The sequence below is a fragment of the Natator depressus genome, chromosome 1, assembly GCF_965152275.1.
Source record: "Natator depressus isolate rNatDep1 chromosome 1, rNatDep2.hap1, whole genome shotgun sequence".
NCBI classification, from domain to species: Eukaryota; Metazoa; Chordata; order Testudines; family Cheloniidae; genus Natator; species Natator depressus.
In genome coordinates, this window is record NC_134234.1 from 160,321,191 (window position 1) to 160,422,412 (window position 101,222).

The window sequence follows — 101,222 nt, forward strand, 5'->3', positions numbered from 1 at the left end:
TGCCTGGGTTTCTGGACAAGTTATTCTTCACACTGTTATTATATTATCCACAACTGAATGGTATTCCGCAGCCTAGTGGAAAAAATCCATCATCTTGTTCAACACAAAGATTAAACTGGTAATCAACCAGTAAGGTGAATGGATGACTTGGACATATGGAAGACCTTGTAAAAGGTCTTGGGGGGGAGGGATAGCTCAGTGGTTTGAGCATTGGCCTGCTAAACTCAGGGTTGTGAGTTCAATCCTTGAGGGGGCCATTTAGGGATCTGGGGCAAAAATTGGGGATTGGTCCTGCTTTGAGCAGGGGGTTAGACTAGATGACCTCCTGAGGTCCCTTCCAACCCTGATATTCTATGATTCTATGATGTACTGACAGACTGCCAATAAGGAATTACTTAAATATGAAATATATGAATCAGCTAGTCCAGTTGATATACATAATTAGGAATGGAAAGAACTGGCTAATGAACTTACCAACAATTTACTTCTGTAAAACAGATGTGGGAGGTATCTAAATGTGAAAAGAAATCATAGTAATATAGTACTGTGTCGAAAAATAAAAAGGGATGGTACTTATTTGAATGTATTATTATTGCTGTTCAGAGATGAGCAATAAAAATGATGTGGGACCTGGTTTTATGAGAAAAAAGATTAAAAGAGCTAAATACGTATGACTTTGCTGAGCAAAGAGGAAGAGAGGGGAGACAACAATCTACCAGTAACTAAGGGCAGTAAACAAGAAAACAAAGGAATTATTGTGGCAAGAGGGAACTACTAGGAATAATGAGATGAAATTATAAAAACAGTAAATGTAGAACAAACACCAGGAAAAGCTTCCAATCAGGATGTGGAATAGTTTTCAAAGGGAAGTGGCAGAAGCCCTATTTCTTGCGACACTTATGATTAGACTGGAGAAAGCATTAACAATGAGATGGCTGGCTAATCTACAACCAGTAACTCTTTTCCATATCTGGCTTATATGGTTTTAAGTGCAATGGTTTTTGAGCACACATCTCTTTTAAACCACAGCAAAAATGAAGATGAAGAGAATAGTATTACCCATTACTACTTACCAGTCCTCAGTGTAGAGGGTAGCCTACTTTGTTTAAAATCAGGTTTTATAAAACTGCAGAAAAATATTTCAATTAATGTTTATAAGGGTTTGAATTTAAACTGTCCCTTGCAGAGCACACAACCCAAATATTGCAGCACTATATTGGTCACTGTATACGGAAACCAGAAAGTGGAGATGACTAGTGTTTTCATGGCCCAAACTGAGCAAAAAAAACCAAAACATAAATAGCAAAGAGGACTTTAGATGTAAATGTCTATCAGTCACCATTGGTAGGGATCTTTAAAAATATTTTTAATCGACTGTGTGAACATCTGACCTAGTTTGGTAGTATCTTCTTTCCATTTCTTATTTTAGGATGCTTAAGATTTGGATAAATCTAATAAGCTCAGTCCCATCCTCTTCTCAAAGATTTTGAGCAGAAATGCAAGTAAGATGTTTCCCCCCCGTTTTTATATATCAAACTTCAACAGAAATGTTCAATAGACCCTGATTCAGCAAAGTACTTTAGCATCTGCTTAACACTGTCTCACTGACAAGAATTTATTAAGTAACATTTCTTCCATACGAACACTATTTTATTCAACCCATTTCTGAAGAACTTTCACTTTAATTTGCCTCTTTCTGAATTAGTTGTTTCTCATACAGTCATGAAACAAGCAATAAGTAAATTACATATTTTAAAAACAATTTTATAGTGAAACAACCAAAACCAGGGAACAGTATAGGTAAAAAAAAGCTTTAATATGAATTTGGAACTTTTTTTTTCAACTATGTACATTAACACTTCAAATGTTGGAAGCAGAGGCTTAACCAGAAGAGATTACCTGAAAAAGGGTTTTAAGTGGCAGTTTAAGTCAATTAAAAGGGTCCTTCACTTATTTAACCATTATCTTACATTTTCTTTTAAACAGGGAAGGCATGTTACAAAGTACTCCCTTGCACCTTCTCCAACCTTCACCACCAGGGCTGAACATTCTGAAGTGCAGCAGGTTTCACAATAGTTCCATTTTGATTTCTCTGTTTCCAAACCTAAGGTCTCATGTTAGGTACACAAAGAGCACTAAGTGCAAAAACAAACAAATTAAAACCTTAACATACATTGGTTTTATGCATTTATTTTTTGCTAAGGGAGCACGTTTTGGACTATGGAAAAACACGGAAACCAGTAATTTCAACATATATATCGCAATCCTTTGCTGTCCCCAGAAAACCTCATGCCTGCAATTTTTTTATATAGAGAATGAACAGACGAATCTGTTTCTATTGTTGAATGCCCATAACATTTAAACAAAAATATTTTTCACTTCCTTGCAGTTATGAGTTTGTGACTTTTATTTCAATTATACCACTGATATTGCACTGCATTTTCAAGTGTGGAGCACATAAACATTAAACATCCAAATGGAATGAAAGTCAGAGTGCATAATTATCTTGTGAACTGATAAACTTAACTGTGCAATGTAGAAGTCAATTGCCTCAGTTAAACAGTTGTTAGCCACATTAAAACACTATGAAGACAGACAAATCCTTAAAAATCCCACTCTTTTGCAAGACATAGACTTGCTGGAAGACTTAATACTTTAAAAATATCAATGAGATGATTATGAAGGAGACTCTTAGGTTGTCAAGACATTTCTATACCAATATTGCCTACAAACACTATGCTTTATCATGCAGTTGACACTACTTGGTTTAGAAAGCAGTGTTCAAGGGCCGATACAAGCAGAGTTAAGTTCCAACTATTTTCACTTCCCCAAAACAGGATTTTTGCAGAAAAATCAGTCTTTTCTGCTGCAGATACCCTCCTTCACAACACCTTATGTTAAACCCCCTTAATACTCTATTTAGCTGTTGAGGCTCTCTATCACTTGCAGAAAGGGAATTTACTTTCTGGTCTAGTTGCATTGCCCCCAGACAGTGAGTTTATTGAAATTTTGGTCTTCAGTTGTTTGAACTACAGCTGGTTTGGTCTTCAGGAGATACAGAGACAGGAGTTTCATCAATTCTGGGACGTTTAGATGCTGGGGGATTGTGCACAGGATCATCAGAGGGAGAAGGTATCTCTGAAATATTGGAAAATAACGAAATTCACTTAGTTTGATTTCTTGTTTATTATTTTTCATTTAAAAAAATTAAAAGTTAATTTAGCATGCATGAAAGATGCTGAGTTGACAGCCGTGTATACCAAAGTCCTTTATCCACTGTACAGGCATCGTGCAGGAGCAGCAGTGAAAACTGGCTCGTAAAACCCACCAGTCTGAAGTGGAGGTGAATAACTCAATGCCTGGGTGTTGAGACTGACAGCCAAGATTCTAACTAACATCAACTGTGTTGCTGATGACTAATGTGGACATCTGTCCACTAGCAACTGGACTGAGAACAATAACTCACTTTATATTGTCCAAAATAACATCAAGCAGCAGCTTCCAAAACTGAGTTGGAGACACAAGTTTCTGAATTTGTCATTAATCCCTCTGTATTCATGTTTGAACTAAAACTTTCATATTTACCAAACTAGTCAAAGATCCATAATAATGTAATTTGGAATGAAATGGCTGAGCAGCGAATCTTATATATTATGACCAGAAAGTGGCTTACCATGTTGAATTGCTTCTGAGGAGGAAGGTGTGGACACTAGATTTGTGTGTGTTGAGTTCGACGTGTCTGTCTTCAGAGGAATCAAGTTTATTCTCCTTAAAAATAAAACAGAGATACAATTCAACTGCTTTTAATACCTCACTTCCACAAATTCTTCTTTGAAAGGTACTGTATAGTATAATTATTTATAAATATATTCCACATGAGGATGGACTACAAGCTGTCAAGATCAGTATCCCTGATCAGGCCACAGTACACCTGGTGGATGAGCTTTGTGGTTTTGTCCTCACCCACAACCATTTCAGACTTGGGGACAACTTTTACCTTCAAGTCAGCGGCACTGCTATGGGTACCCGCATGGCCCCACAGTATGCCAACATTTTTATGGCTGACTTAGAACAACGCTTCCTCAGCTCTTGTCCCCTAGCGCCCCTCCTCTACTTGAGCTACACTGATGACATCCTCATTTTATGGACCCATGGGAAGGAGACTCTTGAGGAATTCCACCTGGATTTCAACAATTTCCACCCCACCATGAACCTCAGCCTGGACTAGTCCACACAAGAGACTTCCTGGACACTACTGTTCAAATAAGTGATGGTCACATAAACACCACCCTATACTAGAAATCTACTGACCGCTACACTTACCTACATGCCTCCAGCTTCCATCCAGGACACATCACACGATCCATGGTCTACAGTCAATCCCTAAGACACAACTGAATTTGCTCCAATCCCTCAGAGACAAACACCTTCAAGATCTTTATCAAGCATTCTTAAAACTACAATACCCACCTGGGAAAGCGAGGAAATAGATTGACAGAGCGAGATGGGTACCCAGGACAGGCCCAACAAGGAAAATAACTGAACACACTGGCCATCACATACAGCCCCCAGCTATAACCTCTCTAGCACATCATCAACGATGTACAACCTATCCTGGAAAATGATCCCCCAATCTCACAGACTTTGGGATACAGGCCAGTCTTCACTTACAGACAGCCCCTCAACCTGAAACAAATACTCACCAGCCACTACACACCACACCACAGAAACACTAACCCAGGAACCAATCCCTGTAACAAACCTCGTTGCCTACTCTCTCCCCATATCTACTCTGGCGACACCATCAGAGGACCCAACCACATCAGCCACACCATCAGGGACTCATTCACCTGCACATCTACTAATGTGATATATGCCATCATGTGCCAGCAATGCCCCTCGGCCATGTACATTGGCCAAACCGGACAGTCTCTTCGTAAAAGAATAAATGGACACAAATCGGACATCAGGAAAGGTAACATACAAAAGGCAGTAGGAGAACACTTCAATCTTCCTGGACATTCTATAACAGATTTAAAAGTAGCCATACTTGAACCAAAAAACCTCAGAAACAGACTTCAAAGAGAAACTGCAGAACTAAAATTCATTTGGGCTTGAATAGGGACTGGCTGGCTCACTACAAAAGCAACTTTCCCTCTCCTGGAATTGACACCTCCTCATCAATTATTGGGAGTGGACTACATCCACCCTGATCAATTGGCTCCGTCAACACTGGTTCTCCACTTGTGAGGTAACTCCCTTCTCTTCATGTGTCAGTATAATAATGCCTGCATCTGTAATTTTCACTCCATGCATCTGAAGAAGTGGGTTTTTTACCCACAAAAGTTTATGCCCAAATAAATCTGTTGTCTTTAAGGTGCCACTGGACTTCTTGTTATACTTATTTAATTACTGCTTCAATTAACTACAGTGGTATAGATGGGCTTTACACACACACACACACACTTTCCCTGGCTACCTTTGGTATGGGATATTCTGAACAGAAAATTTAACTCTTAAAGACAGAAATGTTTTAATTTTTAGATACACTTTCCTTGAATGAGTATGTGGATATAGAGCAACACAGTACTTGATTCTTGACTTCAAAAACATGTTATATATATGAAAGACATTTTTAAAATTAAAATTGGCCGCAAAAACCAGGTTTCTACTCTGCCTCTTAAGAAAGTCCTTCCACTGTACGGGCAAGTCCTTTAACTGTAGTTGAATCTCTTATCTATACCTCCACTGGACAGTTCTGACTTTGCATCTTCTGGGGGAAATGCCAATTTTCTGCTGGATTACCCTTTCTTCGCAGATGTTTGTTGACAAGCACTGTTTAAAAAAATTACACTTCCCCAGCAACTTATTGCTTCTGCTTTTCTTCTGTTAAATTTACCAGACATGCCATTTAAAAATTAAGTATAAAAAATGGGGCAGAGTGTGACAAACAAGGTAACTAAACACTTCAATGTTTTCTTTTTATTTTTGCAGACAGCTGTCTCTATGTTATGGCACAAAGTCACAGATATGTAAGGTTGGAAAGGATCTCGAGAGGTCATCAAGTCCAGTCCCCTGCACTGAGGCAGCAAATATACCTAGACCATGCTTAACAGGTGTTTGTCCATGCTGCTCTTAAAAACCTTCTGTGATGGGGATTCCACAACCTCCCTTGGAAACCTGTTCCAGAACTCAACTATCCTAATATCTAACCTAAATCTCCCTTGCTGCAAATTAAGCCCCTTACAACTTGTCCTACCTTCAGTGGATATGAAGAACAATTAATCACCAGCCAGTTTAACAGCCCTTCCATACTTGAAGACTTACCAGGTTCTCTCCTAGTCTTTTCTCAAGACTAAACATGACCAGTTTTTTTAAACCTTTTCTCATAGGTCATGTTTTGTGAACCTCTTATTTGTGTTGCTCTCCTCTGGATTCTTTCCTATTTGTCCACGTCTTTCCTAAAGTGTGGCACCCAGTACTGGACACAGTACATCAGCTGAGCCCTCACCAGTACAAGCAGAGTGGGACAATTACCTCCTGTGTCTTACATCTGACGCTCCTGTTAGTATACCCAAGAATACTATTAGCCACTTTCTCAATTGCATCACATTGTTGACTCTCATGCAATTTATGATCCACTATAACCCCCCAGATCCTTTTCAGCAGCACTGTTGCCTACCAAGTCATTTCCCATTTTTAGTTATGCATTTGATTTTTCCTTCCTACATGCAGTACTTGAACTTGTCTTTACTGAATTTTATCGTGTTGAATTCAGACAAATTCTCCAGTTTGTCAAGGTCGCTTTGAGTTCTAATTCCATCCTCCAAAGTGCTTGCAACCCCTCTCAGCTTGGTGTCATCTGCAAATTTTTAAAGCATACTCTCCACTCCATTATCCAAGTCATTAATGAAAATATTGAATGTACTGGACCAAGGACTGACTCCTGAAGGATCCCTCCCAGTTTTAAATGGTATTTATGGGATAATTATTTGAAATCACTTGAGCTCCGCTTATCGATTAACCCAGTATATAAAGTTTTATGGGGAGATTTTTAACGACAGAAGTTGGAGGAAAGAGCCCAACTGGAGCTGGGGGTTTGTGCCTTTGAAAATCTCCCTTTTATGGAAAATATGCTTTTAGTTTTTGTATATCTTCAATTTGGAGAATAATCCCAAGTAAAGCCTAAAATGTTAAGCCATCAAATTCTTTAAACTACGATTCATACAATTTCTCCTTAAGCTTGACTGAGCATGTTTACATCCTTGTGTGTACATGCAGGAAGAGCAGAACATAAAACAAGCTTGCCTGGTCTTGGACACAGTTATCGGAGTAATTTATTGGACTAACTACACCTCAAAGCCCACCTGGTCTTTTTGGAATGCATTCCTTCTCAGGTCTCAGGCTTCTCACCATCACCTCTTTAGGGGTGGAATCACACAGTTCTCCCACTCTCAGACAGGGCCTTACGCTGTAGTCCCCAGGTGCCAACTGTGATTACCTCAGCAGGCCTGATTTACGTTCAGTTTCTTTAGTTCTGTTACCTTCAGGAACAGTGGCCAGTGGTTAAAACAGTGACCACACAACTTTCTCAAAGCAAAGTATTTATTTAAAACAAAAGTATTTCAGAGTAAAAGTCTTAAAACTATAAACTGAGTGACTATATTCATATCTAACTTACCAGGAGTCTATCCATCTTCCCCATGGTGATCCTGGCAAGTCTAAGATTCCTGTAGACACCTCCAAGACCACTAAACCCTGGGTGGCATATCTGTTTCCTTAATAACACAGTTCACACCCCTCTTCTTCAGGGAGTGTCCTTTAAAAGCTGCTCAGTCTTTTTGATCACCCCCTTTCCAGAGACTAAGTCACTTGTTAACTATGTACAACCCTTTGACCTGTTAGCTCACAGGACTAGCAAAACAGCTGTGTATCTTTGAGCTGGAGCCTGGAAGTAGGCCATTGTCCTCTAATTACCCCCCATGTGTTTGCTGGAAGGCTGCTTATCTAGAGCCACTGTATTGCTTTCCTGATTGTTTTTCCAGCAGCCCTCTATTAAGTTAGATCAATATATTCACAACCGTAAGTCCAAAAATCCTACATAATATACATTAACTTTGCCAACTGCCTCACTGAGATCACATGCAGCATTCATAAAGCTATTACATATCTGTATTCTTAGATTATTACATAAAGGCTCAACATCCACCACAGTCTACATTACTGTCACTACAGTCTACATTATTGTCACAAAAAGGGACAGTGGATATTTTCATTTTAATGTTCTAATAACATTTCCAACTTAATTTTAGAAAATCTCACCAACAGCAGCACATCAAAGTGGCACATGTAAATAAACCAAAAGAATGTGAAGCCCCTGACTGCAAACTCATGCAGTTATTCTGTGACTACATTTCCGCTTGCCTGCTATTTGATAACTTGAAATAAGACACTCACTGAAGTACCCGTGTATACCACTGAAGATTCTGTCTTTGATTGTGGGAATTGGGTCAGAGATAGAACCAGTTGCATCCACAAGCACCAAAGAACAACACGCAAGTTCAGTGTTTGGATAAAAATATATTAAATGGCAAAAAAAAAAAAAAAATTTAACGCAGAGTTAAGGTTGCCCAGTAATAGCTTGTGTCCTTCCAGGATGTTGAGTTCAGCAAAACTCAAACTTCAGAAAACCAAGAAATACAGAGTTAACAAACGCCCATGTAACCTTGACTCAGCCCCGCTGGAGCTAGAATAGCCACTGGAAATAATCCGCATGCACTGCAGCTGCATTCAGCGTGCGAGATGTAGCTGTATTGAATGGTGGAGGCAGTAGGTGGTGCAGGTTGGTAGAGGTGTGTTTGTGAGCTGAGGAGATGGGGATTAGTTTGAGGAGTGTCACAGAGAGCTGTGCTTGTGATATGAAGAAATCAAGGTTTGCACCCACCACATATGTACAAGTAAAGGAAAGGGGAGCACGTGTACCCTGCGGAGCTAGTCTGCATTATTTTATTGCAAAACTGCATAGGTTTTCTCAGTAGCAAGGCATTGGGGGGTGGGAGGGCAGCGAGCAGGTCTTGCCATAAGACTTGTCAGTAGTGAAGTGAGATATGAGAGCAGACCATGAGTTTACTGCTGGGTAAGGGAAAACATAAGTGCAAATGCTATCCTTTGAGTAAGTGTGCAGTGGTTGTTAAATTTCACAAATGTGGTGGTGTTAGGAGAGCAGGCTGAAGTGTTTGAGTGCAGGGCAGGTAGCTTCTTTCCTGTGCAGTGAAAAGTCAGAGTGTTACTATGTGCATTATGGATGTCTGGGGGCACCAGTGTACCGTAATTCTGTATTTCCTGGTTTTCTGCAGTTTGAGTTTTTCTGAACTCAAAGCTCTGGAAGGACATGAGCTGGCACTGAGAAACCTTAACTCTTCATTAACGAAGGTTTTTTTGCTATTTAATTTCCTAGGTTATTTTTTTAAACAGAAAGTTGCAGTTGTACATAGCATGCAGGCCAAGTGGACTACCAATCCTGGCCCTATACCCTTCTCCCCCCACCACTCAGCCCCACTAACCAGCCCTGTCCCTTCCTCTCTGGTTGCCCTCCCAGCTGGCCCCCCCACCCCATTTTGTCCAGGCTTCCCCCCCCCCACACACCATATGCAAGGTGAGTGGGGGATGTTTCTGATATGTTCATGTGCCAGTGTACCCAGGTTTGCAACTGGACCTGGTCTTGGAATCCAATCTTCCCCCTATGGATGACCAGAGGACCACCAGGTTCTTTTGAGAGCCACCATAACTTTCTGAAAAGGAGCTGTATTCTGTGTACTGTTTGGTCAGTCTGGGTTTTCCCTCATGGCTCCCACCCCACGTATTCTCAGTAGGTGTAGCATCTACAGATCGACCTGTAGCATAGGAGGCTGAGAGAGGTATAAAGTGGCCCATTTATCCCACTGTGATGGTCTCACCTGAATTAGAACACCTCAAGGAGATGAATATGACCTGAATCAACAGCTCTGAGACACGTGAACTGGTCCATTCATGTCAGTGGGTGTTTCCATTCCCCCATTCCCAATGCTGGAGAGTTTCTGATGTGTGTCATGCATGCCCATCTTCAGCTCCTCAACCCAGTGTCAGAGGTGTGTTCAGTGTTCTTGGTGCTTTGAGTATGCCTGTTCTGAGCTCCCCACATCCTGGTTCACAGAAGGGGGTAGGGAAAGTGGCTCAGACTGCCTCAGTAAGGCAAGCCTGCCCCAGAACATGGCTCCCATTAGGGAGGCAGACCCCCATAGATGGGCAGGGGTCCCCAGATCCTGGTACACACATGGGGAGCAGGGCTCAGACACTCCTGGGGACAGGGACCCCCAGATCACAACTCACCTGAGGCGGGGACAAGGAGAATGGTTTAGACCCCTCCCCAGAATCTGGTTCACATGAAGGGGATCAGCCCCTAAAACATGGGCAGGGATTCCCTAGATTCTGGGCACATGCACAGGAGGTAGGAAGCAAATCTCAGACACCCCCAAGGAGGCAAGACCCTCCCTACCCCAGCTCACATGAGGGGGAGCAGGGAGAGGGGCCTCCATACCTTTAAAGAGGCAGGAGGCCCTCAGATCTTGAGGTACACACGAGTGGGCAGGGAGTGAGGCTCAGACACCCTGGGAGTAGGCCCCCCCCGCCAGAACCCAGTCTCACGGGGGGATAGGGACCCCCCCCAAGATCCTAGCACTCATACAGAAGTGGAGAATGTGGACTCACAGGTACCCTGTCCCTATTCTCTCACTAGATCCCATGCCATTCACCCCATGGATCCCTCACCTGCTACCCCCAACCTTTCACCTCCCCTACCTCCCATCCCCACTTATCCCCCTCCCCACAATGCAACGCTAACCTGTCTCACCACTGCCCCACACATACTGCCCCAGCAAGCATTTTTCACCCCCCAAAATAAATAAAACCTCTAAGATGGATTTTAGCAATATGCCACCAACCTCTTCTAAATTTCTGTCCAAGGGAGGAGGGTGAGGGACTCAAACTGACATTGTCTGGGTGGATCAAGTTCATACAACTACTGCTTATCCCCTGGAGCTATCCAGCTAGTGTGAAACTTTGAAGGCTAATAACTAAGACTGCGAATTTTGCACCTCTGTGAATTTTGCAGCACTAGTGTGGCTGACCCCAGGACCACCCCAGCAGCTGGGGAAGCCCCAGGGCCAGCTGCACTGGCTGCTGCTCTGGCAGCCGGTCCTCAGCACTGCCCTGGAGCAGCAGTCTGGGACCAGCAGCAGCAGGGCTGTGGGCCACCCACTGCCTGGACCAGCAGTGGGACCCTGTACCACACCCCCTCCAACTGAAGCATCACCTGCTCTGCTCCCCCGCCCACCCTTTCCCCCAGCAGCAGTCTTCAGGAGCGCGCCCATCTGTGCAGGTAAGATTTAGTCACAGGTATTTTTAGTAAAAGTCACGGGGCTGTGACTTTTTGGTTATTGCCCGTGACCTGTCCATGACTTTTACTAAAAATACCAGTGACTAAAACGTAGCCTTACTATTAATCTGTTAAATCCTCTGTCCATGCATGTGTGGCACAATCTATTAGTCGTGCAGATAGATTGGTGAATTGTCACATGTCTAACTGCAGAAGTAAAATCTTTTTCAAGTAAAGTTTTCATCTGATTTTCCCCAAAGGCCTGGTAGGTGCCCTGCGCTCTGCTTGGGTAACCCTCAGTGTCTGGGATTCTGGGCGATGAGCTGAGCCTCTATTTGATCTGTATTTGAGGTTTACAGAATTATAGGTTGCCAGAATCTGTAAATTTTAAGAAAAGCTGGAGGGAGGGTTTGGGAGAAGGGACTGTATGTCAGAAACCCCTTAGTTAAATGGCCCCAAATTTGGATTGCTAACAGAATCCCACATCCCCAAGAGGTACACCAAATTTCAAGCCAATCTGAGTAACTGTAGATTTTAGGTTTCAGAGTAGCAGCCGTGTTAGTCTGTATTTGCAAAAAGGAGTACTTGTGGCACCTTAGAGACTAACCAGAGAGCTGTAGCTCACGAAAGCTTATGCTCAAATAAACTGGTTAGTCTCTAAGGTGCCACAAGTACTCCTTTTCTTTTTGTAGATTTTTAGAACACTTTAGAGTTGAACAAAAACGTGTCTTAACCGTAACCATAACAGAGTTGTCACTCTGCTATAATTAAGGTGCAAATTTAGGAACTTAAGTCATTTTGACTTTTCACTTGGAGTATAAATGGAACATAAGGGTAATGAAAAATAGCTACAGAATTACTTTTAAACCTCGATACTTCTAAACAGCTTGTTTTAGCCTTCACATTTATCACAGGAAACTGCAATATAAATCTTACCTTGGCGTCTTACTCCAACCGTGTAAAGCATTTAGAGTAATCCTCCTGGGTTGGTTTATTTTAGCACTTTGGCTGGATGGCTGCATGGTTTTCCTCTCGTCTGAGGATGAAGCCGGAATATTTTTGATGCCAAAAGGTGTTGAGGGAGAATCCTTGTGGGTTATTATTGCTGCTGGTGTTTTAGGCTGGAGTGTGAGATTACTTGGATCCACGGTCCTGTTCGGAGGGGTTCCATCAACTGGCCTGGGGACTGGGGAGACAACCTTCTGTGACTGACTCTTCTTCATTTTCTTCTCTGTTGCACTAGCGGTCGTGACACACAACACCGGTTTCTCTTTCAACGGTACTCCAAGCTCATCCTCCTCAAATGTCACAAAAGAGCAGTATCCATCCGTGGAAGAAATAGCAAGAAAGGATCCATCGCTGGACCTGTTTATTTTTTTTCAGAGGGAAGAAATCTGAGAAACTGAGCTAGTCCTGACCACTCTCCCCAGAAACATATCCCATGTCAATCATACAAGTTGCCCCATCCCCAGCTAAACGTGTAAATGTAAATAAACCTGAAATGCCCTGAAAGACATCATCTAACTCAAACAATCAACAGTTCAAGAAGCGCAGCCTTTCCAATTAATTTAGTTCCTCTGGCTTTGTCTGTGGTATGGAATAACCCATTACTAACAGTAGGTGGGTGCAGCCAAAGTGATACTGAATACAATTTAACTGCAGGTATACAGTTCAGCACCTTTTAACCATGATTTCTGACATGGTGCTGAATGTGCTTTGCCCTAATTTACATCATAGTTAAACTGTGTTCAGCACTGGTTTGGCTGCATTTCTTGCCCTTTGTGCTGGCAGTGGGCAAAGCACTGCAGCAACAACATGAACAGGCCCTTGCCATTCACTTCACCAAACAGTGACCTCTGGTGAATTAAGAAATCTTAATTTTCTGTTCACGTTCTCATGCAGCCCCTCTTCATCATCATACATGAGCATCATTGACAGGTTTTGAAAGAAGCCCCGTATCCAGTCCTCAGCTGTAAGGATAGTGACTACAGTACGGACCAGTGGTTCTCAACCTGCGGCCCGCTTGCAGCGCAATCAGCACACGGCTGCGGCCCATGTGACATCCTCAGGGCCATACAAGCAGTATATATACTGTGTGGATGTGGCCAACATAACACAGGCATATGCAGTCCACAATGGTAAATAGGTTGAGAACATCTGGTACAGACCCTAGAGAGGAAGGATGGTCCAGTGATTAGGGCTGCAGTCTGGGCCATGAGAGAGCTAGGTTCAATTCCCAGCTCAGCCACAGACTGAGAGAGAACTTGGGTAAGTCACTTGGTTTTTTGGTGCCTCAGTTCCCCATCTGTAAAATGTGGATTATAGCACTGCCTTATCTCACAGGGGTGTCATGAGGAAAAATACATTACAAGATTGCAAGGCGCTCAGGTACTATGGTAACCATATAAGTACAACCGATTGATAGATGTGTAAAGCAAGAAATAGAAGGATCCTCAGGGTTCAGAGAAGATAAGAGTGACAACTCACTCTACCATGACAAATCTAAAGGATCTGTCAATTACCTACCATGAAATGTCACTCAGAGTATGATAATGTATGTTGGATACATAACCAAAGGGAAAGGACTGCTGTGTATCATAGAAAAGCACAGAATCTTCTGAAGCAACAGCAAACACCAACCGATAGGGCAGATTTATTAGAGCAGGGATTGACGTCTGTGAAGTTTCATCTAGGAGTACAAAGAACACAACACTGAGAAAAATCACACACTATTATAATGATACTGCTTGTACTAACTTAATTAAATGCTTGAACAGAGTTTTTATCAATGCAGTGTATCAGTACCAACATTCTGGCTGAGAAGTTGGCACTTGTATTATATAACACTATTTTCAAGTATATACAATTTTCTGGAAAAGCTACTCTTTGGACTTAAGTTTCTCCTATTTAGTCTTAGCCTAAAAGGTTAATGGTTGGGGCAAAGTTCGGTCTTTTTGGCTTTATTTAAATTATTCAAGTGGGAATGACAATCCTCCAGTTAAACTATTCAGAAGCTTTTTTTGCACTTTAACTCAAGGTCTGAATAATCAAATCTCAAAATTTACTTTAACTCACAATCTTACCGAATTTATATAAAACACAACTTGCTATATAATCCATTTTCTCCCTGAATTTCATTTCCTTTTGTAATTTTTAAATTCAACTGTTGGCTAATCTTCTGGACTAGGATTAGTTCTTTGCATGGCTAGAGGACAAACACACCGAAGCAACATTTTTTGCAGCTGGTGCTAAAAGGTAAGCACTAACTGGCCTTTATTTGCAGCGGTGCTGAACACACAGGTCCCACTGACTTCCATGATGATGCCTTTGAAAATCAAGCCACTTATTTAATTTTAGGCATCTAAATTTGTACATTTGTAAAGATCCAATTTAGTCTGGATCTTTCGCTTTCATGAGAGTGTTGTGGAAGCAGCAGCGACACCTCTGCTTAATAAAGGACTGACAGATTGACAAAATTCCATCTAGTTCTCTTCCAACAGCATCTCTGAAGGTTATGGTGGAAAAAAAACGGCACTAAGTAATAGGATCCTGTAAGGGATACTATCATTTGTGACTTATACACATCAAAGGAGAGGGCCTTATTGTGCTCCAGTTAGAATTGAGGAAATCTGTGCCTTTTAGGAAGAATGGGAATAGTCTTGTTTAAAAACCCTAGGGTAAAATCCCGGCCCCACTGACTTCAATAGGCTCAGGTTTTCACTTCCTGACAGCCAGTTATTGTGCAGTTTGTGTACAAATTTCCCCTCACCACATCTCGGCCAATGAATCCCAGTCTTGACCAGCAACACTAGTGCTATTTTAGTCTTAGCTCTCCTGAACAAATATCTCCAACTGTTGCAAACTGTGACAAATTTTGTAGTGGTTCTGTGATGTGGGCAATCAGGACTAAAAAAATATTTTACTAGGTGATTCCTTAATGCTGGGCCAAGTTATTTATGTTTATTCACACCAGTGACTTAAAAAGTTGTAGGAAAACACCAAGCCGTGTTTCTGCAGCATAAGAGGCCAAGTGAGAACATTTATCCACTAAACCAAAAATCACTCAAAAGGCACTTAGTGAATTTAAGGCCTTAGAATCAGCAAATAGCTTCTCAGATGTGGTACAACAGTTATCCTGAAGGAATGTTAAAAGGCTGGGACATAAAATAGTATGATCTGCAGCAACATAGTCAGGTTTGCCTTCCAGCAGATTTCCTGTAAAAGAAGCTCCCCAAAAGGATTTATGGTACCTTTCTTATGTGCTGGTCTCAACTCAAAGTAGACCGGACAGCACCGAACAGCTAGAGTTGCCTTTCCAGGACAGGGCAGGTGAGCTATGGGCCTATTAGAAAGAAGAAATGTTTCAGAAAATGGCATGTGAAATGGATATATACACAAACACACACACACCCCCATATATATATTTTATAAAGAAAATTTAGGTATATTAAACCCTACCTTTTAAGATTTTTTCTCGAAAAAACATATGTAGTGTTGGTTACATTCTCTCCTGATTCAACACAGCCAGCTGAGAAAATAAAAAAAGTTTCAAAGCATTACTCATCAATTCAAAGGTACTAAACACATAAACTTACATCTATAAACATTTTATTTCCCAAGCATTAGCCTTAGGGCAAAGGGCCAGGTTTTTGTGATCTGACCACAACTTGAAAATGTATCCCAAATACTACTTTAAATCTATTTTAGTTTTCCTTATATACTGCTCCAACATGAGCTTCTCTTCACTTTTGCAAATGGCTGCAACATCAATGCCTATGCAGGTAACAGACCCCGCTTTGTAGTGTTGGTCTTATTAACAGATCAGAATGCTTTTAAGAAGAAGGACACAAAGGAGCAGAATCAGAATAAGTCAAAGAAAATACTCCTTTTTTGGGGGGGAGGGATAACTCAGTAGTTTGAGCACTGGCCTGCTAAACCCAGGGTTGAGAGTTCAATCCTTGAGGGGGGCATTTAGGGATCTGGGGCAAAAATTGGGGGTTGGTCCTGCTTTGAGCAGGGGGTTGGACTAGATGACCTCTTGAGGTCCCCTCCAACCCTGAGATTCTATGATTCTGACAGTGCGACATTATTGATATACCAGGAATTTCATAAAGAATGCCTTATGCAAGTGTTAACACTACACTGAAGGTCTGAGTTTCCTGCTGTGGGTTAATAAAATGTCAAACTGATTGCAAATTTATACAGATACACACACTGAATTTAGCCTACTCTGTAAAATAGGGAACCACAGGCGGCTACCAGCAGCAGCATGTAACAAGAACAAGATACTGTTAACCCCTCTTGCTGCTGTAGCAGGTGGCTATATTCTGCAACATGTCCACTTTTTGAAATGTTAGAGAAACATGATGTTCCTGACACAAGGGCAAAGTGCCCACCCAGGGCTGCCACATGCACCTGGTATATCTTCCTTTCACGTACCTGGAGTGAGAAGCAAAGAGCCGTCAGGAGTAAAACTAAGCCTGCGGAAGAATGATTTCATGCTGTCATCATGAAACATCCGATAGCTTCTCACCTGTAACATTTCAAAAGAATAAATTTTTTTTTTTAAAATATCTCTGAAAAACACCATTAATTCTAGTCAATACCTTTATCTTAAAGTGTGACAATCAGCTGGTTATGCGATCCAGATTAATGGGTCTTTAGTGGGTCTTAAAGAAATTTAAGATTTTACTACCTCCAAATTGTTTTTGTAAATTATTATTTTGGGTGGTTTCAAATCTCTATGGCTAATGGTAGTCTCCCTGGATCCCTCTTCATATACTGATTAGCATACTTCAAAGGCATATTAGACTTGACTATTCCTCTCCGTTCCCTCTATTATGTTATTATAGCTATTTAAATTAGTCACCAGTAAGGGAAACATATGAAGATACATTTTATTTACAGAGTAGCACTATTGCTTGGGTATAATAATACTAAGAAAGAAAAAAATGCAATGTGATGGATCCAAGAAATTCAAATATAAAGAGAATCAAAAATTAAATAAAGACATGGGAAGACTATTTACTATTTTAAGTAAATAGTCAAGTTACACATTAACTGAAACTAAGAGCCTGTCCCTTAGGTAATCTTATTTTAACTCTAATCCTAGAGATTTAAAAATGCCCCCTCAGATCCATTTTAGAGCTGTTTTTCAGTATAACCAAACCTGCTTAAGCTACTTCCTAAAGAAAAGAGATATGCATTCTTTTACAGACAACTCCAAAAAGTTATTTTACTATCATTCAGAATTAATTTGGGAAAAAAACCTCTTCTGCTTCTCTCCTGGGATTTTGAACTTTTTACCAATATATTTTCACTCAAAAATTATATTACACCCACCAGATGACTGCAAGCTACTGCATTAGTAATAAAAATGTTAATGCAATATAACTAGGGCTGTCAAGCGATTAAAAAAATTAATCACGATTAATCGCGCTGTTAAACAATGGAATACCATTTTAAAATATTTTGGATGTTTTCTACATTTTCAAATATATTGATTTCAATTACAATACAGAACACAGTGTATAGTGCTCAGTTTACATTTATTTTTTATTAAAAATATTTGCACTGTAAAAAAACAAAAAAAAATTTTCAATTGCAAGTACTGTAGTGCAATCTATCATGAAAGTTGAATTTACAAATGTAGAAGTAAGTAAAAAAACCCTGCATTCAAAAAATAAAACAATGTAAAACTTCTAGAACCCACAAGTCCACTCAGTCCTACTTCTTGTTCAGCCAATCGCTCAGACAAACAAGTTTGTTTTACATTTGCAGGAGATAATGCTGCCTGCTTCTTGTTTATGATGTCACCTGAAAGTGAGAACAGGCATTCCCATGGCACTGTTGTAGCCAGCGTCACAAGATATTTAGGGCATTTGGCACATAAATATTCATACGTCCCTTCATGCTTCAACCACCATTCCACATGCGCCCGTGCTGATGACTGGTTCTGCTTAATGACAATCCAAAGCAATGCAGACCAATGCATGTTCATTTTCATCATCTGAGTCAGATGCCACCAGCAGAACGTTGATTTTCTTTTTTGGTGGTTCGGGTTCTGTAGTTTCTGATCAGAGTGTTGCTCTTTTAAGACTTCTGAAAGCATGCCCCACACCTCGTCCCTCTCAGATTTTGGAAGGCACTTATTTGGAAGGCATAGATTTTTAAACCTTGAGTCAAGTGCCATAGCTATCTTTAGAAATGTCACATAGGTACCTTCTTTCAGTTTTGTCAAATCTGAAGTGAAAGTGCAGTCAGTGGGTCATCATTCTAGACTGTTATAACATTAAATATATGACAGAATGCAGGTAAAAGAGAACAGGGGACATACAATTCTCCTCCAAAGAGTTCAGTCACAAATTTAATGAACGCTTATTTTTTTTTTTTTTTTTTTTAAAAACGAGCATCAATCAGCATGGAATCATATCCTCTGGAATTGTGGCCGAAGCATGAAGGGGCATACGAATGTTTAGCATCTCTGGCACATAAATACCTTGTAATGCCGGCTACAAAAGTGCCATGTGAATGCTTGTTCTCACTTTCAGGTGACATTGTAAATAATAAGCAGGCAGCATTATGCCCAGTAAATGTAAACAAACTTCTTTGTCTTCACAATTGGCTGAACAAGAAGTAGGACTGAGTGGACTTGTAGGCTCGAAGTTTTACATTGTTTTGTTTTTGAGTGCAGTTATGAAAAAATACCTACATTTGTAAACTTAAACTCTTTCACGATAAAGAGATTACGGTACAGTACGTGTATGAGGTGAATTGAAAAATACTATTTATTTTGTTTATAATTTTTACAGTGCAAATACTAATCAAAAACAATAATATAAAGTGAGCACTGTACACTGTGTTCTGTGTTGTAACTGAAATCAATATATTTGAAAACACAGAAAAACATCCAAAATATTTAATAAATTTCACTTGGTATTCTATTGCTTAACAGTGCGATTAAAACTGTGATTAATTTTTTTAATCGCAATTAATTTGAGTTAATTGCGTGAGCTAACTGCGATCAATCGACAGCCCTAATTATAACTATTAATAACCTTAAGAGCTGCTGCCTGACAGATATCTTTGAAATTATTCCATTTAAAAGAAATTCTGTGTACAGACTATTTTTTGCTTCTCACCCCTTGAACTTTACTCAAAGGCATTAGCATTGTCAATTTGCTAAATTGTAGGAGCAGATGAACTTGCAAGAGGCAATCACTAGATGACAATGTTATCTGTGATAGTCACTTCCACAGTAAACTAAAGTCAGAGAAAACAATAGGAGGAAACATCTTCTATTCCACACATTCATATAGCAATAAACGAAAAGACAAATGCAAAAATATCTGATGTACAAGTAAATTATTTCTAAAACTGAATAGTTTTTTCCAAATTTCACTTTCAAAGAGAGCAGCCCTTGTAAAAAACATAACAAGGGTTATCTCACAACATTGTTAGTATTAGAACAGTTTACCTCGCCTTCAGCTCCTGATGGCATCTTGGTAACATTGAATGCTACACGCTTAGTCTGTGTACTGTACACCCGCAGCACCCTACATAATGGAGAATATCGTTACCCACAAACAGGTACCTTCCACATTGAGCAATATCCTTGTCTATTTCATACAGAGTTACAGCACCTTCCTTTTCAATCAGAACGTTCTGGATCCGTTTGACAGTTATGTGACAAAAGGACTTCCTACTAAAGGGTAGGAGATTACTACTACTAAATATTATAGGACAGGACATTAACAAATAACCACTAAGGGCATCTTTACCCTACAATTTTTTGCTGCCCCAAGTTATGTCAGCATAAAGCCACCACAGTTAGCATATTGCCTGCGTGTGGGCATGCTGAGCTCCCTGCATCGGCGCTGTGCACATTCACCAGGAGTGCTTGTTTCAATGCGGTGAGGAGCATCATGATGTGCAACTTGCCACTGTCTAGCACACTAACTTTTGGGAAGTTTTGGCAGTGCATGATGGGGCAGAAACGAGTTGTGCAGGGGTGATTAGGACTGTAGGGTCAAGTTCCCATCATGCAACTTTCTCCACTCCCATGCCATCTCTATCCCATAATTTTCATGTCTTTTAAAAAAATTCCATGCACCTGCGTGACTCTCTTTGCTGTCCACCATCTCTGACAGCAGCATGGAGCCTGCACACCTCTGCACTACTTTGTGAGCATTGCAAGCAAAGGACACACGATCCTCTGGTATTTGCAGAGCCACAAGAAGAGCTGCAGGGAACATGGACCTTTGTTGATTTATTCACAGAAGCTTATCTGTGACATGTGTGTATGTGCCCCTGAGGAAAAATCAGGGCTCAGAGTGAAGTGGAAAAGACCTGATCAACTTCCTGGGACTTCCCTGGTGACTCCCATCAGTTCCTACAAAACATGAACTTTCACTGACAAAATAAATCATTTCTAGCCATTATTGTTGCAGTTTCCTTACAATGTGAATTGAATGCAGGCCTGTGCAAGATTATCTTCTTAAATCTGCACGGGAGAAGTGTGAACAGAATTCATGTTTTTCAGGGTGTGAACTCTGAAGTCTAAAGATAATTTAAATTGTCACTTTACTATTTCACAGCTGATAGTTTTTTTAGAGAAACATCCAAGATCATGTTTATCCCATGTTGATTCAAAAGGACTATCAGGTCTTTCTACTTGTCCTCTCTCTGAGCCACTTGCAGGAGCTGCTCCAAGTGAGATCAGTATCCTCTATAATAGAACCCTCATCATTATGAAGTCTTTCCAGACATACCCAGACTGTTTTCCGTTTCTTAATTTCATCCTGCTACTACTTGTTACACCTCTGGAATCGAGGCTAGTAATCTAGAGGAGAGGAAGAGGGTGAGGAAAGATAAAAGGAAAGAGGAAGATGAAGGGGGAGGGGATTTATTAAAAGGGCATCACTTTACACCTCCAGCCCATAGAGAGAATAAAACCAATAAAAGATGTAGGTTAACATGTATCCATCTTTTTGTCTTCAACACACAATAGAGACAAAGGGATAAATATAATTAAAGGGGTAATTGGTGATAAAAAGGTACTGAAGATCAACTAAACTAAGGCACTAGCTAAACAACGCTCATGTAATTTCTATGTTCTATGAAGACAGCACATTGATATGCCATTTTTCTGCATTACAGAGATTCAGAACACTTTGGTACTAAAGAAATCTCAAATCAGGGATCACTCTTCCAGAGGTTTATTAGCCAGTTGTGAAGTCTATCAAAATAGGATGCGTATCCCCAAACAATTTAAGGTGAACTGCAAAGTTAAAATGAAAAAAAAATTGCGTTAAACACAGATTTGTTTGCCAAATGACCTTACTAACCAGGCTGCTGAGGGTTGGGATATGGGGTGGGATGAAAAGAGGGACATTCAGCCCAGAAAAATGAAACTTCTGGTATCTTCAGCGATTCAAAAATGCCCAGTGGAGGATAATTTGTTTAAAAATTTAATTAAAATTATTTCTTTGTTGAATGCTCCCTTTAAGGCCTTGGATGGCATTCAACACAGAAATAAATTTGGAATTAACTCCTATTCTCACTTCACCTTTTGCAGTTCCCTTTGAAGGACCAATGTGAACAGCAATTAAAACTCACATTTCCAGATATTGGTAGTTGTGAAGTGAAAAGCATTCAGTTCTTTTCTTGACTTAATTAACATGCAACAAAGAATAGTAATAGGAAACACTTAAAACAATAACTCACCTATCACAGCTAAGGGTTGCAATGTACTGGCCTACAGGATCCCATGTTATTCCTTGTACATAACTCTTGTGCTCATTAAAAATTGAAACTTTTTGCCCTGAAAATGCAAATAATTTCTAAATTCCAAAACTCAATTTCTATTTCATAAAACACTTTTCATTTCAGAAATAAAACAAGGCCAAGTATTTCAGAATGTAAAGTCATATATATTTTTACACTTAAATAGATAACTTTCTTGTAAAGTGTCTTACAATGATGGCAGTGGGAGAAAAGGCTTTCTAATGATATAAACTCAACCCACAAAACTTTCCACCAACCAGGATACCTGGTGCTGGGAGGCATGAGGGGCTGCGAGTCCCCCCCAAGTTACACTGCAGACGGTGGCACCACTGACACTCATGCTTAACATATATGCAGAGGAATCAATTAAAAATATTGCAAGAAAAGATTCCAGAGTATTACACCTGTCCAACACACTGACTCCATGAACATCGCCAGTGTCACAATGAAGAAGCTACTGTCTCACACTTGCATGGAGGACAACTGTGCAGGAAAAACACTCCAGCATGAGAAGAGGTGCTCGAAGAATTTTGTCATCACATGGCATAACGAAGCTGCTGCCTCTCACTGTTCAGTGAAGTTTCTTAATCGTTCTCACGAGGAGGCTGCCACTGAAATTATCTCACATGCCTTACATATCCCCTGGAAACTCCATACGCCCTGGAGACCGCAAGCCAGTGGGGTAGTGGAGCGGACCAATCACACCCTTAAACGGCATCTCTCAAAACTGTGCCAAGAAGCCTCACTGCGATGGCCTGATGCTTTGCCCCTCGTCCTACTCCGTATCCGCATTCTCCCAAAGGGTACATTAGGGCTTAGTCCCTTTAAAATTATGTTTAAAAGGGCATGGCCTATGAATGGCACCCTGGTTCTATCAGGGGAATAAAAGTTGGGTAATGTTTTTTTGTCTCAGTATATGTGTTCCCTGTCTGCTGTTCTCTTGTCTCTTCACAGGTATACCAAGGATTCCCAGCCTCTCCCCTTGGACTCTCCCGTCCACTCCTTACAGCCCGGTGACTCTGTGCTTGTTCATACCTGGAAAAACAAGCCTCTCCAGAAAAAGTACAAAGGACCCTATACCATCCTGCTGATCTCCCATACAGCGACAAATATCAAGGGACACAAAAACTGGATCCATCACTCTCGTCTGATGGCAGTACCCGCCCCCTCGTCAGCAAAACAGTGGACCGTCCAACCTGCTGACTCCTCATCTAGTGACAATCTCGGGCTAAAGCTACTGTTTAAAACACACAAATAGCGGGCACCTTAACGCTAAAATGGGCCCACCCAGGTACTGAAGACCTTGGGTTAAAAATACTCTAATAATAATTAATTGGGTAACATTGTTATTCTCTGTATTACTATTTCCAAACTGTGCATATCGGGAGCATAACTCCTTTGTTTCGCTTGCGCACCATGTTGCTACTTTAACAAACCAGACTGATTGCTGGGTATGTGCTCCAACTCCACTGTCCCCCAAAACGGGAATGCCCCTTGACATGCTGCCCTTGACCCTAGCAAAATTAGCCACCACCAAAAAGCAAAAAAGAACGGACTCGACGTTCTGAAACAAGACCTCTTTACAGCAAGCCACCTATCAAAACCAGGAGTATTCAGTTGCAGTACTCACTAAGGGAGTATTATGTTTTACCCGAAACCAATCTAATCACTATGGGCGTCCTGTAAAAAAAAAGCTCCTGTGTTATTACAAAATAAGCTAATAAATATGAAATAAAAACCAAAGAGGAGGTCAGCAGTGTGGGTGTAATGGTTCCTCCCCTTTTAAAAAAAACTCTTACAAATAATCTTACCACAAAAAAAAAAAAAAAATTAAAAATATAACTTGCCGTCCAGTTAATATCTCCAATGTAGCAAGCCAATGGTGGGTTTGTAGTGGTCCCTATGGCAAATGTAATTTAAACAGTACAATTAAAAACACCCCCATTTATACCCAATCAAAAAAATAGAATACCCCCTTAGGGGCATATAAACTGTTTAAAAAAGCAGCCAAAGCAGCCTTAAATATCCCAAAAATCCCCTTAAAAAACAGTCCTTACTGGGCCCTACAGGGTCACTATTTTGTATGTGGCCAAAAGGCTTATAAGGTGCTGCCAGCCAACTGGACAGGTAGCTGTTATATAGCTCTTGAAGTTCCTTATCTGTCAATAACTGCCACTCTGCCCCCAAAAAAAAAAATTAAAAATGCCCGAAATACCTCTGTTAAGTCACAAAAAAAAAAACAAAAAAAACCCTGTGGAAACTGACTACAGCATTAAAAGGCAATATAAAAAATCTGTGATTCTGTGAACTGACTACAGCATTAAAAGGCAATATAAAAAATCCCCTCACAACCGAGAAGCTTGTAGGGTGCTCTGTACTGGGAATAGCGCCACTGTTTACCGGGCCAGCCATAGCATGCATAAGCCGCTATACTGTAAAGCTGCAAATGGTACTTAAAAAAGTTGCCTTAAAGTTAAAGAACTCAATTAATAATTTAAAATTAGCAATAAAAACATTAAATAAAAAGGTACAGCAGTTCAAAACCTTTTCCCTCCAAAACAGGCTGGCTTTGGACTATCTCTTGGCATCCCAAGGAGGGGTTTGTGCCCTTGTCGGGCCCCAATGTTTTTTTTATATTATATATATATATATATAAATAAAATAGCAATCTATAAAAAAAATGGTACAGGCTAAGGCCCATGCCCGAGCCAAAGCACAGGTTGCCTATACTGCCCCTGAAAGCGATTGGTTGCAAACCTTGTTTTCAGGCTGGGGTTTGTCGTTTTGGCTTGGTAGTTTATTTAGCCTATTATTAAAACTTCTCTTTCCTGTATTGCTTATATTAATGGTATTATGCTGTGCAGTATCATATGTCAAAACCCTTTTGCAAAAGTTAATATGTCATTCTCTTCAAGGCTATCACAAAGTGCTTATGCAAAATCCTATTGTAAAAAAATAAATAGTCGAAATAAAAAAACTCAAAGCCAAGGCTGTTAAATGTTCTCAAAAAAAAAAAAAAAAAAAAAAAAGTTGTTAAAAACACTGGGCATGGCCACTAGGTAACTCAAAAAAAAATAAAAGACCACAAATGTCAATAAAGCCCCCTCGCACTAAGCCCAAGTGTCCTTGGCCCCCCTGCCTGGAGACGCTTACAGCAGTTATGCTAAAAATCTGCAACAATATGTTGCAAAGTCAAACTGCCTAAAACTAAACAAGGCCGAACAAGGCAAATATTAAAAAACAATGCTAAATAAAGCAGCTTTATGCATAGTTTAACAAATAATACAAAAAACAAAAAAACTAGCTGGTAACTAAATTGGCTAGCTATATAAATACTTAGGGCAGCTTGCTATTAAATATGCTAAAAAAAAAATGTATAAAAGCCTGTGTAACTTCCTGCTCTATATGCAAAATTTAAAATTCTATTCTCCCTGTACCTTCTTTGCAGCTGCAAATAAACTTTTCTGCTTCTCCACCCCATTGTAATTATTGGGTGAGGCACACTGAGCAACGAACCTTGCTGTTGTTCGCCTCTGGCACTGGGTGCCAGCAACAATGTCACAGTGAAAGGTGTGCACAAGACACACATGAGCTAGTGTTGTGAGATGCTACCCAAAACTTCCGCAACATTCTGTTTTTGTGCCCGCTGCTAGGGAACAGAATCGCTGTATATTCCTCAGAGATGTGTTCCTACCACTCAGACCACTGAATGCCACCACACTGCCAGGATGGGACACTACTGGAAGACCAAATTATCTTACTAGAAGGCATTTGATTCACCCTCCTAAGACTCTATCCACCCTTTGAAGGTGCTTGGAATGGCTGAGACAATCACTGATGAGGTCATAAATACACTGGAGGCATTCATATGCCAAGTTTACTATTTGAAGACCAATATTAAAAAGACACTTACAGAGCTATGTTGATGGATGTTTTCCAAGAAGTAGAAAAACAGAAAAATTGCCACTGACAAGAGGTGCATTTATACCTGCTATCAAAAGGGGCAAATTATCAAGCAATGGAATGGCTTTGGGACGATCAAGCACATCCAAAACCTATCCTCCCTTTTGGGCATGGATGGGTCTTGGATGATGGACTGATCACACCAGTGTGTGTGAAATGCTACGCACTCCAGAATCAATCCTTCTGCTAATCAAATGCTCACAAGTGCAAAGACCAGATGCTCACCACCCAGCAAACATCTGTCTGCTTTTTAGAGCTGTACGAGTGCAGTGCAGATGAGAATCAGTGCGACATGTCTAGCAGTGGTGCCCTAGATGGAGACAACATTGACGATGACTGATGAATAAATGTTTTCAGGCCTACATGTCAAGGCTAGCTTCCCTAAAATTACCAAAGATTAATGTCTTTTTTATGTAAGCAATGAATCTCTGTGTTAATGTCTATTTTTGAACATTTTCTCAAATATACATCTATATAACTGGTCAAGATTTGTCATGTTTGGTACCATTGTGGTTGTGGGAGAAAGGGCTTTCAAAAGATACCCAACTCGTCCTATCCCTGACAACACTGTATTATCAAAATTTCCAGCCACTGGTGGACCGGGAGCTGGGAGGGCGCTGAGTCCCCACGGCATGCCACAGAGTGAGACACCATGGAAACTATGATTCTGTAGATTGTGTGAATCAAATGACCCCTCCCTGACCCTTTTGTCTCTAACCTGTCCACAAAATAAGATTTCACTACATCACGCTCCCAGACTAAGAGGTATTCCTCACAAATTCAGGAAATAATTTGACCATATTGTCTTAAAAAAAAAAAAAAAGATGCTTTCAGTTATTTTTTAAGCATTAAGCAATTCTACTTATCTCAGGATGGATGCGACAAAGATAAATTAGAAATTTAGCAATTACCTTTATTGACATCCCACATTATAGCTGTGTTATCTACTGATGCAGATGCCATGCAGTTTCCATCAGGGGTCCAGCAAATATCATACACATCTTCTAAGTGGCCTCTGGAATCCAGGGGAGTAAATTGTGATCATTAGTTATAGCAAGAACAAGAGTTATGAAGAAACACAGTCAGATTTTTTTTAAATGTTAAAAGCCTATGACCAAAGGTTATCAAGTATTGCAATAATGAGATGGCCAGCCACTGCTTTTTATTTTTAAACAATATATATTCCTGCTAGTAGGAGTGACACACCCCCTGCTAACCTATGTATAACACTGCATCTTTCAAAGAAATAAAAACGCTGAATTCACAAATGACTTCAAATGATGTATAATTAAAGATGTGAAAAAATGAACATCCCCAGGATTGTGTGCAATATAAACAACACACAATTGTTCATGTACTAATAAATAATATAAATACAAGAAAGGTCACTTTTTCAGAAAACTTTCCTTTACAGATAAATTTTTTCACAAGAAATGTTCAATAAAACGTTTGCATATCAAATCTCCGAATCTAAGTTTAGTTCATATTGCATTTGAACGAATGTCTTCTGATATCAAGGCCAAGTTAGGAGAATCTCCACAAAAAATAAGTTTAAAAAATGGTAAGAATCACTAGCATTATTTTGTAGATTTACACCACAATGTGACTATCCGAATGATAAAATACATGTTACATTCCCATTTTTAAAAATTCCAATTTTTTTTAGAGAAATTAATTCTAATCAACTTATCTTGGAAGCTGTTTCAGTCTTGTATGGAAATTATACAAGCATTTTTAAAGGCATATTTTATACTATACACACTTTGTACCTATTCAGGTTTATCAGGTATTAGACTAGTTTTTTTTTTTTTTTTTTGGTAAAACAGTGTAAATTACTAATGAATTTAACGACCATAAGGGATGCAAACTGAGAGAACCTGGAGACCAAAGTGCTCTTTATCCACAGATGCTGCTCAAACAGGGGATAGAATTCCACATATTGTCCCACAAAGGACAAATGGTGATTTCAGTTTCCACAGCCTTTCATTCCTTTGCTTCTCTACGGAGAGTGACAACAGGCTGCCATTCAGTTCCCACTGTGGTAGTGGTGCTCTGATGTCTTGCCCAGTAGGAACTGGACTGAACCCACGACTCATTTCACTTAGATAAATGAACTATTTTAACTGTGAATACATGTAGATTCTAATAAGCATCATATATAATGTGAAATAAAGACTATTTTGTATTGTATGAATACATAATACAATTGTCACCTTTACTTTTTTTTTTTTAATTATTGTAATTTGCAAATAATATTTCCAGACAGCTGGAATAAAACTTTACAACAACTCTAAAAACTAGTTTTAAAATTTGGCTGGGACTGACATTTAGCAAACAGGCATGAATCATTTTAGCTTTTGGCACTTTTTTGTTTAATATTCATTATTAAATTATGTTCACTATAAATTCAGTGCTAAAAATGTCTGTTTTCTTAAACTGTCCCTGTGCAAAAGTGGACAAAGACAGAGCTTTTGAAGTAAATGATCATATAAGTAGGTGCAGAGAGCTATGCCACAGGTGTCAGATCTTCTGCCTTAAAAATCTTGGAAGACTGGGGAAACAGACTGGTACAGAACACCAGCACGGACTGATACTAAATGGGGGCAGAAGCATAACAGGAATACGCTATGGAGCAGGTGAGTTTTGCAAAAACTGTGAAGAGGATTTGCTTATGTTGAGTCGAAGGCTGTTCCAGACATAAGGAGCATCATGGAATGAAGAAAACTCTCCAAAAGCCCAATTAAGTTACCTTAAAGTTTTAATTACTGTCCAATTCTCTTTGTTCAGCTGAGCTTCATCTTCATCTTGAAATGCTATTGGTTCTGGTTCTTTGTTATCATTCAATTTCCACAATAAAATCACAGCATCTGTGGAATAATTTGATTTGATTATAAATGTTTGTTTTTTTGATAATGAATTATTATATTGGCCTTATCTTGCTATTATGTTACATGTAATGTGAAAGTCAACCAGCAAAAATATTTAGACTAGCCTTGGAGATTTTTTTAGGTGATTGACCTAGAAATGCTTTTTTCCCCCCACCATTACCTTTATTACGTAGGAACAGGAAACAAATGTATATGTTAGTTTTGATTTATGTTGATCTAGCCTTTTTCATTAAACAATCTGATTAAGAAGGAAATTTCCAAAGGTCCAAGTGGGTGTCAGCTTCCCAACTTTCGACTGACTTTCAAAGGGTACCTAACCGCCCTTTGTGCCTTTGGAAATCTTCCCTTAAAATATTACATATGTGTGTCGAACCCAATAGAGAGCTATCCAATCCCTTTGGTCCTGAGGATAAAGCACTGGTCCGGGACTCGGGAGATGGATTTAATTTCCAACTCTGCCACGGAGTCCCTTTTTGATATTGGGCAAGCTGCTCAATGCCACATCCATAAAATAGGAATAATTCTTTCACATCTGTAAAACACAGAAAATACTTCCCTATCTCACAAGGAGGCTGGAGGAATACATTCATTAGGGTTTGTGGGGCACTCATGAATTATGGTGACAGGGAGGGCAGTGGTTAATACAAACCCAAAGATAGACAGTTTCTGTGCTCATTTTTATATGAGATGTATGTATCTTCTTTATTATAATGTTACTCACCATCTCCTCCTGATGCTAAAATCTCACCACTGGGAGAGAAACGCACAACATTCACTGCTTTGGTATGGCGAGCTAGATTGGACAAGAATTCCACAATTGCTTTCCCATCTGGTCCTTTCTCCACTTTCCATATCTAGTTTTAAAAGTATTACAGGTAGTAAATTGGCTTCTATACCTGAAAATTGATCTATTTTCAGTTATGTAATTAGTGTGCACCATTTTCTTCAGTTCAGTTACTTATATATTTTACAAGGAGGCAGGAAGAGTGCAGTCACTCAAAAATTTCAAAATTGTACCCAAACTAGATGAAATTAGGAAGAAGCAGATTAGCCAGAATTTGAAGACTAAACTCAAACTGACAGAGCTCATGCCCCACTTTCACATAACTGTTCATCCGAGTCACTCACTGGTAGCCCATGGAAAACCAGAAGAAGGTGAAATTTTAAAGTAAAATTAAATTCCTTGGTAGTTATTCTGCACACACTAAAATCCGGGAAAGTTTGGAACTCACACGAACAGCTGTGTCTACTCCTGCGGAGGCCAGTCGATTGATTTTCCCATCTGTTCCGTGTTGGAAGTCTAAGCTATAGACCGGCTCTTTGTTGTGCCATGCTATTTCACAAGTGATGACCTTCATTCTTTCTAAAGAAAAACATGGCAGGTATTAGATATTTTGCATTTATTATGACAAAAATTATAATCAGAGTTAACAATACGGTGTCCATAAGCACCACAGAAATAATAAGTAAAACATTATAGTAAAGCACAAAAGATTACTACGTCTAAGGAAAGTTGTTTTAAGTAACTATGGTTTATAATAACTAAAGTTTTCTGTAAGAACATTCTCTGAAAAGGTTACTAAGCCATGGCTCTCTACTCTGTTACTGGAAATCTTATTACGATGACAGAGGTAACTGTGCTGGAATAGCGTTTGGGTACATTTTCTGTGGGCATATCATTTTTCCCATCCCCAGACCTCAGTATGGTTGAATTCTTCATGCTGCTCTGATCCCTCTACTCCCTGCTATGACTGCAGCACAAATCATTGCATAGATAGGTGTTTGAGTCACAAGCCTCGTCGAAGCAGCAAGAATAATTACTCCTGAGGGCATTCTGCACCAAAAAAATAAAAATTCTGCACAGTATTTTAAAATTCTGCAAATCTTATTTGTCAAATAAATGTGGCGTCTCCAGCATGGCACTGGGGAGCACAGGCCACTAGCTGCACAAGGTGGGAGATCACTATGCCACTTTCCCCCAGGACACAGACTCAGCAGCGAGGCTGCACCCAACCCTAACACAGCACAAAGACTGGGTCTGCACCAGAAACACCCCAGGATCCTGCCCCTCTGTGACAGGTGCACCAGGTGTGAGCAGGCAGGCTCAGCAAGGCAGGATCCAAGTGTGGAGGATCTTAGTATGGGGGGAGCCAGGCGTGGGTTGAGAGGGTTCTGTGTGGGGCAATCTGGGTGTGGTTGGCTCAGTGGGGGATCCGGGTGCGGGGCCGGGGGGGGGGGAGAATCTGGATGCACAAGCTTGTTGGGGGGTTCTGGGTGCAACGGTAATGGGACTCTGCAGAGGGGGTCAAGGTGAAGATAGTTGGAGCTCAGCAGGAGGGGTGTCGGGGGAGGGGGAAGAGCTTGGCAGGAGGGTGTGGGGGGGCTCAGTGGTGGTGTCCAGATGCTGGAGGAATGGGGCTCAGTGGGGTGGGGATCTAGGTGCAGCTATTTGGGACTTGGTATGGTGGGGATCTGGGTGCGGGTGGCTCATTGGGGTGGTCCAGGTGCAGGGGAAGTGGGGCTTGTTGGAGGGGTTCTGGGTGTGTGTGGGGGAGTGACGCTTGGCGGGAGGGTCTGGGTATGAGGGGGTCTGGATGCAATGGGGTTGGGAGGATGGGGGAGCAGCTCCCTGTACAGAGATCCCTCCCCCTGCAACTGAGGTGCGATGGGTGCAGGAAGCATGGGGGTTAGGAGGAGAGAATTTGCAGAGCTTCCTACAGCCAAGTGAGAAATCTGGGGGTGGGTCTGAAACAACCCTGGATGCTGTTCAAGGGAAGAGGAAATCCCATCCTCCCCAGCCCAGCCAGAACCAGCATCTGAGCCCAGCGCAGAGTAGGAGCCACCAGCTGGGTCTTCCCCAGTCCCAGCCCACAGTGATTTACCTCTCTGCCGGTTGCCCTGGACACCCGAAACATAATGCTTGGGAGGGTCGCATGACTGTTACTGGCTTCCTTTTGCTTCCCCATCAGAAAGTCATTTTTCTGCGGGGAAGCTAAGAAATCTGCGGGGGACATAAATTCTGCGCATGTGCAGTGGTGCAGAATTCCCCTCGGAGTAAGTAATGCTAGAAAAACGAAAAGCAAGGAGGGAAGAGTAAAAGAAGAATTCACTATTTAGTGCAGACCTCATGGACCATAAAAATTATCTGCATTTGAAGGGAAAATTACCAAGAAGGGTAAATTGAAGAGAAAAAATTAGCATGTTGGAGTGGAAAGGGAGATGAAAGGATAGAAGAAAAAGGGGAAATAGAGACAGAACAGAAGAAAAATCATTCCTCCCAGGAACAGAGGGGCCTGTTAGTCACAGAAAAGATGCTGTGCCTCAGCAATAACAAAACAATGCTCACTTACCTAGCAGCTGTCTTCCAGAGGTCTCAACAATCTTTGCACATCACCGCTTTCTACAGAGAGGAAGACTGAGGCGCTCAGCAGAGGAGAACTGTCACACACATAGTTAAAGGTTTGAATCAAACTCAAGTAAAATATGCACTCGTCTGCCAAACTGAGTATGAAGTTTAAAAGGAAGGGGAAGCAAGTCAAGCTGACAAATCCCTGCAAATGAAGAGGCCCCCTTCAAAATACTCCATGTCTGAACAACACCCCCCGCCCCCCCGCGAAAATATTAGCCTGACACGAGAACCCTGGAGCCCCTGGACACAAACCCACCACTGGGATACGGAAAACACGAGGAAGTCACAGGAAAGCTGAATTCGGCCTTTTAGCTACCCCTCACCAAATCCCGTCTCAACAGAGCTGGGGCTCTGTACACCCCGCATGCCACATACACACCGCACCCTCCAACCCACCGGGGGGCCGCACCGCACCCTGCAGTTCACCGGCGGCACCTCCTCTTACGCCCCGCCCCAGCACCCCGTGCCCCAGCTCCCGGCCGTACCGCCGCTGGCGGGGAGCGGGGGGGCGCCCCGAGCCCGCGGCCGCCCCTACCTGCGGCTGGCGCGCGCGGAGCAGGGGAGGCGGGTCCGGCCGCGGCAGGCGGGGCTCGCCTTTCCCGCGCGCGCCGCAGCTCCCCAACAGTGACCGCGCATGCGTCCGAGATAGGCCGGGTCGAAGGAAAGGGACACACCCGCCGCGGACTCGTGCCCGGGGGACATTACAGGGCAACAGCGCCACCTGCTGGGCAGCGCCGCTGAGTTCCGCTTCGCGCCTCCCCCGCGCCCCGCTGAGCCCAGAGCCTCGGCCCAAGCTCCGATGCACAAGTGGGGGCTGTATCACGTGTGTGTGCGTAGAGGTGGGTGGGAGCCGGGTGGGCGTGTATAAGGAAGGGAGGGAGCAGAGCGTGTGTATGTTTAGGGGAGGAAGGGAAGGAGCAGGGTGTGTGCGTGCATAAAGGAGGAAGGGGGGAGCAGGGTGTATGTGTAGGGGTGGTGTCGATGTAGGAGGGAGCAGGGTGTATGCATTTAGGGACAGCGTGTGTGTGGTGCTTTACAGAATGATGGAGATTCAAGTATATTTTCCTCTGTTCATTCAGTCGTGGCAAAGTGAAACTTTCTCGAGTTCAGTCGTTCCACTAGAGTGGGTCAGATAAGAAAAGGCCCTTCCCCATGCCTGCTCCAGCTGTCTGCTCCGTTCTTTCAGTCTCCTGTAAAATACTCCAGGTAGGTGGGCGGAGCCGTGGGGTTAGTGCAGCTATAGGGATCCTACCTTCTATAGAGCAGCAGGGGTCTTTTTTGTTAGAGACAATTGCTTAAAGCACATTTTCCTATGTCGGTATGGCGGGGGGGCGCTAGAGAATACAGAAATGGTAACAGAATTAAGATAGTTGCACTACTCTTATGATTATTTAAATTAATTGTACCTAACTCAACATGGACTTCTCATCCCTAGATCACAAAGCACTTTATAAAGCTGAGTATTGTCCCCATTTTACAGGGAGGCAGAGGGGTTACAGCACCAGATCTCAACTTTGTTTTTGGAATTTACAGTTTCTTATAGCTGCCAAATTGTGATAAGCTCCCTTAGTGACACAATCTAATTTGCATTCTTGCAAGTTTTCATAGGACCATAAGCTTCATCTGATGGCCAACACACTTGGCCCAGAGCAGGATGTCAGGTGACATGAAATTGCACAAAACTTGGTAATTAGCCCCAGGGCTGCTAGAGTACGTGAGTGGAAGAGGGTGCCTGGGGTGTGTAAAGGGTGGGTGACTGCTAAAAGCTGTGAGGAGAGGGTGCTGGAGTGAGTCAAATTGCTAACAGGTGTTTTGGGGGGGGCAGCAGCTGGCTGTTTAGGAGGGAAGTAGGGGTACAATCCTGTGGCTTAGAATTGGCTGAGGGAATGGTTGGAGACAGCCTGGCACCTGTTCCCTTGGGCCTGCTGTTGGTGCCATCTGCATTTGTAGTGCAACAGGGAATATGGTGTGAGGAGAGAGAGAGAGGCTGGGTGCAGACCCCTCAGCAAAGTCTGCTGTACTCAGTTAATGGTTACAGCCCTTTCTGTAGCCCAGAGGTGGGCAAACTTTTTGGCCTGAGGGCCACATTGGGGTTGTGAAACTGTATGGAGGGCCAGGTAGGGAAGGCTGTGCCTCCCCAAACAGCCTGGCCCCTCCCACTTCCTGCCCCTGACTGGCCCCCTCAGAACCCTGACCCATCCAACCCCTGCTCCTTGGTCCCTGACTGCCCCCTCCTGGAACCCCCCCCAGACTCCACCCCCTAACCCCCCCCCACTCCCTGTCCTGATCCCTATCCACACCCCTGCCCCAACAGGCCCCCTGCACCTATTCAGCCCCCCATCCCCTGATGACCACCCCAGAACCTCTGCCCCATCCAACTGCCCTCTGACTGCTCCCCAGGACCCCCTGCCCCCCTTTCCATGCCATTCAGAGCAGCAGGAGCTGGCCAGAGCCAGCCATGGCACTGCACTACCCAGCAGGAGTGGCAGGCCAGAGCACAGCGAGCTGAGGCTGTGGGGGGAGGGGCTGGGAGCTCAAGGGCCAGGCAGGACAGGCCATAGTTTGCCCACCTCTGCTATAGCCCATCTGAATGCATGATATAGTTCAGTATTCACAACCCCAAAAGTTCAAAAATAACTATTCAAACCTTAAAACTGAGATTTTTTACAAAACCCCATGATTATGTGCTAAAGATTAAATGGTGTTTTGGTCTGTCTTCTGCATTCCTTCTGCCCACCCCCGAATGTGTGTATCAATTACAAAATGGCCAACCTTTGCTAATTTAGGTCTTGCTATACTTAACCAGGCTTATGCCAAACACATGTTAGAGGAACAATTTTTAACTCCTGTGGAGCTGGGCACAATTCAGACTAGTGACCTAGTGCTGAAATGGTCTGTAGCAGTGGTTCTCAACCAGGGGTAGGAGTACCTGTAGAGGTATGCAGAGGTCTTCCTAGGGGTACATCAGTTCATCTAGATATTTGCCTAGTTTTATAACAGGCTACATAAAAAGCACTAGCAGAGTTAGTACAAACTAAAATTTCATAAGACATGTTTATACTGCTCTATATTCTATACACTGAAATGCAAGTACCATATTTATAGTCCTTTTATAATACAGTAAAAATGAGTAAGCAATTTTTCAGTAATAGTGTGCTGTGACTTGTATTTGTCTGATTTTGTAAGGAAGTAGTTTAAGATAAGACAAATCAGACTCCTCAAAAGGGTACAGTAGTCTGGAAAGGCTGAGTAGCAGTACTTGAGCTCTAGAGCAGTAATGCCCTGAGACACTCAATCTCCAATAAGTGCCAATGTTACCCCTTTCAGAATGAGGATTGCTTTCTGGAAAGGTAAGTTAACTTAAGTTCTGGCCTTTTTGGAGCTTACACAGCAAGAATCTACTCTTTGGTTACACGGAGTCTTCTGTGCATTACTCTGAACCAAACATCAATAAAAACACAGCAGTAAAGTATATAGTACAACATCCAAATTCACTTCTAAATACAATTTTGCAATATAAAAGCATTTCAACAAGTGCTTAAGGGCTCTTAAACTGAGTTTTATATATATTTTTTCCACTCCATCTGGGTCATCTGCAAGGTTAGAACCCACCACCTTCCAGTCCACAGCACAGACCTCTTCCATGTCAGCAGTAGGTATAGCTGGTGTGTTCATGCAGGGATTATGGAGGTGGGTGAAGCATGCTGATATTCTTTACATGGACTAGCCCTTACAGGGAGGGATGGTACATTGCCAGTGGGTTACACAAGCTTTTGTGGAACAACAGTGGAATGCTGGACATCCGGAATCTTGGTTTCCATTGCTGGCTTTGGAAGCAGTGTGTGGTCTAGTGGTTAGATTGGATAACCAAATGTACCTGTGACAGATTTGTCCAGGGTATTGCAGGAAACTGCCCAACCTTCTTGAAGTTTATGTATCGTAGGCTAGGGATTGTATGCAATTCCATATGGGGAGGGAGACCCAAGTCTTCCAGGAACTAAAGGTGAGTGGGGGGGTGGGGTTAGGCAAATTCACTCCAGTTGTAACACTTCCAGAGAGCTAGCACTGACTGGAGAGTCTTGCATATACTTGTTCAAACTGATCTCTCCAGGGACCAAAAAGAAGGACTTTTGTTTGAATATAGTTAACTAATGGAGGGCTTTCCTTCTGATCCAGCAAATGGATAGAACCTTCTATCCAAGCGGAGGCCCCCAATCCTCAGGGAAGCGTTTAAAGGACTGACAGAACCCTTGTGGAAGATGGGGTGTGATCTCTAGTAAGTTTAGAGTATGTTTTTGTTTCTGTAATTTTACCTTAAGAATAAATGTGCTTGCTTAGAGCTGTGTGGTAACTTAATTGTGGCACTTACTCTGTTTACGGTCTGACTGCTGGGGAATTCATAGTATAATGTGCAGCCTGCAAATAACCTGATTAGGAGGGAGACAGATGTGACAGCTGAGGAGCTGGGAGCTTAGAATGGGTGTCCTTGCTGGACCACAGAGCAGGAGCAGAGATGCAATTGCTCTGAACTGTGACAGTACCAACACCCTTTGTTTAAGAAATCTGGCATTGAACCTGGGACTTCAGAACATGAAAACACTAGCCTCCAGAACTTGAGTTAAAGAATCAGGTCTCTTAGCATGGAAGTAGAGTCAAACATTTATATGTGATCTAACCGCTAAAGAGAGTGACAGAACTACACTGTTAGTGTGGATTACAGAAGCAAGCAAATTGACATTCTTCTAAAAGGCTGCATGGTAAAGTGGATGCCAGATTTCTCGTAAGGATGAATGTTAAAATAAAGCCAGAGATAGCTATTATGCATATTCTTATTTAAAACAAAATTAATTTTTTATTGACCAGTTAAAAGTTTTGATCTGACAGAAAACCAGAACGTGCTTTTTACAAAAAAATACATCTATGTACTTTAACAAGTAAACCTACTTCCATTTACCCGCTGTTCCTCAAAATTTAAATGTACAGTATAAATTTTTAATTTTCAATAGACATTGTATTTTACCAGTCATCTATAATAATTTCAACTACAGAAGTATCTGGACAAAAAACACTGAGAAAATAAATAATGACAGACGAAATGAAAAATTGCACACCAGTTTATCAAAAAACAACTTAGGTATAGGAACATTGTTATATTTCAGCTACCTGTTCAAAATTAAACATTAAATTTAACCATTATAAGCACAATAGTATTTCTTTATCCCTACTAGCATAATACTAGATCAGGTATTCAAGATACTTTTAGGCTACACAGACTAGCAAAGTACAACTAAGGGAATGCAGCCTAATTTAAACAGGACAGTAAGGTTGCTTAAGCCAAAAAATGTAGGTTTTGTAGAAACAGATGTTTCAAATATGTTTAAAGGGATCTTTTCATGATTGTTTTAAAGGTTTTAATTGAAACATTTTGTTTAGATCACTAGTCAAATGATAGGACGACACCTTTGTTGCCTGGGAAAAAGATGGTTTGAAGAAGCATACCATCACTATCCCTATATGTCCTCAGCACTTAAATTTAAACATTCACCTGTTTTGCAGATATTACAGCACTGTGCTAATACATGAGAACCAGCAAAAGAGACTAGAAACAAAAGGACTAGCCCTTTTTTTGTCCATAAAAAATGTGCAAAATTTAAAACAGCATAAACAAAAAATTAGATTTAAGTTTTCAGCTTCAATAAACTCATTGGTCATTAACACCAGAAGTAAGGTAATTTGTTTGCTTTTAAAAGTATCTAACTTAAATGCCCTTTTAATTACATAATTCTTCTAAAACTGAGTAGCCCATTGTAATCATACAGCATGCTGCATTATTGGTATTTTCATGGGAAGCTAAATTAGGATTGATTACAGTAATGTCATTTCAAAAAAGCTAACAAATAGGGGTTTCTATGGCAGAGTCAGTAATCAATATTGTAACAATTCAATGTTCTGAGGGGTTTTTTTAAGGACATATCTTTTCCCTATTATGTATTTGCCAACATCACAAAACCACTATACAATTTAACATGATTAGCAGTCTTCACTCAAGGGGGTAGTATTAAAATGGTAGTATTTCAGGTCAGCAGTGAGATGCATTGGCAGAGCTATGAATAAGCTCATAGCACATACCAAAACTATGCCTACTTGTAGTTAGAACCACAGCAATATGCTTTGAGTGGTATGAGCATCTGCAATTCCTACTGGCTTTAGTGGGAACTGCAGGTATTAGCACATGTCATGATCAGACCCTTGCTGTACCAAAAAAACCCAACCCCCCCAACAATCCATATTGCTACCAGGGACCACAGCCCAAAAATTTCATGTACCAACTATATTTTATCATAAGTAAAGGCAAACTCACAAAACTTGCCTGTTTCATTATTGTTTACAAGGAGAATACTGATATTTACAACCATGCTATCGTGGTTTGTTTTCAGAGGGGGATCAGAGAGGGTAAGTTTTTAGTTTTGGGGGAACAAATACATTTAAGGGTCACTGAGAATACAAAAGTTTAAAAGCCAAATGAAAAGCTCTGTAAAAACTGTTTAAGATTCCAAAGTAATAGAAAATATTTGCAAGTTTAATTACAAACATTTATTTTTAAAACAAACAAAATTCTTAATAAGTTAGGTACATCCACAGTCTGTCAATGTTGACTGTTCCTTTTAAGGAGAAACTTAAAAGGTACGTGAAAAGTACCCACAGTATCTGACATCTGAGTGCACACAGTATATTTTACACTGAGTTGTATCTAAATCACTCAAACATAAAAACAAAACGAGTCTTTACAATTTGGAAACCATACAATATAGTGGAAGATTCAGCAAGTTTCTTAATGTCTTCAGTAAAGGATATTAAGTAGTGGTGATTTCATGCATTTGTTCCACAACTTGTCCTAAAATTTCATCAACTATATCAACATCATAATTTACTTGCTGCAAATCTAGATCAGGCATTATTATAGCCAGTAGCTGTCCAACGTTAACTCGGAGGGATCGCAGTTTCAGGCTGTAAGGAAATAATGATGATCGTATTAAGGAAGATTTTTTTTATATATAGAGTGCAGATAAATTGAGATTAGTCCATAACATTTTATATTGAACTTTATAAACAATGTGACTACCTTACTAAAACAGAAGGTTCTACAAATTTGAGGTTTACAAAGAAACGTATCAGCCAATATAAGACATGATGAAATTTAATTTAAAGTTATCTATGAAGTAACTCAAGGCAAGGAACTAGCTGGACTAGTTTTTCCAAGGTTTGAGCACCACAGTTCCTGAGCTGGAGGATTACATGTTCATTCCATTTTAAACAAACATTAAGGGCGGAACTTGGTTCCATCCTCATTGCCTCAAAATAGAGGCTCTTTTGAAGCAAGATGAGAGATTGTTTGGGTAGCACAAACCCAAATACTGACCCAGATACCTCACTTCAATCTCAATTTTGCTTTCTCAAAACAATTCCAAAGTATTAAAAATTGGAAGTACATGCAGAAACATGCGAGCATGGCATATTTGGCCCAAGTGTTAGGCACACACTGAAAGCCAACTCGAGACAGACAAAAGGGGAGGAGGGGGAGAGGGGGAAAATACCAGCTGGAAAGAGAAATTTGTCCAAGAACTACCTTAAAAATAAAGGTACAATAGGTGTGTAAGGCTACATTTTAGCTATATTTTTCTGTGTTACTCTACAGGTTTTTTTTCTGCTTCAGTCTCTCTCCTACTTTCCTTTCCTCCTCCTGTTTATTTTCTGTGTTCCTTCTCTTATTCTTGCTTTCCTGTGTTCATTTTCTACCCCCATGCCTCTTTGCTGCTCAAAGTTACTTCCAACTCAGCCATCCTTTTTATCTCTTCCTTCAGCCTGCTTTTCCTTCCAGGTTAGCATCCATTCTGCTGATAAGTCCCAGCACGATTTGTGGGTGGTCACTAGTGCAACAAATTCAAATATCTGCAAATCCTTCCAGGGAGTACAAGTCATTAAAGTCAGATGCCAACAGCAAAGGAAATGCTGGCAGACAGAGGAATGATCACAAGTGATGATGCAGCTACAGCTCAAACCTAACACTAGAGATCTAGCGAGCAGGGACAACTCTGAACAGACTTGAATGGAATGGTAACTCAATCTAGTGCTACAGTTTGCAGTAGCATTTGAGGAAGGGTGTCAATAATCCATAACAAAGAACATTTAAGGCCTAGTCTACTCTACAGAGTTTGGTCAACATAGGGAAGCTTACATGGACCTAATTTTTTTAAGCATCTACACTACAGTAAGTCGTCCACTACGCTGACGTAATAATTTCACCTCTGCGCATGAAAGTGTGTGCTTAGGTTAATGTAGTTAAGTAGACGCAGTATGTGTAGACACTTCGTTGCTTAGATCACCTGTTACTGTCTTTGACAGCTCGAGCCCCATTGCCCCTGCATGGAGCCAGCCAGTGCCATCAGCCCCAGCTTCGCTGCCCCCACATGGGGCCAGCCGCACCAGCCCTACGTGGGGGCAGCAGGGCTGGGGCTAGCCGCTAGCCACCAGCCAGTGCCAGCAGCCCCAGCCCTGCTGCTCCCGCATGGGCACACCACCCAGGGCCAGCGGCCCCAGCCTGGCCAGCCTCCCCAGCCCTACCCTGTCACCTCTGCATGGCGCCGCCTTTAGCGCCAGCCCCACCACCCCCATATGGGGCAGGTCAGTGCCATCAGCGCCAGCCCCACCACCACCTGGCTGGTTGCCAGCCCTAGGGCAACAGCGTTCCCACAGTCAGCCCCGCACCAACTGTCAACCTTGCAGTGGTGGGGCTCTGGCTGTCAGCCCCCTGCAATGCCCCCACTTAAGTTGATGCAGGCACTCCTGGTGAGGATGCACACCACTGGCACAAGGAGGGTAGTGTGGACATGAACAGCCTATTTAATTACTGCACTGGCTGTAGGTCAACATAACTTACGTTGACTTAATGTTGTAGTATAGACACGTGCTAATATACATTTGGAGTAAAAACGCCTCAGAAAATGTCTTCTGTGCATTGTACAGCGATAAGCAAGCAAGCAAGCAAGCAAGCTGTTAACTCCAATAAAAAGCCATTGTTCTACCTGAATAAAGAGAAACTTTCTTCTATTTTTATTTTATTTTTTTTTAGGATTTTCAGACAAACTACACATTTAGATTCTTTAACACTTGCAATCTGGACACATTATACATACATTAATCCGAAATATTTTTTGGGAAGATGATAAAGTGTGAACATTAGTGGGGAAAGGAAGGGGCAGTGAAGATTCAGAAAGCCACAAAAGGTCACAGAATCAATCATGAACTTTGACAATGTTTTAAGGTACAAGCCTGATAGGCTATTCCAGGCAAATTTCTGGTTTAAAAGTAAGAAAAGCGATACCTTTCTTCAACAGAATAACTGACAGGATCTTCAATGTTACTGGTTGTAGAATCATTTGCACATGCTACCACTTGAGGAATTGTAGCTTTTAACTGTGCAACTTCTCTTTTAAGCTCTTCGCACTGAAAACCAATTTGAGTTTTTTCCATTTCCAGCAGTTCAATCTGAGACAGGTAAATCAAAGTAAGTTAATTTTATACTTCTGAAGTCACAGTGGAGTAATTTAAAAATAAGGCGATTTAAATCACTGGTTTAACTAACGATCACTTGATTTTTAAAAGAAGTTTACTGATGCTTTAAAAAACGAATCTGAAAATGTTTTACTTCAAATTAAAAATAATAAACTAAAGTATGCTTTTAAAAAATGTCACTACTGGTTGGGTATCATATCTATTTTACAAAATTGCTACAGGAAAACAAAATATTAAATTAAAACCGTGATCCTGCAAACACTTAAGCAGGTACATAATTCTGCTCACATTAATATCAGATTTTCTTCAATGTGACTACTCATTTGCTTGAAACCAACATGAGCGTACAAAAGTGTTTGCAGTATCAGAGGTTAAAATTGTAGTTATTAAAAAGTCTTAGTGCCACAAAATCTTTCCGTTCAAAACAAATTGCTTCAATATTAACAATGAGAAGTTAAATTAGTGAACATATATTAGTGTATATATTCAATATATTGGTGAACATACTTTACATATGCCAAAATTTTCAAAAATAGAAGCCTAAAGTTAGGCACTTAAAGCTAATTTAGGCAACTAATAGTTGGATTTTCAAAAGCACTTAACTTATTTAGGAGCACACGTTCCATTGATTTCACACTGCATACCCTGATGGTTGAGTACAGACTGGACAAAGCACTTCAGCTTTCTTGACTTGTGGAAATTCAGTATATCAAGAAGTGGAGTTTAGTGCGCACACAGCATGGGCAATTTACTTATCAATTCTGTATCTGTGTGCATGTTGTTTTCAGATTAAGGCTATTAATGAGGCTCTTGACTTTCAGTATAGATGAGCATTTTATGTATAAAAACTGAAATTCTATGAACAATTAGAAAGCTAAAGAAACATACAAAACATCCACATTAGCAATTTAATACTATAAGATAGGGAAATAACTAGTAAAATTTAAAGAACTGATCTTTTTAAAACTAATTTTTTATCCATCCTGTGTGAATTCCAAAAGAACTTAGTTTCTAAAGTTAGCTGTCACTTCTATGGTTTTAACTAATTCTTGGTGACCAAAAAATGATGGCAGAGTATAGATACTCTCCTCTAAAAATATTTTGAAAAAGATGGAGACAAATTACCCAAACTGATCAATTTCCATAACACTCAGATACATTAAACTATAGCAATTTGGTTTAGAACTACATGGTGTGGAGGCAGAAGTATAATCCTGGAAGATGGATTTAAATTTTTTGGTTGTGAGAAAAAAGAAAATGAATGGGGAAGCTATCATCATAAGCTCAGATCACTGATGTCATGAGGGTAGAAAGAAGAGGAAAATGATTGATGATAGTATGGTTGTTGATAGAGAATAGGGTTGTTGTCAAAGTTTGCCCCACAATCAGGCAGACCTATGGAAGAGAAGAACAACTTTAGAAATGAGCTGGCAGAATTGGTGGTTATGGATGAGAGTAACACCTTGTTACCAGCAATCATGTTGGTGAAAGGAGCCCAACAGAAGGAGCGTTGGGTAAATTTGGATTTGGTAAAAGAAATGCAGAAGGAGAAAACTGGGTTAAGTGGTGTTTAATGGGATTTCAGCGGTGAATACTGTTTAAAAAAAAGAATCCCATATGATGATATATTATAGTGGAAAAAGCAAAGCCCATGTAGACTACTGGTATATTTTGGTAAGAGAACACATGAAAATGGTGAAAGACAAAGGTTGTTCTGCCACACATTCACTCAGTATAGCAAGTATTAATAGCTAAAATGTATAACCTGAGAAGACAGGAAAGAATGAAACTGAGGAAGAAATTGCACTGGTAGTTAGTTATGTAAGGGGGCAGAAAGGAAGTTTGCCAAACAGTAAAGGAAGGTTTTCATGCTTTGCCAAAGACAGTGAAGAGTGGAGGGAGAATTAAGGAAGTTAAGAACATAAGAACGGCCATACTGGGTCAGACCAAACGTCCATTTAGCCCAGTATCCTATCTTCCGACAGTGGCCAAAGCCAGGTGCCCCAGAGGGAATGAACAGAACAGGTCATCATCAAGTGATCCATCCCCTGTTGCCTATTCCCAGCTTCTAGCAAACAGAAGCTAGGGGCACCATCCCTACCCATTTCATTAAGGCAGTGAAGGTAATGTGGCAGAACGAGTGGTACTTTTGGATAACAAGCTGGCGATGGAAGTCTGATGTCCAAGAGTAATTAAAAACAAAATTATTTAAAGAGTTTGAGAAAGCAGGGTGTGATGAGAAGAAAAAAAAGCACACAAAAAACATGCAGTTGCTAAAGTGAAAATGGAGGCCGAAGAGGAATTACACAGAAAGCTGGAGGAAGATGTCAAGAAATTGGCTTTTAGGTTAGCAAAAAAGAGGAACAAATGAAACACGATATAGAGCTTTCTGCATGAAGGATGGGAACTGTGTGATGATTAACCCTAAAGGTATGGTACAGGTATAGAAAAAAATATTTCCAAAGGCTGTGAAACAAGAAGAGAACTGCAACAGCAAGCATCTTCAGCAATTATGGAGAAGCCTCAAAGAGGTATTGATCTCTGTAGAGGAGTTAAAAGCACTGAATAAGATGAAGAATGGTAAGGTAGCAAGTGAAGATGAGGTAACTGTTGATATGATCAAGGCAACAGCAGATACTCACTTCATACATTCCTATGCGTTTGCTGGGATCCCACTTAACTGGAGAATGGGATAGATTAGGGACTGGCAACATTTGGCCTGCGGCCCACCAGTGGGCCGGGCCAGTTGTTTACCTGCCACATCCATAGGTTTGGCCGATCGCAGCTCCCACTGGTCGCAGTTTGCCGCTCCAGGCCAATGGGGGCTGTGGGAAGTAGCGGCCAGCACATCCCTTGGCCCGCACCGCTTCCTGCAGCCCCCATTGGCCTGGAGCAGCGAACTGCGGCCAGTGGGAGCCACAACTGGCCGAACCGGCGGACGTGGCAGGTAAACAAACCAGCCCGACCTGCCAGGGGGCTTACCCTGGTGGGCTGCGGGCCAAACGTTGCCGATCCCTGCAATATTGTGCCTCTCTGGGAGGGCACGGGTGATGCAAATGATCCAAACACTTATTGGGCATCAGTCCGTTAAATCAGACTCTTAAAATCCTTTAAAGAGTTTTGGAGGTAAGGTTTTGGTGCAAGGTGGAAGAAAATATAGGAGAGGAGATTTAAGAAGGGAAGGAATACTACAGACATATTTGCAATGAGACAGAAGTTTGAAAGAATTATAAATGGAGGGCATAACTGCTACGTAGCATTTATTGATCTTGACAAAGCATATGACTTGATTCTGCATTGTCTGCAGTATTGAAATCAATGGGACGGGGACTACAGAAATGGATATGATAGAGGAGCTTCACTGAGGATCAAGAACTAAGGTGGTAACAATACATGGAATTTCAGAGAGTTCTGAGGCAACAGTGGGAGTCAGACAAAGCAGTGTGCTGAGTCCACTTTTCTTCATCCTAGTTATGGAGTTTAATAGAAGAAGCAAACCTGTGGAGACAGAGAAAGGTAATCTACGCTGACCATCTGGCCCTTTTGACTGACAACAAAGAGGAACTGGTAAATATGGTATCAGAGTAGGCATCTGTGTTTGAAGATCATGGTTTGAAGGTAAACACAGAAGACTGCAATTATGCAAGTAAGGAAGAGTGGTAGAAGAGGTGTTGACTGAAGTTTCTGGACAGAAGAATCTGTATTCTTTGGAAGTATATTTCATGCAATTGGACCAAGATCTGGAGAACTGAAGAGAGCCCCACAATGTCCTTGGATGGCAGTGAAAGGCAGGAGTACTGTGGAACTTGCAATTAATTCACAAACTGAAAGGAAATGTGTTCACTGAATTTGTCTGTCCCTGCCTGTTCTGATTTGGCAACAGTGGGTAGTATAAAATAATATACTGAAGAGAATGGCAGGCAAGCAGAGAGTAAACAGAGTGCACATGGAATGAGTTAGGGGGAAGATGAATTTGGGACTCTCAGTGATAGCAAAGAAAGCATGGGAGAAAGAACAGCAAGAAAGGACATGAAAGACAGAGGACACAATGGAAAGACTGTCAAGAGAAGTTTGATGAGAAAAGGACTGGAACTCCAAGACCTACGAACCTGTGCCATGAACTGGAAGGAGTAGTGAATCATAGGCACCTCCAACCCCATGTAAATGGGAAAAGGCGTTAAGAAGTGAAGTTAAAAAGATGGCTGATGTAATCCCCTGCGGTGTCTATCCTGTTTATTCACAAAAACAAATAATGAACTACCCAAAAGCAATGAACTCCTGTATATTTGTCTATCAGGGTCTCTCAAGCTTACTCTGGAAGGATCACTTCTAAAGAGAAGTGAGAGTAACTCTATCCCAGTTCAATGCTTGGTATCTTTTCTGGCACTTTTTATTAGTTGTGTTACTTGAACATAGTATATGATAAATATTTACCAGAATTGTTAAATTAAAAAAATTAACTATTTGAAAAAATATTCGTACCTGAATTTTTGAAATAGAGGTAACAGGATACTAAAAACAACCAAAAGGTATTCACTCCTCTAGCAATTTACAGCAATCAAGATCTAGCATATACACAGGAGATGTCAGCTAATGAGATAATCCTAATTTATTTCCAATTAACTGATTTGCAGCTGGATAATTATGATAATTTGTATGTGCAATTGCATCCACAAATTTTGACCCTGATCCTACAGTGTACTCGATGTGGCTGTTCTCTTTGCTCATAAGGAGCCCCACTGACACCATAGGGAGCTGTGCGGATAGAGCTCATTACAGGATCAGGGCCTTGTGTGAATAATTTTGTAGCTATCTTTAAAAAAAAAAAAAAAAAAAAAAAGACAGGTCCTGTATATTCACTTTACCTTGCCATAAACCATATTAACAAACATACCTCACTTTTATATTGATCTCTCTCAGTATTGCATTTGTCCAGTTGTCTGAAGACATCATCAAGTTGCACAGCAATTTCATCCACCTCATTTTTATTTTCATTGTTAGCACATTTGCTGCATTCCGTTTTTAAGTTTAGCAAAGTACTACACTGTTCCTTTAGCTTTTCCATCTCTTTTAAGGCCTGTTCATATAAAATACCCACTTCTTCTGGACTTTTCTCTTTAAAATTTTCTAGTTTGTCATCTGGGAATATAATAGTCTCAGTTGACTGATGACACATTTCCTTTTTCACATAGTTATCATTCATTTCTAGTATCTTCTGCTCTAGTATTTTCATCTGGTTGGTTAACATTTCACACTGTTTTCGGTAATTTTCTTTTTCTTGGTTTGCTACTTGCAGCTGATTTCTTAGTTCATTTAATTTGATGCTAAAATCCACAGAAGATGCCTCAGAAGCATTAATGATTTCTTGTTGGCTTGTTTCCAAAGTTGATCTGGGTAGCTGCATATCTATATTCTCTTCTACTTCTTCTTTTTTAACCACTAAACTTGGTATCTCAGTTTGGGTTGATGCAGTCCACTGCTCATATTTATCTTCTGAACTACCTGCACCACAAGGCTCCTCTTGCATGCTGCTTTGTTCCACATTAATATGCTCAGTTTTTACTATTGTAACATCACAGTCTGCTGCAGGCTTTGGAGTACTGCTCTCCTCTAAGATGATGACGTCCTCATCATCATCTTCAGTGTGATTGTCAAATGTGTGGTTATTTAATCGTGGTGTCTTTAAAGTAACAGGCGAACAACCAGAAATCTTCCGTTTAAGGCTGGTTGGGGGGGGAGGGGGGGAAGAAATGAAATATTCAGCTAGTGCAAACTACCACATTATTCAAAATAATTTGTTTTCTCAACTGTATAATTTCAAAAAGTTTGTGTGAACAGTGCTTATGAAAATAAAGTACATATTTGTTGGACTGCACTGGTGATTCTAGACAAATCATGTGCACTTTAAGTTCTAAATTTTGAGGTCAACTTTAGGAGTCGTAAATCCTACATTTTGGAGAACTCCTGAAAACTGGACATTGAACGGACGCTATACACCGTGAATAAGAGAGGATGTCTTTCTGCTCATCTATTGTAGTGACTGTTGGTTGTGCTTGGTACAGTTAAGAACATTAGGAGAGATCAGGTTTCATGGCTGAACTGAATCAAAAGGATTCATCCCAGGCTATTTGAGACAATGGAAGCAACAACATCTTTATTTAACTAATTCAGAATTACAAGTAATTTGCTGAAAGACAGGCCAAGTCAAGAGAAAGGTGTTCTCTCTGCTGACATCTGTTCCATTCAAGAGGCTCTGACTAGAAAGACTGTTACATTAAGAAAAAACTACATCTCATTAGTCAGGGTAGATATCAACCACTATTTTTATAGTAACCTAGCAATTGACTTGTTTTCACACAATATCCTGAAACAGACTAAAACTTTGGGCCAAGAAGTGACAATATAATAAAAGGTTACCTGAAATGGAAGCTTCTTGAGAAAAATATACTGGAAAGATAGCTAACACAAAGCAGTCTTTCCTGACTAAGAGAAATAGGTAATCAATCTTCCTCCTTGTTAGCAAAATGCTTCCTACATTTGCTTTCACTCTTCAGAAAGCTTCTGATCTAATGGCTGACAGCTATCATAATAGCTCAAATACATCAATCATTATTATGGCTGTCACAGCCTAGCAATTGACCTATTACAAACACCATAATTATTTTCATTTGCAAACTTATTTATTCCTGAGATGAATGGAAAGCTATTTTGCATTTATTCACTAACCTGTTTTCAGGATCCAAATGAGGTGAAGATACTAATCTATTATTTGAAGTGTTTATAGATCTTGTAACAGAAGTGTTTAAGGCTTCTGTTAAGTGTGATCTTAGAGCACCCTCCTTTCTACTCATAGATGACAATGCATTTTTGATTGAAGAGACAGAAGGTGTTTTAAAATACATTTCATTATTAACCTGTAGAAAAAGCAATATTTAATTAGACTAAGCACAGAAGTTATAGACACCTTGAAGGTAGGAAGGGGTATCTAAAATCTAAATTTGGCAGAACTATGTACCCTATTACAGAACTATTTGGCAGAACTATTACAGAAGTTCAAAATGTGTCCCATACCTGGGCTACCCTCACATATAGCTGGAAACCTGCCTCGCATTTAGCAATATGAGAAGGGCAGGATGGTCATGAGCCCCTGGTTGAAAACCCCTGTTCCCATTAGAACAAAACCCCAAGCTCACTGTTGTACCCCCACCACCAAAACCTTATTCAAAAATGCCATCCATATTCTGTTTTCTTTTAATATGTTATATTTATGGATGATGGAGCTACTTTGAATGGTGCAGTGCCCATTCAAAAACACTAAAACATCCAACCATTAAAATCCTAGCCAAAAGTTCTGTTTAACCATGAAGTAAAAATACATGTTACTTAGGGAATAAACACAAAAACCGTATGGTGGAATTTTGGAAATAAAGATTAAAATGTCCTAGCCTGGAAACAGGTCCAAATGGTTTATGGTTAAGACCTGTTAAGGAAATATTATAAATAAACTGATCATCTTTGTACGCATTTGTGTTAAATTTTACCAAACTGCAGTTACCGTAAAGAACTGTGCTCACTAAAAATAGGTAAAATATGCTTAAACACCGTTAAAAAGACTCTCATACGTTAACGTGTAAGACTGCTACACATTAGGGGGGCAACTTCACTGAAAAACTTAACAGGACTGGCACAGGAACTAGACTGTTTGAAGTCACTATTTTGCTAACACATGCTGTGGAAACCATCAAGCACTTTGACAGTAGATAGCAGAAGTACTATATCCATTAAATAAGCAAAACCAATAACTCATTAATGAATCTTTGTTAACTGTATATAACATGTGAGATCTTGTAATTGCTTTTAAGGAAGTATGGAATTAAGTCAATGTATGCTAACATGTACGTGGGGGATATACATGCTATACAAAGTAAAAGTGGCCCTAAGTTATATGGAGCAAGAAAACTTACCCTCTTACCACAGACAAGTTAAAATTTGGTACAAGAAAGATTCCAGTTAGTGCAGTGCAAAAAAACTAACAAGGGTCCAATTCCATGAACTTAAATGCAAAACCACTGAAACCCATATAGTGTGAAAAAAATTGTTTTCCCTCTGTTGCAAGACAATGCAAGATCTGGAAAGCCCCAGGCTTGTACTGCTGTTTGCACCTGGGAGACACAGTGTGCAGCTTTAAAGTCTTACAGAGTTGCTAGCATGTGGATTCACTTTGGGGAAAAACCAGTCTCCAAATTGCACAGTATGGCTGAAACGCTGTGACGCTGGTAAAGTAAAAACTGTCTGTGCGAATAATAACTATTGTGTAGTGGCTAAAAAACCCCACTTCTGGTATAAATGCAGAAAATGTTACTTTAATTGGTCTATGTTCTGTTTCACACCTAAATTACCTGTAGTAATAAATATTTTGAACCAGGTTTCTAATATAATTATAGGAAAAGAAAAATTAAAATGACAAAAATGCTTTAAAGGCAAATCAAGCTTATAATGTATTATAACAACCTAGGAGGCTATTCGATAAAAATAATCTTGCATCCCCTGGTTTGTGCTTTAAGCTAGTATTAATAGTAATTTAAATAATTATAACTGCTATAATCTTAAAAATGAGTTGCTAAATAATAAACTTTAAAAAGGTACACGAAACAAAAATATAATGCAAATAAAACAAATACCAATATAAAAAAAGAACAGAAGTAGTGGAATGTAGACAAGGCATTTACTGGGAGGCACGGTTAGGAGTCAATCCTTCAAACCCTACATAAGGGTTTTTCTTTGGTTACAAGGACCGATAACTATTAACCCAGAACAAGCAAGTCCACAAACAGGTCAAGTCCTTCCAGATCCAACCATTCTCAGGAAGGACTGCGTCTCCCCTTGGACAGGAGGTCCTGTCCATTTGTTGGATCAGAAAGGTGGCCCTGCATCGGTTTAAACTGAAGAAGTACAGAAGACCTTTCTTTGTTTGCAGGTCTCCAGAGAATCCAGTCTGAACCAATATATTCAAGCTTGTGCAGGTGGTGGTACCTTTCGAGAGGTGTGTTGAAACCTTAGTGAGCTAATTTACCTAATCAACCCCTCTTAGCTCCTGGAGGGCTGTAGTCCCCCTATCCCCATGGAATTACATACAATCGCTGGTCCACAATGATATATGAACTTAATACAGTAAGGCTAAACTTAATCCAATAATGTTTTTCCAGGGTACTGCAGGAAATTGCCATATATGTCACAGTGGACATCACATCTCCTATAGCACCACTCACTTTTGGGGCTGCATTGGCCCCCTTTCTTCTTACTTCAATCATGAATAGCAGGCTGATGCTTTCTACCACTGCAGTTTTCTCCCAGCATATAAGCTTTTTGTCACTAGGGCACATGGTGTTTTTTTCGAATGGCAGGCTGCACCTAGTTTTATAGCTAGTAAATCCTCAAAAAAAAAATATTGTAAATTAGCTTAGTTGAGATGTAAGTGACAACAACAACAAGAAAAATATAAGCCTCAAGACTGGACACCTCATTTCTAAACAGAGCTACTCAGGTGTGTCTACACTACAAGCACTACGGCAGCAGCACTGCCACTGTAGTGTAGATATTTTACAGCAACAAGAGTTTTTCTATCACTGTAGTAAATCTACCACTTTGACAGGCGGTAGCTAGGTTGACGAAAGAATGGTTCTGTAGACCCAGTGGTATCTACACTGGGGCTTAGGGTTAGCTTAACTGTATGTCTCAGGGGTGTGAAAATTTCATTCCCCCTGAACGGCATAGCTAGGATGACCTAAATTTTAGGTCAAGACCAGGCCTATGTCTGACTAAAGTAAGAGTTTTTTATTGAATGCAAAAGGGAACTGACGGTGCACCCCATAAGGCTTTATGGAAATATGCTTATGAATGTATGACATAACTGGAATATGCTTTATGCTACATATGCCATGTAACATATCTCTAAAGGTTATGATCTACTGAATCTATTCATCCTGTTTGTATGCATGTATCATTTTTGTATTCAAAGTTACGAATATTGGCTGTGTACTTGCTTGATTTTTTAGTAGCCTTAGTAAAGCATTTGGTCAGCTTCTTTAGAAAGGAATTTGCAAGTTAAGTGCCCAATCAAGAAGCACTTAACTGTCAATGGATCTTGGAAGGCTCCAATTCACATCAGAAGTCTACATGAGGACATTCAAGGTAGCATGTGAATCGTGGCTGCTATGTGTAAGTTCTGAGTCATGCACGGACATGTGACTTGCCCATGTGACTCCAAAACTCCATCTTGTAGCTGGGATTCTACACAGGGGAGGGAGGGGTATCCACCCACAAGTCTATTTAAACCCCTGGGAGACCCCTCCATTTTGTCTTCAGCTGGCTCAAGAGATATCCTTTGGGGGTGGAGAGGCTACCAGAAAGAAACTGGAACGAAGGACAGTAACCATAGGGGGTGAGAGTGATTGCTGGACCCAGACTAGAAGGAGACTAGTTTGTAAAAAGAAGCTTACTGGAACTCCTCTGAGGGTGAGGTTTTTTCTGTATTCAGTTTTCTTACTGTATTAAGCATAGACTTGTGGGTTTATTTTATTTGGTAATCACTTTGTTCTGTCTGTTACTACTTGGAACCACTTAAATCCTACTTTCTGTATTTAATAAAATCATTTTTTAAATATTAAATTAACCCAGAGTGTGTATTAATACGGGGGGGGGGGGGGGCAAACAGCTGTGCATCTCTCTATCAGTGTTATAGAGGGCGAACAATTTATGAGTTTATCCTGTATAAGCTTTATACAGGGTAAAAGGCTTTATTTGGGGTTTGACCCCATTGGGAGTTGGGCATCTGAGTGTTAAAGACAGAAAGACTTCTTAAGCTGCTTTCAATTAAGCCTGCAGCTGTTAGGGGATGTGGTTCAGACCTGGGTCTGGGTTTGCAGCAGGCTAGCGGGTCTGGCTCAAACCAGGCAGGGCACTGAAGTCCCAAGATGTCAGGGCAGGAAAGCAGGGGCAGAAGTAGTCTTGGCACATGAGTTGGCAGTCCCAAGGGGGTTTCTGTGATCCAACCCATCACAGGAACCAGAATACTAGAAAGGTGCATAATTGGATGGAAAACCATTCCCAGGGAGTAGTTCTTAGCAGCTCACAATCAAGCTGGAAAGGCATATCTAGTGGGGTTCTGCAGGGATCAGTTCTGGGTTTGGTTCTGTTCAATATCTTCACCAATGATTTAGATAATGGCAGGGAGAATACACTTATAAAGTTTGCGGATGATAAGCTGGGAGGCACTGCAAGTGCCTTGGAGGATAGGATTAAAATTCAAAATGATCTGTACATACTGGAGAAATGGCCGGAAATAAACAGAATGAAATTGGACAAATGCAAAGTACTCCACTTAGGAAGGAACAATCAATTACACACATACACACAATGGGAAATGACTGAGTAGGAAGAGAGTACTGCAGAAAGGGATCTGGGGGTTATAGTGGATCACAAGCTAAATGAGAGTCCGAAGTGTTGCAAAAAAACCCATCACCATTCTCGGATGTATTGGCAGGAGTGTTGTAAGCAAGACACAAAAAGTAATTCTTCCACTCTACTCTGTGCCGATAAGGCTTCAACTAGAGCATTTTGTCCAGTTCTGGGCACCATATTTCAGGAAAGATGTGGACAAACTGGAGAAAGCCCAGAGGAGAGAAGAGGATATAAACTGGCCATCAGCAATTTCAGGCTTGAAATTAGGCGAAGGTTTCTAATCATCAGGGAACTGAAGTTCTGGAATAGCCTTCCTAGGGGAGCAGTGGGGGCAAAAAAAATATAACTGGTTTCAAGATTGAGCTTGATAAGTTTATAGAGGGGATGGTATGATGAGACTGCCTACAATAGCATGTAACTTATCTATGACTGCTAGCAGCAAATCTCTCCAACAGCCAGCGATGGGGAGGGCTCTGAGTTACTACAGATAATTCTTTCCCAGGTGGGTGGGGCAGGTTCTGTGGCTGGCAATGTATAGGAGGTCAGAGTAGATCAGGGGTCTCAAACACGCGGCCCGCGGAGTTATTTGCTGCGGCCCACCAAGCTCCCTGCGGCCCCGCCCCCCACCGAGTTATTTCCTGGGGCCGCCAAGCTCCCCTCCCCCGCCGCCTCCCCTCCCCCCCCAGCGCACCACATCCCCGCTCCTCTGCCTACCTCCAGGTGCTTCCCGCCACCAAACAGCTGTTTTGCAGCGATTAGCACTTTCCAGGAGGGAGGGGAGAGGAGCGGGGACCCGAACCCAAGGGAGGAGGCGGAGATTTGGGGAAGGGGTTGAAATAGGGGCAGGGAAGGGGTGGGAAGAGCGGGGCAGGGCCTCATGGAAGTGGTGGAGTGGGGGGCTGGGGCAGCAGGGGGAGGGGTGTCAGTGATGCAGCCCTCGGGCTAATGTACTAGTCCTCATGTGGCCCTTGTGGTGATTTGAGTTTGGCGATCCCTGGACTAGATGATCATGATGGTCCTTTCTGACCTTAAAGTCTATGAGAGCAACAAAAACGATTAAAGGTTTAGAAAACAAGACCTATAGACTGAACATTGAAAAAATTGGGTTTGTTTAGTCTAAAGAGAAGAGAAGACCGGGGGGAGGAGGGGAGAGAAGAGCAATAACAATTTTCAAGTACAAAAGAGAGATTGTTACAAGGAGGAGGGAGAAAAATTGCTCTCTTTAACCTCTGAGGATAGGAGAAGCAGCTTAAATTGCAGCAAGGGCAGATTAGATTGGACATTAAGAAAAACTTCTTGTCAGGATAATTAAGCACTGGAATAAATTGCCTAGGGAGGTTGTGGAATCTCTGTCATTGGAAATTTTTAAGAGCAGATTAGACAAACACCTGTCAGGGATAGTCTAGATCAGTGGTTCTCAACCTATTTATCATTGTGGGCCACATATGTGGCTCGCTGTGTGTTATGTGAGCCACATCCACACTAGATACATTACACACACACACACACACACAGACACACCCCCCACCCCCGTATGGCCCTGAGGATGTAACGTAGGCTGCAGCTGTGTGCTGATTGTGGGCCACTTGCGGCCCACAGGCCACAGGTTGAGAACCACTGGTCTAGATAATACTTAATCCTACCTTGAGTGCAGAGGACTAGACTAAAAGACCTCTCAAGGTACATTTCAGTTCTACAATACTATGACCTACCTATTAGAGCATATTTTTAATGTTACCTGCAGATTTTTATAAACTTTTTTCTTCAAGAAAGCTTTGCTTTTATATATTCTCTAGTAATTTCAATATTTAAATAGTTCTATTTACGTTGGTTTAATTACTTTGGAAAGTACATTTTAATACTTTGATAATTAATCACCGAACTTTGAATTCTGCTCCCAAAACATAACTATGAAAACGGTATCTTCTTACTAAATGTATTTGAAAATTTGGTACATGGGGAGCAAAGGGAGACATATGCATATTTTATGATGTGCATAAAATAGTGCACACTAACAGTGTTCTTGCACACTAAATTTGGTCATTAAAGTAAAAAGATGATCTGGAATATATATGTATATATATATATATATATATATATATATATATATATATATGGGACCAGGTTTTCAAATGTTTACACTTTTTATTTGTTAGCACTACAGTGTTAATATAGTTATGCCAGAGAGCCTGTATTTTTTTTTCCAATCTAATGAATCAACTGAAACATTAACTAAGTTTGAAATAAAAGGACAAATTCTGCAAATAGCTTTTATAGGTAAAACTCCCACTAAAGATAAGTATCAGGGGGTAGCTGTGTTAGTCTGTATCCACAAAAACAAGTGGCTGGCCCATTACAAAAGCAGCTTTGCCTCTCCTGGAATTGACACCTCCTCATCTATTATTGAGAGTGGACTACATCCACCCTGATCAAATTGGCCCTGTCAACACTGGTTCTCCACTTGTGAGGCAACTCCCTTCTCTTCATGTGTCAGTATAATTATGCCTGCATCTGTAATTTTCACTCCATACATCTGAAGTAATGGGGTTTTTACCCACGAAAGCTTATGCTCAAATAAATCTGTTAGTCTTTAAGGTGCCACTGGACTCCTTGTTGTTTTCACTAAAGATAAGGTTGTCTGTGCAGAATGGACGGCAGACTTTGGCCAGCGGAACCTTTATTGCGAGCAATAATACAGATCTGAGGTTGAATTTGCAGGACTGACAATTTAAAAAAAATTCTTACTTGTAAATTAAGCAAGTTGAACCTAGAAGACACACAACAGAGCCTCTCAATGCTGTTTTAAATACCTTAATTTGATCAAATAGTCAAAAAGTATATGGCTTCTTAAACAAGCATAATGTGATCAGATATAGTATGTGTGCACTTGCGTATATAAAAACATTAAACATGAGAAGTGTGTATATTTGTTTACACATCTTCTAAATAAGAGCAGTGGGCTCACTGCCTTTAAAAAAAGTACTAGTAAAACAAAATGCGTATTTAAAAATATAGTGTTGTGTAAATTATGTTTGAAGCCCCTTTCAGAATGTTCATGTAAAAATATTTAAATGTATTACAAAGTAGTTTGAGTAATCTCCCCTATTTCCTCTCAAACAAAACCCCCTGACACTCAGATGGAAAAAAAAAATATCCCCTGACCTTCTGAAGTGTGCAGAGTTTTGAATTTACAGCTTTCGCTAAATGCACATTAGTAGCTACAGTGCAATATACTGTATGTATATTCTTGAATGAATTACATCTGGGAAATCATCATTCAGGTGCATTTACAGCCAAAACTACCAAATTCAAGAGCAAATCAAGATTAAGAGAGACAGTTACCTGTTGGCTGTACTCCAGTCGCCTCCTTAGTTTTTCCCTGTCTCTTTATACGTTAGGGGAAGAAAAAGTTTAAATCAAAATATAATTCACTGTAAAAATCAATTTCTAGCTTAAAACAAATACAATACTCTTCACCTTTCAAAGATGAAAAGAATGGACAATGGTTTTCACTAACATTCTGAATTACTGAATATAATTTAAGCATGAAGGCTGTTAGGAGTTAAAATTAGCATAACCTCAATTACTTGTCAGATTTGACCACTGTAAATAATCCCTTTTAAGCTAACCCTTTTCATCTGTACTCAAAACAGTAGCCTTCCTGAACTGTCAATTAAGGTCCTGTTCATGCTCAAAATTACTACTGTGTTGGGGCAGTTGGTTACACCCAACTACATGTGTAGGGTAGGCCAGGGATCCTCAGTTTATGTAGCCTGCATTACACCTTAGAGTGTCATCTTCCCATGCATTGTGTGGACCACCTTTCCCACCCCCCAATTAAGAATTATGCAATATCCCTGAGCCAATGCCAGCAATTGCTCTAATGATATTAACTTACGAGAGTATTTACATTAATACATATTTAGCTGTCAATTTAGCAACTGGAAAGGAGGAGAAAGAGCATCATGTGATCAGCAGTCAAACACAAAAATGACACTAGTGGTCCACAGAACAATTTGAGAATTTCTGCATCAGTCCATGCTAAAAGGAGATATATATATAAAAATATAACATGACATTTGTAACACTGTACCCTTACAATGGTTTGGTCTGCTCTTTTAGGACACAAACCATGCAGTAACTTAGTAATGTCCCCAAAACAGTGGGTAAATTAAAAACTTAAAGGTGTTTTACTTCTCATATTTCTATTCTATAATAGGTACATCTTTTTACACAAGTCTTTGGTACTCACTTTTTCTTACAAGTTTTCTCATATGTCGGATGTATTAGGTCATCATCTTCAGGTTCTTCTGGTACACTGCAATTCCTGATTAAGAGTAGTGAGACAAATGGTGCTCTAATTAACTGAGAAAAGTAAAACATGCAATAGCATCTAGATATTCCTCCAGATCCCACTTTACCTGAATTGTGGATCAGGATTCAATGAACAGTACCACTTCTCTGGCAAGCGATCTATTCCATCTGGAAGCTTCCGCCACTTCAGACATGAATCACATTGAACCCATGTCTGATCAGGTCGTTTTCTGTACAGAAACATTAAAATATTCATATGAAAATGTTCCCCCTCCCCCCCACTCCTGCGCAATATCATGTAGGAGTAGAGAAAAGAGAAACTAACATGCATGTATTTTAGTATTGAGGCCTTTACATTATAGCTTTAGAGGCATCTTACTTACTGTAGATCCTCTACTGGCAAATCTAGAGGATATTCTTCATTTTTCTTTGCTTTCATTTCATTCCAGTAATCATTAAGTTTTTCTCCCAGTGCTGCTATTGTAAGTCTAGCAAAGAAATAGTGCCTCATGAGAAACATTTTGTAAAATATTTATTAGCCAGGCAAACATTTACAGATTGCATAGAAAAGTTAGTGTGATTATAGCAGAAAGTTATTCAAATAAAAAAACCCGTAGTTTTAAACTAAAGCGCTGGACTTGTGTGAAGTCTTACGTGTCAATAACTTAGGGCTTGTCTACACTACCCGCCGGATCGGTAGGCTGCGATCGTTCCAGCGGAGGTCAATTTATCGCGTCTAGTAAAAATGCGATAATCGACCGCTGAGTGCTCTCCCGTCAACTCCGGTACTCCACCAGAACGAGGAGTGCAAGTGGAGCTGATGGGAGAGCATCAGCTGTCGACTTACCGCACTGAAGACACTGCGGTAAGTAAATCTAAGAAGGTCGACTTCAGCTACACTATTCACGTAGCTGAAGTTGCGTATCTTAGATCGACCCCGCACAGTAGCGTAGACAAGCCCCTAGTGATACGTTTCTGGCTTTGATTTGGGCAAACTGCGCGTTCAAATAGTGGACAAGTCTTTGCACTAATAGTGAAAATAAAGGTCTCAAACCCAATTTACAAATGACTTTCAGAGAAGAAATAAAATTAGAATTGAGTAACCTGATGGCCTGTGGGAATGAGTCTCTGGTTTAGATATGAGGGATTCTGGGCAAACACAGTGGTGGTGAAAATTTAGCCCAAAGTATAATTATAGTCTGTAGAAATAGCAGCAGTTGAACAAAATAGCCTTTGATTCGAAAGAATAGTGAAAGATTAGGCAATACAGCTATTAAAAAATAATTTAAGTAGTCCATTTGGTAGTCCTATTAATACTTGTTCATGAATATTAGCCCTTTTAGTCCTTTTCTTTTTTGTATATTGATTCATTTACATATTAACTATGATATTAACAAAGATTCTAAAGAATAAAGAGTATGTGGAATTCTAAGGCCCTGAATACTGGTCCTTGACCTATAAGTAACCCTATTCATTAATTGTATGCATTAGGATGTATCTAATAATCTGTGGTGCTTCCATGTCTATAAAACTCCAAATATTCATGGAAACCATTCCTTTAAAAAAAATGTTATAATATAATGCTTACATAAGCATTACATATAAAATGGATTGATGAGGGATGATTGTTACAGCAGATGTTTCCTACTGGGGAATCAACAGGGAAGAATGCTTATGGGGGAAGAACAACTCCCTGAGAGATATTATCTTGAAAAATGTTGGTCCTCAGCTGTAAAAAATTATGCCTTCACATAAATCAGGAAAACTAAGAACGTACAGATATTAAAGGAAATCCCATCAGAACATAAGAAATGACATCAGAACATAGTTCTGGGAGGGTATTTTTGGCAAAGAAGGGTCATGGGCTAAAATCCCTATATAATAGAAGTTTTGGAACTTTGGTGGGATGCACAGTTTCATTCCCCACCTGTAACAGTGAAGAAGAGACACAGCGTCAGATCTTTACCTAACACCTAGGGTAGTAATTATCTATTCTTTCTGTAGAGTGCTCTATTAATCTCTGATTGAACATCAATTCCAATTGAGCCTGTTATTCGATAGTCTTGGATAGTCATTAAGTCAGACATGCAAAAGTCCTCAGCAAGATCACAACAAACTTAGAAGATGAAGAGAAGTTTTGAGATTGGATTTAAAGATTTTAAGTCAGAAAAACAAAAAAGAGCAAATGAATGTTCCAAAGAGAGGTCTAGAAAGAACACAAATGTAGACAGCCACAAAAAAAGCGAATCATAACATGAAGGAAGCAAGCAAACTGGAAGGCAGGAGTAAGTAGCATAGCAAAATGTATAAGAAGCCAGTGAATTGAAGAGGCAAAGACATGGAAATAAGCAAGGCGGAGCAAAAGTTATAGTACATGAATTAAGTAGGATGGTTTTGGACCAAATGAACAAAGGATTCTACAAGACCAAACATGATCTGTAAAAATGAAAATACTTGTCTAATGGGAAATACAGATGAGACTAGTGGGAACAATTATGGGTATACAAGAAAGAGGCAGTAAAGGAGGAACAGAGTTGACATCATAACCAAAGTCAACAGAGCTCCTACAAGCAGACAGGTTTTCAGGAGCATATTCAGTTGCAGGGTTGAAGCCTAAGGGAGGACAAGGAAAGCAGACTTCATAGGGTGATGGGAGCAGATGCACAAAAGCTAGGTGTTTTTGGAAAGGTGGTGGGGGAAGGGCGGGTAAGATATCACTAATGTTCATATAAAATTGTACTAGTGTATTACATTTCAATATTTTTCACTAAATATTTACCATTCACCTCAGTTAACTGAATTATTTCTGAAGTCTCCCAAACTCTCTTCAAATGAGAGAAAATATATATAGACCTTCACTGTTTAATAAATACAATAAGCACAATCTTAGATAAAAGTTGAGAAAGCTACTGTCATTGTACATAAGAGTTACCCGAATCTCTGTTCCCAGTCTGGTATCTCTGAATGCAACCTCCTCATGTGTTAGGCCTTGTCCCTTTACTTATCTTATGGTGTGTTCCTCTATATTATATATAGTTTGTCTATATTATATATTAGAGATTGCATACATCCCATTAACAGGTATTATCCACACAGTTTGTTAACAAGTTCCCAACACTTTTTGTATATGTAAACTGAATACATCATGCTCTCCCCACAATTCTGTTCACAAGAGTCGCCGGGGGGGGGAGGAGGAGTGCACCATCAGGGAACAGGGAGGTGCGCTGTCAGGGGATGAGAAATGGGGGGGGGGGGGGGGAAGGGGGACATGGATAGGGAGTGGAGGCTGGGCCACGCCCCCCTCCCCTAACCAGCCCTCCATACAATTTTTGAAACCCAATGCGGCCCTCAGGCCAAAAAGTTTGCCTGCTCCTGTGATAAGCTATCTTAGAAGCACATTTTCTGTGTAAGAATTGCTTCCCAGAAAGAAGGCACGTATGTCTCCTTCCCATACGGCTTTGTGTTTAAACAATAAATTTGGGTAAGTTTGGTTATTTGGTATCTTGAACATATAAGAACAAATCATGAGTATAATCAAACAATTGTCTACTTTTTGTCAACAGGTGGGATTCCGCAATTCTCCCATTCTTGAGACCAGGCCCTGGGCTACAGTATACTGTGGATCAATTGTACTTAACAGGTCCAAGTGAGTTCAGGTACCTGTACTTCTTCCCTTAAAGTAACCTAAGCAGGCCTAACTTCTTCAGATACCCTCAGAAGGATCCGGGGTTTTAGTCTGGTTCCCCCAAACAGCTATCCTCCCTCTTGAAAGAGTGTTCTTTTTGAGTTTAGATCCCATTGATCAAAAGCCTTTTTCTGTCCTGGAATTGTCAAACACTTGACTAGTTACGAGACAAGTGGCTTATCTTGAGCCATTCTTTCCCTTCCTGCTTGTTCTCCATCCACCCCCACATTATACTAAACCACTGTATTCATACAAAACATCCCAATCAGGTCAACATGCACTATTCATAAACTATTACAGAGCAGCTCCAAATCCCAGTTAGTTACCACAACCCTATGCGGCTGAGAAATCTGAGCTGCTTACTTTATGGTTCATCTGCCAAATCTAAAATTTAAACAGAATTTCCAGTCTCATGACCTATCCAATTCCTTCGGTTACAGGTGATTGATATTGCTAAGCCTACCAGAGAAACAGGAAAGCTGTATCTCAGAATTTTAAAAAGGATGAGTCAACTTTTATTATTAAAAAATGGACAAATTACTAATTTACAGCTTTAACTAGAGCATTAATTTTGAGACTCCTTAAATACACTCTCCAGTAAGCCAATTACTTATCTTTGCATGTAAAAAACAAGGAAAAATAGCAACTCCAAAGTATCTTCAGATGTAGATGACAATATATAAAACTTTTCTTGCAGATATTAGTATTAAAGAACACACAATTAACTTGGCAATTATTTGTTGTTTCTATTTCCCACCTCACTTTTCCCTCAAATACACATTCAGCATTTTAAATACCCCACTGGTTAGCATATGAATTCAGCTTTTCAGCCAGTTAACTCTATCCACAGAAAGATGCATTTAAATAGAAAAGCATGTAGGTGTTTGAAAGATAAAGTAACTTTTTAAAACAGAATTAACTACCTTTGTTTTCAATTTGGTAGCTATTACTGTCCAAAGTGGTGGTAGTATTTCATGACAATTTCAGATTACAAAGTACTTATGCAATACTTAGGGGAAAAAAAACTGACATTTTATAGCTAAGAAAATAGCATGCTATGAAAAGTATTTAATGCACCTACTGTAAACCCATTTTATAATATGTCTAGATAAAATACATATATATTCACCTGTATTCATTGGTATAATCAAAATCTTGTTTATTATGAGTTGGTTTTAGGAAGTTACATTCTATAACCCCAACTACACCAACACCCATGTTGTTTGCCTGTAAAAGATTAATATAAAAATTAGAAAAAGATGCCAACTTTTATACTGAAACATTCCTACTTACAAAGAGAAAACAATTGATAGTTTGGATTTTACAAAATATATTCAATTTAGCAACAAGTTTGTTGGAAAAAAGTTTACAAGCCACTTGAGCTGAAGTTACAAAATTAAATTTTGACATGTAGTTCCTCTTGGGGAAAAAAATGGAATTGTCTTGTATTTTGTACCTATCATGGGTGAAAACATATCCAATGTGGATAAAGGAAGGCTTTAAAATAGGTCCAAAGTGGGCAGGTGACAAAAGCTCATAGGTAAGCATAAAAAACCCATGTTAACAGAGGGCTAGATGTTCGGAGGAAGGGAGGAAGACATGGAAAATTACAATAGGGTCACAGGAGCAACAAGAGGGAAATCAGTGGGGAATCTGCTCATCATCTCAGATGTCTATACACAAATGCAAGGAGTATGGGGAATAATTAGTACATAAGCTAAACTATCACAAAGACTTGGTGGGATAAATCTTATGACTGGACTATTGGTATAGAGGGGTATAATTTGTTCAAGAAGGACAGGCAGGTGATGTAGCGTTATACATCAAGAATATATACGCTTGTTCTGAGGTCCAGAAGGTGGTGAGAGGCAGACAGGTTTAAAGTTTCTCAGTAAAGATAACCCAGGGAAAAATAAGGGTAACATCATGGTATGGGTATATTATAGCCCATCAAATCAGGAGGAAGAAGTGGTTGAGGCACTTCTAAAACAAAACAAATATCAAAAACACATCTGGTACTAATGGGGAGACGTGAACAACCCAGACATCTGTTGGAAAAGTAATACAGGCAAAGCAAAAAATGTCCAATAAGTTCTTGGAAATGTATCAGGGACAAATTTTGTTTCAGAAAGTGGAGGAACTAACTATGGGGACAATCACTTTCGACTTGATTCTGACCAACAGGGAGAAATTGATTGTGAATCTGAAGGCAGAAAGCAATTTGGGTGAAAGTGACCATGAAATGCTGATTTCATCATTCTAAAGAAAGGAAGGAGCAAAAGCAGCAGAATAAGGACATAAAAAGGTAAGGGAAAATTCCAACTTCAAAGGATCTTTGATGTAGACAACAATATATAAAACTTTTCTTTCAGATATTACTATTATAGAATACTCAGTAGCTAATAACTTGGCAATTATTTGTTGTTTCTATTTCTCACCTCACACCTCCCTCAAATACATGTTCAGCATTTTAAAATACTCCACTGGTTAGCAAAAAAGCAGACTAACACACTCCAAGAACTCATAGGTAAAAGTCCAATGGGAAGAAAATCTAAGGGAAAAATTAGTTCAGGACAGCTGGCAGTTCCCTCAAGGTGACAATATTAAAGGCATAACTGCAAACTATTCTATCTTTCCTTCGGAAGAGGCCAAAAAGGCTCCATCAGGAGCTCTTTAATGACCTGAAAAATCAAAAAAAAAAAAATTCTATAAAACGCGGAAACATGGTCAAATAGATAAGGAGGAGTACTAAAGAACAGCATAAGTACGTAGAAACAAAAATCAGAAAGGGCAAGGCACAAAATGAGTTACACCTGGCAAGGCACGTAAAAGGGAATAAGAGGAGGTTCTTTAAATACCGTAGGACCAAGAGAAAAAGACTACGAAAAGTGTGGGTCCTCTACTTAGCGGAGAATGAGAGCTAATAACTGACAACATCAACAGAGCTAAGGTGCTTAATGCCTATTGTGTTGCAGTCTTCATTAAAAAGGTTAATGACCACCAGATACTCAACACAATTAATACCGACACCCAGTCGGAAGGAATGCAAACAAAAATAAGAAGAGAACAGGTTAACAAATATTTAGATAAGTTAGATGTATTTCAAGTCAGCAGGGCCTGCTGAAATTCATGCTAGAGTACTTAAGCTACCAGCTGAAGCCATCTCAGAGCTCTTAGCAATTATCTCTGAGAACTCCTGGAGGACAGGAGAGGTCCCAGAAGCCTGGAGAAGGACAAATGTAGTACCTATTTTTAAAAAAGGGAAACCAAAGAGGACCTGGAGAATTATAGACCCGTCAGCATAACTTCAATACCTGCAGAGATACTGGAGCAATTATTAAACAGTCAATTTGTAAGCACCTGAAGGAGAACAGGGTTATATGGAAGAGTCAGCATGGATTTGCCAGAACAAATCATGCTAAACTGACTTAATTTCCTTCTTTGATAGGACTACTGACCTAGTGGATGGAGGAACACAGTAGACATGATATACCTTGATTTCAGTAAAGCTTTTGACACAGTTCCACATGACATTCTCATAAGCAAAGCAGGGAAATGTGGTCTAGATGAAATTACTGTAAGGTGGGCGCACAACTGGTTGAAAGACTGTACCCAAATGTTATCAGTTTGCTGTCAAATTAGGAGGGCATAATTACTGGGATCCCAAAGGGGTCAGTCCTAGGTCTGGTACTATTCAATATTTTCATTAATGACTTGGATAATAGAGTAGAGGGTATGCTTATAAAAATCGGCAGACACCACCAAGCTGGAGGGGGTTGTAAGTACGTTGGAGGACAGGTTTAAAATTCAAAATGAGCTTGACAAATTGAAGAATTGATCTGAATTCAACAAGATGAAATTCAATAAAGACAAGTACAAAGTACTGCATTTAGGAAGAAAAAAATCAAATCACAACTACAAAACGGGGACTATCTAGGTAGTAGTACTGCTGAAAAGGATCTTAGGGTTACAGTGAACCACAAACTGAGTTGTCAATGTGATGCAGCTGCAAAAAAGGTTAATATGATTCTGGGGTGTATTAACAGGACTGTTGCATGCAAGACACAGGAGGTAATTATCCCACTCTACTCGGCACTGGTGAGGCCCCAACTGGAGTAATGTGTCAAATTCTGGCCACCATACTTTGGAAAAGATGTGGACAAATTGGGAGGAGTCCACAGGAGAGCAACAAAAAATGATAAAAAGGTTTAGAAAACCTGACCTATAAGGAAAGGCTAAAAAACTGGGCATGTTTAGTCATGAGAAAAGGTGGGGGGGGGGGGGGGGAAGAGAGAGAGAGAGAGAGAGACCAGACCTGAGAGTCTTCAATTATGTTAAGTGCTGTTATAAAGAGGACAGTGATCAATTGTTCTCCATGTCCACTGAAGGTAGGACAAATAGTAATGGGCTTAATCTGCAGCAAGAGAGATAGGAAAAGCTTTCTAACCACAAAAGGAAGTTACACAGTGGAATAGCCTTTCAAGGGAGGTCATGGAGTACCCATCATTGGAAGCTTTTAAAAACAAGTTGGACAAACACCTGTCAGGAATGGTCTAGGTTTACTTGGTCCTGGCACAGCATAGGGGGCTGGACTTGATGACTTTGAGGTCCCTTCCAGCACTAAATTTCTATGACTCTATAAGGACAAGGTGGGGGGGGATTTTAAACACACTATGAGAACTGGTAGGTAACGTCCCCTGGGAAGAAAATCTAAGGGCTAAAAGAGAACTGGCAGTTTCTCAAGAAGATAACATTAAAGGCACAACTTCAAGCTATCCTGATATGCAGGAAACAGGACTATAGTAAGGAGTCAACATGGCTCCATCAGGAACTCTTGAATCACCTGAAAAATCAAAAAAGAATCCTACAAAGAAGTGGAAGCTTTGTGGTATTCTTTTGTACTTAGCAATTCATCAAGCATATAGGGAGAAAATCAGAAACGCTAAGAGACAAAATGAATTACACCTAGCGAGAGGTATAGAAGGCTAAGAGGTTCTTTAAATACATTAAGAGAAAGACCAAGGAAAGTGTAGGTCCTCTACTTGGCAGAGAAGGCTGAGATGCCTATTTTGCGTCAGTCTTCACTAAAAAGGTTAACAGATACAACACAACTAATATTAACAAGGGGTAGGAATACAAGCCAACACAGGGAAAGAACAAGTTAATGAATATTTAGATATGTTAGATGTATTCAAGTCAGAGGGCTTTATGAAATTCATCCTAAGGGTACTTAAGTTACTAGCTGAAGCAATCTCTGAATCATTAACAATTATCTTCAAGATCACATGGAGGGTAGGTAAGGTCCCCGACAGCTGAAGAAGGGCAAACATATTACCTATTTTTAAAAAGGGGGAACAGGGAGGTCCTGGAGAATTATAAACCAGTCAGCCTAACCTTGATACCTAGAAAGATACTGGGACAAATTGTTAAACAATCAACCTGTAAGCACCTAAAGTACAACAGAGTTATAAGTAAATTGCCAACATGGATTTATCAAGAACTAATCATGTCAAACCAACTTAATTTCCTTCTTTGACAGGGTTGTTAGCCTCGTGGATTGGGGGAGGGGGGAGTAGTAGATGTGATATCACTTGATTTTATTAAGGCTTTTGACACAGTCCCATATGACCATTCTCGCAAGCTAACTAGGAAAATGGGGTCTCCATGAAATTACTGTAAGGTGGGCGCAAAAGTGGTTGAAAGACCATACTCAATGAGTAGTTATCAGTGGTCCTCTGTCAGATGGGAAGGACATATCTAGTAGTGTCCTACAAGTGTCAGTCTTGGGTCTGGTCCAATTCAATTTTTCATTAATGACTTGGATAATGGAGTGGACAGTATGCTTATAAAACAATTATGACAGCAAGCTAGGAGGGTTTGTAAACACTTTGGAGGACAGGATTAGAATTCAAAATTACCGTAACAAATTGGAGAATTGGTCTGAAATCACACAAGACGACATTCAATAAAGACAAGTACCTTACACTTAAAGGAAAAATCAAATGCACAACTACAAAAGTGGGGAATAAATGGCAAGGCAGTAGTACTGCAGAAAAAGATCTGGGAGTTGTAGTGGATCACAAACTGAGTATCAGTCAACAATGTGATACAGTTGTGAAAAACGCTAATAACTTGGGGTGTATAAACAGCAGTGTTGTATGTAAGAGACAGGAGGTAACTGTCTGTCTCTACTTGGCACTGGGGAGGCTTCAGCTGGAGTACTGCGTCCAATTCTAGGTGCTACACTTTAGAAAAAATGTGGACAAATTGGAGAGAGTGTCCAGAGGAGAACAAAAAAAAATGATAAAAGGTTTAGAACCTATAAGGAAAGGTTAAAAGAACTAGACATGTCTTCTTGAGGAAAGAAGATTATGGGGGGGACTTGAGAAGTCTTCAGGTACGTTAAAGGCTGTTATAAAGAGGATAAATCAATTGTTCATGTCCACTGAAAGCAGGGTAAGATGCAACGGGCTTGAACTAAAGCAAGGGAGTTTAGGTTAAATATTATAAAAAAACTCTGTCTACAAGGGTAGTTAAACCTCTGGTATAGGGAAGGTTGTGAATCACTATTACTGGATGTTTAAGAACAGATTGACTAACTTGTCATGGATGGGCTAGGTTTACTTGGACCTGACTCAGCACCAGGAGCTGGACTGATTATTTCGAGGTCCCTTCCAGCCCTACATTTCTATGATTCTCGAGTCCCTCCTTTCTCCTAAAAGTGACACATTCTTGCCTACACTTTGTACATCAAGTTTAGTACTAAAGCAAGCATTTATCATGAAGTTCTTAGTACAACTTTCAGTATTAAACTGATGCACTGACACTACAGAAACCAAGGATATTACAAAAGCTACATCAAAATATAACATTTCTTAAAAATCAGTATTTTATTACTATTATAGTTCTCAATTAAACTAGTTTCTAATTCACAAATATTATCTTTTTCAAGGTTAAATTCTTACCTTTAATTGACAGCCAACCCTTTCATAAGCTTTGATGAGTCTGTTTTTGTGGTACATCATTATTCCATAATGGTCTTTGTTTCTGCAGTTAAATCCAAAGGTGATTCTTACAGTTTTAGCCTTGTTTTTGGATGTTAAGGATAATTTGATCACCCAAGATTTTCTTCATACTGAAAGTTCATTCAAAAATGAGCCAATACTTTCAAACTGGAACAATTCCATCAGCCCCCAGGTTTGGTATAGCATCTTAATGGATATCTGCAACACAACATTTTGTCACAGAATTGACAGCGTACTTACATCATGTCTTCCCATTCACATGCAATGATGTACGTATCAGTAAAGGATACAGCCAAAAATTTTGGTCTATAAATATCACGTTCAATGTATGCAAGACTTTTGGAAATCAGCTGCGTTTTCACTTTTTGTCCTCTGATAATGATTTGCATTCTTGGCTTCAAATACAAAATACTGCTGTAAGCCTGCAAAACACATGGTAATTTCTATTACGCAAGCCAAACCAAACCATGAATGGTTTATAAATACATCCTCTCTCTATATAGAGAGAATGCTGCTTAACAACAACCCTGATAACTACTTCCTGTTAAACATCTTGCCTGGAACTGAAACCATCCAACTGACTAGAATTGGAATTGGTCTGGATATTGGCAACACACTTGCTGCTTATTGACTTTTGTTGCCTGCAGCTCCACAGGCTCCCAGCACTATCATTCCACATGGAAAGACCCAGGCGCAGGCAGGTTTGCAGGGCTGCAGTTAGGGACAGAAGTGCTAGGATGTGTGGAGCCCAGGCCTCAGGGTTGCTGCTGCCTAGATGCTGGGGGCTGCACGATACCTCTCCCTGTCCTCTCTGGGCTGCATCCTGCTCTTGCAACAGGGGCATGGCACTCCCAGGCACTTCCCCTGGCCACAGGCAGGTTTTCAAGTGGCGGAAAGAAAACAGACAATTCCTTCACTGAGGAGACAAGCTGATAGTATGGCTTGCCTCATGCAAAAAGGATCACCCCCAGGCTTGGCTGAAAAATAGTGAAAGGTCTTTGGGGTGAACTTTGCTTTACAAGGCATTAAATTAGTCTAGATTCTAGCCTAAATAGTTAAATAAGTCTAGATTCTAAAAGCATTATTTTATATGTAACCATTTGTTTCCAATAGTTCTATTTATCACTTGAATCTCTTTCCTTTGTTAAATACACTTTTTCTTGCTTTCACTATAAACATATCTAAGTGCTGTCTGTTAAAGAGAGCAGCGATCTGAGGGAAAACTAGAAACTGCAGTGTACTGCAACTGGGAGCACCAAATCTGTGAATATTGAGTATTTCCAGTGGAACAGGGGCTGGGTACTAGGAAGACATTCAAGGGCTTGGAGGTTGGACCATATCTATCACTGACCTGCAGAGAGACAGTGGAGCAAGCATAGGCTGAGAAGGGAGTGCTTGTGTTGCCCATGACTGGCAGAGTCAGGGAGCTGACACACAGCAACAAGGCTTCCTCACACTAAGGGCAGGTTATAGTTAGGTGCCTCACAATCCTGGAGAAGCTGAGATGCACCCTGGGGAAGCATCACAGACACATACTGCAAAAGCAAATGGACTGTCTTTAAAATATTTTATGGCCAATGCTGCTGTAGTATAATCATTCTCATTGAAAACAAATATTTTAACCTACTTTCCAGATTTGTCACTGATTACTTTATTTAAAAAAAAAACAAACAAAAACAAAAACAAAAAAAACCCAGTATACTTACCCTTAGTGAATAGTCACTTTCGGGCACAATCTGGTCCTGTCTCTCTTGTTTTTTATACCCTCTTTTCCCTGTTGCTTCATCTAAATCTTCTGGAATTCTGATGTCATATTTATCCTTATCAAAATCGAGTTCTGTTTCTCCATCTTTATCTCTGTGGAAGGCAGTCCAAAATATAAATAAAATAAATTTATATTAAATTTAAAAAATTAAAAATAAACGAATAACCCAAAACAATTACTGAAGGCAGGGTACCACGGAAGGGTGGAATAGGAAGATTTTAGCAGGCAAGCTTATTTCAGCTGGAGATTCTAAAGTATGGTTGATTAAAAAGGAACATATCTTTGAAGAAGAGTTCTCTAATATTTACCAGGTAACACTGCAATGACATTCATTTGTTCTAAATGAATCCTAACAATACTACTACAGAAATACATCCTAAAATATTCAAGGAGCTGTCTTAGGACATATGAGTCGTTAGCTATTATCTTCAAAAACTCATGGAAGATGGGAGAGATTCCAGACTGGAGGAAGGCAAATACAGTGCCAATCTATAAAAAGGGGAATAGGGACAACCCGGGGAATCACAGACCCAGACCATAGTTCTCAGTCAAGCTGAAAGGGCGTATCAAGTGAGGTCCCATAGGGATCCCTCCTGGGTCCAGTTCTGTTCAATATGTTCATAAATGATTTAGATAATGGCATAGAGAGTACACTTAAAGTTTTCAGACAATATCAAGCTGGGAAGGGTTGCAAGTGCTTTGGAGGATAGGATTAAAATTCAAACTGATCTGGACAAACTGGAGAAATCGTCTGAAATAAACAGAGTGAAATTCAGTAAGGACAAATGCAAAGTACTCCACTTATGAAGGATCAACTGCACACATACCAAATGGAAATTACTGCCTAGGAAAAAGAGTACTGTGCAAAGGGATCTGGGGGTTATAGTGGACCACAAGCTAAATGAGAGTCCACAGTACAACACTTGCAGCAAAAAAAAAAAAAAAAAAAAACCACACACACAACATCATTCTGGGATGTATTAGTACAGGGGTTCCCAAACTTGGCTTGTGGCTTGTTCAGGGTAAGCCCCTAGAGGGCCACGAAACACTGTTTACTTAAGCATCTGCAGGTACGGCCACTCGCAGCCCCCAGTGGTCGCGGTTCGCCGTTCCCGGCCAATGGGAGCTGCAGGAAGCGGTGGCCTGGCCCGCACCTCTTCCCACAGCTCCCATTGCCCAGGAACAGCGAACCACGGTCACTGGGGCTGAGCGGCCGTACCTGCAGATGCTCAGGTAAACAAAGCACCTCAGGGCCTGCCAGGGGCTTACCCTGAACAAGCCGTGAACCAAGTTTGGGAACCCCTGTATTAGCAGGAGCATTGTAAGCATAAACACGAGAAATAATTCTTCTGCTCTACTCTGCGCAGATTAGGCCTCAACTGGAGCATTTTGTCCAGTTCTGGACACCACATTTCAGGAAAGATGTGGACAAACTGGAGAAAGCCCAGAGGAGAGAAGAGAATATAAACTAGCCATCAACAAGTTTAGGCTTGAAATTAGGCGAAAGTTTCTAATCAGAGAACTGAAGTTCTGGAACAGCCTTCCAAGGAGAGGAGTAGGGGCAAAAAACCTAACTGGCTTTAAGACTGAGCTTGATAAGTTTATAGAGGGGATGGTATGATGAGACTGCCTACAATGGCATGTAGCCTATCTACGACCGCCAGCAGCAAATCTCCAACAGCCAGCGATAGGGAGGGCTCTGAGTTACTATAGAGAATTCTTTCCCAGGTGGGTGGGGCAGGTTCTGTGGCCTGCAATGTACAGGAGGTCAGACTAGATGATCATGATGGTCCTTTCTGACCTTCAAGTCTATGAGAGCAACAAAAACGATTAAAGGTCTAGAAAACATGACCTATGAGGGAACATTGAAAAAACTGGGTTTGTTTAGTCTGGAGAAGAGAAGATTGAGGGGGTGCTGATATGATAACAGTTTTCAAGTACAAAAAGGGGTTGTTACAAGGAAGAGGGAGAAAAATTGTTCTCCCTAACCTCTGAGGATAGGAGAAGCAGCAATGGGCTTAAATTGCAGCAAGGGCAGTTTAGGTTGGACATTAGGAAAAACTTGTCAGAGTAGTTAAGCATTGAAACAAATCTCCTAGGGAGACTGTAGAACCTCTCACATTGGAGGTTTTTAAGGACAGGTTAGACAAACACCTGTCAGGAATGGTCTAGTTATTACTTAGTCCTGCCTTGAGTGCAGGGGACTGGACTAGATAACCTATTGAGGTTCTTTCCAGTCCTACATTTCTATGATTCTATAGGGCACAATCCTAAAGAGGCACATGGATAGAGAAGTTGACCAAACAAATTTGTTCTCTAATTTCTACTGACTTTGAGAATGTGACTAATTAAGCCTTTTATTCTGCTATGGTAAATATGTGGGGAAATTCTGGATTAGATACCGTAAGAGTCAACAAACTAGAATTAAACTTGAAAAGTTCCAGACATTTTAAGTATACTACTACTAGGCCACAAGAAAGTTTAGTTAAGGAGCTGCCTGGTTTCTCTCAAACTGCCATTAAAATATTAAAACAGATAAGATTTAGCAAAATATCACATTTTAGGGCTAGTTTGCAACTGCAAAAAGCTTTGCTGGTATAGCAATGCCAACAAACCTCTCTAGCAGCGCTCCAACTTATTCTAGCAAAAGTAATTCTTTTGCTGGCACAGTTAAACTACCTCCTCAAAGGGCATAAGCTATACCAACAAAAGTATTTTGCCTATATTAACTGTGAACACAGGGTTTTTTGCTGGCATAACGAACAGACATAGCTATGCCAGCAGAACATTGTAGTGTAGACCTTGTTTTAGTCCCTTTGCCTCTGGCTATTTTACTTGCTCTGTTGTGATAGTTTAGTGGTAGTGGATGAATGACCTTGTAACTCTCAAGTTTATCAGTCTGATTCCGCATGTTCCCACTAAGTTACTACCAACTCATGCTCATTAGCTTTGTAGCTTTAGAGAGTTGTTCCACCAAGACTGCTAAAGTCTAGCTGCTTACCACCAAACTCATGCACACTGAACACTTAAGTTCACAATTTAGCAGACACTGGACTTCATCTTACCTTCTAAGGTTCCAAATGATGATTCTTGTTCCTTTTTTCCCCATGATAGCATCAAGCTCTGCCAGTAACTTCTCCTCAGTAGAGAACAAAGAATATGCCTGGATGGCCTTTAGGCTGGCTTTGTATTCTACTGGATTAATTATTTGCCGTAAAAACTAAGTTAAAGACTTAAACATTTCACAAATTAAAATAAATTTCTAGGTGAGCTTCTTTGGCATAGCCACAGTACTCTGGGCTCTCTTCCTAACATGTCTTAGACAAGTGTTTTGTTGCTATTATCCAACCCCCCATAGCCCTCATCCCTCCTTATATATGAGGAGGGCAACAGCACAACTGCAATTTCCATTTCTTGAGAGGGCAAGAAGCATTCCTGAGAGGCTCTTCACACCCTACTTTTACACATGCAAGAGCACCACTTTCTAGGTCTGAAAATACTCAAAAGGATATGTTGCCTGTTAAATGATACTATAGGAACAATGACGTGTTCTGCCTGTGTAGCTTCTAGGAAGGTCTGAGATAACAGGCCAACACTCATGGTCTCTCCATTTTTGGTGAAAACAATCGCATCTTTTCCCAGGCGCATAGATCCCGATTTAAATCCATTTCCATACAGTCCCACTGGAATGCGGCCATTTATTGTAACTTTGTCACTGAAACCAAAGCTGAAACACATTGTTAGAACATTTTGTAAAAAGTGTAAACCCACAAAAGATTGATATCAAAATAGGTTTAAACAGATGTTAATCTCTACTTTTGATACCAGTGACTAAAGCACAGCTAAAACATGTATTTGCTCAACAACTAGACAAAGGCTGAGGATCAGATTGATGTTACAATGCTAAACTGCTCCCTAGTGTCATCTATTGCCATCTTTCAATATGTCTAAGGGGTATGATCTGTAAGGGATTATACAAAAAGTGTTCCCAAATCAGTCCAACAGTCAATTATAAAGACTGAACTAGATGTTGGTGAACAGTTTTTCCACTTCTCTCAATCGCTTTTGCAATAATTTGTAAACAAAAGTCAATTTTGCATTGGTAAAGGAGACAAAGACATTTCATTAAAAGTGATGATCTGTAGTTGTGCAGTGAATTTAGCATTAAGCCCTTAACTCACAAGAAACAGTAAGTTAGAAAAAAAAACACGTAAAAAGAAAATATATAACTGTTCATTACAGCAATTCCTCAGCCCCTTAATTGTTCTACAATACCTGCAATTTTGAACAATGTGCAAAATCTTAATTCTAATACATTTCACCTACAACCCACTAAATCAAAGGAGCAACTCAACGGTTATGTTGGCAGTTAATGGCACTGAGCTAACTACCTTTCAACTTTCGCTACCTGGGTTTATATTCACACAAACCTGAGTTTAGCAAGTATATCCTCCTCTTCTTCCCCTATCCTATTCCACTTATGAACATTACAAAACCACATATTTCTGTATTGCCGCTGACTCTAAATAGGCTCAGGAACAGACAAATGGAGGTGGGTGATTCAGGAACAAAATGTACTGCAGATCTTGATGAATGCTTGACCAGCATCTGCCTATCGTTTGCATCTAGTTACTAATCTTAGTCTCACTTTCACAGGCACTAAATTAATTTGCAGATTTGATATAAAAATATGCAGGAACGAGCAGAACATTACAATCTGAAACCAGAAATTGGAATGATTGTGGGAGACCATAAAAATATCCACAAAACAGTTACCAACCTGAGCATTTTGTGCAATTTTTCTGAAGTCATACCATTTCCATTATCAGTAAATGTCAAACATATGTTGCCCTTTATTACTGTTTTGTCTATCCATATCTGTTTTGCATTCACATCTGGATCATAAGCATTGTCTGAAAATCAGGGAAGTGTGAAATTAACAAGAGCACAAATTAAAATGCTATAGCATCCATACATTCAAATATTCAAAAATACATCATTCTGGTGAAGGGCTTATATACCAAAACGTTCTATGAAAATATTTCCCAGGTAAGTGGATTCAGGATGTCCCATCTTTTACCCATAAAACATTAAATTCCATACACCTTTCCTTCACCCTCCTTTTTAAACCAGCTAAAGACATTTTTAAAAGTTAAAAATATTGTACAAGGTCTACAAAATGAGTGGCTTAGTGTTGCTGTTTTAGGATCAGACTTGAAGGCCAGTCCCCACTCAGTGTACACCAATTTTTATAATCACTCATGTGGACAGATACCATATTATCTGGGCTGTTTGCTGATGACTTTCCACCACTAATTACTCAGAAAGATGTAGGGTTAAGCTATGAGTGCTGGTTGCCAAGTAGCTTTCAAACAAAAAGGCCTTTCCAAAGACTAATGAGGATCTGCCATTTAGGAACCACTTAAACTATTGCTAAAAGAAAAGGAGTACTTGTGGCACCTTAGAGACTAACAAATTTATTTGAGCATAAGCTCTCGTGTGCTACAGCTCACTTCATCGGATGCATTCAGTGGCAAATACAGTGGGGAGATTTATATACATAGAGAACATGAAACAATGGATGTTACCATACACACTAACCAGAATGATCACTTAAGGTGAGCTATAACCAGCAGGAGAACGGAAGGGCAGGGACACGGGGACCTTTTGCAGTGATAATCAAGGTGGGCCATTTCCAGCAGTTGACAAGAACGTCTGAGGAACAGTGGGGGGGTGGGGGATAAACATGGGGAAATAGTTTTACTTTGTGTAATGACCCATCCACTCCCAGTCTCTATTCAAGCCTAAGTTAATTGTATACAGTTTGCAAATTAATTCCAATTCAGCAGTTTCTCGTTGGAGTCTGTTTTTGAAGTTTTTTTGGTTGAAGAATTGCCACTTTTAGGTCTGTAATCAAGTGACCAGAGAGATTGAAGTGTTCTCCAACTGGTTTTTGAATGTTATAATTCTTGACGTCTGATTTGTGTCCATTTATTCTTTTATGTAGAGACTGTCCTGTTTGACCAATGTACATGGCAGAGGGGCATTCCTGGCACATATCACATTGGTAGATGTGCAGGTGAACGAGCCTCTGATATTGTGGTTGATGTGATTAGGCCCTATGATGGTGTCCCCTGAATAGATATGTGGGCACAGTTGGCAACGGGCTTTGTTGCAAGGATAGGTTCCTGGGTTAGTGTTTTTGTTGTGTGGTGTGTGGTTGCTGGTGAGTATTTGCTTCAGGTTCTGGGGCTGTCTGTAAGCAAGGACTGGCCTGTCTCCCAAGATCTGTGAGAGTGATGGGTCATCTTTCAGGATAGGTTATAGATCCTTGATGATGCATTGGAGAGGTTTCAGTTGGGGGCTGAAGGTGATGGCTAGTGGCGTTCTGTTATTTTCTTTGTTGGGCTTGTCCTGTAGTAGGTGACTTCTGGGTACAATCTCTGGTCACTTGATTACAGACCTAAAAGTGGCAATACTTCAACAAAAAAAACTTCAGAAACAGACTCCAATGAGAGACTGCTGAATTGGAATTAATTTGCAAACTGGATACAATTAATTTAGGCTTGAATAGAGACTGGGAGTGGATGGGTCATTACACAAAGTAAAACTATTTCCCCATGTTTATCCCCCCACCCCCTCCCGTTCCTCAGAAGTTCTTGTCAACTGCTGGAAATGGCCCACCTTGATTATCACTACAAAAGGTCCCCCCGCGTCCCCCCCCCGCTGGTAAGACCTCAGCTTAAGTGATCACTCTGGTTACAGTGTGTATGGTAACACCCATTGTTTCATGTTCTCTATGTATATAAATCTCCCCACTGTATTTTCCACTGAATGCATCCGATGAAGTGAGCTGTAGCTCACGAACGCTTATGCTCAAATAAATTTGTTAGTCTAAGGTGCCACAAGTACTCCTTTTCTTTTTGCGAATACAGACTAACACGGCTGCTACTCTGAAACCTGTCATTAAACTATTGCTGGCAATCCTGATGAGCAGCCACTGGAATTAAATGTAAACCCTGCAGAATTTTAGTAATTTGCATTAAGGCCCATTCTGAATTTGTGAGTGAACAAACATGTAAAAGCAAAGGTGCATAACAAAGATGTCCTTTATCAATTTATATTGTCAATTTTAATTATGTATGTGTTTCTTCACAGTGTAAATATAGAGTGGTACTTTGCAAAATTAAATTGTAGTAATACAATACCTCATTACAGCATCTGCCACAAACTAATTTGGGGAGAAGGGATAAAATTTTTTCCTTGACTAGCGCATACAGTTTTGCAAAGCACTGAACAGCGAGATTTTGCTACTTTGTTTAAAAATTACCGAAGACCCTAAACAAAAACCATAAATTGAAGATGTAATTGATGATTAATGTCAATTCTAGAGTTAGAAATGCATTTTAGTTTTATTTTCATCTTTTTGATGAAGTCATCAGCTTATATGTAAAACATGTAAAAGTTGATTAATACCCCCCAAATTGACTCAATTTTAAATAAAAGGATTAACACCACCCCATCCCCTAGCACAGGGGTCAGCAACCTTTCAGAGGTGGTGTGCTGAGTCTTCATTTATTCACTCTAATTTAAGGTTTCGTGTGCCAGTAATACATTTTAACATTTTTAGAAGGTCTCTCCCGAAAAGTCTATAACTAAACTATTGTTGTATGTAAAGTAAACAATGTTTTAAAAATGTTTAAGAAGCTTCATTTAAAATTAAATTAAAATACAGATCTTATCAGTTTTGTGCAGTGGTTCTTAACCTGGGGGGTGCGAGATGCCCTTTCTGGGGGTGCGAGACATGCGAGTTTTTTTAGAAGGTAAATCACTGAAAACACAAATTAAGCACAGGCACGTAAGTACAACTATTTTGTTTCACCAAACCTATGTATTTATTAACATACTTTTTTAATGATTACTGTAATATACAAAGTTTTTACGTTTTCAAGCTAATTGTAGTGTAATTTTTTATAAGGGCTGCAGAGCGCTGGGCCCAGGCCAGGAGTAGAGACCTGGGATAGCTGCCAGTACCCCATGCCGACAGGAGGGCTGAGCAGGCCCGGACGGCTGGAACCCCAGACCAGCAGCAAGGTGAGCAGGGCCGGTGGCTGGTATCCCAGGCCAGCAGCAGGCTAAGCAGGGCTGATGGCCGGCACCCCGGCCGGCAAGGGGCCGGTGGCCAGAACCCCAGACTATCAGCAGGCTGAGCGGGGCCGGCGGCCGCCTCCGGGTCTGGGGTTCTGTCCACCGACTCCTGACAGCCGGGATCCCGGCCGCTGGGGGCCCCGCTCAACCTGCTGCCGGCCTGGGGTTCCGTTCATCCAGGCAGGCAGCGGGCTGAGCAGGGCTGGCGGTCGGGACCCCGGCTGGCAGGAGCGTGCCAGTAAACATCGGCTCGCGTGCCACCTTTGGCACGTATGCCGCAGGTCACCGACCCCTGCCCTAGCAGGAATATCAGCTCACATTAGACTTGGGCGAACTATGATTTTAAACATGTGCAATATGCCCAATGCATGTGGTCAAAATGAATGAGATCATAAGAAGAGTTGTGTTAAACTTTCAGAGACACTTCAAAATACCTGTATTATTTAAGGTTTGTGCTGAAATAATAGAAATAAAACCTGGTTCATTGGGTAATGGGTACAGTAAGTAATTGTCTATATCTGTTTGTTTAATATATTATAAAAAACTGCTTCATCTGGCCTTAGCTAAGGTCCAATACTTGGCAATAACATCACTTGTTTGTTAAAGTGTATTAAAAAGAGTAAACTCTAAGGCAGGGGTGGGCAAACTTTTTAGACTGAGGGCCACATCAGGGTTGTGGAACTGTATGGAGGGCTGGGTAGGGAAGGCTGTGCCTCCCCAAACAGCCTGGCCCCCGCCCACTCCCACTTCCCGCCCCCTAACTGCCCCCCGAAGAACCCCTGACCCATCCACCCCCCCTGCTCCCTGTCCCGACTGCCCTGACCCCTATCCACACACACCGGGACTCCCACGCCTGTCCAACCTATCCCACGCCTATCCAACCCCCCCCCCACCCCGTTTCCCATCCTCTGACAGCCCCCAAACCTCTGCCCTGTCCAACTGCCCCTGCTCCCTGTCTGCCCCCCGGGACCCTCTGCCCCTTATCCAGCCCTCCCCCCTCGCCCCCGCCTCCCTGTCCCCTTACCATGCTGCTCAGAGTAGCCAGAGCTAACCATGCCACCACACTGCCCAGCAGGAGTGGCGGGCCAGAGCGCAGGCGGCACAGCAAGCTGAGGCTGCGCGGGGGAGGGGGTGCGGGGGACACGGACAGCAGGGGAGGGGCTGGGGGCTAGGGGCCTGCGGGCCGTAGTTTGCCCACCTCTGCTCTAAGGGTTCATTGCTAATACCTGCCTGTACAAGTTGGAGCCAACCAATATGGATATAAGCATCCCTGTAAACTCTTTGGTAAATATTTGTAATCAAATGCTCATAAAAAAGTGTTGTTACTGTTTATTATTTAGGCTTTTAGACCTATTTAGAGCAATTACAGAAAAGCCATTCGGCCTTTAGATTTAATAAAGGAATTAATGATCGAACTGGTATCATGGTAGTTTCCTATATTAATAATTTCAAACACACAGCCCCAAAACAATTCCCTCTACCATACTGCCCCTATTTATAGTTCAAGATATAGCAAAGGTAAAATTCCACTGAAGACGTCATCATAAGCAAAAAGGAAAAGAAATAAAAATCTTGTTTTCTAGTACCTTGTACAAACAAAATGTTACTAATTTGCTGCCTACTAGGGAAACGGCTAACCTATTTTTAAAAATCCAGATTGTAATGACTGATCTTTACACAAAACCAGATGCTAAAAATTAAGATTGACCTCAGTTTCCTTCAAACCACCACTGAATGGCAATAGAAATGGGCAGTTTCTCCCACTCACCCTACTCCTTTTGTCCTTCTCAACCAGCTATACTCCTGTCAAAAATATAAAGGGAAGGGTAACCACCTTTCTGTATACAGCGCTATAAAATCCCTCCTGGCCAGAGGCAAAACCCTTTCACCTGTAAAGGGTTAAGAAGCTAAGATAACCTCGCTGGCACCTGACCAAAATGACCAATGAGGAGACAAGATACTTTCAAATCTGGAGGGGAGGGAACAAAGGGCTCGTCTGTCTGTGTGATGCTTTTGCCAGGAACAGATCAGGAATGCAGTCTCAGAACATCTGTTAAGTTAGTAAGTAATCTAGCTAGAAATGTGTTAGATTTCCTTTTGTTTAAATGGCTGGTAAAATAAGCTGTGCTGGATGGAATGTATATTCCTGTTTGTGTCTTTTTGTAACTTAAGGTTTTGCCTGGAGGGATTCTCTAGGTTTTGAATCTGATTACCCTGCAAGGTATTTACCATCCTGATTTTACAGAGGTGATTCTTTTACCTTTTCTTTAATTAAAATTCTTCTTTTAAGAACCTGATTGATTTTTCATTGTTCTTAAGATCCAAGGGTTTGGGTCTGTGTTCACCTGTACAAACTGATGAGGAATTTTTATCAAGCCTTCCCCAGGAAAGGGGGTGTAGGGCTTGGGGGGATATTTGGGGCGAAGACATCTCCAAGTTCTCTATTAACATGCTTGGTGGTGGCAGATTAGGGTTCAAGGACAAAACAAAGTTTGTACCTTGAGGAAGTTTTTAACCTAAGCTGGTAAGACTAAGCTTAGGGGGTCTTTCATGCAGGTCCCCACATCTGTAACCTAGAGTTCAGAGTGGGGAAGGAACCTTGACAGTTCCTAACTAAGCTGAACTGCAGTTCAGGAAAAGGAAGCACATGGCTAACAAATAAGGCTATAAAACATTTTCTTCTTGGACAACCAAATATGAGATACAAACTGTCCTGAGAAAACGTACCTTAAAGAAAGGTAACACAATCAAACTTCTAGCTTTTACAAAACTAGAAACTGTGAACAAAGATAAAAGCAAAGTGCACTTTGGCTTATTGGCAACTATCTGTTATTACAAGTAGACAAGTCCAACATTTAGGTTTTGCTATTGAAAATTGAACAAAAGCCTAAGAAATGGTTTTATGGATTTTAAATGAGAAAAAATGTCTTAAATTTGAACATTTCCCTAGCAATGTTCAAAACCTTAATTATACCACTGTGCTACTGCAAGAGAACCTGATAGAGCTACTTCCAAACAAAATAAACCACAAATAGCATACATGGCAAAAAACATTTTTTTTAAAATTATAATACACTGTATTAACACATGTAAGGAAGTTTTAAATAATAAAATTGAAACTTCTGATTGCTCTCAATGTACCACAGAATCAAAATTAAAACCATATTTCCCCTCCACTTTCTATTACTATAATTATTTTAGCTGAATTTAAGTTTTAATGTCAAAGTCACTGCACAATTTAAACAAAAACAAAAGGGTCAAGTATTCAATAAATGAAGTGCTGATACCTATAAGTTCTGCAACTGCACTGAACGGCCAAGTGTGACTGGTAGAATTTGTGTGCAAGAACTTTGGACAAAGCTGAAACAAAAAACAAAAACAAAAAAGGTTAGTGTTAGCTCAGTTTGTTTCCCTACACACTATAAAGTGAAAGACAATATCTATTAAATATTGTGACATTTACAGTAGCTATTTTATACAAATGAGTGTCAAGTTACCATACTTAAAAAAATCTGAAGAATATTTCCAACATTTATCATCAATATTCTTCAAGAAAGTGACATGATTGGTAAGATTTAGCCCTTGTTGTTATGCTGTGTTCTGGACTAGAGTCCTCAAGGTCACCCTATGAAGTTGGTTTCTCTTTTTCGGAGAATCTTACATTACTCCGGAGGGAGGTGCAGAGCTACATAGGGAGGCTGAGTGGAGGCACAGAGACTAGTGCGAACAGGGGAGGGGTACAGGGACACATAGGGACAGGGGAGTGGCTGGGTGAGGGCACAGAGACACATGGGGGAAGGGGGAGGGTACAGGGACACATGGGGACAGGGAAGTGGCTGGGTGAGGGCACAGAGACACATGGGGGCGGGGGGAAGGGGTGCAGAGCTACATAGGGCCAGGGGAGTGGCTGGGTGAGGGCACAGAGACACATGGGGGCGGGGGCAGATGTGCCTGACTGAATGGGAGAGGCTAGGGGTCAGCCAGGGTCTGCATGGGGGAAACTCCCTAACAATCCCTCCCTGTCCCCGCAAAAAACCTGTTCCATACTTTTCCCATCCATACCCAACAGCCCTCCAAGTTCACTCCCAGGCTCCTTCCCAGCAATTTACTTCCCTCTCCCTCAGCTCCTCTGTTACCCCTAACTCCCCCAAGCCTTTACACTGCTTCTGAAGGGTGCGGGAAATATGGTTCTGTATTGTGGTTTAAATGAATTACTCAGAGTTCTGTATTAATATGCCTAGTAAGGAATCTATTTGTCAAAAAACATTTCCTGAATCTTTTTTGTTGTCTGTATTGTTACAGACATACTTGCTGACAGGTATTTTGAAATAAATGACCAAAAATAACTGAAAGTGGTGTGATTATATTGTGTTATTTTGACAAAATATGCAGAATTTTAAAATATTCTGTGCAAAATGTTTTGTTGTAGATTTTTAAACTTTTTGGCACAGAATTCCACCAGGAGTATTACATGTCATTACAATTACATGCCCACTGACACTAGAAAGAAAAGGAGTACTTGTGGCACCTTAGAGACTAACCAATTTATTTGAGCATAAGCGTTCGTCGGAAGCTGTAGCTCACGAAAGCTTATGCTCAAATAAATTGGTTAGTCTCTAAGGTGCCATAAGTACTCCTTTTCTTTTTGCGAATACAGACTAACACGGCTGCTACTCTGAAAACTGACACTAGAGGTCATTAGAGGAACCAAATCTCAGCTCTCCAGCACAAGCCTCAACCACTTGAGCTAAAAGAGTAATCTTTTCTTTAGGTATGTAACAAGCACTTATTCTTACTAGGGGCAACCACCAAGAGGAGCAATACACTGGCTTAGGCTTTGTCTATATTACAAATGCTTTGTCAGTATAGCTAACCAGGGGAGCCCCCCAGTGCAGACATAGCATATACTGACAGATGGAGTTTTTCCACCAGCATTGTAACATCACCTTTCTGAACATTCGCTATGCTGAAGAAGCAATCTTCTGTCAGCATAGTTGCATCTAAACTGGAGTTTTTGGTGGCATTGTTGTGTTGACAGGGAGTACTGTTTTTTCCACACGCCTGAAAGGCACCTGTCTCAACTAAACTTTGCAGTATAGACCTGCTCTTAGTGTGTACAAACGTGTCTCCCTGTAGTAATTGGGTCAGTGTGATGAAGGCTTATTTACCCCTAACCAAATAGCTCCTTTAGATCAAGCAGTGGTGATTCATGGTTTGGACAGTCAAGCTCCTAAATTCTATCCCTCCAATGACCAGAACAGCTATACCAGGAAACCCTTTCTAGTGTAGACAAGGCCTAAACAAACATGAGCTAGTCACCCTGTCCATTATCTCCACAGATATAATGCTGTTGACCTTTTGTCAAGCAGAGCAGAAATCAGGACCTTGTAGGTCAGTTTTCTGTTTGGAGCGGAAATTGGTGATGCAGAGTCAGGTATTTTCTTCAGGTAACTTGTTTATTTACAAAAGGCACACCAATCCTATTTCCTTGAACAGGGGTGGTAAATGGCACATAAGCAACTCACTCTTGCAGAAACCTCATGCAAAGCATTTCCGCCTGTTTCCAGGACACTCACCGATCTAACTGCTTAACAATTTCTGAGAATCTCTCTCTCACTAAACACCTCTGCACTTCACTTCTATAAGTGAGGGCAGGTCTACACTACAAACTTGTAGTGACACAGCTGCACCAATGCAACTACTCCGTGGTATTGCTTCTGGCGCAGACATTCTAAGCCAATGGGAGCGAGCTCTCCTGTCGACTTAACTCCACCTCCATGAGAGGCAGTAGCCATGTTGGTGAGAGAGCTCTCCTGCCGACATAGCGCTGTCTACACTAGCGCTCAGGTCAGTATACCTACATCATTCAGTGGTGTGGATTATTCACACCCCCTGAGCGACAGTTATACCAAAAAGAAAAGGAGTACTTGTGGCACCTTAGAGACTAAAATTTATTTGAGCATAAGCTTTCGTGAGCTACAGCTCACTTCATCGGATGCATTCACTGCATTTTCCACTGGGGAGATTTATATACATAGAGAACATGAAACAATGGGTGTTACCATACACACTGTAACCAGAGTGATCACTTAAGCTAAGCTATTACCGGGGGAGGGGGGGCGACCTTTTGTAGTGATAATCAAGGTGGGCCATTTCCAGCAGTTGACAAGAACATCTGAGGAACAGTGGAGGGTGGGGGAGAAGAACATGGTGAAATAGTTTTACTTTGTGTAATGACCCATCCACTCCCAGTCTCTATTCAAGCCTCAGTTAATTGTATCCAGTTGCAAATTAATTCCAATTCAGCAGTTATACCAACGTAATTCGGCAGTATAGCCCAGGGCTGGAGAAACTCCTAGTCCCACACTGCTCATGGAGACCATATGGTGCAGAAAGCTGGGCCATCAACACTTTTATACAGCTGCTCTGCAAAACAAAGGCAGCTTAGAAAGTTCTAACCACCTGTACAAAGGAGAGTGATTTAACTCACACAAATATCCTTAATGACTTTCAGGGAGTGGTTATTGCATGAAATCTTTAACTTCCTTTGGAGAGCTTAATCCTGGGTGATTTTATATTTTTGTATATGTACATGCACAATCCTCTCATGGGCAAGCCACCAGTGTTGTTAAAATACTAAAAGTTGGTCCAATAAAAGATATTACCTCACCCACCTTTGTCTCTAATAACATTGCTCATCCCACATGAATGTTGTAAAGCTTGTTTGAAAAGCAATTTTTACATACATGGAAGAGTTTAATGGAATCCAGTGCACATAACAGGAACATATCCTCATGATGCATATTCTCAAGCCCTTTTCTATTGATTAAATTAAAACTAACCCACTGTCCAGCAGGACTCAAAGGTCTAACGTGTCTTTGGCCTGGTCTTCACTGCAAAGTTAACCTGAGTTATATTTGAGCCATCATCACACATAAAACCCCTTAATTTGAATGCAGTGGTGCTTTTAACTCAAAATGGCAGGCCCAAGAGGAGGTATAGGCTAACACAGAAGTGAGCACAGCTCAGCAACTGTAAAACTATTGCAGTGTGGACGTAGGCTAGCTTCACTATGGTGCCACCATTAGTCCAATACCTTCCAACAATTTTTCCATGTTCCCAGAAAGGACAGACAAGTTCTCCCACAATGCACTAAGGAATCATTCAAAAAGCAGCTTGAATTTCTACATTGCTAAGAATCACAGAATGTGCCCCCAGAAGCTGTAGCACTATTCAATGAGTGGGTACAGTAACGCCTCACTTAACGTTGTTTCATCGTTGATCTATTAGATAACACAGTAATTAAAAATTGCGCAATGTTTGCATATAACGTTGTTTGGCCGCCTCCTGTTAGCGGGTGGTGGCTTGGAATAAGGGTGGGCCAAGGACGCAGCACACTCTGTGGAGTGGGTGGGGGCAGGCCTGGGGCAGAGCTGGAGGTTGAGCACCCCCTGGCACTTTGGAAAGTGGGCACCTGTGCAGCCGTACATGCGCCATCCAGAGGAGGGAGTTGTGCACTTCAGCGGGATAGCATGGATTCATCATCACGTTCAGTTTCCACAGGGAAGCGTTTGCAGCCGCTGCCCTGCGCCCATTGTGTCTCCTCCCTCATGGCTCCCTCGTAGAGTGTGAGGCTACACTAACAACAACTTGTTAATCCATGATGGCTCAGCCGAGTGCTAGTTCATCATTTAGCAGCAAGGCATTCCCTGGGAAATATCCTACCTGATATCAACAACGGTTGCCTTTTGCCTCAATGTACCAAACAGATGCAAGCCTCCCCTACCCCAACTACCCACTTCTGTCAAGAAACTACATCTTATTTTTAATCTATAGTCCAGATCTATCACTACACCAACTTACTCCACGCAAGGATCCTAAACAAATTGCAAATCTTATACCTTCCCTATTCAGAGGTTATGAACAATGCACTCACCTGGCCAAATGCAGGTTACATATCAATGTTTCTACATAGCCAGGTACTCAGAGTACATAGAATCATAGAATATCAGGGTTGGAAGGGACCTCAGGAGGTCATCTAGTCCAACCCCCTGCTCAAAGCAGGACCAATCCCCAATTAAATCATCCCAGCCAGGGCTTTGTCAAGCCTGACCTTAAAAACTTCTAAGGAAGGAGATTCTACCACCTCCATAGGTAACGCATTCCAGTGTTTCACCACCCTCCTAGTGAAAAAGTTTTTCCTAATATCCAACCTAAACCTCCCCCACTGCAACTTGAGACCATTACTCCTTGTCCTGTCCTCTTCTACCACTGAGGATAGTCTAGAACCATCCTCTCTGGAACCACCTCTCAGGTAGTTGAAAGCAGCTATCAAATCCCCCCTCATTCTTCTCTTCTGCAGACTAAACAATCCCAGTTCCCTCAGCCTCTCCTCATAAGTCATGTGTTCCAGACCCCTAATCATTTTTGTTGCCCTTCGCTGGACTCTCTCCAATTTATCCACATCCTTCTTGTAGTGTGGGGCCCAAAACTGGACACAGTACTCCAGATGAGGCATCACCAATGTCGAATAGAGGGGAACGATCACGTCCCTCGATCTGCTCGCTATGCCCCTACTTATACATCCCAAAATACCATTGGCCTTCTTGGCAACAAGGGCACACTGCTGACTCATATCCAGCTTCTTGTTCACTGTCACCCCTAGGTCCTTTTCCGCAGAACTGCTGCCTAGCCATTCGGTCCCTAGTCTGTAGCTGTGCATTGGGTTCTTCCGTCCTAAGTGCAGGACCCTGCACTTATCCTTATTGAACCTCATCAGGTTTCTTTTGGCCCAATCCTCCAATTTGTCTAGGTCCCTCTGTATCCTATCCCTGCCCTCCAGCGTATCTACCACTCCTCCCAGTTTAGTATCATCCGCAAATTTGCTGAGAGTGCAATCCACACCATCCTCCAGATCATTTATGAAGATATTGAACAAAACCGGCCCCAGGACCGACCCCTGGGGCACTCCACTTGATACCAGCTGCCAACTAGACATGGAGCCATTGATCACTACCCGTTGAGCCCGACAATCTAGCCAACTTTCTACCCACCTTATAGTGCATTCATCCAGCCCATACTTCTTTAACTTGCTGACAAGAATACTGTGGGAGACCGTGTCAAAAGCTTTGCTAAAGTCAAGAAACAATACATCCACTGCTTTCCCTTCATCCACAGAACCAGTTATCTCATCATAGAAGGCGATTAGATTAGTCAGGCATGACCTACCCTTGGTGAATCCATGCTGACTGTTCCTGATCACTTTCCTCTCGTGTAGGTGCTTCAGGATTGATTCCTTGAGGACCTGCTCCATGATTTTTCCGGGGACTGAGGTGAGGCTGACTGGCCTGTAGTTCCCAGGATCCTCCTCCTTCCCTTTTTTAAAGATTGGCACTACATTAGCCTTTTTCCAGTCATCTGGGACTTCCCCCGTTCGCCACGAGTTTTCAAAGATAATGGCCAATGGCTCTGCAATCACATCCGCCAATTCCTTTAGCACTCTCGGATGCAACTCGTCCGGCCCCATGGACTTGTGCACGTCCAGCTTTTCTAAATAGTCCCTAACCACCTCTTTCTCCACAGAGGGCTGGCCATCTACTCCCCATGTTGCGATGCCCAGAGCAGCAGTCTGGGAGCTGTCCTTGTTAGTGAAGACAGAGGCAAAAAAAGCATTGAGCACATTAGCTTTTTCCACATCCTCTGTCACTAGGTTGCCTCCCTCATTCAGTAAGGGGCCCACACTTTCCTTGGCTTTCTTCTTGTTGCCAACATACCTGAAGAAACCCTTCTTGTTACTCTTGACATCTCTTGCTAGCTGCAGCTCCAGGTGCGATTTGGCCCTCCTGATTTCATTCCTACATGCCCGAGCAATATTTTTATACTCTTCCCTGGTCATATGTCCAACTTTCCACTTCTTGTAAGCTTCTTTTTTATGTTTAAGATCCGCTAGGATTTCACCATTAAGCCAAGCTGGTCGCCTGCCATATTTACTATTCTTTCGACTCATCGGGATGGTTTGTCCCTGTAACCTCAGGGATTCCTTGAAATACAGCCAGCTCTCCTGGACTCCTTTCCCCTTCATGTTAGTCCCCCAGGGGATCCTACCCATCCGCTCCCTGAAGGAGTCGAAGTCTGCTTTCCTGAAGTCCAGGGTCCGTATCCTGCTGCTTACCTTTCTTCATATTCAAGCCAGGCCAGTGATAGATTACGGATGACAAAAATCTTTATTGTAAAAACAATTAAAGTTGTCACACATGTAACTTACTGGACACAAAACAAAAAGTTAAGCCACTTAACAGTACATACCACCTACTCCTCTACCCACAGGCCCACACCTTAGTATTACTATTATTACTATTGTATATCAGAACCTTAACTTTGCCTCTTCAAGCTGCCCTCTGCAAATACTACTTTACTGGATTCGCCACATCCCCAACACTATCAGTAGTAAATGTCTGATGTAGTTTAGTATGCTGGGAGAGAATAATTTGGTAGAGGATGCTGGAAGGCCGGCATCCTTAGAGGAGCAGAGTTAAGGTTGTGTTGTGCGTCGTCTATCATTCACGGTAGATATGGTAATGGTAAGGCAGGCCTGTGGACTAGAGGGTATGTACTGTTAGACAGCTAACTTTTCCTTGATCATGTAAGAGAGCCAAGGCGGATGAGAATCTCTTTTACTGAACCAACTTCAATAAAAGACATTACCTCACCACCTTGTGTCTCTAATATACTGGGAGGGACTAACACAGCTACAACAATGGGCATGCATGTTGATTGTATGTCGTATATTACATGAGTGGCAACCATAACTGCTTCATAACTTGTGTGTTAATTTCTTAGGTTTTTTAAAAATATATTTAAGCAGGAAGAAGAGGTTCAGTAGGGGAGGTGGGACCTGAAGAAAAGTGAGTCCCCTAGTTCTGCGACAGCTGCACTTCATTGGCATAAGATTTTACCTGCTAGAGAACTACAGCTGTTGACAGAGAAGATTGTATCCATTAGCAGTTGCACTTCTCTGAAAGATAAAAATTTTATACTGTAGGATATAATCTGCCAGAGAAATGAAGTTGCTGACAGAAAATAAATCTGTCAGCAACTACACATAAAACTTTCTTTGTTACAGGATAAATCTGACAAAAAAAGCACTAACCCATAGTGGCTCTTTTTTGATCAGTTGATTCCTTCTCTCTTCCCTACCCCCAGCGTGCGCGCGCACACACACAAAGTCAAGCTACTATGGATAAATTTCAGCCAGAGACCAAATTAAAGTTTATGAAAAAAAATCAAACTACTCAGAATACTCAAAGGACAAATATTAATGCCGAAGTAAAATTTCACTCTGAAAGCTCACATACATGTAGAGAGAAATACATACACATCATTTCAGAATGCAGCCTTATCTACGGAGCTGCCACCAGTGTTTCTATCATACACGGGACAGATTGTAGGAGTTAAAAGGTTTGTAAAATTTATTATAACTTTCATTTGTAGTCAATTCTTGACATTTCTGAAGTTGTTATAAACCTTTCCCTGTTGAATGGTGGGTAGTTACACAGGATATCTTTAAGATGATGTTTGGAATACACAGAATGTTCCACTGAATGCATCCGATGAAGTGAGCTGTAGCTCACGAAAGCTTATGCTTAAATAAATTTGTTAGTCTCTAAGGTGCCACAAGCACTCCTTTTCTTTTCACAGAATACTGTACATGTCAGCTATGAGCATTTGATAGTGAGTCAAGACACCAGATAACCAGGATCAATCAACTTACTGATCGGAAGTAAAGACAGCATAATACAGAAAGGTCACTATGTTACCAATCTGGAGAACACACTTACAATAGTTACATTTTCCCCTTTGTTCCAACTTTATAAGCTTAATTCTGCTCATCTTTATTTTCCACTTGTTTATGACAGATGGAATCTGTGGAATTTTCAATTCTATTACCACACCTTACAAACTTTTTCTAGCTTTGTACATAACATTCCAGATGAAAATAAACTGCGGAGACATCTGCACTAACGGTACGTACCTAGCACAAAGTGCATATTTAGCAAACTTCAACAGAACATACATCTTGCTTTTGACAGATTCTGCATATACAAAGAACAGAGATTACAACAATTTAAATACTAGTGAATTTCCACAATAAAGCTCAACATGAGTACGAAAGATTGTGGGAGATTTTAACTAGTTCAATGCACTGAATGTGTATATTTATTTGAGACTATAAATGTTTACCTTCCCTCATCTATTCAGTTCCATACTTCTAAATAAATAGGTTTCTGAATCTTCGTCTTCCTAATTATAATTTTACTTCATAGATACAGTAGTAACATTAGCAAAATTTCCATTCTAAAAAAATTCAGAGCCACTATAGATTTTATTAAGTTCCTTCTGAAAACAATAGAACTGCTTTTTGAAAATAAGATTCGTTTGTTTTGATTATCTTGTACATTGCACTTGAATGATATTTAATTGTGCATGAAGTTTTAGAATCACTTTTCTTTTGGAAGGACCCAAATATTAGAAAACAAGAATAATACCAGGGTTGCCAACTGTCTAATCACAAAAACCCAAACACCCTTGTCCTGCCCAACTCACTCCATCCCTCTTCCCTCCGTTGCTTGCTCTCCCCACCACCCTCACCAGGCTGGGGCAGATACAAGATACTTGGGGAGCAGGGGGGATGCATGCTCTGGGCTAGGGCCGAGGAGTTCGGAATGTGGAAGGGGCTCCAGGCTGAGCCTGGGGTAGGGGTGCAGGAGGGGGTGTGGGGTGCAAGCTCTGGGAGGGAGTTTGGGTGTTGGAGGGGGCTCAAGAATGGGGCAAGGTGTTGGGGTGCGGGAGGGGGCTCCAGGCTTAGGATGCAGGAGAGGGTGTGGGCTCCAGACAGGAGGCACTTACCTCGGGCAGCTCCCAGCAGCGCCACAGCAGGGCTAAGGCAGTCTCCCTGCCTGCCCTGGCACCACCCCACTCCCAGAAGCAGCCGGCACATCCCTGCAGCACCTGGTTGAGGGGCAGGACACTCCATGCTCTGCCCGCACTCACAAGCACCGCCCCTGTAGCTCCCTTTGGCCGCAGTTGCCGGCCAATGGGAGCTGCGGAGTCGGTGTCTGGGCAGCACACGGAGCCCCCACATCCCCATGGGCCGCAGGGATATGCTGGCCGCTTCCAAGAGCATTACGGGGCCAGGGCAGGTAGGGAGTCTGCCTTAGCCCTGCTGCACCTCTTGACTTTTACCAGCCTAAAATCTCCCAGTTTGGTTTCAGTAGCCTCTGGGAGATAGGGCCTGATTCCAGGAGACCCCGGCAAAACTGGGAGAGTTGGCAACCCTAATTATTACTAGTCATTTTTAAACATCCAGAACTTTGAAGTGATTTGTTCAACTGGTTTTAGCCCTTGGTTATAGCCACAGCCATGGACAATGCTAGTTGCCACTACCATGGTTAGCTGTGCCTTTGACCCCTTACAGATCTCTCTAAGTCCACTTCTCCAGTCTTATGCCTTCTCCCTTGGACAATCCTGCTATTCTCCCACTCACAGAATGGGTTCTAGGCTCCAGTAGCCTGCATATCAACTGTGCTTACCCAACAGATCTGACTAAGTTTGGTGCCTCCTGTCCTTCCTTTGGGAATCAGCGACCAATGGATTACAGTGACCCAAAAAGAGGCTTCTTAAAACAAAGTATTCTTTAGTCTTAACAGTAGGAACACAAAGAATAGTGTAAGAGAAAAAAAGTTTTTAAAAAAAAAACAGAAGATCTACATGCCTATCTAAGCTGGAGTTCTGTTGGTGAGAGAGACAATCTTTAAAGCTACACAGAGCTCTTTTTCAGATCTGGGAAAGTGAGCCCTAGACTACACTAGGAACTTATATGGTTATAACTATGTCACTCAGCAATACAGTACAGACTAAACTTCCTGTGTACACAGCGCTATGTCAATGGGAGGGCTTCTCATCTCGACTTGGTAACTGCCTCCCAGTATGTACCTGAAATGCAGACAAGCCCTCAGAGCGTTACAGCTAAATACAAGATAGTTCAGCGTAAATTGATAGCACATATTCTAAGGGACCAGTCAAGATGAAGTGGCCCATTAACACCGTTGTAGTCATTGACAAAAAGTGGGGTTGGTGGGTAATAAGCCATGAAGCCAGTGCCTTTATTATAACCATGATTTTTAGCGTCTAACAAAATTATGAATTTAAGCTCTCACTCATCTTTTGGAAGTGCTGTGCAGGTTTCCTTTGAGGATATAACGATTGATAAATCAGATACAGAGTGATTGCTTCATGAAAAGCGTTCACCACTGGTGATATGGCATTTTTGTCTTTTTTCCTTGTTCATCAGAAGCTGGTCCAATAGAAGATATTACCTTGCCCACCTCGTCTCTCCAATACCATAGCAACCACACAGCTACAACAATACTGCATATTATCTAAGCTCTTCCATCACGTGAGAAGGGCACAGGAAAGCCTAGCTGTTTAAAAACCCTGCAGGTACCTGTGGGTGCCAACAGGTTTCCCCTGAAGAGATCCCTGACAACTGCCTACCCCAAAGAATGATCATGTCCTTTTAAATCTAGCCAGTGTTTTTGTTCTCCTCCGCCTCCCAAACTCGGGCTTCCTGCCCAAACCTGTCCCGCGACCTCCATAGGCAGGGCCAGAGCATCAAACCGAAAGTCGTTTGCATCGTCTCCCAAGTCCCCCTCCCGGAAACGCTTGAGTTGAGCTGAGGCGTCCTTCATTGCCTCGCCTACCTGACTGTTTCCAAACAGCCCCGATGGCACCGCCCCCAACAGCCATGCGGCGACCACCCCCGCGGCCAGCCCGGCACAGAGCGCCGAGCCCCGCCCGCCGGCCCGGGCTCCCCCCGCGCAGGGTGGAAAAGCCCCTCCCAGCCAGCCCGGACCCCCCCATGGCGGCGCGCGCCCAGCCCCCGGCCCGTCTCTCGGGAGCCGCCAGCAAGCTCCGCGGTGTTTTGGTTTTCGGAAGCGCAGGTTTCCCTGCCCGGGGCCAGGCCTCAGCCCGCCCCTTCGTGCCTGGGCGCAGGGAGCTGCCGCCTGCTGGGGGGACCCTTTCGTCGCCCCCACCTAGTCCCCAGGGAACGGACTCGAGACGGGGGGAGGGAGGGGAGATGGCGGGAGAAACCAACTCACGCCCCCCCACCCCGGGGGGGGGAGGGGCGCCCGGCCGCCCGCTCACCGCGCTGAGGCGAATCCCGCTCTGCGTCTGCACCGCCATCTTAACTCCGGTGCAAAACCAACGCAGCCGCGGAGCCTTACGTGCCAACCCCCGCCCGTCTCCGCCCCAAGCACTTCCGGGGCGGAGCTGACCACTTCCGGCCCCGAGTTGGGGGCGGTGCCGGGCGCTGAGGAAGAGCCGCGAGCGTCAACCCCGCCCCCTTGTGCGTGCGCGGCACCCGCCTGCGGGGGCGGGGCGAGGCGCCGGGGCGGGGGCGGTTTGTGCCCCTAGCTCGTGGGCTCGTGCGCAGCAGTTGGGGCGGAAAGGCTGGAGAGGAGCCGGCTCTGACTGGCTGCCCCACCCCACGTGACAGCGGCTCGCGGACACCCGCCCTCCCCCCGCCCGGCTGCATGCAAAGGGAGAGGCCTCATCGCCCGCCCCCTTCCGCCTCCTGCGTACGCACCCACTAACCGTTCCACCTGCGCATGCACCCCTCGTCCGCATCCTCTTGGGTATATCCTCCCCGTGCAGTCTCTGCTCCTCCGTACACACACCTTGCGTACAGTCATCCTCCCACCCCTATACACCCCCTTTGCGCACACACACTCCCCCTGCACACATCTACCCCACATCCCCTGCCTGCCCACACGCTGTGCACACAGACACCCACTTCCCCCCCCACACCCTGTATGCAGCCACCCTCATATCCTCTGCACACGCACCCCCTGTGCACCCCCACATACCCTGTAGACACACACCTTGTACACACCCACCCCACATCCCTTGCACGCACACATACCCTGTGCGCACACCCACCGACATTTCCTGCATGCACACACCCTGTACACATCCATCCACACATTCCCTGTACACACATACACTGTATACAGACTCAGATACATTATTTGAATGTTGCCACATTCAAGGTTTTCCTGTGGAATTGGGCTATTTATGCATGCCAGTTGTATTTTTTGAGCAGTCAGGGTTTGCAGTATTTTGGCCAAGTTTGCTTATAGTCTGCTACATTTGGGGCTAATTACATTTAATTAGATGAAATATATATATATATACTGTGTCGGGGCTCTCCTTACAGTACCTCACTGCCCACTGGCCTTTCCTGGCTAAGGCGAGATTTCCAGGCACAGGGTGAGCCTAGAGCTGCAGCCATGGTGAGTGCAGGCGGCACTTAGCGGCTCTGTTGCTGTCTGGTGGGACATGAGCTGGATGTGCAGGGCCTGTGTCATGGCCTGTCCCTGACGGGGGGCTTCAAACTGCCTGGCTCTGGGCCCCTGACGGGTGAGTGCTGAGGAGAGCAGGTGGGGACCAATGTTCCCTCTAATTTTTGACAGGCTGTGTAAGCAAAAAATTTCTTCTGTGCAAATTGTGCTTCTGTGCAAATTTTTGTGCGTGCGGTGTTTCGCCATGTGCATGGGGTTTAGGATCTGTGTGCGCGTGCAGACGCGCACAGCTTAGAGGGAACAGTGGTGGGGGCTGGGTTCTGCGGGTACATGTGTGGGTGACCAGACCCCTCACTGTTCTGCTCCCCTCTCTGCTTTTGGTGGCCTTTGCTATGAGCAGAGAACATTTGGGCTCCTCTTATAGCTCATTTTATCTCAATATTTCAGAGTGCTTTACACACACCACATTTGTCATCACTCATATAACTGTGAATCCCATTTTACAGATGGGGTTATTGAAGCTGTGAGAAATTAATGTGATTCTGTAAGCTTAGACTTTTAAAATAAAATCATTCATGTTTTTGACAGCAAATTTAGAAGAGTATTTCTGTTTTGTTTAATGTCCATACTGTCTCTACAGCAAGATAGAGACTGATTGTACAGGTACTGTATACACTGGTACTACCTATACACAAAGTACAGTCTAATGCTCAAAACAAACTGAAAAGGAAAAAGAGAAACTTTTTGGTTAACTTCTTGCAGTTATAAAAATCTTAGGTTTTATAAACAACTGTACAATGCTGTCTCTGAGTAGACTTGCCAGGGTTACACGATGAATCATTGAATTGAAACTAAAAGAGCAAATCAGGAATTGAAACTGAGAGCTGACTCCCAGTCCTTTGTTATGATCAGTAGATGTACTGCTTTGTAGTGTATACTTGGGGCAGCAGCAAAACATATCTCCTACTGTGTGTACAGTTTAAAATTATGAACCATATCCCTGGTTTAGTGGGTATGCACTTTCCATGGACAAGTTTGTCTGAATATTTTGCCTGATGGCTGTCATATGAAACTGTGATTCGGAAGAGGGAAACTATAGAGAGCCTGTTAAACACATTTGTCACCGGAGGGAGGGAATCTTAAAATTTCCTAACAAATTTATCACAAAGGATGGAGTTGCCCTCTTCCCCAAAATGAATGCAACAGCTCTTTCTAGCTCTCCTCCACTATGTTAGTGATCACAGTGTGGGTAATAGAAACATGTCCACTTTAGGGAATTATAGGGGTACAGCAGAGAGAGACCAACAGGTTAGCTATCATACAAATTTTTGACTGAGTATGGGGTTGCTACTGTTGGGGTATGTAAGGGTTAAGTAAAGACCTGGGTAACCACTATCATGGTAATAGGGAGTAAGGCACAGGCAAGCACTATTTCTTCGCTTGATAGATAAAGTTGCCATCCTTTTCCCTTCCCTTCTGCTTCAAAAAGGATAGATAAGCGTTGCAGCTGCATAAGGAATATGGTTGTCTGAAGGATACCCTTTGTGTGAAAAAGTGTTATCTCCCCCCTTCCTTCCTCTCCCAGCTACATAAACAAGCTCAGGGTCATGTCCCCTTCCTCCCTCCACTGTGAACTGCTGATTAAGGGAACTTGTGGCTACAATTACTGCAAAGAAATGTATCTTCAAGGTAAAAATGTCTGTATAATATGCTTAATGCTGTAACCAGGGGCGGGTATAATTTTATTCAGTATATAGCTATTAATATTAATTATATGGACGTTCATATGATTAAATAAGGGGTTTGGAGGTGTTGTAGTAAATGTGGGTATTTACATATTAACTTAAATAAAAGAGTGTGGTGTAATTAATTTGGGGCTTACTCAACAATTGGGTCGAGGGAAACAAGTACCTCAACAGAGAAGTCCGTTTACTCAATCTGCCTCTGGGTCCTCCTGCTCCTTCTTTCCATCTCTAACAGCTACAAACCTTCATTCTACTTCTTTTTGGTAGAGGAGAGGTTTTAGCTGAATATTAAATATGTTGTGACCTCTGTATACATGCAGTATTTGAGAGGTTGGAGGAAGGGGAGGGGAAAGGATCATGATTTTAATAAGAAAGCCTTTGCAGTGTGGGGCTAAATAACACTTGTCACTGTGCTTCTGAGACATTCAGAGCCAGGAGGGAAGAAAGTAGAGACACAGCTGCATACAGTATCTGGGAAGTGAGCTTAAAGTTGTTTTACGTTCAGTACCTAAAAACTTCATTCACTATTGTAGTAGAAAGAGAGAGCCTGAGTCATGAGGCTTGGTATAAGGAGCCTGTTGAGATAAAGCAGAGTTAACAAGAGTCAGGCCAAGTCAGGCCCTGCTGTGTTACAAAGCAGATGCTGCCTGCTTGCAGGTTCACTGTCCAATACATGAAATTGGCAAGAACTGGGGAGTTGGCACTGCAAAAACACAAGCACTCCTACGCGTTAAGTATTTGTGTAAATACATTCCAGAAGCGTAGGACCAGAACACCCCGATACAAAGTTATGATTTAAACACACTCCCTGAAGATGATACAAAGACAAACTGACACCCTCTTAAAGATAAGGTTAGAATAACACCTTGATGAATAGAGATGTTTTGATCGAACCAACTTATACAAGGTAAAGGGTGGTAACTAACCATAGCAGAGGGGCAATACATAACTTGTTTGCATCAGTGTATAAAAGAAGGCTCACAGAGAGGATGTCTTTGTCCAGTCAAGGGGCGAATGGAAAGTCCCACCATTCACTGAGCTGAGTCCATTGTAACGGGCATACATGTCTTAGTACCCTCGTAGAGTCTGCCAGGTGCTGTTATCGTGCTTTGTTGACAATAAACCTGGCCGAGTGCCTTCACTACAGAAACCAAGTCTGTGGTCTTTTGGGCAGTTTGATTGGAGCCTGCTGTATCAGCTACCTGGCCAGAGCCAGTGCAGCATGCAGAGAGAACACACATGCAGCCAATGACTGACTACAGCCTTTTTTTGTTTGAGACATCTGCCAGCCCTCAGTTGGGACACAAGTTCCAATATTGGGGTTATGATTCTGCATTTGATTGTCCTCTCATAGCTTTGTTGCTAATGTGGATGAACTCCTGCTGGGGCTTGTAGGGTTTGTTTGTTTTTTTTAAATCATATCTGTACTTGGTATCTAACGAAAGCTGTTATTTTGTGTAGAGACCAATGTGTTAATAAAAAAAACTTTGTTTCAATGAATGGATTGGGCTAGTTTTCAACAAGTGACTTTGGTCTATTAATGCAGTAGAAATCTGGCAACCCTTTTATTACGTAACATGTCCTTACTTTGCGTGTTTGTTTCAGTGTTACTAAGTGGTAAAAGGTTGGGTGGGTGATTGGGTCTTGAAAAGCATCAAAAATGTGTTACGTAATTTATGGACAGCCCACACACACCCTGTACATGCCCACACACATCTTCTGTATACACTGTATCCAAAAACCCTTTGACGCCAACTGGCAAAGGGGTTACAGCAATGTCCTGATTCTGGTACGTACATTCTGGTTCATCAAAGAGTGTTATGTGAGATCTCAGATGAAAGCCAGGGTCACATTGATGATTAAAATCATTGTGAAATGTATGTACAAAGAAGTTATGCATATACCTGAAAATATTTTCTTAAGTCTGTATCAAGGTATGAATCACCAGCATTGATGAAAAACTGGTTTTCTGTCAGACGAGATATTTATTCTATATATTCACATGCGCACTGAGTATTGTCTCATTTACAATGGGCTTTTTATAACCAGTTTGAACTGGATGCAAATGAAGGATTGTGAGGACTTCAGAGTTAAAAATGTAGCAGGAAAAGCAGGAGAAGGAAGGCTTCAGAGTGGTAGTCATGTTAGTCTGTATCAGCAAAAACAACGAGGAGTCCTTGTGGCACCTTAGAGACTAATAAATTTATCTGGGCATAAGCTTTCGTGGGCTAAAACCCACTTCATCAGGTGCATGGAGTGGAAAATACAGGAAAATCATCATTTCCACCCCTTCTTGTCAACTGTTGAGAATAGCCCACTTCAGCCTTAATTGAATTGGCTCTTTAGCACTGACCTCCCACTTGGTAAGGCAACTCCCATCTTTTCATATGCTGTGTATTTATACTGCCCTATTGTATTTTCCATTCCATTCATCTGATGAAGTGGGTTTTAGCCCACGAAAGCTTATGCCCAGATAAATTTGTTAGTCTCTAAGGTGCCACAGGGACTCCTTGTTGTTTTAGAAGAATCAAGGTGTCACACTGTATGGGGTGGCTCACGACTGTGAGTGCCTATGTCAGGTTAGACTGTCAAAAACAGGGCAGATGCACCAAACTGCTGATGTGTTCTATACTTAGATTTCACCAAGCCAGTAACAAATATGAACTTCTTGATCACTATGACTTTTTTACTATGGGGTCACAGACAGTCCCCTTAGACTCTCCAATCTATCTTGCCACCCAGTGATAAATGACCACTTACACCAAAAATTATACCACATTAAGGTTGTTTCCAGTCCCAAGAGACCAGTCACTTACCCCAGATCAAATGGAATCCTAGATGTTAAACCAAAGACAATGCCTATAGCCAATCCTGTAATAAACTATAAAAAGGTTTATTAATTAAGAGCAAGAAATGGGAGTTATTTACAGATTAATGCAAGCAAGCATATACACACACGAATGAGTTAACACTAAAATCCTAAGAATGACAAAGTTGTGATCTCTCAATTCAAAGTGTCTTTCAGGGCAGACCCAGGAGGCAGGCCCTAGAGCTCACTAACTTCAGTTTAGAGTCTCTGGTACTTCAAAGTTCAAAGAGCCAAAAAGATGCAGTTTTGTTTTGTTAGGGGTTTTTATTCCCTTCCCACAGAGTTCAAGATGATGGGACAAGTTCATGTGCAGGTCTCCTCTCCATGGGGGATGTGGGATGGGTGGGAAGCAGTCAAAAAAGTCTTTTGTCCTCTGATGTTCCATAATGGTTTGTCTGGTGTCTATAAGCATTCTTCGGTGGACAAGAGATCACACCTCCTGTGGCAAACTAGTATTTCACACTTGGTAATGTTTCTCTCCTGATGGTGGGGGTTTACAGTTACAGAGAAAACACTTAACTATCACCTTATAACATGGGATATAGATCTTATAAATGAGATTAGTGCATACAGCAACATACAAATATTTCATAGAGTCTAAACACTAAATACATTCTTATAAGACTAATACCTATTTTGAGCAAAACTAACACACAGGTGACCTTGTCTGGTCAGCTACAAAGTTGTCTGTTCTTAGCTAATGCCTGCAGCCTTGGAAAGAGCTGGTATCTGGCCTGCCAGTGTCACAGGGGGAACCCTATCTGGTGGGTGCACTTGACTACATTTGGGATGCAGAGAAGGTGCCCAGGCACCATTCCCTGAGGTAGGAAAAGGACAGTACTTTTGCTTCATGAAAGAGGGGTCTCAGCCAGCCTTGACTGAAAACACTGGAGAGAACTTTGGGTGAGATAAGCTTCTTTAGACAAAAGAGTAACTTGTATGCAGTGTTGTAGCCATGTCAGTCCCAGGATATTAGAGAGATAAGATGGGTGAGGTAATATCTTTTCTTGGACCAACTTCTGTTGGCGAGAAAGAAAGGCTGGTCTCTCTCATCAACAGAAGTTGGGCTAATAAAAGATATTACCTCACCCATGTTCTCTCTCTAAGAGAGTAACTTATTGAGTGTCTAGAAATCATGCTATGATTTTGTTTATTATGTAACCATGTTTCCAGCATTCTAACTATTACTAGACTCTGGTTTTTTTATGATAAACATCCTTGTTTTCACTATAAATATATCTAAGTGCCATGGGGTTAAGCTAAGTGCTGGCTCTGAGTTGAATATTGCAAGTTGATGTGTAAAATGTTCCCTTGGGACCCTGCAGGAAAAGCTCTGAGAACTTGGGGGTTGGTATGTGCCTATCACTGCTTGTACAGAGACAGCAAGGCCTGCGGGGGCTTGGAAGGTAGTGCTTGTGCTGCCAGAGGCTGTTGGTTCTCAGAAGCTGATCCATAGCTAGCAGAGACAAAACTCCCACATGCTACGGACAACTGGTGGGGAGGTGCCTCATAAACGTAGGTACCCTTGGAGAGCAACACACACACCAAACGCAGAGCCCTGGAGGGAATAGAGTCATGCTCTGGGGAGAGCCAAGAACCACGTGAAAGTGTAGCCCATAGGGCTAGCTTGCCTTTATTATATTCAGCAGTAGTGCAAGGAATCTACAGGCCTGTATCCTGTAAGACATTGGCTTCAGCAGTTTTAGCATAAGGCTTGAGGCCTATGAACTTTGACATAGATAAATGGCCTAATGGAAAACATCAAGTATTGGGGAGCTGAAAATAGAGCGTTTAAGGGGAACTTCTGACCACAGGAACA

General features: G+C 41.4%; 2 protein-coding genes across 6 annotated transcripts; both read right to left on the reverse strand.

The window, feature by feature from the left end:
• Positions 1 to 1,646: 1,646 nt before the first annotated feature.
• Positions 1,647 to 33,113, reverse strand: CHAF1B (chromatin assembly factor 1 subunit B). 3 transcript variants are annotated; one of them, XM_074946523.1, is made up of 15 exons: positions 32,994 to 33,113; positions 32,400 to 32,487; positions 30,282 to 30,412; positions 29,771 to 29,903; positions 28,911 to 29,028; positions 27,073 to 27,176; positions 22,139 to 22,235; positions 19,890 to 19,968; positions 16,853 to 16,946; positions 15,872 to 15,941; positions 15,664 to 15,755; positions 13,940 to 14,102; positions 12,350 to 12,778; positions 3,674 to 3,768; positions 1,647 to 3,138 (listed from the first exon to the last, which is right to left on the reverse strand). In XM_074946523.1, the coding sequence occupies exons 3-15, from the start codon at positions 30,405 to 30,407 to the stop codon at positions 3,017 to 3,019; spliced, it is 1,722 nt and encodes a 573-aa protein (XP_074802624.1). In that variant the 5' UTR covers positions 30,408 to 30,412; positions 32,400 to 32,487; positions 32,994 to 33,113; the 3' UTR covers positions 1,647 to 3,016. The 3 variants fall into 3 exon arrangements, with proteins under 3 accessions (XP_074802624.1, XP_074802644.1, XP_074802634.1); XM_074946543.1 differs by lacking the exon at positions 32,994 to 33,113 and adding an exon at positions 32,944 to 32,965; XM_074946533.1 differs by lacking the exon at positions 32,994 to 33,113 and adding an exon at positions 32,855 to 32,893.
• Positions 33,114 to 37,334: 4,221 nt separating this feature from the next.
• On the reverse strand, positions 37,335 to 93,767 carry MORC3 (MORC family CW-type zinc finger 3). Of its 3 annotated transcripts, none has more exons than XM_074970168.1 (17): positions 93,633 to 93,767; positions 81,716 to 81,788; positions 75,061 to 75,193; positions 73,793 to 74,007; positions 73,346 to 73,493; positions 70,222 to 70,372; positions 68,806 to 68,937; positions 68,456 to 68,575; positions 62,620 to 62,717; positions 58,189 to 58,293; positions 57,913 to 58,035; positions 57,744 to 57,818; positions 56,834 to 56,876; positions 48,758 to 48,945; positions 46,926 to 47,754; positions 41,841 to 42,004; positions 37,335 to 39,466 (listed from the first exon to the last, which is right to left on the reverse strand). In XM_074970168.1, exons 1-17 carry the CDS (start codon positions 93,669 to 93,671, stop codon positions 39,313 to 39,315), a joined length of 2,790 nt encoding a protein of 929 aa, XP_074826269.1. In that variant the 5' UTR covers positions 93,672 to 93,767; the 3' UTR covers positions 37,335 to 39,312. The 3 variants fall into 3 exon arrangements, with proteins under 3 accessions (XP_074826269.1, XP_074826279.1, XP_074826271.1); XM_074970178.1 differs by lacking the exon at positions 93,633 to 93,767 and adding an exon at positions 92,018 to 92,033; XM_074970170.1 differs by lacking the exon at positions 93,633 to 93,767 and adding an exon at positions 87,657 to 87,671.
• Positions 93,768 to 101,222: the final 7,455 nt, after the last annotated feature.

Bases quoted from the DNA above. Each gene is read 5' to 3' on its own strand.
- CHAF1B (XM_074946523.1), bottom strand. From the start codon at position 30,407: ATGAAGGTCATCACTTGTGAAATAGCATGGCACAACAAAGAGCCGGTC. The intron at 22,236-27,072 runs GTAATTGCTAAA...TTGCATTTTCAG, and splicing joins AATGTGGGATGTCAATAAAG to GGCAAAAAGTTTCAATTTTT. The intron at 3,769-12,349 runs GTAAGATTTATA...TTTATTTTTAAG, and splicing joins GGTTGGAGTAAGACGCCAAG to GAGAATAAACTTGATTCCTC.
- MORC3 (XM_074970168.1), bottom strand. From the start codon at position 93,671: ATGGCGGTGCAGACGCAGAGCGGGATTCGCCTCAGCGCG. The intron at 74,008-75,060 runs GTTGGTAACTGT...AATGTGTTTCAG, and splicing joins AAATTGCACAAAATGCTCAG to CTTTGGTTTCAGTGACAAAG. The intron at 48,946-56,833 runs GTAACTGTCTCT...CTTTTTCTACAG, and splicing joins GACTGGAGTACAGCCAACAG to GTTAATAATGAAATGTATTT.